Raw genomic sequence first — 118,052 nt, forward strand, 5'->3', positions numbered from 1 at the left:
AATGCAGCAAGACTTGCCATTACTGCAAATTACATCGACATAGATTCTACCATTCCAACTGAATGCACACCCCAAAATACTGAAGTAATATTTTTGTCACTTTCTGAGATTCAAGAAGTGACAATGATGACTAACGGATGTCTCGTGATACCCTTGAGATAAGGCAGTGAATAGAAAATTCATTTAGAATTAAACATTGAAATTTAACAGCAATCAAAAGTTACCCTAATCTACATGAAATATATTTTCGCTTTTAACCGACATTCTTCGGTCCCACCGAGTGTCTATTATAGAGAGACTTCAATTTTATTTACATCGATTTCCAAATAGCGAAATTATCTGACTTATTTTAAATATTAACTATTTAATTTTATGTTTATATTTCTAAGAATGATTTTAGGATGCATGCCTTTTACTCAGAATTTAATATATATATAAGCGTTGTAATTATGGATCATTGCTTTTTATATGTAGAAAATGTTTAAAAACTTGCATCCATGTTTGAAATTTTAGAATCTCCAGAGCGCAATTTTAGAAAGGAAAGAATTCGAGAAAAAACTTTATATCATTATATATTTAATTTTTGCAGTTTGAAATGTAAATTTGATACCACTTATTGATTATATAACTAATTATTCAGTACATTAATGAACTCTTACAACTTTTTTTTTAAATTTTCTGCCCGAGGAGCACTAAGAGAGCCTCATTTAACAAGCCAATTATGGGTTCGACCGGGCCCACAATGGGCGGCCGAGTGGATAGGGACGGGGCCCGACTTATCCGATCGGACCACTCCCGAAAAGTTTCTGGGGATTTTTAGACCCATTTAAATTCGATTCACGGTCCCTAAAGCGGCAGGCTGACACCTTGACTGCTCGGCCATCCGGCCAAACTCTTACAACTTATACTGCAAATTTTATATACTGTATATTTAAAATTCTATTTTATAAAACATATATTTTTTTATTTTTATTTAATCATTAAATAAACAGTAATTATAATATTAAATATAACTGAATAATTTTTAATAATTATCTTTTAAAATTTAACAAAAAGAAAAAAACATTAAATATATTTCCTTTCTAATGATACCGTTAGAGGACGCTATGGAAAATTAGATCGTTTGGAGAAATCTTTAAACGTCGTCATTTTGAAAGGTTAAATGTCTTATTCTTCTTTTTTTAAACGTAATTCTTAAATAAATAATAATTTATTTAGCTTTAATTTAGAAGTAACATCGATAAGTACCGTAAAACGTAGAAATATTAAAATAATTTGTAAATTTTTTTGTTAAAACTTGTCATGAAATGGCTGACTCATAACATTTAATATCAAGGAAGAATGTGAATAAATTTGGCCGTTTTTTAAAATATATTACTTATTTTATGCTTATTTGTTCGTTTTATGATGTAGTCATTTCATTCACGTTCCTAATTTCTAATTACTATTAATATCATAGGCCAAAGGTTAAACAACTTGTTCCCCTGTTGAGGCAACTTCCTATTCATCACTGACTACAATGAAATAACAGTTGATTTCATAATGATTAATTTATTTTCGTACGAATATAATTTGTCTTTATTTTATCAAATTTCTTCGTTGGTAAGATTTTTAAGTAATAAAAGGTTACAAAACTTGGCACAATGCTGATAAACAAATATAAGTAAATAAACAAAGCGATTGCTTCTGATAGACAAGATTTTTCTTCTAATATAAGAAATTCTACTGTCGACTTTTATATTTTCAAACTTTATATTGTAATATTACTGGATAATTTGGAGTTTAGCTTTGTACAAACAATCTGCCAGATTATAATTTTACCTGGAGGTAGGCATTTGGTGTCGTCTCTTGATAAGGGTGTGACTATGCGGATGCGAATTTAGTAGTGAGTGAGAGATTGCGAGCAATATAGTTCTTGCAAAGAAACGTGCATGAGCAAGAAATCTCGCTGGCGAGAGCGAATTTCTGGTTCTCGCACGTATCTGACTGGGCTTGACATTTATTGCCTCTCGCCACATATTCTCATTCGCTTGCATCTGCGTAGCTTGCTCTAAGTTTATGGTGTGATATAATCTGGCCTTAATCAAAAATTGGGTTGATGGTTGTTTATGTTCACACAAATGTAGAAAAATGATTGTTTATATTCTTAATTTCAAATATTTTCTGAATTATTATCTATTGAGTGAGTTTTATAAGTTGAAAAGATCTTTTTTTTTTTCTTAATAAAAATATTAGCATCCTGAATTTTGCATTTGTTTTTAAGTAAATTAAATTTATTAAAATATCTTGAATTATATGAATTGAAATTTAGAGCATGAAAAATTTATTTAATAAAAATAAAGGAATAAAGCTATTTGTACCCGGCATGCAACTTCACGTTGCATGATGATATTTTTCAGCAAGGTCAAGAAATCTTGCTATTTGAAAATTCCGAAGCAAAATTTGTTTGAATATAACTTATAGAATATTGGTTAAAATGTTGAAATTATTATTATTATTATTTATTTTATTTTTTTCTGAAAACTACAGGAAATGAAATATGTCTTTGATATGAGTTTCCATGAATTTGTCCACACATCATCATCATACACACAGATTACTTTTTTGTAACTCCATTAGTGCTCTCAAAATAACTGTGTTATTACCTTTTTTGAAAAATAATGAGAAAGTAAAAAATTTATGTTAAAGCAGAATACTAGTGACATTTACAGTTGAAATCAAATTGAAAATAGCTAACAAATATGTCATTCTCATCAACAGTATGTATAACATGAAAAGCTGACCTGATGGACTCATTTGCATACAGATAGGGGAGAACAAGTCATTTGCAATGTGAATATTTTGTTAATAACTAAATTCTAAAAACAAAAAGGTTAAATAAAAGAAAAGAAGGAAACGAATTAGATCCTTGGCTATGACTTAGTTTTTCTCTATGGTCATGAGCCTTCTCTTGAGAACTTCAGGTTAAGCTTCTTCCCAAATCTTGGCTGTTTATATTGTACAAATTTGCATAGGCCAGACTGACATTTCACATTGTGTTTTAACACTTTTAGATGTATGTGCTTACAACTGAATTATCTGTGTTTTTATTTACTATTATTTTATTCTTAATTTTTACCATTTTTGGTTATGTTGCCTCATCTACCTTTTATTTTAGTTTTATTTGTTTTTTGTTTCTTAGTTTATGCATCGACATTATTATTTCACTTTAATTTTAATATTTGTATTTATTTCAAATATTGTTAATTTTAAAATATCTATCAATTTTTATTAAAGAAATGTTTGAATCTGTAATGTTGGTCAGTTAGATTCAAAAAGTTATGTAAGAACAGTTGTTCTGTTTGAATTGTCAGAACATTAAACATTGTTGATCTGAAGATGGAGTTGAAAATCCCAAAAAGCATTTAATCCAAATATCCCAACTCCTTTAATGCTTTTGAGTTTCTTTTTAACATTTATACCGTCTTTAAATTTTTAAACCAAATAATTCAACTTTTGTTCTTACTTTTTACACAATTCACTTTTGTACATTTCTCATTTGAAATCATAATCCATTTTGACTGTGTCATTCTGTAAGCCATACAACTAGTTATGACACAATGTAACACTATGAGATCTGGGAATATATCAAGCAAAGCAGCATGTGGGAGTGGAATAGAAGAGTACCCATAAAGCTAAAAAATTTTGGGTCTTATCCGGGACTGTGGAATTAGTAGACCAAGCCCCCAGTACCGACTCAGAATTTAGAAGATCCAACTCGACTCATCTCTTAGTAAAAACTTAGAATATACTTTGGTTATATTAACTTAGAATGGCATTTCATCACTACAAACTGAATTTTATCCACTTTTTAAAAATTTTTAAAGTGAATCTTAGGAATCATACATTTCTATTGAAATTGAAAGTACAGTAGAGCATCAATTATCCGACTTAATTGGGGACTGAGGTTGGTCAGATAACCGAAAAGTATGAAAAAATACATTATTAGTATAGTGTATTAGGCCTGGTTTAAATACTAGCCTCCCTTTCATGGTCAAGCCAGTGCTGCCAGCTAAAACATGCAAAAATTTAACAAAAATAATATTAAAGTAGCCAAGACATAACCAAATATTGTAGCGCCACATTACTAGAGGACATTTGAATTTGCCGACTAGAACGCGGTCGGTTAACCGATAAGTCGGTTAATCAGGGATCGGATAATCGATGCTCTACTGTACTTATTTTTCTTTCACAATATTTTTCATTATCTCCCTTATCATCATCATCTTCAACCACACATTATCAAACAAAATTATTCCATCTGTGGTTACAAGAAAGTATTTAAAAACATTCAATTTAACCCAAGTTTTCTTATTTTGTATGGGTCTTTTGACAATAAAATTTTAAATTAGCGAATGGAGAATGTATTAAAATCAACAATAATTAGTGATACGTAAAGAAAGATCATGAAGTACAGGAATCATCATAAAGTAAGATCATGCATTACAAGTGCTTGTATAATGCAAGATAGGAAATTAGCACCTCTTGTCAGGAGCATAATATAAAGTACTGTATATAATAATAATAAAAAAAAAAGAGGAATCATTCTATTTTTACAACTCCAACTCCTCTAGCAATGAATTTTCTTCCACCTTTAACTCCATAGTCCTGATCTTATTTCAATATTTATCATAAAAATCTACTCTCAGTAAATTATTTATTTTATTTTAAATGTATTTTCCTGCTTAAAATTTGTACACAAATCATGTAAACAGTGGTTTGATGTAATTAAGATTTAAGTCTTTACAAAAATAATCAGTCACATTTAGCCATTTATTTTTTTTTTTTTTGTATATGAAAAATTTTTTAAAAATCCAACATTTTATATATAACAATGAAAAATGCTTTTGATATAAAATCTTAAAGAAAATATCATATGATAAGTAGTTTTATGTTTGTTAAAGTTTCATTAACTTTAAGTTCAAATGTTTTTAAAAATATGTTTAAAGAGCAGTTTTATTTTTATTTACTGTTTTACTTCAAATATTTATATAACAACCTAGAAAATTACACATCTTTCATTGATGTCATTATATAAATTAGTTTTTTTTCACAGTTTTACTTTTAAGTTTCTGTATAAATTTTTATCTATTCACTTGCACTATGACACTTGCACTTTCATGTCTGAATTAAAAAAAAAATTTCCATGTTAGATTTTGATGATTTTGCTGTCAAAATGCTCAGTGGAATCTGGCATGTACATAAATTAATTTCTAGAAAATATAATTAACTCTCAGTTAAGATATAATAATAAAATGAAAATGTTATGATGTATTTATTAGTGACAGTTAAGATAAATGTATCATTTCAGTTTCATCAGATGTGTAATAAGGACTGAAGACAGGCAAATAGCCTAAAATGCTTATCCTTTTTATAAAATAAAGTATACATAACCATTCAACTGTGTTCTTTTATCATAAGCCCTGGTCACACTATGCGATTTCCAGCCGTGCAGGCGACCGCAATTGCAACAAGCGCAAGTCGCACGCGTCTTCTCGTGGTCACACATTGTTCGTTGACATTGCAACTCGGAACACCTGACCCTATAATAAACCAATAAAATTACAGTAGCTTGTTTTTGTCTACTTTCATGAGTTTACCGACATTTTACGTTCTACTTCAGAGTATTTACGGAATTTTAGTTACTTTTCTTATTAAAATAGCAAGCAGTTCCTTTTCTGGAATGAATAAAAGAAAAAAGGCGCTAATTTTGTTAGAGCTGGCGAGAATATACGAAGAGAAAAATAAGAAAAAATGTTCATGCTGGGTTAAAACTTGACGAAATGAAAATCAACGGGCTAAACAATCGTGCTTTCACCAGCTGATGAATGAATTAAGGCTTTCGGATGCCGAAGGTTATAGGGGATATAGCCGTATGAATACAATGCTTATATATAATTTAGGCGAAACATTTCGTAGTTTGGCATATCAATTTAGAGTGGCCCATAATTTGATATCAGTCATTATTCCAGAAGTTTTGGATGCTATTTATAGGAAAGCTTGAATGATTTAATTCATTTATAATCGATATATTTTTTCTTTTATATAAGCATTTATTTTATTCAATTGTATATTATTAAAAGTAATCAAACTTTTTAAAATAAATTTAACAAATAACTTTTATAAATTCAGATTTGATTTATATCAAATATAGCATTTAAATGTACTGAAACTGAGTTAATACAAATGTTATAATCAAGATATGTTGACAAATATACAACACAAAGTATGATGTGGCACAAAGACGTTTTCTGATTGGATGCGCATTTGCAACCGTCGTGAGTAGAACAAACTTTTTGTTTCTAGTTGCAGTTGCAGTCGCGCCGGTTTTCGAGGGGGATTACCAGTTAATGGGAACAGCCGTCGTGGTTGCAGTCACCCGCGCGGCTGGAAATCGCATAGTGTGACCAGGGCTATAAGCACAGAATTGCTATGGAGAACTTATTTCCAAAGAGAAAAGTATCATTTATTTCTTTCTCATCAGATTCTTTGTTCATAATGTGTGCTGCTTTTGTATTTGTTGCTGAATATGGAAACAGTCTTCATTTTTCCATAAAGACTTTTTAGGATTTTTTAGGAACTTATCTACCATGTAAAAAAAAAAAAGAATTGTTATACAGTGGTGTGCCTCATATAACGTACTTAATCCGTTCCAGGTGCACGTCCGTTAAGTGAAACGTCCGTTATACGAAACGCATTTTCCCATAGAAATACATGTTAAAACATCTAATTCGTTCCGCAGCATAAAATAACCGTACTGTATCATAAAAAAAAATGAACATGGGGTGCGTTCTTTTATTCCTCCGCGTAACTCTGTGCGAGCGACATCCGTTTAAAAATTCCTGCAGAACGCATTCCTAAATTCCGGTGGGAGTGCGCGTCGTCGAACGGCAAAAACAGCCACTTGTAGCAGTAGTTTACGGTGGAAAGCAACATGGCATTTTCCATAGCTCAGATAGTTTCGTTTCCGGGTCCATTATGTGGTTTTATGAATGAAAATTTAGAAATTGTGAAAGCGCGAGTTAGCGCACACGGTGATGTGTCTTTACGAATTTTTTTCGAATGGTAGCCGGCATTCAAATTTTTTTCATGGCTATTTTGAATGTTCTTTCAACAAATAATCCATTTGATGGTTAAATTTTACAATTGGGACCCTTCTTTTGCCTTTAAAAGCTCGTATTTTAGAATTATAGATTCCTCCATCACGATACTATCGATAGTGCGGGCGCTGCTATCTTTTTTTCTTTCATAGTCGTTCCTAAATGCCTACAAACAGCAGCGCACTCTCGTAGTAGCGGAGATGCAAAGCGACCGCTATTAAAGAACGCACTCTTGGAGCAGTCACCAATTATGCCGGAAAGTCCGTTGTTCGCAGTCAGTCTGTTGCTCGAGTCACGTAACAGCCAAACAGAAAGTCCGTTGTTTGGAACGTTCGTTATTCGAGGCGTACGTTATATGAGGCACCACTGTATATAGTCTTAACTTTTGACAAATAAATTTCTATCTTTAAGAGTTTGCAAGAACATTACAGTAAAACATTTAGATATCAAAACTTTGAGATTTTTTTTTTCATTTTTTCTGCACTCAAAATGCAATTTAATAGTTTTATAAACAATTTATCCTTGAGTTGTAACTTAAAATATTGATTTTACATGTACAAATATAAATATATTTGCATGGTATAAAGAATAATTGCATAATTGTTACAGTACTGTATTTGAAATATTGAGTTAGTATGCAGAATATACTTTATACGGAATAAATATAGATTATATAGTATACTAAGAATAAAAAATAAGATTAACAATAAAATTTTAGTTGAACTATCAATAAATATTGATAGTTCAACTAAAATTTTATTGTTAATCTTATTTTTCTGCTTTAAACATTGAATTTTAAAGTAGGGATGTTTTTTATTTAATATTTCATCCAGTTTTTTTTAACATGAATAATTTTTAAATATCTGGGAATAAAATGATCTGAATAATTCTTGAACTCGGGTGAACGTCAGATTTGAAGGACAACATTTCGTTTTTTCATCCAAAATTCCACCTTTTAAGTGGTTGTAAAAATGTTTGTTTTGTTATTTATATAAATTTGATTTGATGCTGACTATTAATTTCAGTTAAATAAATTTTCTATTAATTACTGTAGATAAAATTCAAAATTTTATTACTTTATGCATTTAACATGTTTGGATGTTTTATTTGGATAAAATGCCTCTTATAATTTTCACAAATGTAATGCTTACCTTCAAATTGTTAGTATTTTTATAACTATCATGCAACTGAAAAATTTCACCTTAATACAATAATAATGAAATTAAATATCTCGATACATCTCAGTTTAAAAATTGGTCAGGGTTATCTGGTTTCATTATCAGTAATTCTGAAGTTAACTCTTTGGATTTCTAGTGGCCTTCTAAATTATTAATATTTCTTTTTGTTAATTATATTAATATTATCTCTCCTTACTTTATTTTCAGTCTGTTCATTTGTTTTTTAGGATTAACTTAATAAATTTGTTAAATTTTAAATAAATTTTTTTAAAAAAGTTGATGTAAAATTTTTGGAATTGTTAATATGTTAATTACTGTTCAAATTTTGATTTGACATAAAACAATTAGTCAAAAATAAATATAATTTACTCATTGTTATGTATATTTGCTCAATGCAAAAATAAAATTATTTAATCTTTATTTTTTCACAATAATAGATTTAATATATATATATACAGGGTTCCTACGCACCTGGAAAGTCAGAGAAAATCAGGGAAAGTCGGGGATTTTCATTAGTTTTGGAAAAAGTCATGGAAAGTCAGGGAATTTGTCTCCTTAACAGCCTTGTTGATTTCGTTTGCTGAATATGGCTGACTAAGCGTAGCCATCTGCAGGTGGCAAGAATAATGCTGCAATCTTTAATAAGAAAATATACCAGAATCCGTTTTGAATCCGAAATGGCTCTTTTCACCGTTCTAAAGCCATATAATTTTACAGTTGTGCATTAATAACAGGATAAACTACTATTATGTAATAGTGTTTAATTTTTTATTTTAATAATTCAGCAATTATAAAAAGATGAATTTGTTAATTAGAATAAAAAATAACTTATTAAAAATTAGTTTACAAACTTTTAAAACTTGAAATTGTAATTTATTAGATTGTTCACTTCAAAATAGCTAAATAGATCAGTAAAAATCCGTGATATAGTTGTTTTTCACGTTTAAAACATTACTATACAACATAAAAAATTATAAATAGCTACCCGACATTTACAGTAAAATGCTGGTGCCGACTAGTAGTTTTTTACATGTGTTGTTACAACTTTCCTCGAAAAGAACTGTACTGCAAGCGTATTTTTCCCCCTCTCCCGTTAATTTCCGCAACTTCGATACATAGTTTAATAATTAGTTTAACAGAAATAATGTTGGGTAACAAATATCCACTGATTTTGGCAAATTTAGGCATCATACTTGTAATAGATATACTGTAGTTATCGTTTTGAAAATCATCTAGGTAATCCGATAGTTTAACCAATGTTAACTTGCTTATAATTAATTATAAATTTAAAAAGCTGGTAAATTTTTAAAAAATTAATTAAATTACTAAAAAATTAAATTTGATTATCTTTTGTGCGAAACAACAACAAAACAATTTTTATAGTTATGTTGCAAAAGAAAAAGATTTGTAGTTACGATTCTATGTGCTGAACTTCTATATTTTATTAACATATAATTGTAATTTCGTTTGATGTTTATTTCTGTACACTCAAACCTGTTTTTGTGCGGTATATGAAAATTTCAATCAAATTGGAACATAATTGACTTCTGTAAAATTTTTTAAAACTCTATTGGATGTTTTCTATGACATCAAGTTTTTTCATTTTTTATTAAGTAAAATTTTTTTCTCTTACCTTTTTTTCGGTCCCCTCGTATTTTAATAGCATAAAAATCAGAAATATTGTGTTAAATGTAGACTGCAGGTGTGAAATTGCACGCCTTGTTAAATGAAAGAATAACACTTCCTGCAGCTATATTTATCAAATAAAAGTATTTTTTAACAATTACTTTTAACTTTTTATATAGTTTTTCTGTAAAACCACTTTTTGGAAGGGTGTTTATTTCGTGGGGAAATTTTTGCCGGGAAATAATTCCCGGCAAATTTTTTTAATGTTAGATTCGTATTTAAGTGGAAATAATTAATATAAAAAATAAACTTCTTAGAGGATTTTTTCCCCCATTAGGGATTGCAGAAAAAGGCCCAAGGAGTTAAAGAAGCAATTCCTAGTTATTTCGTACGATTTTGAGTTATTTTTCACGTGAGACTTTTTTATGCGGTCCCTATTCACCGCATAAAAAAATACTTTTTGTGTTGCGAAAACTATTTTTTATAGCTACTCGTGCGTTTTTTTTATGCGTTTTCTTTTATTTGGTCCTTATCCACCACACAAAAACAGGTTTGAGTGCATTTATTTTATTTTATTTAAATTCTATACATTTTAAGAATCCTAATTTTCATAATACTATGACGTCATAGAAATACAAGTCTCACTAAAATAGAAAAACGTAAAAAAATTAAATTATTAGATGAAAAAAAAGGAATGAGTAAAAATTTTTTTATAGAAACTTGAGAAATAGTCAAGACATTGCAGCTCTCAAGATCGATCATTTGGATTGGAGTTGGATTTTCCATTGTTTGAAAAGACAATGAATACTTCTGTGAACTCGGATTCTTCGATTGACGTAAGTAAATCGGAGAATCCATTAGATCCCCATCATAAAGCGTGGGTGATGGTCCGAAACCAGTCCAGGAAACGATTGAGGGCTACCTTTTCCTTCCACAAATTAACAGTTGCCTTTCAAAAGGAGGACTTTTCTAACTCAGGAAAAACACGAGTGATATATGTTAGTGCTAGATATCAAACAGAAATCAAACAAACTTTCCTTTCCGGATTGTTCACTGAACATTGCTCTGGATTCCACTACCACCACTATGAACTTAAGACAAGAAACGAAGACAACTTTAGCTATATTGTAAGCATATTTTTACAATAGACGGGTTAAATGGTAAAGAGGTGTCTTCGTCCGTCTGTACCATGTTTCCCACAACTTATTAGTCCCTTCGACTTTCCTGACGTTGGGAGAATTAACTTTATCCCTTTTATTTTCCCAAAGGGAAAGAGTCATCGTATCTCACAAGTGAAACGTGAAGTTTCAAATCTTATGTTCTAATTGATGTTTGAAATTATGTTAAACCTGAGGAAGGCTATTTAAGATTGCTGAAAACATTAGTTCATTTATTAAAATTTGCTATAAAAGTGAGAAAGATGGTTTGTGATATGATTTGCAATAATTATAAGATTTGTAATTAAGGGTTAAAATAGATAAATTTTGTCTGCATTCTTAAGAAAATTTTATGCAAAGACAAAATTTAATGCGAAATTAAATAATAAATAAAAATTATTAAAAATAATTATTAAAACTCTGGCCTTTACACCAAAACCAAAATCAAAATGGCGGCAACAAAACATTTTTTTTCTTTTAATGAGTTGCCAATTCAGCTAATTTTTTGCTAGATTTAGTGGATTTGTTAGAGAAGCTATAGTAAAAACTTACACCTATCCCTCTTTATATACAATCTATTTTTACGCCATTTTGAAATAATGTGGTTGACAAAAGAAAACTATTTCTTTTTTTACATAATCGATTTTTTTTATGAGGGAACAAATGCTTTATTTGAAAATTTTTAAATTTAACTTTTTGTTAAAATTATGTTGCTGTTTAAAAAAAGTTACTCTTTTTGTTGAAAGATTTTAAAATTATGTGTTTCTAAGTCAAGAGTTCATTTTAAGTACAGTACAGTACTATTTGTATATCAAAGAATACTGTTTGTTGATTTTATGCTATCTTGTATTTACTAGATTTACATACAAATAATAATGATAAGTAATGATAAAATAAAAAGCTCATGTTTCATTTGTAAATTGCTTATTTTTTCATTACATTGAAGTTGTGGATTCTATCATACATTTTTCTACAGGATGTATGCATACTGTATTTTTTTAATGTGGCAGTCTTTGAAACATACAACTAGGCAAAAAGAGGGATAGATATACTCGATGTTCGCAGTAAATAAAATGCTGTTTTATTATGTCGATATTCCATACCGTAAGAAATGTGAGGGTCAGGGAATTTGGACAAAGTTGGTCAGGGAAAGTCAGGGAATTCAAAACAAAAATTTGAGTAGGAACCCTGTATATACTGTAATTGATAAATACTTAAAAAGAAAAGATAACTGATGAAATTAATAAGTGATGATGATGCGTTCATGATGATGATAAATATTATTCTTTTAGCTTGTTAAATTATAAGTATTGGCAAAAAAATGGATACCTTCTGTTTTCTATATACAGTCGGTTATAATTTATTTATCAAAAGGCGAATTTATTTATAGCAGTAAGTAAATAAGCAAATAAAATCAACCAAAATGTGAAATATGTTAGCTCATCGATATTTCCTTGCATCAACAGCCAATATTTCCTTAGTCTTTTGCATCAAAGCCACCATCACATTCCATCTCTGCTTGCTTATTTACTCTATCCATCTTTTCTAACTGACATTGTCATTTCACTTTCATTTGTCCATACCTGATGATGGCCCGTTAACTCAGTCAAAAATGTTGGCATTTCTTCATCTTATTATTAAAAATATCTTTGTTCTTGCCTTTTATGATAAAAGTATGAGAAATCACTTTTTTATGTGCATACTGTTAATACACTTATTTAGCTTTGTTTCACTCACTACATCCAGGCACAGACAACTTAACATCATCATTAAACTTATCTGTTAACTTGCCATATGATCCATATGTGGGAAATGAAAATTCTAGGATCTCATTGTAATACCTGACATTTCTTAGAATATCTCCCGAGTACACATGAAAGTCTGTGTGGGGGTTAATTGTGATGACAGCTAATATTGAACCACTTCCAGAACTGTCTTTACAAAATGTTTGTGAAATGGTACTGCATTTCAAGCTTTTTAAAACCAATATATATTGAGAATCAATTTTAAGACTTAAGTTAGAACTTTTTTTTGAAGATCATTGTGACATATTGATTTTGAATCCATTTACAATGTTCTTGACAATTTATTTGGGCATTTCATTGAAAGAACATCAAAGAAACAAATAACTGGTCAACTTATATAAAGATAATCTTTAAGAAGTATTCTAAATCACTACTGGGGAACAGTACATGGATGTGGTGAAGTATGAAGCAAGATGTCATGATACTTAAGTTCAATGATTTCTTGTATTTAAGAGCAAGTAATGAAAACTTTTGTCAATTTAGTTCTCAGATATTCAGGAACAGATCAAGCTATTTCATCTTTAATTTAAGTGTACAGGGTATCCATAAAGTTTGTGTGCAATTTAAAAAATTTATAACTTTCTTAGTACAGTACAACCCCGCTCAATGTGGGAGATGCATTCCTAGACGACAAAGCGTTAAACAAGGTCATTTTAACAGAGTAAATAGGGATAGGAGAACATGCGACCAAAAATAAACAAATTTTACTTTAATTTTAAGTTATATTTATATTTGTTGGCAGACAGTAGCCTCAAATAAAAGGTTAGTTCTGCCATAGACTTGTTAATGCCTCTACAAAAGTATGTGAAGGGACTGAAGGATATGGACTCATGTATATGTATAGTCTTGTAAGAAATATATTTTTTCTCTAAATATATTTATATTAATTTGTGTAATAATATATGTTAAATAACACATAAACATATGCACACAGAAATGTAAAGTTCATTTTTTGTGATGAAAGTCCTGGCTCTTCTGAAATTTTTGATTTTTTTGTGATGAACTCGACTAGTGTCATTTGTTGTTGTTTTTTCTTTCGTTAAGCAAATGTCGGTAGCAGAAGATCTCATCCAAAATGCCTCGTCTTGCTTTTGCACTCCTTTCAAAATCTGGATCATTCACTACAATTTGATCAATGATTTTGGTTATCATTACTAAATTTTTACTGAGGAAATCAGTAGAGACATTTTTTGGTTTCTTTGTTTTCAGAATCTCTATTTTAGTTATGAGTTGTACACGAATTCCTTGTTCTGCCAGTTCTTGAAGGTCGTTGTTGGTAAGACTCACCAGAAACCTGTGGTAACTCCTCAATATCCTGCTTGTCTACATCTCCTAGTCCTGCTATATTGATTGGGTTGACCAAAGTCAACCTAACGATACATCGATAGGCTCTTCTCGTTGAGAATTCTTGGATACCTTCAACCATAACTTCTTCCACACTTCATTCATGCATTTATCAGTTAATTATTGCCAAGCCAAGCCAATATTGCCTCTGTCACCCATGATGATATATTTTTTCCAAAATTGCATCATACAAACATAGATTTAAAGAAAGTACACCTTTTTGCCACCTGAATGTTTTAGGCCATTTGAATGACCTTCCTCGGGGGGAAAAAAATTGAATGATTTCGATTTTTATAAAATGAAGTTTGTTATGGAACGATTTTGAACGTTTGAATTTTCATAGCTGTATAGTGCGCAAGCCCATAAAAATACAATATGTACGGGTACTTTAAAGGTTTTTTGTCTGTTTGATTATTATTTAACTGCAGTTTGAAAAGTCTGTAAAATTGACCCTAACTCAAATTTTAATATTTATTTTATTCAAAGTGATTCTAATTATCAGATTATCATGAAATTTTCAGACAGTTAGTTATATCTACTATATAACACCTATTTGCTGACAACAGTCCAGTCCAAATTGAGAGGATGTCTTTATATCAAAAAGATGCAAAACTGTTCTATTCCATTAGTTACATTGAACATTTTGCTGAAAGGTGTTGCACATGCTGTTTAAAACAAAAGCTATCAAAGAGGCTTTACATAATGCAAGAGATAAAAATACAAATCTATTCAGAATTGGCATTTTTCACTTCTCTAACTTGAATCATCTGCACCTCAAAGTTTTTTCCTGCCCCTTTGAGTTAAGAAAATTTCACAGTATTTTGAGTTTTATCTATTCTCACATAATTTATTAATTATGCCTTATCCTCAGTTTACATGATAGTCAAATTGCACAATTTCATTTTATATAAAAATTTACTGTATATAAAATATTCTTCAGTACAGTCATACTCTGTTATAACAAGCATTGAGGGACCAGCAAGATTTCCTTGTTATATCTGTGATTAGCAGTGATGTAACTAGGTGAAGCAGTTGCACATTCTTCACCAGGCATGTATACACGTCATTATGTGGTATCGAAACAAATGAGCGAGATCGTTCTATACATATTTGTGCCCTTTGTGTTAAAAAACATCAGCTTTGACATTGTCCTATCAAGGCCGGATTTACAAGTAAAAAGCTATGTAACTTTTTGCTTAGGGCCTAGACTTTCAAGGGGCCTCAAACATTTGTACAAAAAAGAAAATTGAAGTCAAATTTTGTAATAAACATTTTTTTTACAAACCAACAAAATATACTTTATTTTTTATTTTGTGTAGTAGTTCATTAATTTTTTTTCCTAAGAATTAACATAAGATCTTTTTAAAAAAAATTGATAAAACCAATTTAAAAAAAGATTTTTAATGGAGTGGATATAAAAATTTAATTAAATTCAGTTATAAAACAGAAGACTACATCTTTTTCTTCTAATATCCGTATTAAACCAGAGACATAATCTGATTTAATTCTTTTCTTTTTATGATTGACTTCTAAAATTGTGAAGGGTTGGTAAGGGGCCTAACAGAGGTCAGCTTAGGGCTTTGAAATGCTTAAATTCAACCCTGTGTCACACACAAAATTACTGGCATTTTAAACTTTAAGAAAATATCTTTTAAAATTGACAGCATAACTTGTTCATGTAAAGCTGGACAATCAGGAAACTGCCAATTCTTAACAGTCTAATCCACTCTCAGAATTTAGAGAAGCTCAAATATAACCAGCCAATTTCTGAATAATCATCTGTTTTTCATGTGGGAATAGACGAAAACTTATATTAGGTTCCCGTAAGGCTTTGAAATTGCAATTTGGAATGCAACAGAAAGCTTTGCTTTTTCTATTGCTATTCATTTTTACTGCTGATAATACACAAGAATGAATCAAATGACCCAGATAGAATAGTTTTGTTTTTAAGCACCAGAAGGCGAGCATCCTGTGAAAAATGTGAATAGCGACGATTAGATAAATAGGCAGAGTAGTGACTGGAAGTTAGTCAAGAAAGAGGGGGGGATGGTCTCCAAAAAGAAAGTTAAAGTGATAAATAGGCATGTAATTGATGCAGAGCATAAAACTGATTATCCAGTGGTTATAAAACTAAGTAATTACCCCTTTCAGTTTTATCTCTTCCAAGAATTTGGTATTGCATTTCTTACTTGAACAATTAAGGATGTTTGTGTTTGCATAGCTACTGAAAATTTTCTCAGTATATCTATGAAGTACCCTCATTATAACTGTGAGAAAATGTATGGAAATGTGTGTAAATTAAAATTGTTATGGCATTTTTCTCATTATATCCATGTTCATTATAACCAAGTTTGACTGTACAGTGGGTGATTGGTTAATGAACAGTTCGGACTATGAACAAATCGGATAATGAACACTTTCGCGAAAGATTTTTATGTTCAGACAATGAACACCTTACAGAACAAACACAAGAAGTGACATAAAATAATGAATACTGATTGGTCTTCCCTTGTCTTCAGGCAACAATTCAGAGTGTGGGAGACGTTGACATCGACGCTCAACCTGGTATATACTGATCGGATAGTATTCCTCTGAACTTTGAAACTCTCTTGTAATTCCAGCCTTTTATTTTTCTGGCAGAAACAGTTCTTTTATAGTATTTGCGAGACTGTCAGGCGAGCACTCATTAAGTTTTGCGTCTGTTTTTATTTTCAAAAGATGAAAGTATAATAGTCAAGGTAGAGAGTGGGCAGATGATGTCTGATGTTGCTGGGCAGTATGGCTTGAACAGGTCTACAGTAGGCTGCAGTTCAATCTTATCTAAGATACTTTATAATCAAGAAGACTCAAACAGCTAAAGGAGTAACAAAAACCATATCTGAGAAATAAAGAACATTGAAGAGGTCATAATGGAACCTGAAACAGATCTGACAACAGAAGAACTCTTGAATGAAGAACATCAAGAAACTTGGCGAGATATGTTTTCTTCTGAAAAAGAGGATTAATGCCGATATCTGCTCTTAAATAACTTTTGAAGAAGTGGGAGGATGTCAGAACGACGATCTTAGAATGGCATCCAAACTAGGTTGAGGTTAATAGGCTGAGGGATCTCTACAATTACAATGCTATTAATTACTTCTGAAAAATCCCGAAGAAGAGAGAAAAGCAATCGACATTAGACAATCTTAACCCCCACAAATGGAAAAAACACAACTAATAAAAATGCAAGACTATACACAGTCTTGCATTTCATCATTAACCTATTATTGATTTATCATAGATTTTTATGGGAATTTGATTAATTCATAAAAATACATATGTGTATATATGTAGTTTTATTATTACATATAAATAAATATAGTAAGAAAGTATATATTATTTACTTTTTGGAATTTCCAGAACAAATTAATCAAATTCCCATAAAAACCTATGGTAAATCGATAATCGGTTAACAAACAATTCGGATAGCGAACAAAGTCTTGGAACAGATTATGTTCATTAACCGATCACCCACTGTGTTTTATTTTAAAATTAACTACTTTTATTGATGAAATCAATGCTAGGCTAGTGCTAAGTACATCTATAATGACATTTTACTATTGCTTTCAACTTGCATTTTTCAGATATGAGATTATTTTGTATTATGTCACAACTTCAAACTGTATGCATTAAACTAAGCTTTAGAGCAGAAAATTTATAAAAAATTAAATAAAAACAAAAAACATGATTTCTTAACAGATTTTATTGTAACCAGATTTTTAATGTCTTTGGTAAACTAAATTAGAAAAAATCTCTTTATCCATTTCCCATATAAATGTTAGTTTCAATTTTGAGTTATGTGGAACTAATCTACCATGTAAATCAAGGATTAGGTATATTCATATTTATATAGTCAGTACTCTGTACAGAAAAATAAACATTGATCATCATCTAAATTTATAAAACAAATAAAAGAATTTTTTTAATTACTTTCATTAATACAATATATTATTAGTAATGAAGTTTAAGTACTTTTAAGAATATATTACTGGGGATAATGATAACCAGTTAATTGAATATTTGTTTATTAACCCTAGAATATAAAGCATCATCATTTTTATGATGCAAGGTTGACAATATTGATTTTTCTCCTTGCTGTTTTGCACTATCTTTGTCATGTTTAGTGTCTTCCTACATTGTTGCCTGGACTGTTATAGAAAGTGCAGATTCTTAGTATTGTTTTTGTTTGTGTAATAATTGAAACTATTGTTGTCAATTATACAAAGCTTTGTGGCTGTGTGTGGTGTTTTGAATAAGGAAACTCGTGATTTTATTTTATTTGTGAATTTTGTTTTTATATGGCATAATTCTTGTAGATTATTTTTCTTTATTCTTTAATTTTAACGCGTTATTGTAGATTAGCATTGCTAGTGCCAATGAGCGTGATTTTAAGAAGAAAACCTTGTGCTTTCTTGATACAGAAGAAGCGATTGAATCTGATAATGGTACAAGTACAGATGAGGAAGTAAATTATGTGAAAGTTGTGGTCATTGTGATGATTGACACAGATTACGATGAACTTGCTAAACCTGCCCTAATTGACAGCACTAATGATAGCAGGTCCACAGTGCATCAGTAGCATAAGATATAAATGCAGGAGACTGGAGATATCATATTCTGAAGAGAGCTCAAAAGATGCAAGTGGCATAATTAAAAACACTCTGTTTGCTCCAGAAAATCCAATTATACTTATTCCTCCAAAAATAATTATTAGAGGGGAAAATAATCATTGCTGGTCTGTTCAACCTGCTAGTCAATCATCTTGTCACGTGCCAAAATATTTATTTTTATTCAGTTTCCTGTTGGGCATGTGAAGAAAATGAGGAGAAATGATTTGCTTATCCATGTGAGTTAAGAGCTAACCAAATCATGACTGAAGAAGAGGCTAGAATCACAGATCTTACTGACATAATTGAATCTCCTCATAGAAAATCCAATTTCTGGAAACAAAAGAACAATTTGTCACATACCCTTTGAGAAAAAAATGACTACAACATATTGCAGCCACTGCAAACACACATACTGCAATGAACATTATGCAAATCAATGTGTTAATTGCTGCAAATAAATTTTATAATAATTAAGAGTCTGAACTTCTACCAAAACTAGTATGTTTCATCATATATACATTACATTATTGTCAGTCAGTATTCTGACATGAAAATAATTAATAAAATAAACATTCGTGAAATTTATGAAACTTTTTGTTCCTATGCTAATTTATATTTTGTGATCTAGGGTTAAATTAATGCTTTATATAATTATTTATGTAAGGATAAAGATTGTAGGGATAAGGATGTAAGGATAAGGATAAGGAGAAAGATCACAAAAACAGACTACAAAAGACACAAAGAAAACATTTTGGACATTCATTTATTGTCAAAAGTTTATACATATATTTACCTACTTTCCAGCATAATCACCTCCAAGATTGAGAAACTTTATCCCCTTGTTGAAGAAGCCTGTTATCAGATTCTTAACTATCCTGCACAGCTAGTCATTCTTCATCACTGTTGAACAATTATCCCATAAAAAATGTCAAGTGGAGAAGCAGTTGAAAGTTTTGGGACACAAGGTTGAATCTATAGGGTATGTAATGGAATATTTCCCAACAGAATTGTTTAGCAGTAGGCTCATTCAAGCAGTAATGTGTATTAATGATAAAAACCTATTCTATAAGATAGAAGAGGTTTAATATTAATAAAATTTTAAATAGCTGTAGTTTTCTTGATTGGCTTGTTATTTAATGGAAGATGTATCAACTTAATTGAATAATTTTTTGATTATATATGTGAAAACTAGTATACATTTACCTAGATCAGATGATGATTGTTATGGATCGAGGAAAAGTCAAGAGGAATCAGTATTCAATTTTTTGTATATATTCTGGCTCTGGTTCCTATTACCTGCATTACAGAAATCACACTTTTTTTAATTTGCATATTTTATAATAATTGGTGTAGTTTTATAATGTATTAAGATAACTTTAAAATAAATAATGTTGATTAATGTTTATGTTGGCATGTTAAAAATGTTTGTACGTAAAGGAACCCTTTAAATATTAAACTATATTTATATTATTAACTTTAATTTTTCTGATTTCTGTACCATATATTCAGAGGTGTCTTTATACAAAGGTAAAAAAAAGCCATGTGTTTGCAGGAGCCTTGCAAATTTGATATGCTTTAGTACTTAAATCATTAAATTAGTAATTATTTAAAATTTAATTGTATTAGCATCTGTTGCATCTGCAGAACCATCATTCACAAAGTTAAAATTGATCAAGAATTATTTTCAATCAACAATGTATCAAGAAACTTTTTAAATTTTTGACCTTGAGTAAGAGATATTGTTCCAGAACTGGACTTTTTCAGAAGAACAGTTTTGTGGGTGAATTTCAATGTATTTACTAGCTGTTACCTGTGACTTTGCCTGCACGGATTTTGCAAGCAAACACCATTTACGTTCAGTATTTCAACAACTATGGTAATTGTTATATAACACCTACCATTGAGAATGATGAGAATTGCTGAGAATCGCTGAGAATCAAACTGTTTTCAATTTGATCAATTTTCTAGAACGTTTACAATCGTTCTATAATCGAACCAATATGCAATAACAAATTTGAATTTAAAACAGTTTGAGCATTTGGTTAAAAAATCGAAACATAAAAATATTTATAACAATGTCTGAAATGTTATCAATTTAATACACCTAAGTACTCAATGAAGACTAAACGTAGTTGAAAACAAAAAATCACATCTAAAATAGTACAGTAGAAGCCGTTCTTCAGGTTAAGCGTTAATGCTCTCCTTCTCCCCCACGGGAGAATTTCGAAAAATCCCTTCTTAGTGTGCGTTTTCATGACGTACCCTAACTGTGTACCAAATTTCACCACTTTAGGTTCAGCAGTTTGCTCTGGACGATGATGAATCAGTCAATCACTCATTCAGGACAAGTAATTTTATATATTTAGATTTATTTATTTATTACGCATACTGGATACATTATATATTAAATTCATTGTATTTTAAGTTGAATTATAAGTAGGAACATATTTACTGATATAATGAAAATTAAAAAAATCTTTGCATTCATCACAAAATTAGAAAATAATAATTTTTATTTCAGAATTTTAAGAATGTCAGTTATTGAGAAATATTCTGTTTCTGAATATTCTGAATGCTCTTTGCTTTACTTTATTAAGTTTATTGCTTATTAATCTATTCAATTACATTACAACTTATGAACATTTTTCATTACAACTTATGAACATTTTTCATAATATTTTTATACAATGGAGTTCCCCTACAATGCAGGGGATACATTCTGCATTATAGAAAACAGTGTTATTGAGACATGATTATCAAATGATTTTATTCAAGTTTAAACCTAAGCTTAGAAGTTGAAGAAGAAAATGTATACCTTGGGACAACAGAATTCAAATTTTGTATAAATACTAGTTGCTTGTTTGTTTTGTTAGCTACGGCAATGCAACACGGGCAATCTGTCTAGTTGCAATGTTTTCATTACATTATGTGAATTTGTATTATAGATGAGTGTGTTATATGGGAATTCATTGTATGTATATAAGTTCAGAACATTCAATTAAATTTAATTTCTTCCAACATAAATTGAATGAATTGCTTTATGGTAAATATTTTACTGATTAAAATTTTTAATAGATAATTTATTCATTGAATATATTCAATGAAAGTTTGAATACACAAAGTAATTTTTATATTAAAATCAGTCTTACATTATTAAAATTTAATATTTGAAGAAAGTAGTTACATTTTCTGCAATTATTTTTATAAAATTTCTATATTGTTAAAATATTTTAAAAATTTCTCAATGTACACATGCACATACATTTTGTCTATAAACCTTGAATATGATTTATTCTAGATGAAAAGATCCTTGATCCTATTGAATGTACAGTACAGTACATACATTAAAATGTTTACTTTTTATGCAAGTTTTTCATAATGATAACATCCAGAAAGATGTTAATGGTTTATTTACTCATAAACATTAAACATTAATAAATTCAATAATTTATTAATCAATTTAGTCTTATTTTATGTTTTAATTTTTTGTATAAATTTATTTTAAGTAGTCTTCTCTTTACTTCCTTATTTTGGAATGTATGTTAAAATTTGAAGTTTATAATGAGGTCAGAGAAAAAATTTCAATGAAAATGGAGGTCATAAGAAAGTATTATCTGTTAAAATCATAGAGTATACCATATGTGAAGTTTTTAAAACTTGATGTATATTTTAAGCATTTCAAGGATTTAACTAAAAAAGAATATGCAACTTCAGATGAATTTGATTGAAACATTATATTTTTAAAATAACATAGATTAACAACTAATTGACTTTTGAAACAGACGCTTTTGTAATGTAAACACACTACATTTCATACATGTTAGCATTCTTCAGATTATAGGAAATATATTTAAATAGATACATAGACAAACGATGATTGCCTTAAATACTTGGACTATAAATCTGCTAATAATTTATAGCTTTAGTATTTAAGATGATTGTTTGGCTATAATAATACACAATGGAAATGGAATAAATTTTTCCTGAGGATGACCTATAATAACTAGGTTGAAAACGTTTGAAAATAAAGAAATCAGCAAGCTCAGCAAGTAATTAGGTGTTTGTGTATTATTATTGGTAAATCTGCTGAGGAAGTAAGGATTGTTTGGCTATATATATATATCTCAGGCTTGGGTTTAATATACTTAAATATTTCAAATTTTTTCCAAGAAATAAGGGTAGAATCCAGTGTATATAAATATAGGATTAATAATAGTTTTTCAATATTGTAAATGTATTGAAATAAAATATAAATTAAGTTTTCAAATTTGACATTGGCATTTAGTTTGAAACAAATACAAAAGTTATTTGAAATTAGTGAAAATTTATATTTGTATTTTTTTTTTTTACAGAAATAGAGATTAAAAAACTAAAAATATAATTAGAAAAATAAGAATTAAGAGTGACATTTAATCAGCAGAGCCTCCTCACATTTATTATTGGCTTTATTCACTCACTTATTAACATAAAATTCTTAAGTAGAATTAGACTTCTTTACAGAAAAATGAGATGAAACATTGTATAAAATAAACAATGGCATGGAGTCTGACATTGACACTATTGAAGTGTCAATCACTCAGACTCCACGCCATTGTTTATTTTATAGCTATAGAATGCCATTGTTTATTTTAAGCTGTAGGATGATTGTGATAATTACATGGAAGAGATCTTACTTCTTCTTTAAAAGACAGTTGACTGTTTTGCTTTTCCAATAACAGCTAGTTTAATTTGTAAGCTCGCATGGCTTTGGAATAAGCCATAAAAAGTTAGTTATTCTTCAATGGCTTTGTGTCAGACTAGACCTTTCCAACTGAGCAGCTAAACAATTACTTTTTGGTCATCATGATTTCATGCACATAATGCACAGTTGTGTGTATTTAAAAGACATTCTGAAAGTGAATATAGGTTATGTGGTGAAGAGGTTAATATGCAGATTTTAAATTGCAAGTACAAACTCATCAAACAGCTTTTTTTTATCACCACCTTAATAAAATTATAAGCTTAGTTCATAAGCTTAAAATTATGGAGTGAATTACTGGTGAAAAGCAGAAAAAGGAATGAATGTTACATTGGCAGTAATGTTCTCTTTGATCAGTTTTTCTGTTTTGAGAATTATAATGTTTTAACATGTTGAACTTTTTCATTAACAAAATATTCAATAACAGTTTTAGTGATAAATTTCTGAAATGAAAGATGTAGTACTTACTAATTATATTCTTATAATTATTATAATTAATTCTAAAATTTTCTTTTCAATAAATAAATGGACAAAGTAAGCATAAAAAGCAATTTACTGTTATGAAGCTACCATCTTGTTTTAATGATTGCCTATGATTGTTCATTATACTATTTTGTTTTGTGAAACAGCAGTGGGAATCAAATTCGCTTCTGCAAGTTAATGGCAGCTTGAATTAAGCTTAAAATTCTCTACAGTAAATAAGATCCAAATTACTGTTCTTGAATCTGTCATTGGATATTATGGACATTAAAATTATATTAATAGTATGAAATATTATTATTGTGACAATGCACAAAGCGCACCCCCTATGCTTTGGCACCATGGGACCAAAGGGTCGAAACCGCGTTTGCAATGAAGTTTGTCAGGACTGACACAACTGTGTCTTTTAGGTAGAAACAGTAACCTAGATGGCTGCTTATTTTGTCTTTTTAGTGTGAGTGGTTGCATTGTAGGCACTTAGTTCTGACTAGAAAGATGGCACAGGTTGAGGGAGTGCACCCAACACAAATCTAACAATAACAAATTTCTTTTTATTTACTATAACTACCAAAATGTATATAAGCAAGGTTAATATCTTGTATTTAAAACTTTGTCCTCGATATTAACTAGTTTGCAAGTTTGAAGTTGGAGAGGGAGAGTTTACATATAAGGTTCATAAATACCTGGTAAGGGATCTGAGGTGAATTGAAGGCTTGAGTGAGTTCACTTTTATGGAGTTCATGAAGGATCGTTGAGGCAACTCTGACTAGGGTAAACTTTCAATAGCAGCAGATTCTCGGATGAATGAACTGTCCCCTTTGTCAGCGGACGAACTCCTAGTAAGACGGATTGTAAAGTACTATTTTAGTTTACAACGATTATCGACTCTACCGTGTCGGAAACAACCGTTAACCTACCGGGTACTTTACTCGGATTCGCGTTAGCGTGCCAGGCCTGGACTTTAAGCGTGCACCGAATTAAATAAAGACAATATTTGTCAATAGAAAAAAAACCAAAGATTTAATTAGTCGTTTAGCAATAACTATGTACAATATTTAGTAAAAATCAAACAATAATTTATTCTAAGAAATTCAACAAAGTCAACCCGACAATTCTCAATTCAAATCTATGTCTAACTTAACTCTATTCCCCTTGGGAATCCGACAAAACCAAAAGTTTAACTTATAACAATAATTCTTATAAACTAGAAATCCTAATCGTCACCTCAATATACTCGGAACCTATTTCCTCAAACTCTCAAGACTTTCTCAGACTGTCGATCCAAATTTCGAATCACTTCAAAATCACCTTGGAACTATTCGAGATCCTATCGGACACCTCTCTATTACTGCTGCGAAGCTCACCAAGCTCGTTGCTATCAGAATTCACCTCTCCGTCTTCACTTGAGACTCGGGATTTATAGTGTGAGGTGACGTCACAATTCTGAATGCGGTCACTCCCCTCATTTACATACTTAAATGCTAACAATAACGTGTTTCATCGTCTGGCAGCCCTTTTTCCGACAGTTTACTCACTAACCTTTTACATTATTTGTTTTTACAATTCTTTCCGGGACGTTTTTATTACTTAAGGTTTAGCGAGTTTTATTTCGTGCTTGTGGGTTCTCCCCCCCCTCTTCTTGGTGCGGACCTATTCTTTGCCGCTCGGGGAGCGAAAATGTGCGTGAGTCCTATGGCGCTTTTCTTTCGTCGGTGAGTTGGGTTTTATTTCTTCTCTTTTTAAATACTTAAGGTGAATGGTGAGGAAACCTTCGTCCTAACAAAACATAAGCCCCAAACAAAAATAGAATAATAAGCAAAATAAAAGTAAAATAAAAATAACGCTCGGACTTGGTTCCTTACACCCCTTCCCCTTTAGAGTAAAGAGAAAGTTATTTCTCTTTTTACTTAATGCCAAAATCCTCCAACTCTTTTTTTCTTTTAAGTAGTGCGCCTTATTTACAATTGCTGCCAGGTTACAAAGGAATACGTCCCTTACAATGATTTAACATAAGCGAGAGTGACTCGTTGCTTAATAACTTTATTCTAACGTAGTGATACAATAGAGGGGAAACTGTTGACATGTGATCATTTCGTGTTCCAAGGTTTGTTGCCATTTTCACGCTCTGATTTGGCGTGAGCAGGGTGAAACGTTAACCCAAAATTTTGTTCTAACGATTTATTATCATCTTTCTTCACGCTACGGACTGATTGTCGGGTTATAGTTTAGCATTGTTAATGGTTTTAGTGTGTGGTTACTCCAGTCCGTCATCGTGAGAAAAACAAAAAAAATTGTTTTTTTTTTTTTCTCCCCCCCGTAGCCAAAATCCTTTCCCTTCTAGGGACCCTTGGATTACAATTAATTTGGTCAAGGACCATCTGTAAAGAAAAATATATACCTCTGGTTTCCTTCTCTATCTTTGGGCTCTCGGCTTCCTGGTGAGACCGGCGAGTTGTCTGTAATCCACTCGTTGCATCGGTCGTAATCGTCGCTGGATGACTCCAGACGGTCTAGCTCTGGCGATGGACGGCGCTCGGGTTCCGTGATCCATCGACGATCCCGTAACGGAGTGTGATCCTCTAACGTTGCCCCTATTGGTTGCGAGTAGGGGTGTAGTAGTTTTCCTCTTTGGAAAAAGGGTGTATCGCTTCAGATTAGCGATATGTTGACTTCCGTGGCTGGCCCCAGTGTGGGGATCTTTTATCTCGTAGACTACTGGTGAGATAATCTTAGCGATCTCGTAAGGTCCTGACCACTTAGGTGCCAATTTAGCGCTGAAGTGTCGGCTAGAAGAAGAAATAGGGTGAGCTTTTAAAACAACTAATGAACCCACCTTGAATGTATCTGGCCGTCTTCGTGAATTGTAAGCCCTTCTCTGTTTCTGTTGTGCAGTTCGCACGTTGTCTCGGGCTTGTTTTCTTATCTGTTGTAATTCTGCCCATTTTTCTCTAATAGTCGTAGGGCGACTTGGATAAGCCGTTAGACGGTCCCACGGGAGTGCAATCTCTCTCCCGAGATGTAGTTTAGCTGGCGTATATTTCGTCGAATCCTGTTCTGAAGTTCGTAAGGCCAGCGCAAATTCCGATATGTGGGTGTCCCATTCTTTGTGGTTCCTTTCGATGTATGCCGCAATCATCCTACCCAAGGTGCGGTTCGTTCTTTCCGTAAAATTCGACTGAGGGTGATATGGCGTCGTCAGGATATGCTTAATTCCGGTGCGGTTACAAACTTCCGCTAGGAGGTGAGATATGAATTGGGGTCCGTTATCGGATACTAAGATTTTTGGCATGCCATACCTGCAAAAGTATTCTTTATACATACAATTTACCACATTTTCCGCGGTAATCTTCCGCAGGGGAAAAATCTCCACCCACTTACTGAAGTAATCCACCATAACAAGAAGATACTGATTACCTTTGTTGGACTTGGGATAGGGTCCCATAATGTCTACGCCTACCTTTTCCCCTGGTTCCGTTATCTCGGGGACTTGCATTAGTCCGGCCGTTTTCTTCTGGTCGAACTTCGTTATCTGGCATGTATGGCATCCTAGTACATATTCTTTTATGTCCTTTCTCATTCCAGGCCAATAGCAACGTTGTTGTATTTTTTTCGTAGTCTTTCGTACACCTAAGTGGCCAGCAGTGGGATGATTGTGTAGTTCTTGTAATACATCCTCCCGTAAGTTGTACGGAATTACTGGTCTGTAACCTCCAGTGTCATCTGTTTTCCGGCTATAATATAAAACATCATTTACTAGCCGGTAATGGGATGACTTACCTACTATTTCTGCTGACATGGCTGGGTCATTTGGTAAGTTCCCAGTCGCTAAGTAATCGTACAGTCCGCTCCACTGTGAATCAGTTCGTTGAGCGTCTATAAGGTCTTTCTCTCGTTCAAATGTTGTTACCGCTAACAATTTTGCGGTTATGTCTGAGTCGTTACTTAGTTGTGGATCTTCCAATGGACGTCTAGATAAAGCGTCTGGCAATTGATTGTCCTTTCCACTTCTATGTTGGATTTGGAAACTAAATTCCTGCAATCTTAATGCCCATCTCATTAACCTACCTGAGAGGGATGTAGAACTATTAAGCCATCGTAATGCAGAATGGTCCGTTACGACGGTGAATTTGGTTCCGTCTAGGTAGATTTTGAACTTCTCTGTAGCCCATACAATGGCTAGACATTCAAGCTCCGTGGCCGTATAGTTCCTTTCGGCTGCGTTTAAAGTACGGCTAGCGTATGCAATGACTTTCTCCTGGCAAAGCACTGCTCCCAGTCCTACCGTGCTAGCGTCTGTATATAACGTATAGGGCACACCTGGCCTAGGAAGCTGCAAAATAGGTGCAGTTATCAACTTACTTTTTAGCTTTTCAAAAGCTTGCCGGCATTCTTCCGTCCACTCCCATCGTTTCCTTTTCCGCCGTAATTGATACAATGGTTCGGCAATAGTTGCGTAGTTAGGTATGAATCTACAGTACCAGCTGCACATTCCTAAAAAGGTGCTAAGATCCTTCGTATTTCTGGGCGTCGGAAACTCTCGAACGGCCCTTACTTTTTCATCTTCCGTCGCAATGCCTTTATTGCTGACTTTAAATCCCAGGTACTGAACGTCTGGGCGGCAAAAGTTACTCTTAGCCAACTTAATGGTTAGTCCTGCAGCTGCCAATCGTTTGAGCACATTGGTCAAATGTTCGATGTGTTCTGTAAAAGTAGATGAGTATATAATAATGTCGTCTAAGTAAACTTGGCAATACTTCCCTTTTTCTTCCTTTAGGACTTTGTCCATTAGTCTTTGGAATGTTGCCGGGGCGTTTTTGAGCCCAAACGGCATGACCAGGAATTCATACAAGCCACTATTCGTAATAAAGCTTGTCTTCGGTCTGTCTTGTTCCTTTAATGGCACTTGCCAGTAACCAGACGATAAGTCCAAGGTAGTTATAAAGTTCGCTTCCTTAAGCGAAGTCAGTAATTCTGAAATAATCGGTAAAGGATATTTATCAGTCACTGTTACCTGATTTAGCTTTCTATAGTCGATACATAATCTCCAATCGCCCGTTTTTTTCTTGACCATGACGACCGGGGATGCCCACGGAGAATTTGATGGTTGGATGATACCATCTCTTAACATTTCCGCTATCTGGCGGTTCATTTCCTTTAACTTTACGTCAGAGTATTTATACGGACGTCCACATACTGGTGTCGCTTTGTCAGTGACGATTTCATGTTCTATCATATTAGTTAGTCCCGGCTTATCTGTAAACAGTTGCGAGTATTGCAATAATACATTTTTCAAAGTTACTAACCTTTCACCACTTAAAGTGGTTTGGAGTTCGTCCCACTTAGGTGAAATTCTCTCTTTGGGATGACTTACGTCCAAAGAAATTGTCAAATTTTTAAAGTCCATTGTTATTCTATGATTCTTGGCGAAATCACGCCCTAGTAAGCATGGCATTATAAGTCCTTTTACTACTACGCACGCCTGTCGAAGGGTAACACTTCCAATCTGGATTTTTGCCAGGAATTTTCCAATGGAGGTTCCTTTTCCTCCTTCAATGGCTAACTTAAAATTCGGCCCTGCTTGTAACCGAATATTTCGATTCTGAAAAGAAATTCTCCTCCACACTAACTCATTGATTAAAGTAAAGTCAGAACCCGTATCAATCCGGGCTGAGGTTAGTACTCCATTAATAAAAATATTTACCTCAGGCAACTTGGAGGCTTCACTCACGATTAGTCCTACGGTGGAGGTATTTGGATCCATATTGGAGACAGGATCCTCCCCTCGCTGTCTCCGGTTTAGTTTAAAGGTTTTCTTTTTCCATTACCCTTCCTTTTCCAGGTTACTTTTCGTTCGGGACTATTGGGCGTCTTGACATTTGTTTGATCATTTTGTCCTTTCCCTTTTGGACAATTCCTCGAAAAATGTCCCACCTCACCACATGAATAACAGGTCATGGGTGACTTTGCCGGTGCAAAATTTTTCGGCTCTAGCTGCTTACTTACTTTTCGACAGTCCTTAATCTGCTTTGCACTGTCAGGAGAACCTTGGTCGTTTCGTCTAAATTCGTACTCTTTCGCAGTACGTACTAACTCGTTTAATGAATAAGAACGGCGATTTTCCAGATACTCACGTAACGGAAGAGGCATCTGGGCAACTACACATTGTATAATTTCCTCATCCCGAGCTAAAGGTCTCCACGTGCGGTATAGCTGTACTGTGGTCCATATAAACTGCTCGACTCCATTGGTTCCTGTGTATTGTCGACTAAATAGTTCTTTAGCGACAGCTACTTCGTCAGCTAAAGGAGCGTAAAGATCCAGAAAAGATCGCTTAAACAACGGCCAACTGTTGCCGATTCGGTGGCGTCCTTCATTCTTCCACCACATTGCTGGGCTACCGCGAAGACAACTAGCGGCAGTATCAACCCATCTAGTGTTCGGTATTTGGTTTACCAGGAAATGCTGTTCGAGGTCCTGCAAGAAATCATTAGCAGTTAATGCTGACCTACCGTTAAATTGGATGGCTGGCGGCGGCGGTGCAGTCTGAAGCCAGACCATCGATGCATTAGATGTAGGCACTTCCTGTCTCGGAGTAGAAGTTTCGGGCCGTACAGCACTTGTAACGTTCGGTGTTGTTGGCTCTACAATTCCAGACGTGACACATGAAGTCAGATGAGTCACGGCGTTTGACAAGGATGACACTTGTTGCAACAGTACTGACAATTGTTGTTGCAACTGGTTATATTCGGCTCGGGTGACTGGTGCACTATCTTCCATTTTTTTTTTCTGAGATTACGAGGTGTTATTCCTCTAAGCTAAAGTCAAGATCAACAAAGAAAGCAACAAAGTCTAATATTAACCTTTAGAGTCCCTGTTCGGGCGCCAGTTGTAAAGTACTATTTTAGTTTACAACGATTATCGACTCTACCGTGTCGGAAACAACCGTTAACCTACCGGGTACTTTACTCGGATTCGCGTTAGCGTGCCAGGCCTGGACTTTAAGCGTGCACCGAATTAAATAAAGACAATATTTGTCAATAGAAAAAAACCAAAGATTTAATTAGTCGTTTAGCAATAACTATGTACAATATTTAGTAAAAATCAAACAATAATTTATTCAAAGAAATTCAACAAAGTCAACCCGACAATTCTCAATTCAAATCTATGTCTAACTTAACTCTATTCCCCTTGGGAATCCGACAAAACCAAAAGTTTAACTTATAACAATAATTCTTATAAACTAGAGATCCTAATCGTCACCTCAATATACTCGGAACCTATTTCCTCAAACTCTCAAGACTTTCTCAGACTGTCGATCCAAATTTCGAATCACTTCAAAATCACCTTGGAACTATTCGAGATCCTATCGGACACCTCTCTATTACTGCTGCGAAGCTCACCAAGCTCGTTGCTATCCAGAATTCACCTCTCCGTCTTCACTTGAGACTCGGGATTTATAGTGTGAGGTGACGTCACAATTCTGAATGCGGTCACTCCCCTCATTTACATACTTAAATGCTAACAATAACGTTTTTCATCGTCTGGCAGCCCTTTTTCCGACAGTTTACTCACTAACCTTTTACATTATTTGTTTTTACAATTCTTTCCGGGACGTTTTTATTACTTAAGGTTTAGCGAGTTTATTTCGTGCTTGTGGGTTCTCCCCCCCCTCTTCTCGGTGCGGACCTATTCTTTGCCGCTCGGGGAGCGCAAATGTGCGTGAGTCCTATGGCGCTTTTCTTTCGTCGGTGAGTTGGGTTTTATTTCTTCTCTTTTTAAATACTTAAGGTGAATGGTGAGGAAACCTTCGTCCTAACAAAACATAAGCCCCAAACAAAAATAGAATAATAAGCAAAATAAAAGTAAAATAAAAATAACGCTCGGACTTGGTTCCTTACAGGATGAACCTCTCTCCTGGACGAACCGTTGTCATTAGTCATTGTCTTTTATTGGGAGTCCTCCCTCTTTTTTCTCTTGCACTTTTTTGGCAATGTTGCAGTGCCTATTTCTAATAGCAATTTCTCATTGCCAAGTTTCTGGTGACACATTCGATGTATCATCTTGAAAGGGAAGTGACCCCACAGAGGAATAAAATCATATCCTTTACAATTTTAACAATCATGGGAAAATTTATAGCGAGTTTTAAAATTCATAAAGTTAAATTTTCACCCGAAAAATCTTTTTGTCAAGCCTGGACTCTCACATCATTTATTATGCATCTGTGTTCTATTTTATTTTTTATTTGTTTATTTATTCACTGTATTTTTATAATTATATCTATAATGCAGTGTAACAGAAAAGTAACATTTTAATATTTGAAGTGATATCCATACTCATACTGATAAATTTCATGCTTTCAATAGCTGTTTTAGAGACTTGGGTATAATGTGAGATAGATTATAGAAAGACTTTTTTCTAATGGTTTCTGTGGCAAGTAAAAATGAGATTAAACAACTTACTACAACACCTTGTGAACGTGCAGCCCAATTTTCTCAAATGAAAAATGAGATTTTCCGTAAGATGCTGCTAATGTTTTTCATAACCATGTAGACTCATTTAAATATAATTTCATTTTATTAATTTCTAAATGAAAGGGTGGAGTTTTTAAATTTTATGTAATTATTTGTAGAGTTAAACAAGCAATTTGTAACTTCATTATTTTGGGCAATGCTTTTACTAAAACATTCTAGAAATAATACTAGAGAATAGTCTGATTATTTGACTTTTTTTTAGCATTAAAAAGAAAGAAATATTTTAAAAATTAATGTATTAAATTTTTAACTGTAACTTATAATTATAATATAAGAATTTATAAATAAAATTAACTTTTTTTACAGGAGAATTGAAAAAAGATATTTCATTATGCATTGGTATGAAGGAAATATTCCTGAAGCAATATCAGAAGCTAAAGGAAAGAAAAAAATTTTTTTAGTTTATATAGAAGGTATGAATTAAAATTTAACTAAATTTTAGAGATCAAAAATATCATCAATATAAATTGAAGTGCTTATTTTCAAAATCTCTCTTGTCCAAAATTTTCAAAATGAAGATATTGATTCCTGCAGATTCATTGATGGTTTTGCCTTTTATTTCTGCTTTCATTTGGTTACAATACATTCTATAAACCATAAAGCATTCATTTTCAAATATGAGTTTGCAGGCAAAACAACAACTGTCCTACAGTGAAAAACATCCCTCGTCACTTGCTCTTACATATCTTTTTCCACTTTTTGTCCCAAACTATTTTCTCCAAAAGATTTGCTTTCAAATTTCCTTTGTCCAAACTTATTTCTTTAATTATTCTGTAATGTTGTATAACATAAGATAATGAAAATGATTATAAAAATAAACTCTTTTTGGTCTCAACAATTTGAATATGAAATATTTTTACATTTAATAGTTACAACACACCAAAACTTTTTTATTTGCCCAAAAAAAATTGCAAAGTGGACAAAAGATGTTTTTAAAAATAATGTCTTCAATATTTTAACATAAAGTATCTTATTTAATTGTTGCACTTGATTAAGACAAATTATTCTTAAACTTTTTGCTTATCTAATGTGATGAAAATATTAGATATTTTTTAAATATTAAAATATTTACATGGGTAATTAATTTAAATTGGTGATTGCTTTCTTTAGGAAAGAGAGAGCAATTGCTCATTTAAATATATATCTTTTTAAGTTAGTAACTACATCTAAACCAAGCCTGACATATACAGTAGTAGTAAACAAATGACATCACTGGATTTTAATTAGGCTATAATAAGGCTACTTAATTATAAAGATATTGCATAAGAGTAGGCGGTTAAGATTCCATCTTGTATTAAATTTAATAATTAGAAATTAATTAATTGATTAACTTAGAACTTTCTGGTTAATGTAACAGTATGTGTTATATAGGTCACTTGCTGCACTTGTTAGTGACTTGTTTGGTTATCTTTTAAATTAATTTCTCTGGAAGTGAAAATATGACAGGTCCAAGTAGCTTAATTGACAACACATGGCAAAGCAATTATGCATATGATAAGCAGGCATTCAGATTTGTGTCCTGTTCTGGATTGATTTTTTTTTTTCTTTTCAAAATACACTTATCCCTCTTTTTATGCAATTTTGAAATAATACAGTTGACAAAAGAACTGATACTCTTTTAACGTGATTGATTTTTTACATGGGAAAAAACAGTTTATTTTGAAAATTTTTTAATTTAACTTTTTGTTAAAATTGTATTATTGTTAAAAAGGTTAATTTTTTTGTTGAAATCAAGAGTGTATCTTTTTTAACCATAGTATAGTACTGTATGTACAGTACCTCAGATAATATTTAAGAATACTTACTGTATGTTGATTTTGTCCTTCCTATGCTGTTTTGTGTTTACTATATTTACTTACAACTAATGCTAATGATAAATGATGATTGAATAAAAAAGTTTGTGTTTCTTTTGTAAATTGCTTATTTTTTCATTTCATTGAAGTTCTATATCCTATCAACCATTTTTCTATGGGAAGCATATACCATGCTTTTACTTTCTTGGGTGTTATGTGTACATAACAAGGGAAAGTAATGGAATCATGTCGAATTTATCCTTAGAGTTTTTTGCAAATCTCCACGTTTTGAGACCCCTGAAGACAAAAAAGTCAAGAAAAATGGCAAAAAGATTTTGTGGATGTTTGTGGTGGGTGTCTATTTTGCTTAATATTTGAGGACAGGGTAAAAATAAAGAAACAAAATTTGGCACGGTAGCTTGTATATAAGGGACATTGATGCTATTACATTTTGGTTGTGAAAGGTCGAGGTGATGTAGAGATAGAGGGTGGTCATGGGATATATCTCGTAAGGGGTCAGATGTAATTAATGAAGATTTTACTTGTCAGCATTTATAGTGTTTTATAAAACTCATCTCTACTCTCAAAATTAAGTCTTTTGCTACTTTATAATAATTAAAAATATATAAAGTCTTTATATATTTGTCATAATGTGTCAAAATCTCATAATAGATGGTACCACATACAATTTAGTTATTTATTTTGATTAATAATACAAATGTTATGTTTAAAGTAAAATCTCATAAAAGCTGGGAAAGTTACACAATGAGTTTCTAGATTTTTTTATACAATTTTGTTTTACACAGTGCTCTCTGGAATGTAGTCACTGTGCAAAAAGAGGGTATTTTCTAAATTTATTTATTAATTCAGTAGAATCCCAATTAGCTAAGGTAATATGGATTGTTGCTATCTCAGATAATTGAAAACTTGAAAAAAAAAATGGATGGTCCCAACAGTTTTTAATTAAAAATTACAAATATAAAAGATTTGTATACAATAGTGTCCTTTTGAGTTCTTTTTATACTATATTGGAATTTAATCATATATAAGAATAACAATTTTTACATCATTTAATATACAGCTAATATATACAATAGTTTTAAGAATAAAAATGTGTATTATTGTTACGTTTTGATATGAACGATTTAGCTCACATTAAAATTAAATAATAAAAGGTAACAAAACAAATCATTTTGTAGTAATTGACTTAAGCTTTTTATGAATAACAGTGTAAGAAAAGTAATGTATTCACTTATGGGTTTGCCTTGGATAATGCTGAATCTTGGTTAATTAGGGCTTGGATAATTTGGGTTCTAAGTTAACATCCTACTGGCAACCAATTTTGGCCCAGTAATATGTACCAAATATAGATCCATATATGTAAATTGCTGGCTGGATGGTAAATACAATAATACCTCTGTTTTCGTTGACTTTGGTTATCATCAGTTTCGGTTTTCGTTGATTTTTTTCTCGAAAAATTTGTCTCAGTTTTCGTCGATTGCCTCGGATTTCGTTGGCATGCTCAAGTGACCTCGCTGCTAATTTTGCGAAAACAATGTGCGACCCACACGTTTCCGGCTCAGTGTGGCATTATTTTTCGTTGTGTGAGCGTTACCCCACGACAGCCCACTATTGGCTAATGGTTCCATTCCCCGAACACTGGAAGTTCGGTCGTGGGTTTGCGTTTTGCCAAGACGGCTGGCCATGTCTTGGTGAAGTTTTCCAGGTTTTCTCCACGTCTGTAACAACGCCTGAATAGGGACCAGTTACCCATAAACAGACCTCCCAGAAGGCATTATTTCTCATGATACAACTATCATGAATGCATACAACTACTATTACATGACAATTATGTCACACTTTACCATGGGGTGATATAGGCTAGAAGTTCATATCCAACTAGCTTCTACGAGACAAGACATTACCCAGCACATCTAGCCAAACAATTCCATTGCTTTTCTTTAGATTAGTCTTTTATATTAATTTCTTATTGCTTTTAGTGTTTAATGCTATATTAATTAGCTATAAAATGTGTTTTTGGTATGTATTTTGGAGTGTCTAGAATGAATTAATTGAATTTACTTTGATTCATATGGAAATAATTGCTTCAGATTTTGCCGATTGTTTTCAAACGGATTATCGACGAAAACTGAGGTATCACTGTATTGGTAATTTCATTTTTGTTAATTATAGTAATCATCACTTCTGTTTCTTTCAATATAATTTTTCTAGCTATTAGAAAATTGCACTAGAGTATTAAAAATTCTGGAGGGTTTTATTGCAGTTTTTGCAATTAAGCCTAGTGTCTATTTGAAAAAAAAAATCTCAAGTCATTCTTGAGAGTTAATGAGTAATGGACAAGATTCTGAGATCATTATTAGGGAGGTACTATCTTGTTCTTGTTCTTGTTTGTGGGTTTATGTTGGAAGGTATGGCCGTTGTCGGCTTTTCTTCCGATGCGCCGCCTGGTGGTTAGGCGAAGCGGCCGGTCTTATATATGTACCGCTCAAGGGCTGAGATGTGGTGGCTCGGGTCTAAACCCGCGTGTGGCCAGTAAAGTTGGCTGAGGTGGCGAGTCTGGTTCAGGTCCAAAGAAAGGGCTTGACCCAACTCCCGACGGGCCTCGTTGTACGCCGGACACACCAGCCAAAAATGATCGGGGGATTCCTCCTGCCCGCAGTGCTGGCAGTCCGGTGAGCGGCTAAGGTGACGAGAAAAAAGGAAAGATTGAAGAGGCGCCGTATTAGTACGTAACCTCGCCAAAAGCGATTCCGCACGGCGCGAGGAGGCCAGATGGTAAGGCCAAGGAGAGAACGGCCGGAGGTGCTCCCTCCCCTTGTGCCGGAGAGCAGCCGACCAATTGTCGGTGAGGGCGAGCACGATCTTGTCCCTGTTGAACCGACGTAGGTCTCTCGGGGTAAGGGAATGGCGCCAGGAACCAGTAAGATCGGTGTGACTGGCTGCCCTATCGGCCGCTTCGTTAATCTGAATGCCCGAATGTCCTGGGATCCAAACGAGGTCCAGGGGGGCGGGGAACCTGCTGACAATAGATGCAATGTCTGAGATAATGGCCGTCGATGAGAAAGAGACGTTCGTGATTGCCTGCAGGACAGAGCGGCTGTCTGAAAAAATTACGGTCGGACGATTATATTGAGAGGCGATCATCAGCGCTCGCTGAATCCCGATAGCCTCTGCCGTGAAAACGCTGCAGGCGTCGTGGAGACGCCAAGTCTCCCGGATACCCTCGCTAGGAATGACGATGCCGATCTGCGTCCTGAGAGTAGTTTTCGATGCATCAGTACCGATGCAGAACCTGTCGTACCAAAGTTTAGCGTGGAGCTCAGAGTAAAGGCTTTTCAAGCCCTCGGCGTGATCCGCACCCGCTACTGACCACTCGTTGAGGTGGACCTTGGGCCGGATCTGATCTGCACACGGAGGGAGGAAATTCTGGCGGTAAAGGCTGGCGACCGGGAGACTCTCCTTAGCGAAATGGGTAAAGACCCGGGCGACGTAAGGAGACTGAAAGCGGCGCCAATGGTGAGAGGCCAGACTGGGAGCCGCCTGGAAGAGGTGGAACAGAGGGCTTGATGGACCCCGAGATAAGTGTGTTACCGCATGCATTATCGCTCTGTGGCGAAGACGAAGCTGAAGCGGGATATACCCGGATTCCGTATAGAGAGAGATCAGGGGAGTCGATTTGGGGACCCCCAGCGCGGTACGAAGGGCCTCGTGTAAAGGGTGCTCCATACGGCTAATGCTGGAGGGCGGAGCCCCCTCCAGGAGCGGGGCGCCAAATTCCGCCATTGGGCGAAGCACCGAGTAGACAAGGTGCAAGAGGTCGGCGGTCCGAGCCCCATTTCGGCGGGAGGCAAAGTATTTTAAGTAGGAGCAGGACTGCGTTAGTTTGGTCCGGAGAAATTGGGCATGGTTGTCCCAAGTGAAAGTATGTGAGAGTTGGAGGCCCAAGACTCGGACTACCCTTTGCTGGGGGATGGTCCCCGAACTGAGGGTGAAAGATAAAGGTGAGCGATTGGTTTTGGCCGAAAAATCGATGGATGCGCTCTTGGTTGCAGAAAAAGACATGCTCCACCCCGACGCCCAATGTTCCAAGTGGTCTAGAGCTTGTTGGGCGCGGGCGTGGGCCTTGGTAGGGCTGAGGTACTATCTTCCTGTAAGGAGAGTAGCTGATACTCAAGGAGGACAGATCTGAACCTTCCTCTCAGACAGCAATTCTCAGTTTGAATGTGGTTTGTATATCTATAAATGCTTGCAGACATTTTAGATCAAAAAGTACACAATGTTAAAAAGATAAAGGCTTCAATTTGATTGGATCAATGGAATAAGACAATGCAGCACTTAGATGATCTACCAAGGAGGAATTCCAAGAAGATTTTCAATGGGAAACTGGCTTCTATTAATGTGTTAGACATGTGAAGAAAATCCAAAATACTCCAAGTGGTCATCCATTAGTGAGGCATGAACCCACAACCAACTTTCAGTGTTAATAGTTTTATACATTTGGCCACTGGTGAACTTATGCAAAATATTTACTGAAGACTACTATATTAATCTCTTGTAAAACAACAAGACTATAATAATAATTGTTTATGAAAATACATATCTGAAAACTCTCTCTTGCCTAATGGCAAAAAGCCTAGGCACCATTACCATCTTTCACAGGAATTGTCTCTAAATTTAATGTTTTGATTAACTATTTGAGGACCAGTTAAATGTGTGAAGAATTCAACTTGTGACATTCTGAAAAAGTTCCTAAATTGTTGAGCATCTGTGCAATGATTGATAAACAAGTTTAGTTTTATCATGATGTATCCATTACCTCATTTAACCTTTCAACAGTGAAACAGTCAGATGTGGCACTACCACTTAGTTGTGGAGAAGAAATGTGGGAAATTTTTAAAGTATTTTTTCACACGTTTTTTCTCATTACCATTTCGGAAAAAGATTTTGTAAACAGTTATGTCTAGTAAAGAAAAGTCTTTTTTTATTGTTACATAATTCCTTTTTTATATGAATTTTTTTTCACGGTAGTTTTTGGCGATACCCCCAAAAGAATTTAGCAAATATATACGTCCCTCACCACTGCCACACGATCGCCCTTGACGAATATATTTGTTGCTCACTGCTGAGTGGTTAAAACTGTTTTGGCAAGGATGGATTTACAGGTACTCCTCACTTTACGACCTATCTGCTTAACGATCACTCGCACTTACGACCAATTGCGTTTCGACCTGCAATTCGGGGAATTCCCTTTCTCAGCGTGAGTGTCGGTAAGCGGCAAATGGTGACATGCGCACTATAATAGGCTAATAGTGTACTATAATAGTCTTTTTATGAATAAATTTGAAGTTTGTTGCATAATTTGGATAATTTTACAATGATCCTATATTCCCGGCGCAAGCTCCTCGCTTATCGACCAATTTGCTTAACAACGTAGACGTCGGAACGGAACTCGGTCGTAAAGTGAGGAGTACCTGTATTTTAAAATTGTTTTCTGTATATAACAATAATAGCTGCTTTATGTTGTTCCATTTTGTCATCAGATGAGTTAATAGACATTTGCATAACAAGTGGACATGACAGAGTTAATGTTTGAATCTCACTTAGCAGAACTAGCAAGAATAAAACTGCGTTAGAAATTCGTTGGCCCTGGTGAGAAAGTCACTTTCTCTGCACAGGACAAACCTCTTGTCCTTGTCGGAGATGAGAAGTCTCAGGCTGGCTCTGCCGAGAAAACGCTCCACCGCTCGATAATCCACGACGCCGTTGAATTTACCAGAGCTTTGCTTTGCTGTAGCAAGAGTTGAGAGTACAGACAGCTCCATTTGTGGACATGCAGCATCCGTTTGGCAGGACTTAAGCGCTGCTAATGAGGCCGGGATCAACCGGGAAAGATTGTTGCTGGAGGGAGGAATGTACTTAGGTCCCCGCTGTAGAACTCTGTGCACATCGTTGGGCACGTTTACATCTGTATAGTTGTAATATGGGGTACTCGTCTCCACCTTGTTCTGCTTGCGTGCCGAATGTTCTAACCATAGGAGCTTGCTGCTTAATTTCTTTTCTAACATCTGGACGGAGTAAGAAGCTATACTGTGGAGTTTACCCAGCTGCTCATAGAGTAAAGTTGGGTGACACACTTTGGTGAACTGAAGGTGCGCTGTGTAGAGGTTGAGCTCTGTTTCTGCGAGACACTTCCGTTTACTCCTGATCAACTTTACGAGTAGAGATCTTTCCACACTCGGAAGGTACCGCCGTAGGCACGGTGGAAACGTCTTGTACTTTAGGGAGATAGACTTAGGTACCACCCTTTGCGTTCTGCAGCTTAGCAAGAAGTGAAGTTGTGCAAGTTGCTTGTGCCACTGCTTCTTTAGTTTCAGCAAGTTGTAAAAGAAGTTTTTTGCAGTTTCCATCTCTTAAATGTCGGTACAACAATATTCACACCAAACACCGTATAAACGTTGCGAAAAGTTCACTGAGTTCAGCGTTATATCCACGTTTGCTTGTTGCAAGTACTTTCGACGAACCTTACTGTCGTCGTCTTCAGGCGAGTTCATAAATTTGCCGAAAAACTTTAAAAAGAAACAAGACCGATGCAGAATGGAACGCATAAAGCTTTACCAAAGCCGTTACGAACGTAAATCAAAAATTCAAAAAACATTCAAAAGCCGATTGAGCATCTAGCTCCACGACTAGCAAGGCCGCGCATGCGCAGACCCGCGCTTACGCTAATCATATATTAGATAACGCTAAAGCGCGTTTAAACGCTTGAATAACGTGACCCAAATATTGGGCAGCTCAAGAGTGGGAGTGTTGCATGCTTCTAACGTGGTGGTAAGGAGGGATTCCCAGATGAAAACTGTTTTTCTATCTGCAGCACTTGAGCATATGCGCTTGCGACCATAGTGGATTGAAACCCTGTTCGAGAGTCTTTTTTGCTAGCTCTGTGGTGTGCCTACCCCTCACCACATCGTCCTGGTGCTCGGCGAGGCGGCTGACAAGCATTCTGGTGGTGGCCCCAATATATCGTGTGCTTATTCCCGTTGCTAGATTTTCCAGTGGAACAGCATAGACCCCTGATTTCTCGAGCGTGGAGAGCTTGTCTCTGTCGTTACACAGAAGCTTGCGCAAGTTTGGAAGTGGAGCTAATGGCAGTACCAGGTTGCGCTTCCTAAATATTCTGCAGATACGTATAGAGAGGGGTCCGAGGTATGGCAACGGTGCTTGCATCACCGAAACCTCCCTCTTGCTGTTTAGCGTGGTGCTTGGAAACAACGATTTCTTTACCCTACTGAGCACATGTGTAAATTTTGCACGCGAGAAGCCAGCCGTGCGTACTGCCAAACTGATGTTATCTAACTCGATATTGGCCAGCTCCTGCGTAGAGGAAAGCAAAAATGCCCTTCTCATGAGGGAGGCGATGGTTGCGTTGACATATCGAGAAGGCTGAAAGGCCTCTGCTGGGATGATATACGGAGCTATGTTGGCCTTGTGGTGTACCGAAAACTGTAGACCTTCCGGGGACTTACGTATACGCAGGTCTAAGAACGTAATTGCATCGTCGTTCTCTTTCTCCCAGGTAAAATTAATAGAAGGGTATACGCTTGAGAGATGTTGCTTAAAGGTAAGAAAAGCCTCCTCTGTGTCATCCCACGCTACTAAGATGTCGTCTACATAGCGCAGATACAAGCACGGGTAGCGGATAGCAAGTGGGGAATCGAACGTTCTACGCTCTATCTCTCTCATGATGAGTTCCGCTAAGATGGCAGATAAAGGGAAACCCATGGGGACCCCTTGCTTTTGTAAATAAATTCTCTGGTTGAAACGGAAGTAGTTATGCTCAGTGACAAAAACGAGCGCATCTCGTAAGTCAAGTACCTGCTGGATGCTGAAGCAGTTTTTTAATAGGAGAGAGTTAGCCAGCATTACGGCCTTAAAGGTGGGTACAGAAGGGTATAAAGAAACTACATCTAACTTGTAGAAGGTGTAGGCGTCGTGTGGTAGAGCTCCGATGCTTGACGCGATGGTGGACTTGGCGATAACAGAGGAGGGAGTGACGTGTGGGGAATCCGGAACTATGGCGCGGAGAAATTTAGCGAGCACTTTCTCTAAATAGTAGGTGGGATAAGACTGCTTATTTACTAGCAGGCGTAGCGGCCAATTTGCTTTATGGGTTTTTGGTTGGAAGAACAACCTAGGACATGCAACGTTGGGGGAGGGTCGAGAGGCCCAGTTAGGGTTGCGGAAACTCCTGGTAGTGCGACGATTCTTCTTGCTTTCCGTAGTGTCGCTGGAGTGGGAATAAAACTAGAGGATAACATCACCTGAGAGATTTCTCAAGAGTTGGTATTGCTCTCAGGTAAACATGCAGCTTTGGTGCTATGTAGATAATTAATATATCAAATTGAAACTAACAAATGTTTACAATATCAACATTGTAAACATTTATTAGTTACAATATCAATATTGTAAAAAAAATATTGGTTTAAGTTTGATTTATCAGTTATTGCAAAGTACTATTTATTTAAATAAATATAGTTTGTTAAAGTAAGGTTGATTTGTTAACATGAGATATCACATTAAGACTATTTGGCTACATTTTTCCTATTATGAATGAGTTTCATTTACAATGGAAGTAGTCTAATCTAATATTACTCAAATTTTGAGTGCAAATTAATGCAGACCCAGATCTCTCATGGCCAAAGGCTGATATACTATGTTCCATTTAGTGATTTTTAAAGCTGAAGTTAAATATAACTCTCAGATGAAATTGTTTCCATTTTATGATTTTGTTGAGAGCTACATCATATTATTTGATAGGTTAGTTATCATTTAACTTAGAAAAATTTTTGTTAAATTCATTCATTATTCTTGTTGACTTTCAATATTTTTCTAACAAAAAATGAATTGAAATATATTTAATTTAATATAAAATATCAGTGTTTGTTTTGATATTAAATTTAAATTTTTAAGTTTATATTAAAACATAGAAATGAATATTGTTGTTTAGTAGTTAATTATTTAACATTTTAATGTTAAATATTAATATTTATAATTTTAAATTACAGATTAAAAACATTAAAATTTATTATACATACTTTTTCAGCATAAGTCAGAAATATTTAATCATAGAAATTCAGAATGCTGTTTATTTTCAAAGTGGGAAAACTCTAAATATTTGTGAGGTTTTTGTGCCATTTGTCAGTCATATTGGCATCAAGTGATCTGGGTCTACAGTTCCTCACATAACTTGTAATGATGTGCCTTTATGAAAGGTATCATGTCAATGTAGATTTGGATTGAACAGATGATGGTTAGCAGGAAATGGAATTCATTTATTATGCATTCTAGGTGCCTACGGCAACCATTGAGTACTGGTTTGTGAGGAGATAGTTACAGTGGACATAGGTACCTTTAAAATTACCTTCCACTGCTAATGATATCTGTGATTTCAGCAGTCTGCTGCCTTCTGAGGGTGATTGGTTGGTCTTTGTTTCCTAGGACAATGTATAACTCCCAGGCTACTAGATCAGTTGAAGATGAATGATCTTCAGCTGATCTAGCAGTTAGTAGCATTCTTCAGTGTGGAGGAATTAGATTAAACAAAGGCTTTGAACTTTCTCTTTAGGACCCTGACCTTTCCATTTTTACTCAGATATATCCCATTACTTGGACAGCCAATCCAGCTTTACCCAATCTGGACTTAAAGTTGAGCTTTGAATGGAAATATATCCCATGTGTGGATGTCTAAATGGTCGTTGTTGGTAAAGTGACACTTTCTAGATGAAATGTGACCTTTTTCTCCCAGAAGCAACAGACATTACTGCCAGGATTTCTCTGAAGGTCTAGAATAGTGTGTTTTATTTAAAATAAATGTGTGAAATCCTGGCAGTAATGTATTTAAACAGCATTACATCAACCGTGGCAGTTTATTAATAAAAAACATATACATGACACTATATGTCATGTATATGTTTTTATTAAGGTTGAATGTTTCTGGACATTTGTGTAGTGTATAACAACAGGTACTGTACAATAAACACCTTATCCATTCTCCACTATTACTATTATTATTATTATGTTGGATTAAGTGAGATATACTCAGTTAACACTGGTGGCTGTGTACTATGCCGGACCAAAGTCAAGGCATAGTAACCAAAACAGAAATTAAAGAAGTGTATCAGTATGTGTGTCTGCATTCAGGAATTTTCTCACAATATGACATGTATTCAATATAGTGGCCTTCTGTAGTGTTATTATTATTACAATAATAATAATCATTCAAAATATGCTAAGCAAACATTTTAAAAATAAGGATAACAGTTCATGTAATTATCTTTTTATTGCCTGAATTTTTTTAGGAGATGATGATTTGTCAAAGCAGATGAATACCTCTTATGATGATCAATCTGTGTCACAAAGATTAAATGATAATGAATGTATTGCTGTTAAAATTCAAGCAAATAGGTATAATTATTTTTAAGATATATTTTTTAAATAAATGATGATACAATTATAAAAATTATTTTTAAAAAAACTTTTTTCAGTGAAGCATGCAAACAGTTTTCCCAAATTTGTATCCTTGAAAAATAATTATAGTATTTAATTTATTTTTCAATATTTTATGTCAATAGAATTATTAATTTAAATTTTTTTTATTTTGTTGATTGCAAATTAAGAAATAAACTTGACTAATTTGAAGATCCTGTTGTTATTATACCATCTTCATTTTTTATTGGAAATAATGGAATTCCTCTGGAAGTTATAGCAGGAAATCTTAGTCCTGAACAATTTCTATCAAAAATTGATAATGTGATAGAGGTACGAATTCAGTTTCTGAATATACTAAATTTAAGATTATTTAGAAAAAAGATCTTTTCAACTTTGTTCTGTTTGAAGACGAAAAATATGAAGAAAACTACAAGTATTCGACAAAGTAGCATTATAGTAGTATATATTTAGTTATAATTAAAAGAAGATAATTATTTCAAGAATGAAATCAATTTTTTAAAAACTTACAAATATATATTTTTTTTAATATATTGTCATCATCTTACAATTCATTTATATTGTTTAGTGTGTATATATATTTAAAATTTATTAACATTTACTCAATGGAATTATATTATATATTATTAATATATTAATTTCAATGCTAACTGGTTTATTTTTGTAAATAAAACTGCAATTCACAATCATTTTTTCAAACTAGTTTTCCTTGAAAATTTTTTGTCATTACTTTCACTTGCTTTAAATTTAAAAGCACTAATATTGATAACTTCAGAGCTTGTTATAAGATGTTTTGAGTAAGTGAGACCTTTCTAGCACTTGTGTTTTAATTTTACACATAAAATATTTATGCATTGGAGATTATTTAACAAGTTTTATATGCAATAATGTAGACTAAAAATAGGATTTTAATGTGTTTTGATACTTTCTAGATGCACAAGAAACAAATAGGCCAAGTTCAGGAAACTTCACCAGCTTCTAATTCAGTTTCATCAAATTCTAACAATGTTGTTGCAAGTTTGAATACAGAGACAACTAGCACTTATTCTCTTAATACTTATCAAGTTAGCAGTATGGAACAAGAAAATAAGCCAAATGATGTGGAAATGGTATGAATATTTATAATTGTATAGAATTTATTTAAGTCAATCTCAGATTATTAAAATTACCTATAAATTTAGGCAGATGCAACTAATTCAACAGAAGAAAATGATTTGACCCAAAATGATGAATCAAATTCTCAAGAAGGTGCAGGAGATGATCCTGAATTTACAAGAAAGATGAAAAGGTATTTTTTTATTTTATTTTATAAGTTATAGAAATTTGTTCTTAATCAAAGTATTTAAATAATAATTTATTTAGAGCTAGAAAATTAATTGAGGAAAAAAAGACAGAAAGAGAGGAAGAAGAGAAAAAAGTGTGTATCTGTGTTTTGAATTGTAAAATAATAATAATTTTATTTCCTGAAGATATAATAAATTAATTTCATACCTAAACTTTTCAGAAAGAAAATGAGCAAGAATTAGAACGTAGAAAAGTTGGTCGAGAGGTGCAAAAAGCACAGAAAGAAAGAGAGAGTAATGAGTTGAAACAGTGGGCTGAAGAAAGAGCAAAAGAAAAAAAAGAAGAGCATCTTGCACGAGAAAGAGTTCTTGCCCAAATTGCTCAAGACAGGTTTGTTAATTTTTTTGTGAAAAACATCTTTCATAAAATGTTCTGTAATTTACATTTTAAAATAGCAGTAATTAAACAGGAACTGATGAATTGAAAATTAAAAAGTTAAAATACAGTAGAGAGTCGTAAATCGGCACCCCTGTAATCAGAATTGCCAGTATTCAGTACGATTATCAGTCGGACTGTGTCGTGCTGAATCGAACGTTTTTGGTACTAGATTTACTTCTAAAGTATAATTTTCATGTTTTTATATTCTTCAATATATTTATTTTGTTTGTACAAAATGCAGAAATAATTTTTAACGATACGATAGCCTCGATTATTATTATAAAAATTTTCGTTAGGCTTAAAATCGGCGAAAATTCAACACGAAGCGACACGGAATGGAGAAGAATTTGAACATCGGACAGGTTAATATATTTTTTTGTACATAGACCGTAATCGGAACAAATCCCTAATCTGAACAACCCCAGTCCCCAATTGATTCCGATTTTCGGTTCTCTACTGTATTAAAAACTGGAATATCAACTTTTTTTATCTTTGCAAATTTTATATTTAAAAAAGTATAAAGATATTTTGATTGTTGGAAGTTGAAGTTCTTATTTAAGAAATTTTTAAATACTGCAAGTAGTTCAACTTTTTCAACTTTTTGCATAACAGAAATGTGATACTTGAAAATCAGTACATTTGAAGCTGCATAAAAACATACTAAAACCAGTCATGTTTTTGCAAGTCATGCCAAAACAAGAGATTTAAATTGAGAGCTTAAAAGAATATATGACAGGTAATGTTGTATATTCTTTTTAAGTATGTTTGCAGATATAACAAATTAAAAGTAAATTTTAAAAAAAAATAAAACAAAATCTATAAATTAAATCAGGATTTTACTTTTGCTGCAAAATAGGAATGATTCATGCTAATTAACATAAAAATTATTTGTTAAATTTAAAAAAAAAAAAACAAAGTTAGTGCTTTCTACCTTTAGTTACTATCATCTATGAATTTAGGCTGTAGTTTAAATTAAATAATAATTTGAAAACTGTAGCCCATAAATTCAGGTTGGCATTTAATTTCTACAATCAGGCTATACAGTAGTTTATTATATCTTTTCATATAAAAACAACAATGGAAAAATGAAACCAGAAAACATAAAATATTTGCTTACAGAACATGGACTCTCAAATCTTATTGTATACTCAAAAAATCTATCTGACTACAGTATAAGAGCAACTTAGATTTGAGAATTATTTGAAAATTAATATTGTGGGTTCTTTGATGGATTAGAACTTTGCATAAAGATTATATTGATCTGTGAAGTATATGGTTTCATGCCTGAAACACAAAGCTGACAGATCATTTTATGCAATGTAATCTAGATGTTAGGATTGATTGTAGCTGATGAAGAATCTAACTCTAAGATTGAATTTCAGTTAAATGTTTTAGAATAATTTATCAAATGAAATGTTTTTAACCAATAGTTGCACCATAATTGTAATTATGAATTTTCTTATTTACATAAAAATGTAAAAAACATCACAAATGCGCATCATTTATCCAAGAGTTGACATCACAATCATAAAAAATCAACTACTTAACTAAAATGATTGTATGAATAGGGCATCTTACTCTGTTTCATGATAAATAATTCACCGCTCTATAGTCCTTTCCAAAATTGTCAGGTACAAAGTCAACTGTTTGTTTGTGAAAAACTATCAAGTAGTTTAGAGATCATTAATGAGTTTTCTGAAAATATTCTATTAAACTTTATTTTTAATGAAATTTTATCAGTGACAACTTAAATCAATTTAGCTCCTAAAAGCAGTTTAAAATAAAGAAAAAATACATTTTTAAATAATTTGAATATTGTAGAATTAAACATAAAAATAACAGAATCCAATATGTGAGTTTGGATATTGTCATTTGTCCAATGTTAACCAGGATTTAAGATGTAACATATAAGTTAAAATACATTTACTGTAATCATAGTTTTAATTAAATATAATTATCAGTCTTGACACCAGCAAAATTAAGATAATCAGTGTTCCACCAATAGTCTGTTTTGATCTTGACAGTCAGAATTATCTCAGTTGGTAATTAAATGACCTTATTGTTGGGCTGCAATTTGAAAAAATTGTAGACCTATAAATTCCCACTGTCGTCAATAATTTTTCTTGTTTAATAGTCTGTCATATTTTCATAATATTCTATATAAATAATGAACTAGATTATTTGACTATTTACTTATACAAAATAAATACATAAATTTTTAAGCAGTCTACTTATAAATTTCTTTTGAATAACTAATGAACAATTAAATTCTTGTAGTAGCCATGCATGCACATTAAAACATTTAATATGCATGGCTACAAGAAGCCCACAATTAAAGAAATTTCGAATAATTTCAGAGCCGAAAGAGCTGCCAAGTTCCATCAGATGAACGAACAGAAATTGCAAGAGCAGAAATTAAAACAGCAAGAAATTGAAGCAAGTAAGAAAGCTGAACAAGAAAGGTTAGCAGCAGAAACTTCAAGAAGAAGGTAACGATCAAATGTAGCCTAGTCGCTTCATTTTTAATAGGATTAATTTTTTCTACATTATTAATTTAAATTTATAAATCTCACATAAAAAAAATCAGTATTTGTTGATTTTATAAACAAATAATGTAGTAAAAACATTATGAGACAGGCTTTTCGTATTTGCACATTTACAAGGGATTTGTTTTGCGATTTAATTGTAAATTTACCATTGTAACAAATGTTGTTATACTATATTTAATTTCTCTTCAAAGAATTTGGCAAACTGAATGTTTTAAACCCTACCCGATTTCTCTCAAATTACCATAATGAAAGTAAAATTCTTTAAACTGATCAAAGTTATTTCAAATTTGTAGTCATAAAAAAATTAAAATTGTATAATCAAAAACTTAGTTTTTAATTAAAAAATTTTTTAATATTAATGATACTTTCAACAGCCAATTTGCAAATATCCAGTTCAGAATATCGGATGGACCATCAGTCATCCATCGGTTTTCTGCCGACGCCACGTTAAGAGACGTGCAACAGTTTCTCACAGAGGTATTGTTTTATAAAACAAAGCAAAAAAATTTTGCACAGTCTAAAACATGTATTTGAATTTCAGAACCTATCCAATGAACTTCAAGAACATCTCGGCAGTAGAGATTTCACTTTGTCGACTAACTTTCCCAGAAGAGAATTTAACAGAAACGATTATTCTCAGACACTAAGAGATTTGCAGCTCTCGCCATCGGCAACTCTATTAGTTCTGCCCGTAAGGATCATTTTGCCATTTAATTTTGTCATGTATTCTTTTGTAATTTTTGGACTTTCAATAGGTAAAAATGGTGAGAGTTTCCGGTCCTAGTAATAATTACTTTTCTTTCATCTGGGATATTTTTGCCCCCGTGACGATGGTTTGGAGTTACATCGTCAATTTTTTCTATCCATCTACTCCTAACTCGACCGCCAGTTCAGAAGAGGGCGCAAGGCAACGTAACGTCGATTTGCAAGATAAAAAAGGGTAGGGACGTTTTGCAATTCTCTAAATTCTTTATTTGAGTTGCATATTATATCGATTTATTTACAACAGAGCAGAAAGTGAAAGGAAACAAACGAATCCCAGAAATAATTTCTACCAAGAGGGAAACATCTATCGCCTCACCAACCGACAGGCAGACGACGACGAAAACAACACATGGAACGGTAACTCCACACAACAAATGTAAAGTTTTTCTTAATGTAAATTGAGGAATTTATTAATTTTACTGCATTATGGGAAGTATGCAGTATATATGTTTGTATACAATAAGTTTATTTGGTGTACATTATTATTTGAATCTTGAATTTTTAACCAGTCAATTGGAATTTAAATCGATTTTTCTAGACGCACGGAATGAAATGCATCTCTAGACAGTTCATAACATTGCATGACGAGGAAGAGATCGCGTAGCGACCATAGAACATTCACGTGTACAGTAAATCGTAGCCGAGTTTCGAACGGTTAATCTTCGGTAATTGCGTTACTTTTCGACACATCTGAATGTGAACGTTAAATTATTTTATTGTAAAATAAGTCACAAAGTAAAATGCGTAAAAAACAAATTTTGATTTCTGAAATTACGCTTACAGCAACAACAACAAATTTCATTTTATGTGCTGGAATTAATTTAGAAATTATAAGGAAAGTTGAATGGACAATTCAGTTGGGGGTATGTTCTGTAAAATACAAATGAAAGAAAATATTACTTTTACTTTTTTCCTCTGTATTATTCCAATAAATTTTTACTTATTTTATACTTGTTTATTGTCACTGAAGACTTATTACATCGGACTTTAGGAAGCGTTTCAAAATAAATATTCCGACAAAAGTTTTTTTTCAAAAAGATAAAGCCTTTTCTTTCAATATATACAAAGTTCTCAAAAGTAAACGGATTTACTACGCGCTACGGAATTTGACGGCGTAAATCTCGACGGTTCGTACTCGGTCCGCTGCGTTTACGGTACGAATAGATAAATATTCAAAATAGATTATCGACAAATTTCACATTTACTATGAATGGAATAAACTCATTCTTCACATCAATATGGTACAATTTTTAGACTATGGATTTCTGAAGAATTTTGGATCGATCTACTGTTTCCTTCTCTTCTTCATGGGTGGCGGTTTACAGTATTTCTTTTCCAAATCGGCCAGCATGTGGTCGAACCTCCCCTCTCTCTGTATCCTATTGTTACCAATCATCTCTTCTAGAGATTTATTGTCTCCTGTGCGCAACTTTCTCTTCATCTTTTCTGCTTCCTTGGCCTCCTTTTTATACTGGGGAGGGAAAAAAAAATGAAGGTTTAACATTTCTGTGTAGTATTGTTTTTAGTTAGTTATTATAATCGTTGATAATTGTATTGTATGATGAAGGGTGTATAACAAATGTCATAATAAAAAAGTTCAATATCACATTCAGTACTCTTTTTCTCCTCGTTTTAAGACAAATATGCAAAAAGAAAAAGTAAAAAGTCACCGAAGAGGACAAAGAATCCAATAAAGAAATATTGTATGTGCTCCAAATTCTAGAACAAAACTAGAGAGTAAATGTTAAAAGGAGTTATAAGCATTATTTCATGTTGAATAAGATAATTAAGCAAGTAAAGTATTGTAATCTTCAGAAATGATATCTTTTTCTGAAGTGTTAAATGCCAGAGAAGCCATTGCCAGTCTGGCCCTGACCAAGAATAATAAAACCGAATTTGGAATACTTGCCAACATTCGTGCATAATATATTCTTTCGTTTATTTTTTTAGATGAAAATGGAATAAATTTCCCATACCCGTAAACATAAATATTAGATAGAGAAAGAAATATATTTGATGGGAAAATTTCAGTCATATTTATAACTGTCCTAGCTGTTTAACAATCCCTGTGGAACCAACTGCTTTGAAAGGTTTATACAATTCAGAATTCTCTCTGATTTATGCATCAAAACTGCTGATCTGAAGAACAGATTTCAAGTCTTCTGATTAATAGTAAACAATGTTAAAATTCCATCCTTCTCAATTAATTGCATTATTTCTGTTTGAACAAGTCATCATTTATAAATACTCCCATAGCTTTGTTTTCAAAAGGACTAATATAAATTACAAATGTCAAATATATTTTAGTCTGAAATCTTTCAGTTTTTTGTTATTTAACACTAGTACTTTTGATGACACGTTTATGTTTCGAGCACCTGTGAACGTTGACATCTTTGTCTAAATCACTCGTACCACTACTAGGATGATTGTCATTTGAAATGGCTCCCAGACTAGTGTAATGTGCCAGCAGTGGGGATAGTTTGCTGCTCCAACAGTAAGTGGAATTGAAATGTTTACCAGTGATCTTCACACTAAAATGATGGGTGTTCATTCCCAAACACAGCCAAGCTATATCACTAAAAACAATACAACTGTTGGTCTACAGCAATTCATGCTAGTTACCTATCAATAGTATGGAAAGAAAGAAAGAGTTTCATAGTGTGGCTTTCACCTGTCTCTATAACGATGCCTTAACTCCCCAACCAGCCATTTATGCTATGTTCCAAGCACCCAATGATGATAACATATCGTCAAAAGTATTAGCATTAAATATATTTTGATCTAAAATCTTCCAGTTTCTTCCCAATTGTTGTTTGTTTTAGTGTTATAAATACCAGTTTCTGTTTAAATAGTATTATATCTTTGGTGTGCCATTATTATTCATAGATGGTTACACCTAGATCTACAAAAGTTGAATAGATCTGGAAAGTTAAGCAACACGTAATGTGTATTTTATAATAGATGGATTGCATAGTGCCTCATATTTATGAAAAAGTTGTGATTTTATTATGAAATCTTTTTTCATTCATTATTGCATTCGTTGATGCATTTCTTCACAACTGGCAGATTGAGAAGTGAAATTGATCAAATTAATTCACAAGATACTAATTATAGAAGTGCTTTGTAATTAACAGTTTCATTTGTAGAATCTTTCTGCTAAATTCTGCGATGTAATAACAAAAACGGCACAAAGAATTGTTTTTTGCGAGCTACGGTGGAGATATTTTCGGCAGTACGTGATTTCTTCGATAATAAAACTTTTATGTGAAAGCCGTGATCTGGCTAATAAGTGGCTGGTTTAATTGGAAAAGAAATGATTAGAGTTCTTACAATAAGTAAATTTTACATGTTGTATTCTTTATCACTCATATAGGTCTTGCAGTGAAAAAAGGTTACTCATAAATAAACAAAGTTCTATAGGATGCCATTACTGCATTTAACACCTTAATCTCTCTCTTTAATGTAATGACGACATAAAATGCTTTTTTCAAATTATTGTTAATATTTTCATGTATTCTGGAGTGAGATCTTGAAAAAAGGCATAAACATTTAAATGATATTAGGTAGGAGACAACTCTGCAAGCCAAATTCGGCAGATTTCTTTACATAACCAGTGGTTAAAAATATAAATTTTATCATTTACTTTATGTTAAGGCTTTAGAGATAGTTTTTCTCTACAATAAGCACAAAAATCCATTAAAATGTATGCCACCAAAGTTTAATTGAAAATTCTATTGGTCAAAATCAGAAAAATTGCCATTATTATAGTGAATAATTAAAAGTATTCCTATAATTTTATTTTATAAGATATTTTTGACAAAATAATCTTAGAAAAATATTATTTTGCATTTCTTTGTACAGTAAATACTTTTTCTGGTAATGTAATGAACTTTAAGCATGTTCACTTACAAACATTTGCATCTAATTATAGTAAAATTTTTACCGTAACTTTATGAAAAGGTTTGGAAGTAAAAATACAATAGCCCATCAGATATGAGCTCCATTTTTATTATGTAATTTAATAACTATTATTGGTTTAAGATAAAAATAAACAGCAAGATCATAATTACCATCAGAAGAAAAATCTTGAGTATCTAGAATAGAATTATGTTCTCTTAACTAGAAACATTGGATGATTATATTATGAGGGGAATCAAAAAGTAATGCCTCTTTATTACTAATAATTTGTAAGTCTTATTTCACGCCTTTCACTTTTTGTAATAATAAAACAATAATATTCTGGCTTTTCAAGCATCGTCTCTGGGGACAAGTCATAGAGGATGATGTCGAGGCAGCTGTTTAAAACTCTTTTTGCAAGAAACAGCATGCTACAGGTCCAGAATGTTTAACCTCATCACATGCAGGGACAAGTGCTTGAACCAGTACAGTTCCTATTGGAAAAGTAAACTAATAAGCATCCTTCATTTTGTAAATAAACAACAACTAACCCGTTATATATAAGACCAACAACTGCCGAATTATCGGGCTAGCAAATGGCTATAGTAATATTAATAATTTAAGTTAATTTGGTACTAGAGTTAGGCGTTAGGCGCCATCTCTTGCTAAATTTAATAATTAGAATTTTAATTAAATAATTTAAATAAATTTAGGCTTAACTGGAAGAAAAGAATCGGCCTGGATAGCAGAAGTTGCGGGTTCGAATCCCGCTTCGGGCCGATTCTTTTCTTCCAGTTAAGCCTAAATTTATTTAAATTACTTATTTAAATTATTTAATTAAAATTCTATTTATTAAATTTAGCAAGAGATGGCGCCTAACGCCTAACTCTAGTACCAAATTAACTTAAATTATTAATATTACTATAGCCATTTGCTAGCCCGATAATTCGGCAGTTGTTGGTCTTTATCCTTCATTTTGTCCATTTATTTAAAATAAAGTCAACCCTGTATATAAAAAAAACTTAGGTGTTAGTTTGGATGTGTACTGTTTTTTATGTTAATATATTCCAGGTTTACAGTATTGGAGTAAATTTTTCTGTATAAAAGTTCCAATTTAAGAAAATTTCCCGCTTAAGTAGATGGAAATCCTTGTCTACGACCAGAAAATAAATTCAGTTAAGAAGTTTCCAACTTCATTCTTCAATAATTTTTATACAATAATTACATTAAGAAATACATAAAATTTCGTGTGTCATTGCACGTACAACTTTGGCCTTCTTTGAATCTGGATTTTACTTGGTTAGATATTTATTTCAGTCTCATGTGAAGTAACTGAACAGATCATTAGAAATGTGTAACTTTTTCCATGAATAATACTTTAAAATTAGCAGATTGTAAGGACTTGGACCTAAAAAATTTTGAATTGCTAGATATTAAATCAGCAATTTTTCAATTTAAAAGTTTATATTGTTTGGTAGTTGTTGAAGATTGTGTTTATATACTGCAGGTTGGGAAATGCTGCTTTTACAGTAATAAATTTATATTCAATATGTTGGGAATACTATAATTATCCAATTTTACTAGAAAAGAAAATATTCAATAATACAAAGCTAAATGTAGCAGTGACATGTTCCCAACTATGTTCAACTTTCAATTTCTTTCACATTATTAATGAAAATCCAGCAACGAGTTGCTTAACTTTCCTGGAAACATTTGGTGGCACCATCTGTTATGATATTTCATTAAAAAACTTTGTCATTTTATAATAATTAAAAACATGAAAAGTTTAATTTTGAGAGTAAGGATGAGTTTTATAATAAATTTTAAATGCTAATAACGAGTAAAATCATCATTAAGTCTGACCCTACTGGAGATACAAATGATCCTCCTTTATCTCCCTACCCCATCAACCTTTAATCATCAAAATTTAATAGCATCAATTCCCCTAATAAACAAACCTTCCTGCAAAATTTCAGAAATTTTCAACAAAAAAAGCACAGGAATTATTAAGCTTCAAAGGTGAACAAAATTGTGCCCCCCACACACGCATCCATACAAATAGAAAAAAATAACTCAGATTTTTTTGCATTTCTCAACATTTCAAGGTCCAGAGTCCAAAAATCTAGGGGGGGATCATCTTTTGACCAATTGCCATACTTTCCCGGCTGTTATATATAACAGCCGGGAAAGTAAAAATGAATGATGCAAGAGATACTGAAAGTGAAGATATGAAATTTTATCATAGTTCAATTGGACATGGATTCACTGATAAAACAATAGCAACATAATTATAAACAGTACAAAGATTCATCCAATCAATCATTCTCAATAAACAGTGATATAATTTGTAAAAAACATATAAAATATTCTTTAGAATTCCTTTCTATCACCACCTAAAAGAAGGTATAGAAGTGACTAGCGACTAGACTAATTTATCAAGATAGTGTCAACATTCCTGGTTACATTGATGTTTCATTAAGTTGACAAGTTCTTAATCAGAAGCAATAAATTTCATATATCCTTTTGTATGTGTGTGCACTGTGGTATCCCAAAAAAATGGTATATCATATAACAATATGAATACAAGTGCTACCAATTAAGTCATGGTAAATTTCTAAATTCTTGATAACAATAATTATTGCAAAAGCTAATTGACATCATTATCATTCCTTTCAAATGACATAACTGCAAGTGGCATCATTCTCCTGTTTCCATAGCATTAACAAAAACTTGTACTTTGTCTCCCAAAAAAATAAATAAATGCTTAAAAGATTAGGGAAAGAAATTCAGGTTTTCCATGGTAATCACGCAGAAAAGAAAATTATATGATTCACTTTTTACAAGGTAAATGCTTGTTATTAGAATCATTAGAAATCATTCTATTAACACTTAAACAAGCTTCTAACACGAAGTGCAGGAGCATGTGGAAACTAAACTAGCCACTACCTTATAGAATAGTTAGTTACATGATTAGAACAGTTCCAAAATGGTCATAACATATCTGAACAATGGAGAACACAATCTTAAATTGGTCCTCTCAAATCACTTTTACAAACAGATAGCCACAATGTATCTTGCAAGAACTTTCTTTGAAGCTAAGAAAAAACATCACAAAAAAGCAGTTATTGAAAAATGAATCAACAATTTAAAAGACTGCAAATATCCTATACAATAATACTTGCTGTTGTGTCCATTAAAGTTATGCATATGCTTTCCAGGTGAGGCAGGGAAATACTGACACATCCCTCTACTCACCTGACATAAGCCCCTGCAATTTTGATTTATCTGCAAAGATCAAAGAACCCTTATGTGGAAAATGACTCCATGGTAGAGATAAGCTCATTTATTCCAATAAGCAGCCAACGCAATACGTCCGGAAAAATAATTCTGTAGCTAGAATAAGACAACTTTCAAGGATTTGGTGAAAGTTTTAAAAATGGGAAGACTCAAAAGTTATAATTTCAAATTATCAATGCTACAAAGAAATCCTTTAATTAAAAGTACTTTTGCTTTTTGGAAAGAAAAGCTTCTTCAGTTAATGTTCAAAAATATCCAACAAATTTAAACAATTTGCATTTGAATAATACAGTCAAACCTGTTTTTATGCGCTCTTTTTATGTGCGATTTTTATTTGTGCGATTTTTTTAATGCGAATTTTTAATTTGTGCGGTATAGTTGGCGACTAGTCTCGTGCGATTCGTCATGTCTTACGTTGACTTATTATAGCTAAATAAACTTATTATAGCATAAATGCACTTATTATAGTAATATTATTGCATGAATATGCGAAAAATGAAATAATTTACTTTTTAAGTCAACAAAACACCACCTGGACAAAAATATGTAAAACAGACGATAGACCAGACGATGCAGTCAAGTGCTGACATCTGTTGTCAATAAATTCTATTTCGTACGGTTTTGAGTTATTTTCTATGTGAGACTTCTTTTATGCGGTCCCTGTTGACCGCATAAAAAAAAATATTTTTTAATTGTGTTGCGAAAACTATTATTTACAGCCATTCGTGAAGTTTCGTGAGATTTTTTTTTATGCGTTTTTTTTAATGCGGTCCCTATCCCCCGCATAAAAACAGGTTTGACTGTAATTTAAATTTTAAAAACCAAAATAAACAAATTTTGTAATATTAACACTTGTTTTCCTTTTACCAAATACTGGAGAGAATTATACTTGCAGCAGACAAGGAATGACATAATTCCGTACAGCTGCAAGTTTTAATGTGGAAATGATGCATGCATTGTTAGCCTTAATAACTTCTGCCCAGAATAAAATTTGGTCCCACTATGGTTCATAATTTCAGCCCAAGAAATCAGATCATTTCTATGACTTAATTGACAGTCCTCATAGTTTTTTCTGTAATACCTTTTAAATTTTTTTCCTGTGTTCTCATATACATGATTTTCATCAGCATGATATATTATTATTAATTGAACTTTGTTATCATTTTTTCATTGTCAACAAATACTTGAAATAAAAATGGTAAACTAAAATAACTAGAAAAAGTTACCTTGTTTTTCTGCTGTTTCTTACACTGTTGTGTAAATTTTTTAAATTCTGGAACTTCTTCTTTGCTTATCATATCTCTGATAATTTCTATATATCTATCTCTCTCTGTTTCATAACCAATAACACATTGACTGATCTTATTCAAATCCCCTTCATATTTTAGATAGTATTCTTTTATATCATTTATCTCTTCTTCAGATCCTAAAATATACATATATTTTCCATACAAAATTTTATTTGATTATTAAATAAAAATCGTTTTTCTCATTTAATTTCATGCACCTTTATACTTTGTAAGGTAAGACTTTATATCTTCATCTGTTATCCGAGGAAATAAAGAACGCCAGTAAGCATACCAGTCCCTATCTTCCAAATAGCAATCCTCATCATCAGCACTTCCTAAGTAAACAGAAAATTAATTTTAAAAAATAATAATCAAACAATGATCCAATACAAATAAAATTTAAAAACAAAATCTTAGAATTAACCTTGTTTCATCATATATTTTTCTTCTGTCTTCGTCGGATAAGATTAAATATATTTTAGCCAACGTTTGAAATCTTCGTGTTGACTCTTCTTTTTTTTCTTCTTCGGCATGATCTGGGTGCACTTTCAAAGACAGTAATCTGTAGGCCTTTTTTACTATAAAATAAAGTTTAACTTGTTTTACAAAATGAATTCTCTCTTTAAAATAATGAGACAGATCTAAATCATAACTACAGTATTTTTAACTACTTTCATACCAATTAGTGATCACTGCTGTTATTACGTATTTTCATAAATATACATATTACAGATGTTATTTACTATTTAATTACCTAAGAGATTATATTATTTACTAAAAAGTAATCGAGAAACATTTTATTTTGAGATTTCAGCATCAAATAGGTAGGAAAAAGTATTATTTTATTACATTTTCATTATTTTAAAATAATATCCTAAAATAATATAATATGAACAGTTTTTAACAACTCCTATGTGCCAAAAAACATGATTAATCACACTGTATAAAACAGGCTCAACTTGCTTTAATATTTTGCTGTTACCTAATTAATTTAAAACTTGGCAGCAGTCTTATGGGATTTAAAATATCCCAGATAAAATCCATTTGTTCTTTGTGCTGATAACATTTTATCTATTAGAATAAATTTTTAGATAATTGAAACCCATACGTTTGTCGTCTATGTAGTGGTGTGTTTTGTATTAAAATTAAGCTAGTGCTTTCTTAGATATAAAAAGACTATTTGGAGTGGAGAGCAATTCACTGCATCATCTTTATTTCAACTAATCTAATCAAAAATATGATCAAATTTATTTACTTCTGCAAAATCTGTTAAATAATTAATTTATACATTTAAATAGACTCAATTAATATACAATTTTTATTCAAAATGGAAGTTATTCAACAGATTCAGTCAGTTTCACATTTAAAAACAGGTCAAGCAGTTCAAATTTGTCAAATATAATAAATCAATCAATAATAATACATAGCACAATAAAATCTGCTTATTACAATCATAAATATTGTTATAAGAATTGTTGCATCCCAAAATATGAGTTAAAATACAATCATAAATCTTCACTTATTGTCAAATATCATCATCATCGAACAAGCCGTCTTTTTGCACAGTTAGTCTCAACATATGACTGATAATTTGAAATCTTTACAAATGTTAATCAGGATAAGTGTTAAATTGTTTTATGCTTGTAGTATAGTGATTTAAATTGCTGGCATTTCATACTTTAATTATACACTGAATTAATAGTAATAACCTTTTATATAATTATAATAATAATAAATCTTTGAGTTATACATTTTTAGTTGTTTTAAACATATCGTTTTAACATCAATCAATAAAACTGGAATTTCCTATTTATTTTTTTTAATTTTGAACTCTTCCTACTCTAAGCACTAAGAGAGCTTTTCAGTCATATAAACCATGGGTTCAGTCAAGTCCTTAATAAGAGCAGCCAGATGATGAAGGATAAGGTCAGACATATCCAGAACAACTGTCTGTGAAAATTTTGAGGCTTGATCTACAGTCAAACCTAGTTCCCAGAGCGAAGGCCAATACCTTTACTGCATTGCTTGTCTGCCATCCACAATTTCCACTAATTGTTGTCTTATTTATTTTTCCCACTTAATGTTAGCAGTTTAAATGAGTCTGAAGTGATTACAATAAGAAGATTCTAATATACAGAATTAAAGAAAAAATTTTGATATAGATATTCCACTATTCTTGATTAAAAGTTATGGAACAATTTCATTCTGAACATGTAATCATGAATCAGTTTGTTAATTTATTTAAAGCATACATAAGCTAAATAACCATAAAATTTGCTGGCATATAATGTGACTTTTCAAGCTTGAAAAAACTCTGTAAAACTAGGGATTGATTAGTAAACAGAATTCAGTTTTTTGGATGTATAATGATCAGATAAATAAACACAAACTATTCAAAGAATTATTTAATTATTTAAAGATTTAATTAATTTAATTATTCAAAGAAAACTTATATAATTCTGACGTTTTTGTGATTACAAATATTTTCTTCAGGACTTCTATTTATAAATCCATTTTGTAATGTCAAAAACATTAGAATTATATAAATTTCTTTGAATAGTTTCTATTTATTTATCTGATCGTTATACATCCAAAAAACTGAATTTTCTTTACAAACAACTGTAATGTGGTGTAAGCTATTTTATAAATTGAATGGTTACAGTTGATTTATGTAGTGGATATAAAATGCAAACCTTTTCCATACAATGGCTAATAATATTTGTGCGCTATCACAAATATTTCCAACTAAAACTTTTTGGTAAGCTTATCTAACAGCAATTAATATAATTACCAAAATTTAGTATATATAAACAATATGTTACACATTCCAACAATTGATGCACCAATCACACATCACTGATGTAAACATATTATTTGGCAGTATAATTCTGAGAAACTTAATATTTTATTGGAAGTGTTGATTTTGACTCAAATGTGTTTACTGATAGACCTAATATACAATAAATTCTTACAGAGATAGTAAAGATTTTTAGCATGATATTCTATGTAGATCCATTTTTTACATTTTTTTGTAAGAGCTTTAAAATATATATATATATATATATATATTAGGGTGTCCCTTATTTTTTGAATATATTTTTTTTTTATAACGCATAGGGCCTAGTTTTGTTTATTTTACCCTTAAATACTCCCACAATAAATTTCAGCTCATTTTGCATTTTGATCACCAGAACCCGTGCCGACTTGCATCGAATCATTTCCATACATATGGTGCTAGAGAAGTGGCACGTATTCGCTTTGTTTGTCATTCTAACACAATTTGTCAGGCTACTAACACGTATAGTTTTTTTTCGAAGATGTCAGTGGAATTACAAAGCACTAAAAAACATATTTTCTTAGTTGGAGAGATAAACCACCAAATCACGGGTGCAAAATTACCGTCAAATCGGCAAGTACTCGCAGTTTTGTTTTTTAACATTTGCGAAGTTAAACTAACTGTGAGTGAAAGCATAAATCTTGTAATATGCGAGTGTATCATATTTTGGGAAAAAGCTAGAATACCTAAAAAATCTATACCTAACTGTGTAAGAAATTGGTGGATATTTATCAGGTATGGAGACTCTCCATATGTGATAAAGATCCACCAATTTCTTGACATCGGTAGTCTAGCTTTTTCCCAAAATATGATACACTCACATAATATAAGATTTATGCTTTCACTCACAGTTAGTTTAACTTCGCAAATGTTAAAAAACAAAACTGCGAGTACTTGCCGATTTGACGGTAATTTTGCACCCATGATTTGGTGGTTTATCTCTCCGACTAAGAAAATATGTTTTTTAGTGCTTCGTAATTCCACTGATATCTTCGAAAAAAAACTATACGTGATAGTAGCCTGACAAATTGTGTTAGAATGGCAAACAAAGCGAATACGTGCCACTTCTCTAGCACCATATGTATGGAAATGATTCGATGCAAGTCGGCACGGGTTCTAGTGATCAAAATGAGCTGAAATTTATTGTGGGAGTATTTAAGGGTAAAATAAACAAAACTAGGCCCTATGCGTTAGAAAAAAAAAATATATTCAAAAAATAAGGGACACCCTAATATATATGTATATATACATATACACACACACACACACACACACACAGTATATTGAAAGATATTATACAGTAGCTGGTGTATGGATGAAAGTGGTATGGCCTTATTGTTTGTTTTTGCCAGAGACCAGCATATAATAGAGTCCTGCAAACTCAACTTAGCATATACTGAAAAGTGACAAGTTACTTGAAATAATAAATTTTACAGCATAACGATGATGCTAGTCTGAATAGTGGAATTTTCATAAAGGTATTATGTGTAAATTCCTATACATATTAACTATGTACTAATAGTGATTATTTCTATTTGTAGTTAAATTTTAATTGAAAAACAATAATGGCTATTCAATAGCTACTCTCAAGTTAGTGACATTCACATGGTGCCACTGCAACATGCCACAATGCAAAAAAGTTTATATTCTTTGCAAACACATAGAATTGATGCTATCTATTATCAACTGTCGCCAGAGGAGAACAATAGATTCTAGTTTTAAATTATAAAGGTAAAAAATTAGATGTATTTATTTTATCTTTTTTGAACATGTCACGTTTTAATATTACGAATTTAGTCTCTGTAATCCAAAAAACTTTTGGTAGACTAATCTCACAGCAATATGTTGGCAAATTGATTTTATTTAGAACTACATCATATGCATTTCAGGTTGGTCTAATTTGTTCCAACCCATCTTTAGTGAATATACGTTGGTGTAAATTACAACATTATATTTAGATGGGTGGGAGGACAAACCTTCCTCACTTTGATTGGTATCAAAGTAAAAAATATTTTCTCCACAGATGTATAATAAACACTCTAAAAACAGCAAATGGTTAAAGCTGACAAACAAATGTATAGGTATAATGCATTCACGATGCATAAAATATTTTAACAAACTTCACAAAATTGTTAAAAAATAACGACACTATTAGTTCACTTATACCAGGTTGAATTTTATTACCAAATAATAGTGGTAATAAAATTCAACCTGGTATAAGTGAACTAATAGTGTCGTTATTTTTTAACAATTTTGTGAAGTTTGTTAAAATATTTTATGCATCGTGAATGCATTATACCTATACATTTGTTTGTCAGCTTTAACCATTTGCTGTTTTTAGAGTGTTTATTATACATCTGTGGAGAAAATATTTTTTACTTTGATACCAATCAAAGTGAGGAAGGTTTGCCCTCCCACCCATCTAAATATAATGTTGTAATTTACACCAACGTATATTCACTAAAGATGGGTTGGAACAAATTAGACCAACCTGAAATGCATATGATGTAGTTCTAAATAAAATCAATTTGCCAACATATTGCTGTGAGATTAGTCTACCAAAAGATTTTTGGATTATAGAGACTAAATTTGTAATATTATCTACTGTACAGCAACATTCATATTAAAGGAAGTCAAGTTTTACAGAATGTCAAGTTTCCAGAACTCCACTTTGTATCTGCATTTCAGTTATACTTATATGCTAGAATTGAACATATGCAGGGAAGTCAATTTTCATGGCAGGCCTAAGTCTAAATCAGAATTTTAAGCTGAAAAATCATGAGGTCAACTTACATGTTGCCTGTATTATAACTGAAACTTCTCACAACATGACAATATGTTTTCCAAAATAATTAATTTGAATATTGTAAGAATTAAACATTGTCGCAAAAGGAGAAATTATATTGTTTGTTTTAAGAGATTTTATGAGCTGCAGAACTTTTTAAAGGTAAAATAACTTATACTACTGGGCTCCTACTTGAATGTATTTTTTAAGAAATTGAATATTTTTAAGGAAAGAAAAAACTCTATAACATCAATGTAATACACCCCTAGAAAATGTAAAAAATTGTCTTGTTAAAAAACATTGTAAATGGAACTCTGAAGTACCGTATAAGTGTGAAGGTATTGGTAGAGATCCAGGGAGTATTGTGAGATATGTTTTTTATGCACTGAGGAAGGGCCAGAAAATTAAACTGTCCCGAAATGCATATGTAAAAAAACAATAAAGGCATTTTATAACCTGACGGGCTGTGAGATAGTCTACTGGAAAGATTTTTTCTTTTTCCGGATTGAAAAGACATTAACCAATTCAAAATAATTAAATAAATCACTGCTAATTTCAGGAAACCAATGTTTTATTAAATATAAGAAATATTTTCAGAGAAAAACAAAATCAAATTATTTTCATTTGTTTGAAATTTAAAAATTGTAACTGTTCAGAATATTACATTTTTCTAGTTTAGAATATTGTAACATAGAATATATAAACTGTTAAATCTAAGATTTTAAGCTGAGGATGAACTGAATACAAACTGAAAATGTTTCTTTCATTTAATAAAAAATTGGTTACTTGAAATTAGCAACGATTTAATTATTTACAAAGATGGTGCCAAGTTTCCTAATCTTTTGTAATATTTTTCTTTTTTAGAAAAAGAAAGTTTTTGCAAATATAATCTGAAACTTATTTTTAGATTATTGTATCGATAATAGGAAATTTATATTACAACATTCCATGAAATGAATTATGAAATACTATGATTAAAATGGTTTTATAAATACTGTATCACAAGATACTGGTATACTACACTTCACTGTAATAGAAAATAATATCAACCACACTTCTTTCTTTACACACACTATTGGTCTTGTCCTATTTTATTATGATTGTTATTTTTAATGTCTCCTGTATCATATCTGAATCAATTACAAAAATTAAAATGAGTGATCATAATTTCAAATAATTTTCTTTTTGTCATTAATTCAACAAACTTTAATGCTTATTTAACTCCATTATTTATAATGTAGAAATTATGTAATTTATAACATGCTAAATAAGAACAGAATAGTGTCTTTTAGTGTTAAAATTTATCTTTACAATTATGTTATCATCAGAAGACCATTTTTGGTTTGGACCAGATGGTTATTTCATGTTATTTGAATTCAAAAATTTTCCCCTGAAATGAGTTAGATAGATGCCTGACATGACTCTGTTGCTAGCAGAAAAGAATAATGTACAGGAGCAAGGCATTACTAATTTGATATGGAGAGCATATATTTTAAATATGATTAAAAATTGCAGCCTGGCATTGTGACGATGTTGCAATAAATAATTCCTTGTTTTATTTAAATTATTAGTGATGCTGTCACTATATTACAACGTATTAATCAAGCCATACTTATATTTAAAAATATTTATAGAAGTGAGTATTTCACAATATCCATGAGGAAGAATAATTTAAAAAATTATGCAATGAAATTAGATCAATATCTGACTTTGTATCTGCTAATACTTGTCATTCTTTTTTCAAATTTAATTTTCCTTATATGATTGAAAAATGCTTACTTAAAAATGAAAAACGTTATGTCAATTCAGTTAAGTAGGTTCTATATTTCAGTGTCTGATTCATTTCTAGTTCATGCCAGTGGCAAATACAAAGGGGTGTCTGTGGGGGTTTAAGCCCTCTGTCAACACAAATATTTTTTAAATTTGTTTGTTTGAACATCAAAACGTCATTTTTAAAAACATTTATGATGGCAAATATGGCTTATCAGAGCATCTAGGATATAATCATCATACACATGTTAATGAAAGATACTTATTAATTATTCAACTATTTTAAATTTTTGAGATATCCCATCCCTTTAAGTACTCCTGGATTCATTACTGTCTCAAGCTATCCTGAAAAAATGTTTCCATTTCTATTTTGCTTTTTGATTAAGGAACTGATTAGCTGGAATATTTGTCTGCTATAATTCTCAAATATATATTTAAAATGGAAAGTGATGATAATTTTGTTGATAAAACTGGATTAGGAAAAACATATGTTAAAATGTTCCAAAATTTGTTTTTAAATCTGACTTTCTATAATAATTTATTATTTTATAGACAATGCATTTTTTACATAAATAAATTAATTTCTCTGGAATCAGTTATTCTAAAATTAAATAAAACAAATTGTCCCAAAGATGTTTAAAATCCAGCAAAAACATTTCGTATAACAAATGTTTTCAGGAAACAACTGATCAAACACTGCTTATATTCCTTTGTTCAAACACAATGTAATGCAATCACTCAACCACTTGGTAATTTTTCATCAGTTAATGATGAAAAATGCCAAGTGGTCGAATAATTGCACTACATCATGTTTGAACAAAGGAAAAAATACCAACACAGTTTCAAGAATGTTAAAGAAACCATATGTGATGGCATATTTACAGATGTCAGTATCACAGTCTTTATTTTCTAAAGCATGTCTCATGCAATTCTTTCTGTTTTCACATTCTTTTAAACTAACCAGATAATCTGTAAATTTAAGATTTTTTCTAACTTCAGTATGATACTGTGATCCTGAATAAGACATTGAAAAATAAAGTTCTCCTAAATCTTCAGCTGGACTTTTCCAAGCAAAGGTTATCTTTTCTTTTGTTTCATCATCTTTATTAATTATAGCAATATTAATGTCAGATTTACATTGTACAGGAAAATCAGAATCTAACCATTTGATAAACTCTCTAACTCCAATAGAATTATTTTGTTTTTGCTTGTCCTTTATTAATACAGTACACAAAAAGCATTCTACTCCTTCCTCTTCTGAATCAGGCAATTTATGATAAAACTTACAGTTTATGATTCGGCCTCTTCTGCAATTCTCTTTATCACAGGTGAAAGTGGCATAGACTTGTCTAAGTTCCATTAACTGAAGATCCGGCGATCTGTCTTTACACATATTCTTTTCGTAAAATGAATTTATAGTATGAGCTACCGATGTAACTATTAATAAATTTAACAAAATAAGAAAACACTTCATCTTTGAATGACGACAATTTCGACTGCGACAGATGCCATTCGACAAACATTCCACCTCTGCAACAATGTTGGAATTAACCGTTTATATGTTGGAATGTCTCCTTCCTTTTTGTTTTCAGCTTTTTTAAAGCCATATTCAGGTCAAACTTCTACAAAGAAATTCAATGTATTTATATATAAAATTTTTGCTAGATTTCAAAGATTTAAGAAGCATTCTTTTTTTAACCATTAGAAGAACCTTTTGCCCTATCCCCTATTCCAAATACCTGCTTTTTTGCTAATTATGAATTAATGAAAAGCTTTTGCATTATTTTTTTACGTTAATAAATTAACGTAAAAAAATACATTTTTTACATTAATAGTAAAGTAAATGCACAAGCTCATTGATTGTATTTTAATTGAATAAAACCTTCAATTTCAATGAGTTACTACTAGTAATAATTTTTAATTAGGTTTGTTTATTAGATTTATCAAAGATGTCTTGCACTTCATCAATATGTGAAAAATGTGAAATGACACAGTTGAAACTGAGAGACTAAGAAGCTGCAAGTCAAATAACTTAAGGAACAAACAAAATACATCATTCATAAATGATTTTCTACAGATGAGAAAGGCAGATAGACATGCGTATTTTCAGATAACTTTTGAATGCAATGCTGATAATGCTCCTTTCTCAAATTGGTAATGCCAATACCTAGGTTAAACTATATGAAAAAATTCTCTCTTTAGATAAGAAAAAAAAATGTAACAATTTTTTTGTAGGAATATGAGAGTGCATTTTATAAGTTCAACAGGTTCGAGCAGTAGAAAAGATTAAAAGTCACTGTTCTAGAACCAAGATGACTTCAGTGCACAAAATCTTAATATGAAATATTCTGTAAATTAAAATCAATATAATTGGCTTTTTGCTAGGAAAAACAAATTATGCTGAAATTTTCTTCAAATAATAACCTACTCTTCCCGTATTTATAGACAATATATTTCAATTTTGGTAGAAGTATTTGGTTTACCTATTTCAAACTTTAAATAATCACAATTTAAAGCTCCATAGAAATAATACGAGGGTCATTCTAAAAGTAAAGAACATTTGTTTCTCTAGATATTTTTATTTAAGATAATGAAACAAAAAACTTATTATACAACACATATGATACCTTAGTTATTTTTCTATGTAGTTGCCATACAAATTTAAACATTTGTCATAGCATATCACCAGCTTTTCTATGCCTTCTGCACACTCAGTTACCACTAAGTTTTGAACCAGTCATTAATGGCCTCTTTCAGTTTGTTGTCACTTCCAAAGTGGTTCCCAGACAAAAAATCCTTCAATTTGGGGAAAAGATGGTAATCACTTGGAGCCAAGTCCAAACTATAAGAAAGATGTTCAAAAACTTCCCACTTAAATGCTGAAGCAAGTTCTTTGTCAACGCAGCAGCATGCGGACGAATTCATTGTCCAGAGGCATTGTGCTTCTTCATTATCCTGAAGAAGCACAATGCCTCTGGCAACAATCCCTGTCGTTTGTTTCGAATGGCATGATGTAGTCAGTGAAGGGTCTGACAATAGCTGCTGCATTTATGGTCTCCCCTCTAGGCATGTAGTCTATGACTAGGATGCCCTTTTGATCCCAAAACACAGTAGCCATAATCTTTTTGGTGCACAGAATTTGTTTGGCTTTTATTGGTCTTGTTGGGATCCAGAATGATGCTATTCCATTGACTGGCACTTTGTTCCTGGAGTTTTATGCAAAATCCAGGTCTCATCACCAGTAACAATATGGTTCAAAAACTGCTCACCATCCTTGGTGTACTGACTGAGAAAAGTCAGTGCAGCCTCCCATACAGTTTTGTGTGTGTTCATCTGTCAAAAGTTGAGAAACCCATCTGGCACACACTTTTCTGTAGCCCAAATCACCACTAACAATGCCATAAAGAACTGTTCTTGAAATTTTAAGAAAGAACAAACTGAGTCCATCTATAGTGAAACATCTATCCTGTTAAATTTTTTCCTCAATCCTTGATTTGAGTTCATCAGTCACAACTGAAGGTCGGCCCGAGCGTTCTTCATCATGAATATTCATTTGCCCACCATAAAACATGATGCACCATTTTTGAACTGAAGCTTCATTCATCATATTACCATAAACCTCGGTTATCTGTCTAAATTTCAATAGGCCGGACTTTTTTCACATTCAAAAAGCGTATTACACTACGAACCTCACACTTGGCGGGATCTTTAATTTTGTCACACATTTCAAAGCCACACTATAAACAGTAAACGACTGTTGTGGCTTGCTGTTAGTGTCAGACTGGTGCAAAGGAATGGAAAGGTCCGTGATGTGGCGGTGGGAGTGGTGAGAGAACTGTGCAGCTCGCCAGATCAAAACATTCTTTTCTTTTAGAATGATCATCGTATTGAAAAAATTGTATTATCAAATCCTTAAAAAAAATCAAGCTCTAGCCACAGAAGTTACAAGTTGGGATATTTAAACTTTGTAATAATTTTTTTTTAATACTGTTTATTCATTGAATATAAATGCTATGATAAATAATGGAAATATGTGAAGAACAAATCTGTGATTATCAAAACTATTTTAATGACAAATTCAAATGTGTTTGGCAATCTGCTATCATAAATTAATATGCATTCTGTCAACACTGATATGTATTTATTGCCTGAAGAAATGTAAAATTGAATACCTGATGCAAAGCAATTCAATTCAAAAATAATTTTATAAAACTTTTTTCAAATAAATTTATATGAAATTCTTTAAGAAATCAGAAATTTATCATTACATACAAATAATAATTCCATTTTTATATCAAAATAAATAATAATTTTAGACATTATAGTTATGTTTTGGCATGTTTGTTTTTGTAACTATCACATCCATTTATAAACAAACCACAGGTTCAAAACATATAATGAAAGAATTTACAATGAAATTTCTAAAAAACAAAATGAAAATATTCTGACCAATAACTTCCCATATAAAACTGGTAATCATCTAATGTAGTGGTGTTCAAATCATAGCTCCAAGTTAAATCCAAGACCATGAACATATTTCACATATCGCTTAGAGAGTATTATTACATCAATAGTTTATGGGGAGGCAGTGGCATTGCTAGGGTTCTCCAGGCCCGGTGCAGAACCAGATTTGTGGGCCCCCGAAAAATTTTTTTGGCAGGAATGTCCTTTTTCCGTAATGGTAATCGGGAACGTCCAAACGAAAACAAGTAATTTTTTCTATAAATTTCGGCTTTTGAATTTATTTATTCCATTAAAAACATTGCATTTAGACGTTCAATTTCTTTCGTTTGATGAATGATTCGTTAGGTATTTTTTTGTTTTGTTTACGTAAACAGACTAAAATATTTTTGGTTTATATAGCGTATAACTAAATTACAGTTGAGTTGCTGGTTTTCCTGTGTAATAGGGGTTCCAGCTTGAGCATGCCCAAATGCCAAATTTTGCTTTGTTCTGATTGCCGTGAAAATTTTTTTGGGTCTTTTTTCTTGTGATTTTGGGGTCCCCGTGGGCCAGGGGCCCAGTGCGGACCGCATCCACCGCACCCCCTAGCTACACCACTGTCGGGAGGGAGATTGATTGTATCTGACAATAGCTGACAATTGGGAGAGGTGACTCTGATAATGTAAGATTGCATCCATGGTTTATTTTTCTTCCACCATGAAGAAATTGTCTGAAAATAATTCTGTGTATTTGGAAATTGCTTAAATGTCTGGCCTGATGATATAATTAAGGAAAGATAAATCTAATATGTAAAATCTATCATCATCATGAAGCCATGTGTAATCTAAATATTTGAAATTGAAACCTGTCAAAACTAATTCAACATTTTATCATTACGTTAATCTATAAATAAAAATAAAGATTTTATTCCAATTTATAAATCATGAAACAAAAATTTTAGTCAATGAAACTTGAATCTAGCATTATTTTTGCTAACACGCTTTTCATTACATAACTAGTAGCAATGGTAAACAAAAGATGTTTCAAACTTTAATTAATCTTCTTGTTTAAATTAAGTTAAAGAAATGGTACTTTCGTTTTAAAATCCTTATAAATAATCTGAATTTCAAAAAATAAATTCACATTTAAAAATTTTTTGGATTACGTGATGAGAATAACTTTACGCAATTTCAAATTTTACTGTGAGGAAACAATTCTTTTAAGCACCAACAAAATAAGCTACTTGTGTGACCAAATACTTTGTTAGATATACATAATATCAATGTTAAACATTTTTCTAAGAACTTTCATGTATCATGGTTTATCCTTTAACATTCTAAAAATCTTCATAAAATACGAATATAAATGAATACAGAGAGAACAAATATTTTAAAGCTTTCTAAACTTTTTCCAGAAGATTTCCATTTCATTAATGTAAATATTTACATTAATGAAATTCAAAACAAAAAATATTAAACAAGATTTGAATTGATACTTGCAAAATGTCAAAAATATAAGAATGTTTACTCTCTCTAAAGATGCTCATTTCAGAGGAAGGCCTTTGAAAACATTTAATTCTGTACAATCACACAAAAGTTCAAATAATTTTTCATGGTTACACAAATGAAGATAATGTTCCCCAAAAATATTTGAGCATAAAATAAAATAAAATATACAGTAAAACCTTACTAAAGTTGAACTATGTTAACTCAAAGTTGTCTACAAGTCCCGAGCATAGTATATAGGGTTTTCCATATAATACAGTCTTATTAAATCAAAATTTTGACAGACCAACAATCCCTCTACCCGTTCACAGATCTGTGATTTTCATTTTTCTCTTATATTCTGTATGAACACAGATGATTAAGATAAACAAACACTATTCCATGCCAAACACAACACAACAACATTACAACCTCACATCAATATCCTTTTACTGATACAGTATGTCTCTGGCATTCTGACTGGGACACAAGGGACTGCTTGACAATGAACTCAAAAGCACCATAAATTGTATTCAATTTCATAATCATACTGTGAACAGATTCTTCAGAAACAACTTCATAATGGAAAATTTTTGGAAAAATTTGAAAAATTGAGTATTAAACTTGTTATCTCAAAACTCTTTTACTCAAAATCAGGATTTTTTACTTGAACTCAATGAGATTTTACTGTGTGTAACGAAAGTAGTGTTTACATGCAAATCATCCCAACAGTACGAAAAATTACTCTCAACGAGCAATTATTTTTTGTGACATTGTCACAATGCCAGGCTGCAGTTTTTTGTCACACTGCTCTCAATTTTAGTAGTGTTGTGTCCCTGTACATCATACTTTTCCTGTTAAGAATATAGTCACACCAGTCATCTAACTTTGTTCTGGAAAAAATTTTTGAATTGAAATAAAGTAATTTCCAGTCCAAACTGGAAGTTCATATATAGTTCATTGGGTCCTACCAGTCCCGAACTTTCTACATCCAATCTCAAATTTCATCTATTTAACTACATTCTCGTGATTCTTCAATTCATCACATTCTTATAGTGCAATCGGGGTGACGTTACAAGCATACGCCCACTCGACCCTATTTACTTACTCGTTAACACTTTATTCGGTCTTGTAATCCGAAGGTCGCCGGTTCGAACCTCACCCCGAGCACCAAGACGACACAAATTAACTAGACCAATTACTAGAAAGAATCAATTCATAGCTTAACTCGTAAGTCTGCAACTGTCGGAAAAGTTTCGTATATATTTGTTTTGGTTTTTCGATAAATTATCGTTATTTGCTAACGTTATTTCTCAACTGTACATATTTGGACTTTTACTAATACATAGATTTTTTCGCATAACATACAGTAATTATTTCGGGTTTTGACATTAATAACAATTTACATTTATTTTACCGTCCGTGCAAAGTCCACCCTTTCAAACCCTTCATTTACGTAACGCACCACTAGAATATCCGGGCTTTCGATTCAACGGATAAGACGGGACAACACACAGAGGTACCATTCCTTTGACGTTTTTGCTCTCTCGGGTCTCCGGTAAGGTCTCATTCGGTGGTGTAATTGTATCCGTAACAAATAACTTTAAAACTTCTTTTCTTTCTTTTAGTCGTGGGCTACATCAACTAGTATAAGTAAATCTATTCGTGTAATTCAGCAGACATAAATTGCATCTGGAAGGCTCCTAAATAGGCTAACAGGTAACCAAATTAAAGAAAAAATGGTATAAGATGTCACATTTTATAGAATCTTATACCCAGATTACGAAATGTATCAAAGACCAAAAAAAAATAATTTGGAAGAAAATTGCGCATTAATATAGCGATACGCTTATATCGAAATATGTCCGACTTATAACCCTTTAACGTACGTCCAGTAAGATTGAAAATATGTAAAAACATAATTAAAAATAAAAATGACAGATTGAAATAACATACAACGCAACGTTATTTAACATTATCGCCACTTACTTTGATCGTTACTGGCATCTTTTTCGACGTTTAAAATCTCATATAGATTCTTCGTCTGAAAATAAGTTTGACAATCCGACATCAGGCCCATATTTCTGCGGTGGAACGAAACGAAAAGAAAAACTTTCAAAACACACCAAACTTCTCCTTTCAAGTGCGCGCTAATATGGCGCTGATGTGAAACAGTGCTGCCAGATTTTCAAAAGTTATTTGTTTTTTTACATCCATTTTAAAAAATGCGTATACGCGTTTGAACGATAGTTTTTACTTTAATACTTTAATTTTCGAAAGAAATGACGACAAATTTAATTTTAAAATAGTTTGAGGTGTTCATTTTTGTCTGCGGGAAGTAAAATCAATAGTTGAGTGGTAAAAGTTATATTTTTTGTGCTTGACTACCTATACCTACAACGTTACACTTCTGGAAATCAAAATCATGTATAAACACTTTGTTTATACATAATTTTATATAGGCGTAGGCGTTATGGGTGTTATATAGGCGTTATAGGTGTAGTCTGACCCCAAAACACCGTATGACAATTCGTTCGTACTTAGCGATTATGGCATGAATGGAAGTTTGGCACACGAGCGGAGCGAATAGAGTCTAATTTCCATTCATGCCATAATTGCCTATATTATAAAATAATTGCATAATATTTGTTTAATTCGGACTGTAAGCGGAATCGATTCTTGAAAAATATTATCCGAGCGAAGAAATATAATATTCTATTGTCGGTCGAATTTAATATTTTCCATTTGGTGCTGAAAACTATTATAAAAGTTTCCAGATCGGTTCGTTCGTATTTTCGCATCAATACGAATCTTTTATAATTTTTGCATTTATGAAGTAAAATATTCTTATAGTAACTGTTAAGAAGATAGAAATTTTGTTCTATGTGGATTCTACACTAATTAAAAGAATCTTTTAGAACAAAAATTAAACTGTATATGTTAAGAGATTTGGAGTACAGTAAATTATTGAATGCTCTCGATAAAACATTCCTCAAAATTTAAATAATTAATACGTGTTTTAATAAATGTAAAAACATCAGAAAAGATACTAATTTGTCACATTAAGAATAATGTTTTATTAACATAATTAAATACCATTTTGCTATAAAATTAACTAAATTAATTAATTATATCGGAGAGTGAGATAACGCTAATATATTACATTATGAAGTGTAATATTGTTCATATAGCAACAATACAAGATATTTTCACTTTTTACAGTATTAAGACATCAACAATTGTGCTAGGTATTTAACATAAAAATTATTAAGTCTGAGGTGTGTTCACGAGATTATTACTACGTGCATACACGTATAAGTTATATATACTCCTACAATCGAATATATATTTGTGTTTTTAAATAAATAAATTATTTTGTTATATTTGTAAAAATAATTATAATATAAATCTTCTTACCTATGTCAGAGGATGCTTATTTGAACACTGAGCCTGATCGTAACAATAACTAAACAATTACTTTTTAAAAATAATTTTTTTTAATTATCCAGTTATAAGTATTTTTTTTAAATAAATTTTTCAAATTATAATGACATTTTAAAATTAGATTCTTTTTGAATTTAAGCTTCGGCCTGGTTCATAAAATCGTTAAATAGACTAAAATTTTGCAATTGTCTGAGCGTGTAATTCTTGATTATTCCGTCTATATCTATTAAGTTCTGACTTTTAAATTCACTAAAATAATTTTTAATTTATTTAAATATAAGAGAAAATTGAAAATTTACTTCAAATTCTACATTTATTATCTACAATTAGATTTATCAACTATTATATACGTTAACAGTTTCAAGAAATTAGCATATATATTTTCTTTTTGAATCATACATTTTTTTTTCTAAATTTTCTACAATAATACTCAAGAATTGCTTCACGAAATCTAAGTAATTAAGAGTAAATTTCGCCCCAGCTGCTGAATTTTGATAGTAAATTTCTTTTAGAAAATCAAAATCGCATGCTAAGGACAAACTGTTTAGAAAATTCGATTCAGATTTGTCCAATATACCTTCTTACAGAGAGCTTTTAACATTTACTTTTTTGAATTGTGCTCATCCTGTATTAAGAAGCAATAATTTCTAATTAAATGGTATCTATTTAATTAGAAAATAGAGAATACTTAAGATAATGAAATAAAGCATTTAGTGTATTAAGTTATTTGAATAAATAGAAAAACTCAATTCAAAAGTTTCTAATTGATTTATTCCATTGAGATATGCCCCAACCCCCTTAATATCTCCCGAACCAATGGTTCGATTTTTATGAAAATTTCCTCCAATACAAAAATCTCCCTGTAAAATTTCAGAAATTTTCAAAAAAGACACGGGAGTTACTAAGCTTCAAAGTGGGTAAAAAAAAATCCTTTTCCCAAACACGCACACATTAACATCCATACACAGGGGCGGATCTACATTGGGACTAACGGGGCTTAATCCCTGGGCCCCAAGTGTCAAGGACCCACAAAAATTAAATTATCATAATACTTTTTCATTAACAATGAGCACTTATCGTATAGTAAAAAATAGTTAATATTAATAATATAATAATAATGATAATTTATAGTATTATTTGTATTAACGAAAAATAGGGCCCTCATTGGACTTCAATAAGTCCTAGGCCGAGAAAACCTAGATTCACCCCTGTCCATACATATAGAAAAACTCAACTTGTTTTACATTTCTCGTTTCGTGTTCCCTGAGTACAAAAATGTAGTCTTAGAGGGTCATTCTTTGACCGATCGCCATACTTTTCCTCTGTTATATATAACAGCCAGAAAAGTAACAATACTGTTATCACTGTTAATCATTTAGTTTTAATTAAATTTATAAGTGTATATTGGCTTTTCTTTGTTGCTAGGCTTATTATACCATCGTTCAGCACAAGACCGGCTTTAAAAATCACATTTTATTTCCAAGAGAATGCATTTCAGACAGTCAACTCTTTATGATGTAAATATTTATGAAACGTACAGTAAGAACGACAATCGGTACAAAACCCATGTACAAATTATTGATTTCCAGGTATTTGATTAAACATGTCGGTGATACATAAAGTAATATAAATAAGATAAACAGTGGAAGGCAAACAGTATACACAACGAAGGACACTGTTAAAACCGTAACTGTTAAAACTACAACATAGCTAACAGTTTTACCGTTAAAACAATGAAATAAAAAAACCTTTTTCACCGTTAAGACACCAAGACCATAAACTTGTTTACGGTGTAACTATGATACGATGAAGTGATTCGTAGAAAAAAAAAACAGTTGATGAGGGACTAACTCTCCGAAATGCATTCTCTTGGGAATAAAATGTGATTTTCTAAAGCTGGTCTTGTACTGAATGATGGTGTAATAAGCCTAGCAACAAAAAAAAACCGATGTAGCACTTATAAATTTAATCCAACACTAGGCAAGAAGCGCATTATTAAATTCATTTAGTTTTAGTGCTATATTAATATTTTATAACGCGGAAGTGACAATTTTGAAGAATGTTTATTTTTTTTAAATTAATGATAAAAGAAGCTTCATTTATAGCCTATGCTATTCAATCAATTAATTTCATTTAGTACATGTTTATAAATGAAATATGTGAATATAAGACGCTTGCACCTGTTATTACTAAGTACAGAACGTCCTCAATATAATGTCATAGGTAAGTTCCTGAAAACCGTTGCGTACATTACGGTACATTCCAGATTAACGAAAAACTACTAGAGAAACACTTCTAAGACAATACAACACGGTTTCAAAACAAATCAACAATAACTATTGTTATAGAAACAACGAAAAACTAATTTATACGGAAATGTTTAGTGTACTGCATAATAGTAAACTGTTTATATGAAAATACCAATACTTGTTATACTTTCAAGGCCTAAACATAACAAGGTGACAGTTGGATGTTTGAAGCAGTTAAGGCGAATGTCTGAAATTCTAAGTTATGCAAATTGTGATTACCAGAGGCCACCAATTTATAGAATTGTAATCTTTAAAATTGGCGTTTCCATTTCCCGGGACGAGAACCCAGGGGTTGGATGATTTGTGGGATCGAGTTAATCGGGTTGTTTCATTTTGTCGAATTGCATGAGGCGCTTGACATATAAGTGCGTGAGTGCGAGGATTCGAGTAACGGTTAAACAGTGTATATCTTCGTGTAAAGTATTATGTCTCAGTGTGGGAGTTCCTGCAATGACTTTGTTCCCGAATAGTGTTATGAGGAACGAAAGACCTGACCTGATATAACCTAACCTAATTTGGACGGCCGGATGGCCGAGCGGTAAAGGTGGCAGCCTACCGCTCTGGGGGACCCGGGATCGAATCCGAACGGGTCGAATAATCCCCAGGAATTTTTCGGGAGGTGGTCCGTTCGGATATGTCGGTCCCCGTCCCTCACCACCCGGTCGCCCCATTGTGGGCCTGGCCAAACCCATAATGCTCATTACAGCTGTTTGGGAAGAAAGGTCGGCCGAATGTCGCGCCCAATGAGGAAACGTGTCACGTCCGGATGATCACAATCGGGAGTGTAATCCGTTGACGTCGACCGAGTGTCACGTTCGGGAGACAAGTCCGTGGTTACATCCGGGTAAGAGACAGTCCAGATCGGGTAAAGGTGTCACATCCAGGTGCAGAGACGAGTTGGGGAAAACCGAAGAATATCACCGCCTAGGCCAAGGAAACCGCAGTCGCCTGCAGCAAAGAAACCGCAACACCGACACGACCATGGTCTCCCGACTTCGGCGGCTTTCTCCTCCGATTCCTCTCCGTTCCGATTTCAGGAAGGTAGTCCGGACAAGAGGGAAGGATATCGTACTCCAAGAAGAAGACTCGGACGAGACGTCACTCTCTACATCCTGTACAACAAGGCCTGTGGCAGGCTGATCCCTGACGACCTTGGCCAAGTGAAATGGAATCACAACTCTCCCTCCTCCAGGAGAGTGGCACGTCACACGCACTGGGGGGAAGGTCGTAACCATCCGCTGCCTCTGCTCGACGGTCTCAAACGACACCGAACTAATCGATTAACATGAGACACGGTCGAGCCTCGGGTCCTCGAACGTCTCGCTGGAGCCGTCCGAGGAACCTCCTTCCCCGGCGTCACCGCATTCTTCCGTCGGAACCTCCCCTGAAACCACTCCAACATCTTCATTCTGAAAAAAAAAAAAAAAAAAAAATTGCAATTAGTCGTGTGAAGATAAAAGCTTACGACAAAAACGATCTTTTTAAATTCTACGTCATGAGGCTTGACCATCTACGAAAATTGCAGGAAATTCGTTTGAATAAGTCGCTAAATATCTTTTTTGTTTGTTTTCGGCCATCGGATGAAATAAATCAAATTCTTACGATGTCGATTTATTTCGCCCAATGTTATTTTGTTTTTCGGAGATTCATCGGTTGCCGTCGAGGTTGCGGGTTTCGCGTATTAATGCAACATCAATAAATGAACTTAATATTAAAACCCCAAAAATCTTTTTACCTGTCATTATATTTTGGATAAATAAACTTTCTCGACCAGCTTAAGCTATCGTCGGGTTCGAAGACGGGATTACAGAAATATAGAACATCGGTTGAGAATTATTTCAATCTATTTTATTCAATTAAAATACAATCAAAGCCGGAATTACTCTACTACTTACTAATGATTCTGTACGATTAATCATTTAAAGAATAATTTGATCTGAGTAGCTGGTGATTTATTTCGTAATTTACACAAATCAGAAAACTTTTTAATATATCAAATTATTGGTAAACGATACGATTAAGTGTACCATACACGCAATTTTACCAGCCGTTAATGCATCCGGTCCTTATAATACAGTTCAAATAAATCAATTTCGAACCATTGTTACTAACAGACATGAACCACGGGAAATTTAATATTGATCGATTTGAAACTACAATAATAATTTATTAATTATCGTGGTAAATGTAGTATGATACGGTCATCGTTTATAACGTTCTTACCAAGATTTTACGCGAATTTATAATACAAGAAATAATAATGAATCTCACTGCACAGAAAAATTAAAAGTGGAGTATATGTTTATGCAAAAAATGTAAAGTAATCGCTTATAAATCTCAAAATGGCGGGTGATCATTGTGGTTATGGTGGATGTTTATAGATTATCTGCATTTTCTGTTGCCTACAGTAAGAGTAAGAATATGGAATAATTCTAAGTATTAGATAAATAAATGCAAAAATAGTGGAAAAACTTCTAGATTTATTTTATTATGTAAAATTATACGTCCTGATTCTTCCGTCATTGATTTTGTGTTGTTTTATTTATATCATTTAATGATAAAATATCGTTTTAAAATTTATTTAAAACAAAATTTAAATAATAAAGTAAAGTTAAATTTTATCTACGTATATATAAAAATATTAAAAATAATTGATTTGCTTCTTTTCTAATCAATTCAGTGATGCAGAGAATACACATTTACAGGGTCTTAATAAATCACGATAGCTAGAACATTACCAAAATTATATTTTGGATAAATAAACTTTCTCGACTAGCTAAATAAATAAAATAGATTTTATTTGGATTGGATAAATAAATAAAATAGATTTTTGGGTTTTTAATATTAAGTTCATCCAGTTTGATGTTGCATTAATACGCAAATGTGCAACTCTGATGGCGACCGAGGAATCTTTCGGAAAAGCGAAATAATATTGAGTGAAATAAATCGAAATCCTAAGAATTTGATTTATTTCATCCGATGGCCGAAAATGGACGGAAAAGATATTTATCAACTTATTCAAACGAATTTCGGCAATTTTCGGAGATGGTCAAGCCTCGAGACGTAGAATTTAAGAAGATCGTCTTTACCTCTCCACGGTGGACATTCTGCACGATATAATGCAGAAGACAATTTTTATTTATCGAATTCCAAACACAGGGAAATGATTAAAACAAAATTTTTAAAAAATTATAAATAAATTAATTAAAAAATAAGTAAAATTGATTTTTTTCATTCTAATTTTTACATAATTCGAACATTGTTGACGCGTCTTTTAACGTTTGTTCGAAAAACGTCACACATGACGATTCGCAGTTCGATTGTGTTTCTGCTCGGAGTCGGACGTGTTTTACTCGCGCTCGTAAATTGTGTGCTATTTTTGCTGTTTGCGGACTTTTCGAAAGATTAAAGATTTCTGAGGTACGTCTTAGTCCATATTGACCCTAGACGTAAGAATTTATTTAATATTAGCGAGGTTGAGGCCGAAGTTTTAAACGCATAAACGTGTACGTCGGACGTTCAGCGCCGCTTTCCTGTAAGCCTAGAAGTTTGACAATGGCGTTCGGAATGTCGAGCACGATTCTACTGACTTTCCAAACGCCATTGTCAAACTTCCAGGCTTACAGGAAAACGGCGCTGAACGTCCCACGGACACGTTTTCGCGTTTAAAACTTCGGCCTCAACCTCGCTATTACTTAGAGAATCGGTCCCAGAAGACATCTGGGCACATAGTTCGAAGGTCGACCATTTGCGCTTCAGATGTTTTAGATTTAATTACAGAACTGCGATGAGCATTTTGCTTTTCTTGGAGGAATTTAAGCTTTAATTTACACTTTTGTTTTCACTCGACTAATTGCAAATTTTCTTTTCTCAGAATGAAGATGTTGGCGTGGTTTTTTCGGAGGCTCCGACGGAAAAATGCGGTGAAGCCGGAAGGAGGGGGTTCCTCGGACGGATCCGATGGGACGTTCGAAAACCGTGGGCTCGACTGGGTCTCTCCCAATCGATTAGTTCGGTGTCGTTTGAGACCGTCGAGCGAGACGCAGCGGGTGGTTACGACCTTCCTCCAGTAGGTGTGGCCTGGCACTCTCCCGGAGGCGGGAGAGTTCTGAGTCCATTCCACTTGGCCAAGGTCGTCAGGGATCAGCCGGTCGCAGGCCTTGTTATGAAAGACATAGAGAGTGACAGCACCTCCGAGTCTTCTTCTTGGAGTTCGATGTCATTTCCTATTTTTGCGAGGTCTGCCTCTTCGTCCGCGCGTGTGACGGGGTCGCACCTTCGGAAATTAGAACGGGTAAGAATCGGAGGAGAACGACGCCGAAGTCGAGGGACCGTGGTGTCTGCGGTTTTGTTGCTGCGGGCGACTGCGGTTTCCTTAACCTAGGCGGTGATCTTCGGTTTTCTCCAACTCGTCTCTGCACCTGGACACCTTTACTATTATGATAAGCTATTGTGAACAGAAATATATGTGAATTCTATAGGCACCTGGACGTGACCTTCTCTTACCCGGATGTAACCACGGACTTGTCTCCCGAACGTAATACTCGGTCGACGACAACGGATTTGACTTCTGATTGTGACCACCGGACGCGACACTCGGTCAACCTTCTTCCCAAACAGCTGTTATGAGGATTGAGCTTCCGGTTAGGTTAGGTTAGGTTAGCCTAGGTCAGGTTAGGTTAGCCTAGGTCAGGTCCTTCGCTCTTCTCATGACACTGTTCGGGAAGACTGTCTGATAAAGGTAATAACGTTGGCCTTAGATAATAAATGAAATTCTCTCTTTCTCACTGTCTTTGTGTTTTGTAGGAACATTTGGGGAGTAGAAGAATCTCCCTCCCCAACTTTACCAGGAAGAGGACGACGTGGCCATTTATAATACAAGTGAATATTTTCCGAAATCGCCGATGGTAAGAACGTAATTTACTGTTTTTCTCGTTTTAGACATGCCGAAAGATGTTCTTGGAACACACACGGACACAATATCACTGTATACGAAGATATACACCGTTTAACCGTTACTCGAATTCTCGCACTCACGCACTTACACGTCAAGAGCCTCGTTCTGTGTAATTCTACACAATGAAACAACCCGAACACTCGCTTCTCACAAATCCAACCCCCGGGTCCTCGTCCCGGGAAGTATAAACGCCAATTTTAAGGGGCTCTGGTAATTAAATCTTTATGCAGCACAAGTAGGGACGTCCCGATACTGCCGATACTGATATCGTATCGATACTTTCCTTCGATGCTGAATACTTTTTGTAATCGATACTTTTGGTCCGACGTCGATACTTTGGGTATCGGATCTAGTACCGTTACATTATTTTACAGACAGGTAAGGTCTGCCCGAAACCAGGAAATCGGGAACCAAAATGGAATTTTACATTATTTTCGATATTTTTAATATAAATTAAACTTATATTAAAAATATTAATAACCAAAAATCAATAAATGTATTATGTGAAATCTCATTTCCGCAACCTACCTATGCTTAGAGTTCTGATTACTATTTATAGGCCTAAATAAATATTTAGTTAAAACATTATGCAGTACTTTTGTTTGCTAATCAATCTGTATCCGCAGTTATATTAAAAACTAGTTAAGTAACGTTGCATCAGCGTGTAGTCGGAACGAAGCAGCTCGCACCTTTATTTTCTAGATTATGAAGGAAAAAAAAACAAAGAATCATTCGTTCTCAACAATATATTTGATTTCTATTGGATCATTTAAAGGTACAAATATAAGGTCGGAATAAGCCATTAATTAATTGCTATGCCAACGTTTCACGAAATTCTGTCTGTCACTACGGGCCTTGGACTTACAGATTGACTGGTAGCGATCTTTATTGTAACTCTCTAAAAATACCGAGTCAGTTATTTTTTCACTCGACTCAATGTAACATAGGTAAGACCGATAGCTGTCTCTTTTTTCCTTATATCTATTTTGATTTTTGGAAGAGTTAATCCCTGTGATTTATGTATAGTCATCGAGTATGCTAAGGTAAGGGGAAACTGTTTACGAGATCGCAATATACTGCCATCGTTCAAAGAGCGTGTTATGGGGATTATTGAAAACAGATTACCATAGATGAATTCCACTAAAATAAACAGAGGAAGAGCTGGAGGGCGAGCATTAGGAGCATATATAATGTAGCGTATAGTTCCTAGTGAACCATTGACGAGACCTCCTTGCACCCATAAGTTGACTCTCGGCATGATTCTGGCATTAACTGAGAGATTCAAATACTTGGAGAGACCAAGAGCTGAGTCATCTTTGGACGAAGGCGGGGCAATATCTGGAGTGTTTTCGGATGCTATATAAGCAACAGGGCACCCAGTTGACTGCAAGTAGTCTTCGTTGCTTTGTTTAACTTGCTCGTTTGTTGGATATAGCCGTTTGGAACTGATCAAGTTCATCTCTGGATAAATAGGCTCCATTTCTTGTCGTCAGAGTGTTCAGATCTGTATCAGAGAAATCACCCGAAGCTAGATGTTGTAAGACATCTGTGAAGGAACTATCTGCGCTATTTTGTCTATGAGAATTACTAAGTTCAATGAACTTCTCAAAAGAATCAAATGTGAATGTAATGTAATGTCCCAACAAGGTCCCTACCTTGTTGGGACATTACATTGTAAAAAACACTCGAGGAGAGAGGAGTATCTTTAACAGGAGGAAGCTGACGAAAATCACCAAACAAATAGACAAAGAATCCACCAAACGGCTCATCTTTCTCGGGGTTTATCTCCCTCAATCTTCTCTCGATCATGTAAAGCATTCTTGCACCAATCATTGACATTTCATCGATGATGATGAATTTGAGCGACTTCATCTCAATCTGGAATTTCTGTGCAGCTTCTTCATTTAGAGATCGAAATTTCGTACTAACGATAGGAAGACAAAGGAGAGAATGGATCGTAAAGCCATCAATATTGATCACTGCTGCTCCATGTTATAGAATAATAAGTTAAAAAAAAAAAACTTTTTTTAACTTATTATTCTATAAAGATTCTTTATATCTGTTGTGTATTCAGTTAGCGGTAACATTTACCTTTCAAAATTACTGTTTTAATGCTTGTCATATTTTCCGACCACTAGATGACACTTCTACACGTGCGTGCAGGAAGCGACTAAACACTTGACTTACAATCCATACTGAAGAAAAACCCCTATTTCCAGTTCTACAAAAACGGATCATTTTTGAAAGTTGAAATTTTAATCAGTTCATCCTTGAGTGATGATGAGTCGTCCAAGAACATTTTATCAAGATCGGACAACTCATTCCAGAGTTATTTTGTTGACAAGGAATGCACGAAGTCAAGTATTAGTCGTCACTACGTTCCGACAATGAGCTACAATTTGTATATACTGTATTTGTTTGCACTGAGATTTGTAAAATTTAAACACAATATAAAACTTTCAATGTAAAAACACTTTTTCCTTTTGCCAACGATTTAAAATGATATTATCCACCCCTATCCCAAATATAGTAAGTAGCACCCACGAACCGATTAACATGACTGTAGATCTGGAGCTTCTTTTGTGTACATAAGACATCATACTAGTACTGACTGACGCACTGACTTCTGAATCATATAGCAGGGATTCAATTCCTGGAGTAAGCAACGAAATATTAATACAGAGGTTGCGGCCGAAGTTCAAACATTAAACTTGTAAGGCAAGCAGAAGTACACTTTTGATGTTTGAACTCCAAGTAAAACAGGTTGCGCCACATGTTCACGTCGAGCACTGGCTCGTGGGATATTGATGAAAAATGGCGGAACGTTTAACAACGACGAATGTTACTAGGAAGGTAAATAAACAAATTAAACTATTTTAAATAATTTATAGGATGTTTAATAATACTAAATAATTATTTTTAATTAGCGTCGTGTCTCCTACCGTACGATAGGACTACCTCATACTTTTGTTGAGACAAGTAGTGGCTTATGTAAATCCGAAAGCAGCTCGGGAAATTATTTTTAGAAAATTTACAAACATATTACGCTGTTGATGGTAGAAGATGCGGTGAAAGAACAAACCTACTTCTACAGAATTATGATAAGCTATTGTGAACAGAAATATATGTGAGTTCTATAGGCACTTTACATCGCTTGCAAAAAATTTGAATAATTAAATAATTTCTGGAATAAAATCGTCTGTTTCTTTACAATATTATTCATAAATGCTTAAATAATCATTATTTTAAAAAAATATGTCATAATTTTAACCCCAAACATAAAACAAAAAAAAAATGAAGAAGTTTAGGCCGAACTTTTACTTGCCATGCTGGACCTAGACGTAGCGAACGCTATTATCAACCTTCTAGAATTGCCAGAGGGCGGCGCTCGACGTCCGATGTTCACGTTTGGACTGAAAACGTCAGCCGCAACCTCTCTATTAGCTGCTCTGGGGCCCACGAAGCCTTTATTGTAATCTATCCATCTTTTTACGCGATTTTGAAGTAACGCGGTCGCGAAAAAAAACTAATCCTCGTTTTACGTGATTAATGTTTTACACGGGAAAAATAGTTTATTTGAAAATTTCAAATTTAACTTTTCGTTAAAATTGTTGAAATCAATAGTTAATTTTTCTTTTTTAAGCATAGTACAGTACAATATGTACAGTATATCAGAGAATTCTGTATGTTGATTTTATGCTTCCTATGCTACCTTATGTTTACTATATTTACGTACAGTAGCAAATAATTCAAATAATAAATGATATTAAAACAAAAAGCCTGACGTTTCTTTTGTAAATTGCGTTTTTTTTTTTTTTTTTGTTTTATTGAAGTTGTGAATGCGATCAAGCATTTTTATACGGATGCATGTACTGTACGTTTTTACGCAATTATTTTTTACACGGTGTTCCTTTGGAACTTATCCACGAAGCAAAAAGGATAGGTGTACCTCCTCAGAAGTAACAACAATTGGAAGCAAAGCGATAGACTGAACAGAGACTGCCGACAAGATTTCCAGTTTCGATACGCGATGCCGATACTGGCTAGTATCGATACTTTAATCGATATTAATACCGATACTGGTATCCATACTTTAAAAAATTTATGATATCGGTGTCGTTACTTTTGTAGTAGTGAGATATCTCTAAGCAGAAGCGTGTTTATCTTGGAATTACTTGTATAAGAGGAGTGATCTTACTGTAAATCAATTTTCAGAATTCTCCTCTGACTTACTATTAATCTTTATCAGTAAATATTCGCCGGTAGTAGAAATAATTAATCTTACCTATATTTCCTTTTTATTTAAGCATGAGCAATTATTTGGTATGAGCATTTATTGTGACATCATCACAATGCCGGACTGCAACTTTTAATCATATTTTTAATTTATTTAATTTAAAACATATGCTCTCCACCTCAAATTAATAGGCCCCTGTACATCATATTTTTCCTTTAACAATAGAGTCATCTAACTAACACCTTTCAGAGGTAAATTTTTGAACTGAAATAACGTGACTTCCAGTTTGCATCGAACGTTCGTATATAGTTAATTGGGGCCTTCTGTCCCTAAGCTTTCCATGTTTGGTCTCGGATTTCATCTAACTGCGTTCTCGAGATTCAGGAAAGTCAGACGGACGGACGGACGGACGGACGACAGTGGAAAACTATAAATCTACAATTTGAAAACTGCAGTCCAATTATTTGCTGATAATTATTCCGAGAAATCGCAAACTATACCGATAATAGGGCAAACGGGCAACAAAAAGTAAACTCAGTTTGTGCAATTCCTTTATCCTAGAAGAAACCACCCTACAGGAGGAAATAATCAATATTAAAGATGTCAAAACTAGTATTCTGGATATTGATTATTTAACTATGAAGTTAATTAACAACCAGCAGATATTATTGCTAAACTTTTATTAATAATAGACCATTTAGTAAAGTTATATTTCCAGAAAAACTCTCTCACAATATACAGTAGTAATTTGGATGTACCGTACAAATCGAAAGAAGAAAAAACTTACATGGATAATTAACGTCCTGTAGTAATTATTCCAATAATAACTAAAATCTTTAAAAACGCCTTCTATAGAAGATTAAGAAAACTGATTTGTAAATATAAGCTTACGAAATTTCTACGATGGACGCATTAACGTGTTATAAACAAAAGATCATAGATTATTCGGATAAGTTGAATATCGCAATTCTGTATAGACTTGTGACAGTACAGATCTCCGTACAGAAGGTAAATTATTTTTGAAGGGAATTAGTGGACCTCCTGTTTTATGGTTTACGTTTTATTTGAGAAACAGAGACTACTATAAATAGCATACGGATAGGCCTATATTTGCACGTTTTAAAGTTTCAAAAGGAGTTCCTCAGAGTTCATCAATAAACATATTAAATTCTGTTTATCGATGATTTTATTTCAAATAATGTAGAATAAAGTATTTTGATCTAAGCAGATGATATTGTTATCAGGAGTTATGACCGCAATTTAAACTTAGAAGCGTATGTAAATAATAATCCGGTATCATTAACGTCTGACACCATGAATAATAAACTAAATATTTATGCTGTTAAACTGAATTATGTAGGCTGCTTTTTAAGAATAGATGTAATACGGTTGAAGGCTAAAGCTTACAATTTAGAATCAATAATAAAGTCATCAAGCAAATGACTAACAATAAATATCTTGATATAACAATAGACAAAAAATTACGCTGGAGTATTCACATTAAGCACTTAAAGTTATGTTCTGATATGGCAAGATTTATTGAAATATCTAAGAAATTGTCTCTAATCATTTCAAAAAACAGTTATATTGGATATGTATATAACCGATGATTTCGTATGGAATAATTATTTGAGACTGCGTCCCTAACATAAAATATTACAAATAACATTAAATTATTGTTCGACTACCGAGTAATTTATGTTACTATAATTCTGTGTCTGCTTACTATCAACAAGAAGGATTAAATATCATCAGATTATGTTACATTAAACAATTCCTATTCCTTTGTTACAGATTTATAGTGGAAGCTACGAAAAAATATTAGTTTTCTTTATTATTTTTTCTTAGCTTCCACTTCGAACGTTAAATTATTAAACCAAACGTGCAAATGACTATCTTTTACCAAAATATTGCCTTATTGTGTGAGTGTTCTTCATTTTGGAAGTCAATTAATCATTGAAATCGAATAGATCATAAATATGAAGAAATCAAAAATTCCTGTTCAAAAAGTTCGAACAGACAATCAGCAAAATATTTTTATTTGAGGGCTTTAAAAGATACCTTTTCTCTTGAGCTTGTAGTTAACGACGATTTTGGACTCTTTTTTTTTTTGTTCTTTGTTTTATTTTCTTTCTTTTCGGGGCATTTCTTAAAATGTTCTTCTCATTAAGTGGTCCCTTTTGGTCTATAATTGTATAATGTATAACTTAAGTTAATATATCTGGATTTACATTCGTAAATATATAAACCAATAGATATTAATGTATAAACATACAAACATTACGTATTTAAAAAAACTATTAATTAAATAATTCCTTTATTCATTTCAAAACTGTTTAAACTGGAGAATCAGAACAGCAAAGCCGTTTCTATTATTCCATACATATTTTCTTGTTTCATTAATATCTTATATACCTAATTTGCATTCAAGAATATTTAAAAACTTACATTTACATTTCTTTCACTGTTGTTTGTTTCTATAACATATCAATTCATATATTGATATTATCGGCTGCATAGTTATATGATGTAACAATTATGCGTTTCACTGTCTATTTCTAAAACGATTAACAAAACAATATATATTTGATTTAATAAATTAAATTAAATATTTTAAAAATGTCTTCAGAACAATAAAAATATTTATGGAAATAAGTTATTATATTAATTTATAATTTTTTTCAATATTTTTAAAATAGCTAATTCAGCATTTATAGCAATTTATAATTTATATTTATATAATCTTAACAATGATTAAATTTATGTATTTTGAAATCTCTTAACGTTTTTCAGTTGAACATCACTCCAACATAAAATTATAACATCTATTTCTAATTTATGTTCATCAATAATCGAGAATATAAATTGCTAATCATAAAAAAGCAGCTAATTAAATTATTTAGTGGATTAAACCCTAACGTTTGGATGAAAGATTTATAGCTAAATCAAAAGTTAAGCAAATACCAATTTCATGTAAGAAATTTCTAATTAAAAATAAAGTAATCATAAACATTAAACAAAAATTTTTATAAAATTTATTTTATGGAAATCGAAAACATATCAAATATCAAACTATCGAGCCAAATAAGAAAATATAAAAATAGTTTTAGGCCAGTGTACTAATTTTAAATTACACTTTACTGTCAATATCATGAAATTTTGACAGGAAACTAGTTACAGATATTTAGACCCTAAGGAAAACTGAATTTTAAATTTAAAAGCGTTCCTGAATTTTGATAAAATCTAAATGAATTCGCAACAAGAGACAATATTTGTGTCAAACCTATTCATCATGTTTTGACATAAGAATAAAGTTGAAAAAGTTTCTTAAATATTCAATAATTTTACATAAGTATGAAAAATATTTAGGTAAAAGATAGTGCATCTATAGCCGATTGAAACTTCTACTTTCGAAAGAAACGGCTACATATTATGTCGTTTAATAGCTAACTAAGTTTCGTATAGAGATTACAATAAAAAATTAATCTTTATTAGGCTGTATTTTTAATTCCTATGAGTAGAAATATGAATACATTACAACTTATGATACTATTAAGACAAATTTAAATAATATAATTGTCTATTAAATTATATGCTTTGTATAATTAACAAGGTTTGATTGAATAACAATTATTAAAAGTAATTATTTAAAATAATAAACGTAAATATTCCAACTATAAAATACATTATAAACAATAGAATCATTTGAACGTAAGTTATCATCTTCCCAACTTACAGATTTTTAATGTAGATAATGGAATTACATTTATTTAAAAATGTTTTATGTTATGTTGATATTATTTCAATTAAATTGTAGTCAGAATTATGAAATTAATAATTACAATTTAACTAAATAATAACAATTTTGTCGAAACAAAAAATAATTATTATTATAATATAATCTTTAGTTTTCGATTGTTAATTAAATTACTTAAGATTTTGCCATTGCAATTAGTGTTTCAGTATAACAAAGAAAATATTATTTTATTCGATAGAAAGTTTTAACTCTAAATTTTTCATTACTGTTTCTATATGAAAGTTTCTTCTATCAAAAAGTAAGATTAATTCAGATTTATAATATTCAAATTATAACAGAGGCTTTAAAACTTTTCATGCGTCATATTTTCATTTAACGTAATGAAATATTAATTTTAACAAGAATATACTCGGTTAAGTAATCGAATTCGTTTTGTGACTTCCATTAAGATTAGTCTGTCCGCTGAAAGCAAAATAATAAATAATATGGAGTTTAAATTCTAATTAAACATATTTAGATATTAAAAAACCGGAAAGCAACTCTCTTCGCACAAAATTTAAATTTGTTTCTGTCATCAATTATCCTAACTTTGGTCTCACATTCAACAATCTAGCACCTGCCAGCATTTTCATCACTGCTAATGTCATCATTTGCCATATTCAAATTACTATAATCTATTCTGATTTAGTTTTTTTTCTCATTGTGTGACTGCTATCTTTATTTATATACTTATCATTTGTCATCACTTTTCCTTGTTCAGAATTTTAATTTTATTTTTATTATTTTTTAAAATCTATTCAATATTTTACTTTTTTGTTTTTATATTGTCTATTTGCACTGTACCTTGTCTATTAACAGGACATATTATACTGCTATAGTTTCTAATTAGCAAAGAGAGGATGTATTTATCTTTATTTATCTATTCAATATAAGAAAAATTATAAAGTAATTTTGCAAAGACAAACTTATGAAAGAAAAATGATCGTTTCTGCGATAAAGACAGGAAAAGAAAAAAAAATGAAAAATATTGAAAATCATCCTCTCTTTGCTAATTAGAAAACCAAAACCATATAAATATATATATATATATATGATTTTGTGTAAGCAAATGCTGTTAAAATATCTATTAATAGAGTTATTTTAGTTTTATACTGCCTCTTTGTCCTTATTTAAATTAAATAAGTATTTCATTCATTTTAAAAATTCTAAATAATATTTTTTAAATAAAATTCTTATATCGTCCAATATATCTTAAGAGTTTATAATATCAAAAACTATTATTAAATTTTTAAAGTCAATTTATTTTAAAAAAGATAAAAGATTATTTCATCAACCTCTCAAGTATTATGTTCATTTAAAATTTAATTTAAAAACGTTTCCCACATTAATCCAATGCTATATTTCGAAAATTTTATTTCAACCTTTTGCTTCTAATTTTTCAAATTATTATTATTATTATTATTATTATTTAAATTTGCTTTATATTTCATACTTTACAATTACATCAGATATTAAATATTTCGTAATGAAATAAAAGAATTCTTTCAAATATTTAATTTATTTATGAATTTATGAAGGAAAATTTACTTCATAAATTCTTACTGAGGGGGAAAAAATGATTAAAAGAATTTTAAGTAAGAATAAATCGAAAGCTATTATAATATTACAGTCAATTACCTTTCTAAAGATAACCTCCTACGTAGAGATTTGGACAGAAGGTTAATAAATAATTATATGAATTTTAGAAGTGATCTTCTAGATAATTTTGAGAGACCAAATCAAATACAGACAACAAAACATTTTCAGATGTTTATCAGTTAATAATGAGAGTTGTGATGTAATCTAACGGAACTAAATGCTTGGTTGAATTCAAATTGTCTTTAATTAATAAGTGAATCATATAAAAACAACAATAGTAACGACCAAGAAATTATCATTTATAGTGCTCAGAATTCAAAATAAAAATTATAATGAAAACAAATTTTTCCCGACAGATGGCGCTGCATGCGTGATTTAATGTATTTTCAAAATGTTACTAGTAATTTATATCATTTTAATGATATAATTTTCACGGTGTTACTCTACATTAATAAACATAAAGCAATTTTTTTCTAAAATCTTCGTTAATGTTATTCTAATGAAGTTATAGAAGAGTTACTATACATATTTTGGCCTAAAGACATAAAAAAATTAATAACATCTTATTAAAATGTATGCAGCCATTCATTATTGTAATAGAAAAATTAAAGGATTAGTATTATCCCTTTATAACAAATCGTATTAGTTCCTAAGTGTCTCTCTTAATAAGTATATACTTAAAAACTCTCTAGGCATTTCTTAGATATTCTATTAATATTAAGCTACTGAGTTTCCATAAATTCTGATTGATCTCTACCTAACACCGTAATTTCAGCGCTTTAATAGATAAGTTCTTTAATAAATAAAGTAAAATATCTACATTGATTCATCAAAATAGATGATTGATATCAACCCATAAATCTTCAATTTATCAATAATTATAATAGTAAATAATCTTACAACAAATTAAGAATGTAATGAGCAAAGCGTAACTCAAGAATACAATAAAGATATTCAAGGTGTCAACAAACTTCATTTAAGAAATTTATCTCGATTCCTGCATACTTGGTTCCTTTTAAAATTTTATATTCATTTTTCATTAATAACAAAGTATAAATTCATTTCTCATTTAATAATCTTACTTAGAAAGAAACATTGTTACTTATATATAATGTACCGTACAATGTAATGTTACTTACTATATAATGTACTTGTATTATAAGATTATTGTGTTATGAGATGACAGAATAGTATATTAGATTTTTAAGTATTATTAAAACATATAACAGAATAAAACTTGGTAACATTTTCATAGAACTTATTCAGTTTAACAGTAAAGTGAAGTTAATTGTGAAAGTAAATGTATACGAAACAGAAAAATATTAACTAATCATGTTACATTTAACAGGGAAAAATCTCAAAATAGATAGCTTTACACTTTCCTGTCTCGTAGTGTTTTTATCTAAAGCTCGCTGTAATATTTTATCGACTTCTTACGAACCAAAGAAATTAGATAAGGGAGTCAGACTGATAGACGATATTTAAGAAGAAATTCAAATGCGTCCATAAATAAAGCTAGAATAGTTGGCAAGATGGCGAGCTTTCATCATTCTTTGATAAACGAGCAAAAGGCAGTTGGTATTTATCAGATGGCAGCAAGAAGAACGTCAAGATCAAACGGCCACCGTCTGCTACGTGTTGGTTTATGGAGGGCCGATTGTTAAAAAGTCGTCTTGTTAGAACGTTGCCAAGTCACAAGAGATGGAAAAGTGGGCGTGATATACCCGCCATAACGATTATATTGTGGCACCATTGGTGGATGATTAATTGGATGTAATGATATGCGTCGATTAAGTTTGCCGAATGGAAATAAACACGTTTAATGCTAGGCTTGGCAAAATAGTTGCGCAATTATACCACCAGGCGGCGTGGTGTACACGGATGGGAAATTATAGGGTGGCGGTGTGACGAATCGGGTGTGCTTTAACACCGAGGGGACGCGGTTGTTGGCGCTCACTGACTGTAATTAGCTGGCGATTACCTTCAGTTTAAACATAATTAACCTAACCCGGGTGTCGGTGGTTCACACTTTTGGTTTGGATTCTGGACCGGTCTGCATTCCGGTTAACTGTTTCTGCAGAGGATATGGCCTGAAGTCAGAGATCGGCCTTTGGTGCCATCCATTCCACTCTCTCTTATTTTCAAATTATTTATTTCTTCGAGCCACTTATCTTTTTATATAACTAAAAAAAATTCATTAACAAATGCATTGGTGTAATTTGCATTTCAGTTTATCTTAGTGAATAATGTTTCTAATTATTTATGGTATAAAAATGTATTGTTTGTTCCAGCTGAACAAAAATAAGTAAAATGATACCAAACAATAATTGTTTAAATGTATATTAAGGTGCTAAAGAAACTTTCGAAAGCAGAAAGTTATAATGCAAATAATTAGAATTTAATTGGATCTTTATTAGTCTTTAAGACTAAAATGATTAAAATACACGATAAAACAGTTTAAAAAAGTTAAGTTAGATTTATATTACGGCAAAACAAAAACTGAAAATAAATTTTTTAGGCATAACATAACTTGTCCCTTTACATATTTTTGTGTGTACAGCATTAATTTATTATTATTTAATTCTTAGTTCTTAAGTCGGAGGATCTCTATATTAAAAGCCAATATAATATTTAATTAATACAATAAAATGATACTTTTATTGACTTTTCATAAAACGTAAAAATAATTTTGCCAAAAACTTATTTATAAATCTAATCTTAATCAAGTAATCTTACTTCAGGCTATTCATTCAAACTAAACTATTGTCTAAAAAAGTTTACATGAAATCTAATTATCGGCAATTCCTCGTGTTTTGTATATTTTAGGCATGATAACAAGATGACAAAAATGCTGATATCTTGACAAGTATCGTGTTACATATCATACAGCATATCAAAATTTAGCTCATTTATTTGTCAATTGAGACAGTCGGCAGTAGTGTTTAACATAGAGACTTTGCAATTTCATAAAAATTAGTAGGTCTTAATAAGGTCCTAGTTAGGAAAAAAAAATTACAAGAAAAAAAATGCTGTTTTCTCTGAGGCTCCAATCTGGCCTATCTGGTATTGGAAGAGTCGTTAAGGAGACCAATCCAAGTCATCATTAGATTCTCATTTTGTCTGATGGCGTTGACAGAAATCTCGAGTGCGCAACAAACACAAAACAAGCGATTGATCTGGCGTTTTCACGCCTCAAGTCGCTGTCATCAGCTAGAGGCATCTGAAAATAAGCGCCGCAGGTGTAATGCTGCTAACCGCTAATTATCGCATCTGTCTTAGTCAGAAAGATTGCCGGATTTTTTTTCTCTCCTCTGTTTCTTCATTGGTAACATTTTTTTTTTTTTTTCCTTCAGTTGTGCATTTTGACAGCAGTTTCAATTTCGAATTATTAGCGTTATAAAGATGGTTTAAGATGTCCCATCCTCGTTAGGGAATGATTTAGCTATGTGTCATCGGAGAGATGGCGTTTGCATTTTTGAATGAGAACGAGTTTGGAATAATTGAAGCAGGCCTACTAAGCACCACAGAAAAACTGATATAATCTGGTCACTAAACATGGAGACAAGGCTAGAACGCTTATTAATATCTCTCGCTTAGAGCAGCGGTGCCCAGCCTTAATTTATGGCGTGCAACATCAAGTTTCACAACACTTGTACGGACCATATGATTTTTAGCGTCCGGATTATATGAATGGAGGAGTGTAAATATATTGAATTCTTAAGGAAAAAAATTTAAAAAGAATAAAAAACATGTAGTAATTAGATGTTATCTACCAACGTTACTTTTTATTCATATATTACATGCTATTAATAGTAATATAAGGCAGTGATAGCAAATTTTTAACATCAGTTTCAACAAAAGAGTTCAATAAAAATATTTTAAGAGTTATTATGACTCAATTGATATATAAATTATTATAAAATTTAATATACTATTTGTACAATGTTATTTATTAATTATATTTAAGTTTTCATAATTCATTATTAAAGTAGAATTAAATTTAATAATGAATGTAATAGTTAAAATTTTTGTGATTTTTAAAGAAAAATCTTTTAATTTTATATCTGATTTATCTAAACAGTTTTTTACTTCTCACCTTGTTATCTTTATTTTTTTTTAATACAGTATAAGCCAGCTGCTATCATTTTAGCTCATTATCACTGTATCTTCTCTCAATAGGTTACTTCTATTTTAAAAAAAATGTTCAATGATATTTGTAGGAATAATGTAAAATGAAGTAATAATATTAATGAATTTAATACATTCAGTAAAACTTTATATTCTATCAACAAATTAATCAACATAGAAAGTTTTATATTAATTAATAATTCGACAAATTAAATGTATTTTCCTTTACATAATTTTAAATTTAATACAGTTAAAGAGGAAATAATAATTTTACTTTAATCTTTTTTCGGAAAGAGACAATGAACAATATTTTAGGTAATCGCTGTTTAATAAAGAAGAACACGCTCGAATCTGTCATAAGTTTATACATAGACAATCACCTTTGTCTATTGTACAGATTTATTATTCGTCTTTACACTCGAGCACGGGTCGGCAACACCTGTTAAAATTGTCAGATAGTGTATGGTTGTTCCATTGTTTGATTCCCGTGACAACACTTCTGTCACGCTACTTAGTTCTAATTGATACCCAGACACCAGCCTTAGGGTTGGACAGGATACAAGAATTGATAGATGCATTCTCCTCCTCAGTCCTCCCAGCCATCGCATAAAAAATGGACAGAATCGGCACCTTCCAGCCGCACATATAACTTCCATTTAGTCACACGTCATTGTCAGTTTAACACCCATTACTCGGAGTCACTATCCCAGAATATTTTATCGGAAAAAAATGCCTTTATGTTTAAAAAAGTATATTTGAATATACTATTATGTAAATTATAGCTTCAACAAGAACCGCTTTTTCGCCGTGAATAACTCAGAAACTATTTAGGGATTTTGATCAAATTTACTAGATAAAAAAACTGCGGTTTTCTTACAAAATATGTAACTTTACCGCTAGATATTTAACTAAAGAACCGTGATTGACTTATATAAAGGTTATTAGAAGCCTATTAAATAGGAAGATAGTAAAACCTCGCTAAGAAATAATTATTTATAGAGCCTATTATATTCTTCTTTGTAATTCGTTCCATTCCGAGCAATAGCTGACGTGAGAACGAGCTGGACGTCTATAATGACAGAGTCCATCTCTAGCAACATCACTGCTGACTACCAGATACCTCTGGCAGATAAGAGTTATTATGCGGTCTCAACCGCTTGTAATTTTCACACCTGCACGCATGCGCGGGTCTGATTTGGTGCAGATGGTTGGACGTGAGATGGATTAGAAGATCAAATGGTCAAAGGTCATGGGTGGTTCTCCGACACGCCAGGTGGCGGCAAAAGACCCTCTCCGAACTGGAATTTGAAACATCACCAGTTACATTGTTATAAGCGTTTAACCGTTTACCGCAAGCAATTATCTTATAGTCTTATAGGCCTACATCAGATTTATAACACCTGCTCCTAGTACAGAAAATCCTACAAGATCTATTAAGAAAACATTCAGAAAAAACAAGAAACTACAACTTTACACTACAAATTTTTTATGGTTTCGATAGACTATTAAAATAAAATCAATTGTCTTCCTAACAACCTGTCTTAAGAGCCAATGCATAAAAAATTAGTTAATACAAAATTTAAATTCATCTTTTGATTTATTAATTTAAATTATTTGAATCTATTAAATTATAAAAATAATAACCACTGTTAAATTTCGGCATGCAAACAATTTCTCCAAATTAAGATTATAAATGATAATTCGACTGTTCCCATACGACGTCCGGAAGTTCTGACAATATCTCGTTTAGGTATGATAAAGTGTTTAGGCCTATTAATTAAACAAATTTAACTTTATCTTCGATCGATAATGAAAAAGAACAGCTCTATTAATTAATCAAATAACAAATAAATTAAAAAAATAATTATACAGAATATTTGTAACACATTAACAGACTATAATGTGGCCCTCCAGTTATATCCGTCTTAAAATAAACTTTTATAGCTTTTTATTAAAAAATAAGCTATAAAAATTAATATATAAAAAAACATATTAAAATTTTTATCATTATTTTTCTGTTTTTAAACAGAGAATAAATATTAAAATGTTCTTCTCCAACATTAAACTTTAAAAAGTTGATTTATAGACTCGTTTCGTCGTTCGACTTAGTCCTAAGCAATTTTAGCCGGAGGTACGGACGTTTTCCAACCAATTCCGGGCGAGGTATCAGACCAACCACGTGGATTAGGTGGGCCCTCTCGTGCTTCGGACGCAGTTGTTTACTTTCCATTCTCAGAATGCACGTGACGCGACTCGGCCAATAGCTAGAAAATAACCCGTTATCTTCAAATGTAAGCGACCAATAAGAAGAGAGTTGATGTTGGAATCGGCAACTAGGTCACGCCACTTCTCCTAGTGAGAAAGAATGACACGTTGTTAGGCCTAAACACCGTTAACTGATACAGTTAAGTGACTGCCCATGCAGCAGGCGAAAACCACCAGGACATCTTTCTCCGTAGACTCACTCGTGTCGCCAACAAGACCCGCAACGGCTGCTCTTCCGGTGCCGCTCTTCTATAATGGATTGGTATATTTTCCTCATCCGGCCGGACTAGTGCCCGTCCTCCCACTGACATCGGGCCCTGTTGTTTGTCGAACACCTCCCCGGCCTTGCCTCGGACCTTCGGCATCGGCTTTCCCCGGTTCGGTTTTAGGTCTTCCTGGACCGAAAGAAGGAGTGTCGCCCTTCGATCTAGAATCTGAACATTCCTGCTCTGGACTTCCACATCCCGATCGGAGTTCTCCTTCGGAATCTGTATCCGAATCCGTCGACTATAATCTCGGTAAGTGAATATTTCGATTATTATTCAATCGACAGTCTTAAATATTTGAGTATTTCAGTGCATTTAGCACTATATTCAATATACTTTTCACTGTGTTAAAGTTCCTAATAATTCCTTTCGAATATCTTTCCTAAATATGCAAAATATACGATTATTATATCATTAATTTCAAAAGTTAAAGTTCTGTTTTTAATAGTTCAATTTAAATATGAAGTATTAACTTTGCTCACACAGACAAAATGCTATTTTAAATTCATTAAACACAGCAGTCTTTTAGTAATAAACTAAATCGGGATATAAAAAGAATTTTCACAAATATAAGATTTATTTATTATAATATGGAATAAATTAAAGGCTTTAACAGAATTATTCGTTACATAAAAGATCTTTTCTTTTCGTTACAAATAATTGTTAATTTTTTAATTAATTTAAATAAATTAACGTAGAAATAAATTCCTAAAAAATAACAGTTTGAAATAACAGATTCAACATTTTTAAACTTTAAATATTCAAAAGATTAGAATTAAAAAACTAATTCATATCCCTCGCTAATTCCTAATTAATAAAAGAAACAAGTTCTTTACTGTGATCATTTTTCTTCTAAAGGATGCAATTAAGCAACTGCTTACATCAAAAAATAAACAAATAAAAATAAAATCCTGCTTCACTATTGATTTAAGTTCCAAAATAATCCTATTCGTGAACAGAGCTTCTTATCTAATGTTGCACACCACTTTCTGAAACATTGAATCTCGGTTCCTAAAAGAATATAACAAAAGTTTCTTGTATAAACAAAGCATGCTATTCTAAAACAAACCATGGTGCAGAAATGGTTTTTAAAGTGAATTAAAAATCTTATAATTAAATAACTGAACATTAATATTATATAATTTTTATAGACACAAAACAAAAATGGCATTGGATTATTTATTCAATAGAAATTTTCAAACATTCTCACGAAATCTCGAAAATAATAAATATCAATTTAAGAGAGTTATATTAAGTAATTTTGTGCAGTAAATCCAATTATAACCCTCAAAAGCAAGACCTATAATCAATGGGTGATGAGTTTTAAGCGGGATATACGTGTATAGAATATTTGTCACATAATTACGTGCGGTCAACTGAAGAACTTCTACAATTAATTCTTTCATTCAGCAATGTTTCTAGTCCCCCTAATCGTTCTTAAGTTCTTCTTATGCCTAATTTTTAATGAAATATTTAAGAATTTACTGTAGTAATATTCCCTAAACGAATTCATTCATTTTTTTAGAAAATATAAAACATAATTTTATATTATTCTTAATTAATAAAGACCTAATTATAATTTTCGTTGGTTATTATCAATATCATTGTGCATAAGTTACTAGTCTTGTACTTTTTGAATGTAAAACAAAGCTTTGATACAACGGGATGTAAAACTTTATATACTAAAACTAAAGTTCTTATATTCATAAATTATTTTAGAATATGCATAGTTCGAAAATATATATTTTAAAATATATTCTGTCCAACTTTACGACTGTAAATATGAAATGAAATTTTGGTGTTCCGTCTGTCTGCAACAAACTACATTAGTTTATTTCGTATACAAACAATAATTCATAACACGTTTCAAAGTGTACATTGAACTTGTTGGCTTACTAAATATTATAAAACGATTATTTTAGGCCTACTATATGTATATATTCGTTAAGTATTTATCGTTCTCTCTTTCGACATCGATGTTCCAAAGACGGAGGTACCAACAAAACAAGATTGGTTTATCAAGTTAGACACTTGAAGTTATATCGGTGACAGTTTCCGTGGTAAGACGCGTGCAAGTAGTCAGATTACAGTTTAAGACATAGCGGGAAGTAGGGGGTGAAAATGGGGGTGATCATGGTCATTGTTGTCAGTAGTTCTCATGTCGGAACAAGTTTAATTCTCTTTACGTTTCTGATTAAAAAAAAACCAAGAAAAAATAACGAATTTCTGTTTTATATATTTGTCTGTTGATTATTTCGATTAATAATTTAAAATATAATTGTTTAAACTGTAAATAGCGGAATTATAAAAATAAAAAAGTAAGACTCACCATCAATTCTTCCATAATTTGCAAGGAAGTAACGCAGTACTAAAATTTTAAAAATGATGATCTAATTACTTATTTAATAGTTTATTAAATATAAATATGTACATAAATAATTTATTAAATAATAAATATCAATAAATTAACTTTAAAACACTTTTAAGTTTTCTCGCGAAACTATTACTTTCAATGAGAAAGAGATTTCTTCTACAAAATCATGTTGGAATAATTCGGAGAGAAATATTTTTATGAAATCGTCGTTATAAATAGCATGATTAGGAAATAAACATATTTGTCTTTGTAAGAACTGCAATATAAGGAGCAGTCAGGTACTTTAAAGTAGAATTGCATAGGTTCAAGCATGGCAAGCAGATGTTCCTCAAACCAAACATACCATTAAGGAGGAGAAAAAAGGAAAAGCGTTAAAGTATTTTGAAACATTTTCGTGCATGAAGAATATTTATCAGAGAAAACGATTGGGTTAAATAGGGTGATTTTTTAGCGATGTAAAAATCATTAAGATGCTTTTAAAAAGACAAACCAATGCGATGGAAACACCTTTCTTGTATATCTCACTCGATCTGAAGAAATCGCGTGCTACTTTACCCTCATTCGCTGTCATACTAAGAATTAATAGCTTTCTAGCGAATAAATGTTACGGTTATGTATAAGGCTGATATTATCAAAATATCTGTCAAAATTTCTTATTAGCTCGAGGTGTTGCGTTGCGCTTAACGCGACCAATCGACTACGAACAAGAATTCCAAACAACTATCTCTACTTTAACATCAGTGACTGAAGAGAAATTTGATATCGCAACCCAAAACTCTGGGCCTCTTTGAACATATACTAATACAAAATTTATTTTCCGTTCTGCATATTGCTATTCTATAAACATGCCAAAAGCAACTTTTGTACTGTGCCGTGCGTTATTGATAGCTTTTTAAATGGGTTTGTGTGGGGACATGCAAAAATGTGCATTGCAATGGCATGGGCTGTAACTTTCGGTTGGTCACGACTCGCTTAAGTTTCCACACTAACCCTAGCTGCAGCTATGTAAACAGCAGCAGGGACCACAAATCAACCGACAATGGACTAAGCCTGGCGGGGACGGCGGACATCTAAGCTTCTTGGACCAGTCGTCATTAGAATCCATCTGAAAACCTGTCTACTATGGGTTGCTCTTTTTAAACATTTGTTGCGGTCTTTCTTTTCTGAATTTTTTATGAACTTCGATTGATTTATTAAAAGTACTTGTTACAGAATTCGCACTAAAAGTTACTAGTAATTGCATATTTTCTTTCCTTTCTTTTAGCCGAGTAACATTCCGATTCATTATTAATCTCCATAAAAAAAAATCTGTTACACCGCAGTTGTTGTATCCGATTACATCTCAAAATAAATAAAAATTCTACATATTTTTATATAGTTCCTTAAATTATTAGAAACGAACAGGTCCAAACTTTTTAGATTAAAAAGAGGATAGTTATGTAGGAAAGAATTTCGTGTAGACACATATATGAAAAGCCCACATACGATCTGATTAATATTAACAGCCAAACCATTAACCTTTTAACATATAGTCCAAGTCCATTGGTTGATTCAGAACTTAGAACCATATAAATTGTAACGGCCTCTTATAAGCTACGAAAACGAGTACTTTGCACTGATAGACTGTTATTATTGGCGATAAAAATAAACGATTTTTACACTTTAAAGATTCAAAATTACGTTCAATAAACATCCAAAATCGTATTGTAAAATTTACATATTTGTTAAAATATTAACTATTTAATATGCCAGTAAAATCGCCATTAAAGCTAACTAACATAATTAAAATAATGCAAAGAGTAAAGTAAATTTTGCTGTAGTAAAAAGCATAGGTCCCGCCCTAACCTGAAAAACATCTAGTCTATTTTATTTTTATAACAATGTCTAAATGCCATTAAGGTAATAAAACACGATATGTATGTTTCATAGGAGTGTCGTTCACGCCAGCAAACAACTCATCTAGTCGTCAGAATGCAGCATCCCCGCCATCTTCTGAGTCGGAATCTCCCCGTTCCAATTGTCAACCTAATAAATCAAGAAGAAGAAGAACAGCATTTACAAGTGAACAGTTATTAGAATTGGAGAAAGAATTTCATTCCAAAAAATACTTATCACTAACAGAAAGGTCCCAAATAGCTCATTCCCTAAAACTCAGCGAAGTTCAAGTGAAGATTTGGTTTCAAAACAGAAGGGCGAAGTGGAAAAGAGTAAAAGCTGGACTATCTTCTGGAAGATCATCTAGTAATCCAAATGCACCCAAAATTGTCGTACCAATTCCCGTACACGTGAATAGAATGGCGATTAGAAGTCAACATCAACAATTAGAAAAAACAGCCAGGTGAGAACATTTTTTTAATTCATTGGTTATACATGTCATTAACACCTTCATATAAAAGTCTACTTTTTAATGTTATGAAATATTAATAATTCCGATATTTAAAATGATAAATTATTCATCAAAACGCGCCAAGCGTGTAATTATTGGCAAGAAAGTACGTTTACAATTGTAATTTAAAAATTAGTAATTTTATAGGAAAAAAATATAGCTTAATTTAGACTATGTTTTATCCCAATAGTCATATATAATTAGAATGACTATCATCCGTAATTAAGATAATAATCCAAACATCTGTACATTCAAACATATCTAAATACGATCTTGTAGGCCATGTTAAAAGTCGATCTAATTGATTCGGAATATTAAGAAATAATCTGATCACTAAAAATATTTCGACTGGGAATGATCGCATTTTAATAGTTATCATAGACTTGTTAAGACTCCACAAACCAGGCCCAACTATTTATCGCCCCTACAAAAGACCATTCTAACTCTCAAACGGAGGGGAATTCGTATAATTTGTTGGTCGATAAATATTGAGAGAAAGGAGGTCCGGAGAGTAAGAAGAGGCCAGAGAGAATATCGGTAATTTGTAACAGAGTAAATATTCGAACGAGTCTCAGTTATGTCAACCTCCAACCCCGAGGACTTCACACTTCTCCCCAACATTTCCGCGGGGACGGGACGTGAAAGGTGAGTATAAATCACTAGTGTGGAGTCTTTACGATGTTTCTTTGCCATAATCTAGCCGACTGTTCTCTTCGGGGTGAGAATATAAAACTCTTCAACCTTCAATCGGCTCTTTGACCAGCCGAATAAGGGCGTCATGGAGTAAGGTGGTGGCTGTGTAATTGTAGAGTATTGGCGCAGTAAAACTAGCTTCTCAAGACACTTAGAGTGGAATGTCTTGGCTAATGTCCTTAAAAACGTGATGGACAATTCAATGGACTCGTCGAACTTGACGAAAAACACAGATGCTCTATGAATTCACCATCTGCATCTGTTTTGATCTGTAGATAGAATAAATGATTCCATCCATAGCCGCCGGAAGCACTAAATTCGGAAAATATTATCCTTGAAAAGTTATTTTTCTAACTTTACATGAACAGAAACGAAGTGAAACCAAGGAAATTACAGAATTATTATTAATAATAAACTTTTCCTGAAAACGGAACAAACATAGTTGAAATAAAAGAACATGAAAATTAAATTAAATTCGAAAATTTTAGATGAAAATTAATCACAGCTTTACCGTCTTCACCATTTATTTTAAGCATTCAAAATTTTAGATGATTTATTAAACAATATCTTCAGAAATGGTTTGAAATCTTGAAAAATCCTACAAACGGATCATGGTTTAAGCAGGTTATTTTCTTCTTTCACCTTCGTTGTAAATGTATTTTTATACTTCGAAAACAAAATTGATAATTTCGTCGGCCTTTCATATAAAGTTTTACGAAGTAAATTATCTAAATACTAGAACAATAATTTTGCGAACATATATTTCATAAACAATACATTACGCTAACACAAATCCACTATAAAAAACTCAAGCAAAAAATTTTTATGAATTAATTTTCCACATTCAAAGGTACAGTAAAAGCTATTTTATTTTACATTCTTAAATAAATATAAATAATATTTAATAAAGATTATAATTAAAACTATTTGGAATGACAAGAAGCCTTATAAACGTTATCAATAAATCATCAAAAAATAAATAATTAATTGATTAAAAAAAGCAATTTACCTTACCTCATTTATTGTTAAAACGATATAATTCGAAATACTATATACTTATATACTTATTTTTAATAATTAGAATTAAATCATTATTAAATTAATAAACTTTTCAGGACCACTAACCAGGATTTAAAAGAATGCCATGTTTGTTATATTAGTAAAATTTTTAGATGAGAAACAATAGATTAGACGGACAATAGTTTCAATTAAAACAATAGATTTATTCTAATAGTAAACCTTTACATACAGATTTGTCAAGGTTATACTAATATGTAAGCCTATATGAATTATTAATGAATAAATATTATAACTAGCTTATGCTTCACCACCTAAATAAGAATGTTCATTAGACTATGCTACAGAAAAGTGAAGATAATTATAGTGAAGAGAATAGTAATTTAGAAGAATAGAATGATTTATATGGGATCTAATATGCATATAACCTTTTTTCTTTCTAATACCATATTTTATATTAGAGTAATATTGATATTAGTAAATCTGGGTTATCTAGATTGCAGAAAGCTTCATTTATGGCCGACAAAAGAATAAAATACGATAAGGAAATATAAAAAAACATTTGCATTATTTATAAAGAATTATAACAATATTTTATGCAATATACTTCTGTAATCGTTATGTTTGTTTTGAGCTGTTAGCTAGACACAAGTCTCTGAATGTAATGTTAGTTTTTGCGTAAAGTAATTTGACAAATTACTAACAAATTAGTTAAATTACGCAAAATTTTATTTTTATATCAAAAATCGTTATATATATCAAATCTATAATTTGCATTAAAAATTTGTCAACTCAAAGTAATAACAAAAAAGATATTTAAGTGAGTAATTTAATTACATATATCTACTATGGAAAGTTGAAATTTGAAAATCATTTAAAAGATAATTACTTTCTCTTAAATTCGATAATTTAATTTATTAATTAGTTTAACTATTTTATTTAAGATTCTATATACTGTATTGACACAGCTGCTTAACATGTTTATTTTGATTATCAGCTAGTTTTGATAAAATAATCAAATAAATTTTAATTAAAGTAATGAGAAACTGCTTTAAACAGAAGAGTAATTAGAAATACGTTTATAATTTCTGTTTCTTATAATGTTTTATAATGTTAAGTGTAATTCAAGTGATACATAATATAAAGTTCTTATGTACAGTATTTTCTAGTTTGTTAAACTATTTAAGCAAATTAATGTTAAATTTGCTTACATATACATTAATACCCCTTATTTTTATATTGTTTTAACAATACTTCTCCTTTAACGATTTAAAATATTCAAAAATTATCTGTTGAAAACAAAATTTTTCAATTTTAATTAATTATTTACATCTTTATAAAATAAATTTACAAAAGATTATGAAAAAGAAGAAAATTTAACGGGTTTCAGCGTTAAAACCAACAGATAAATTATTTCTCATAGGAAATCAGTTAAGATAAATTCCCTTAAAACCTGATTGAAAACATACAGCTTATATAAAGCTACTTAAGTATAATGTGTACAGTATGACCTCATCACTGTAATGCAAAATTTAATGGTAGGGTTATTTTGTGAAGAGTGTTTTCTATAAATAATATAATTCGTGGGTGGAACATTTTATTACTATAAAACATTTAATTTTAATTTTTTGATAAATATTTGTAGGTTGTATTTTATATCTTTCCTTTTCAGATATGATAGGCAGGTGTACTTTTGGGAAGTCGATAAATGCTAGCTTAGGTGGAGTTTATCCTCTCTATAATTTCTATCAATATGGCCTCTACTGGTTTGATCGAAAATATAAAAAAAATAAATAAAAATAAAGTGAAAAACTATTTACATGATAATTGTTAAATTAAAAAATTTATATAGAAAAAATATTGAAAATCATTATAAACAGCAAAATATTTCCGACAGAATAATATAGTTAATAATATTTAGTATAATTCTCTGACTTCTTTAATTAATACTGTACAATATAATAATTTTGTCAATAGAATGTACTGTACGTATTCAATAATTTATCTTAAGTTAACAGATGGAGAATAGCTTGAAGTAAGCTTGAATATACATTTCAGCACTTGATCAGAAGTCGGAGTTTTCTAGAAAAGGGAGCGGTTAGGCCAAATAGTTGTCACCCTGTCTCGTTTTCTCTTATTATCTATGAAGGTGACCATATAAGATGCCATTAAGTGTCATTTGGGGAGAGTGCACGAAATGTTTAAGTGACTGTAGTAACGACTACAAGATTTAAATGTAGGCTTATAAGCTAATTTCTCCAAAAGTTATTATCTTATTATTTTTAAAAAATCTAGTAAAAAATGAAAATTGTAAAAACCTAGTTAATTAATTTTCAGCAATTTTTTTTTTACCTTATTAAGGAAATGCTAATGTAAATCATATCTTAACCCATTTCTAAATTGCCATTAATCATCCCAATGTTTACAGGTGATTAATGATAAATTCCATTTCATAAAGTGTCATGCGAGGCATCGACCCGAAAGTCATACAAGTGAGAATTTGGTAAAATAGTATTTGTACAGTACATTTTCGAATCATGTTATCAAAAATTTGACAGGTAATAATAATATAAAAGAAATAGAGAACTAATTTATTTACAAGAAAATATATTATATATATATAACGAGATAAATGTTTATTCATTCATATGCATTTCTTTAAACCAAGAAAATACCATCTTGGTAGAAATGGCAAATAAACTATTAAATATTCACGAAGCGTGGACACAGAAATCATTTTGTAGATATTCTTTCTATGTTAGGAAATGAAAATTTTATCGCTTCCTATCTTTCTCCTTATAGGTAGGGTGGAGTGAAGGGGAAAAAAAAGGGAAAAAAGGTGCGACTTTCCAAACGACGATTATTCTAATCTAATTATAGTTTTCTCTGATATGGTTAATAATGCATTGTCTCCATTTTGTCGACGCCTAATTGGAAAAGTGGTTAAAAATCGGCGCCACTGCTTTTCCTTAAAGATCTTTAATAGAGAATTAACTAAAAATTCAGTCTAGTTCTAGGTTAAATAATCGACCTGAATGCATTAATATAAATTTCATCTCTAACATCCCACATTTTCATCAAGAAATTTTTAGAATCAGGAAGATTCACATATAAATATGGAGCAAATTATTCTGAATATTCGAACAACTAACTTAATATTCATCAGAATGTAAGATGCAAAGTGAATGGAAAATTAGAAAAAAAAGAGATGCCAACACTGAGTAAGACAACACTTGACTGATGGATGAATGATTGATGGAGAAGAGGCGAAAGATGTATCAAGATGAGGAAATAAGTGAACAGAAACATTTTCTGTCAATATTGAGGGGAATGCCTTATCTTTGACACCAATCAGATAAGAAGAGGCGTTCGAATTATCCCAAAACTCTCATCGTGAATTTTGTCATCAGCATAAAGTAAGAATAAATTAATCACTTATTTAACGACGGAGAAAATTAAGGTGTTATCATCTTTAAAGCTTTCAAGTATACTTCTCCATGCAAAAAATTCCAGTTTAATTCAAATCAAACTTCCAAAAACATAATTTTCTGTGAGTTTTTAAACGATAGTTAACAATTCTATAGAATAATTTATAAAAACTGTAACTCAAATTACATTTTAATAATGTTTTCATCTTGTTTCACCATTATTTCTCTGAATTTTTCAATTGCCCTATTGTACGTGGTAAAATTATAATTCAATTGCTAATGCTAGATAATTGGAAATTTCATATTTAAAAAAATATAACTTACATAATAATAGCTATTATTATAATTATTGATAGATACTGAAATTGTTTTAATTAATTCCTTTAATATGTGAAAAATCATACTGTTTTTCTTAGACTCTATGAGCTAAAACTATTTTTCATTTAGTAATGTTATCAATTTTAAATAATGTTTTTCGATGATGTACTCTGTTCTTAATGGAAAATGCAAAAATTTCAACCTATTTTAATTATACACTTATGAATTACAGAATCATTTCGTGCAATTCCAAAAGTTTCTTAATATGAAATACTCCAGACCATTAAAGAGGAAAAGTCTTAAGACTTGGAATAGGCCTACAGATATTATCATTAACAATCATTAACCTCTCATGTATCTTTTAATTGTCATCTAATTGTAACCTAACTGTAGTCTCTATCTCTAGCTTAATCTTCACCTGGTGTATTATCTTCATCTATAACTTAATTTATATCTTGGGTTCCCTTGATTTAGTATCTGTAGGTCAATCTTTATTCGTGTTTTCTTAATTTATTCTCATTCATTCCCGCAATTTTTCCGTGTTGTATTTCTATCAACAGTTGTATTATATTCAAACAAGCATAAGCATTAACCTAAGACATTTAATAATTTATTTTAAGATATATTATTTTATTTTATAAATTATGCAGATTTAATGCGTAATACCTATGGATATGCAATTTCATTCTGTAAAGTTTTATTGTCTTAGATAATCACAGATGTCACGAAATAGTTCTTACAAGAATCTCCCTTTAATAGGTCTCCTTCGCGTGATGTCACGTTCCGCATCACGACAGACGTGGAAATCAGAGGGTGTGTCATCGTCACGTGTTGTAGCATGCGTTGCTTGTCTAATAACAGATCGGATGAATCCGACTCCAGCTTGGATGGGAGGAAATTGGGATATTATTACCGTTCTGGTTGCCAGATTGAAGTTCAAATAACAGGGCTCCACCTCGTGACTAAATCTATTAAGGATTCGTAAATTGTTGATTAGTGATGGTGATTCATAAAAGACACTTATAAGAATCAAAACTTTTCTAATCTTTCATTAAATACATTAATTTACATTATGCTCGACTTCACTTTTCTATTTATTCTAATTTACCTCCAACATCTTCATACATAGTATTTATGAAGTTGTCGGATTTTTATAAATAATCAGATCTGTATGTAATCCTTAAAATCCTTAAAATAGCTTATATAAACCCTTGGGCATTTAAAGCTACTCTAAGATTTTTATAAAATAAAATATTTTAAGGATTTCTATTCTTGAAAGTTATTTTAAATGGAAGTTAATATAAATATTAATAAAAATTGGAAATAATAAAATGTATTATTAAAATTCCTGTCATATTATCAAAACACCGAAAACAACATCAAGTTTAAAACAAATAGTGAGCTAAAGTAACCGTATACTTGTAAAAGTTATCAAATAATTCCAGATAAAATTATAGTCTAATTATATAAACTTCGTAATCTTGCATAAATTCCCAATTTAGTCTTTGAAAATTACTATAAAAAATAATATAGGTTATAAACTTTTCAATATTTAAATAACACTATGGACTAAAATACAAATAATTGAATTTTATAATAGGTTACGGCATCCAATAAAATTCTTGTAAAACAGGATGCAATATAACAACATTACCAATTTATTAATATTTATAAGCTCTATTTTACGTTGTTCTTTAATACATAATGACATCTTAAATCTCTATCTACGTTGTTTATCAAGAAAAAAAGAATGTATTGTTACATGAAAATCAAAATGCCTTTTAATCATTTGACCTTGTATTGTTATATATTTATATGGATATCGAGAACAGATCGTTTACCTTTTATGGTTCAGCTTGTCATGTCTTTTATGCCACCCACATAAAGTCTAATAAGGTGTATAGCAAACTCTTCGACAACATATGTAAAGAATAATGCCAAATAAGATATTATAATCTCGAAATACTGCAACAATAAATCATCAGAAAACATTTAATAGCTATTCTACCATTTGCAGTTAAAAAATAAAACATTACACAAGGATAAAATCTGCAGGTAGAGATAATTATCACAGAAGGTGTGACTCATCCCATCTGCTGTCTAATCCGGACCAGGTGAATGAATCTGTGAAAAGAGTCAGCTATAGAATTATCTTATTAACTATAATAGTGAATTAATTTACATGCTATTTTTCTGCTTATCAATTTATCATATTTTTTATTGTTACACCTATAATATGCCTGAAGTTAATTTTAATATAACGAGCTTTGTGTGTGGCCAAGAAAAACTAATAGCTAAGAATGGAGTGTAAAGAAGTCGCACCTCTAACATCCAGCTGAAGATGTAAAATTTATAAGTAAAAATATATATATAAATTTTAAAACAAAAATATTAACGCGTGTCTAGAATCATTACAAAATATAGTATGAAATTTTATTTGTGTTTTTTTTAAATTCATTAGACCAGTCAATTATTTTTAAGAGACGAAATGTTGAAAAGCTAGATTTAAAATCTTTTTAGTTTAAATGCATTTCAAAATTTTCTTTATCTGATTATGATGATAGGAACTGATAGAAGCATGCCAAATAAATCTAAAACTATAAATTACACAGAGGAAGTATATAAGTCATAAATATATTGCCTACAGCAAACAATTGTTCGTTTAAAATTGCTATACAGAAAGGAACTTCTAATAAACGCATTGATGCTGAGGTTCAGATATTTATCTAAACTACAATAGAACTGCATTATAGTCTTATTTTAAATAAAGTAAAATATAATGCTTATAAGATGACTTAAACGATAAAATCATTATAAGTTCTAATAATAATCTGTATTAAAGATTTGTAGATCAGTCAGTCACAAAATTTGTTGCAAACTGAGCTTATTTGTGTTGACTTTTCAAGGATTTTCTATACATAAAAGACAAAATCTCACTTCTACCAGAAAATTTCGAATTTCAAAAAAAAAAAAAAAAAAAAAAATCACGAAACATTTCACAATATAAACAAATTTCGATTAAAAACACTTGATTACTCAAGAAGCAAAGTTTATCTTTACAATACAACTGTGGAAACATCTTTCAAACAAATGTCAACAGCCTTTTAAACTTTCTATGAAGTTTCTATTGAAAATAACAAATGCCTAAAAAGGATGTTTTCACTAGTAAAAGCTTCACAAAAGTTTACGCGATAAAAATTCAGAATGTTTCTATCTATTTTAGGAAATGTTCTCAACGTTTGTCATTTTTATTCAATTAAAATATCAATTATCATGATTACTCAATTAAAAATATTCCTAATGTTAATTGCCCTATATTAACATTCTTATCGTCTAAATGGATTCAATACATGTGCTTCGAGAATGTTAAAAGATCTATTTTATAATCAAGAGAATATAATTATAGATAATTCGAACATACAGTTCTGACAATTGCCTATAATATAACACCCAAGATACATTAGAGAAGTGTAAATGGAATTCTGTAGATCATCTCCAGAGACTGAAATAGTCAAATGTTTATTCACATTGGACTTGCTCCACCCGATGGTCATCATGCGCAATCCAACTATATAGCAGCAAAGTGGAAAATTATGTTGCAGAATAAATATTCTCGCCCCAGAGAGAGATTAGAACTACACCAGAAACGTGATAAGCCTACTTTTAGATACTTCGATTAGAGTAATTCACTTAATGGTGTAACATCGTGACTTGTGAGGTTGTCTAACCATTGAAAGTTAGATTAAAATTGGAATTGATCAACTACTGGTCCCGTTCTTATAATAGCAAAATTTAAAAAAAAAAAAAAAAAGTATCTCGAGTCTTTTTCATTATTCAATACTCAAAACAAATTCGTATCTGTATCGAATTTTGATAAGTTTTTCCAACTATGACGATTCGGAATACAGATTAAAAAAATAAAATACCTTCAAATTATTCTGAAAAATCGTATTTAAAAGGAAAAAAACTATTTAATTTTTAGTATATAATTAACTGTTTTTTAATTTTTATTTTCAGTGCTAGGTTAAGAAGCTCTATGACAGGACATTTTCTCCCTCTTTTGTCGCCAACCCAAGCTGCAACATGACTCTTAAATGATTTAATTCGCGAGTGCAATGGAAGATTATTTGAGTTTCGCACATTTCGGATTCGTACATTCCATCTAGCTGGCCAAAATGTGAATGAAAAAATTAGGTAATAGCCATTTTGACGGAACTATGTAACATAGTAATGTACTTTATATATGTTTAAAAATAAAGTTTGTTTTTGAATCTTTTTTAGTATATTCCTTTCCTGATTATATTTGACTTATCTTTTGACTTATCATAACCTTATAATTTTTTAAAAATTTTACAGGTATATATTCTGCAATAATTATAATATCCGATAATAACTAAAAGATTGAAAAAAATTTTAATAGAAAGATTAATTGCGGCGACTTTTTATTTTATGCTTTTGTTTAATGTAAATTATACTTATAAGCGTTAATATATGCAAACTTTCGATCGTTTTACACAATCGCATTCTTAAGTATAAATAACTGAATTAAATTAATCCAGTATTACGAACTACTAGCCATACAACATTGCCTGCTTTATTTATCAAGCAACGTTATATAAAAATAATTAATAAAATTTATATCAAATATTGACACTTATTTTTAGTAAGTTTCTAGAAAACATAATAAAACAAACTTATATAATTAAACAGTAACGAAGTTTTCTTACTCTAGTTCTGATAATTACTCTGGGGAACTTCAATTCTACTAAATTATACAGAAAATGCAATTTATTAATTAGATTTGAACTTATCCTTATCTATCCATCTTGTAATATATCTATATCATAACTAATCCCATAAATCCTAGAATAAAAGATAAGAAGCTCTATTGATAAATTATTTGAATCAAAAAATTTTTAAGTTTCATAAACTTTCGGGTCCTTTACATTATAATTTCATGGTTTAAATTTTGTTATCAAGACCTGAAGCTCAGATAAGAATCTAATTCTAATAAAAATTTTCCTCATAACAAATCATGTTAAAAACAAGACTATTATTAGCCAAATTATGACAAGATAATTATCCATTAATTACTAAGAAGAAGTTTATATATTATATTCTTAATATATATGCATATTAAACCTGTTATTTATAAAGAATTTGTTTTATATTTTCTGTTTGTTAATTAAATTCATACATCCAACGCATGACACCCAATATATGTAATCCAGAAACGTACACCAATGTTGAATTTTTTTAAGACAAATTATGACACTTCTAATGAAAAAAATCTACAGTAGACTGCCTTACCTCATAAAAAAATCCCCAGTTAAAATGACGAACATTCAACTAGACTGGGTGGGACATTCCTGCTGACAGTAAATTAATTAATGAGTAAGAACGATTAAAGTTGACTACGGACCGCAACTATAATTATCCGGTCAGGTGTTAATTCTGCACCCTGATATGAAAAAAATAGAATTAGAAAAAAGAAGCAACCATTTAATCCATCTTAATTGGATACTGTATATAATCCATGTTGTGTATATTATATAATTTATTAATCTTACATAAAAACTGATATAATACATTTCCCGATAATGCTAAACTTTATGTTGGTGTGATCTGAATAGAGATATTTAGTTATTTAACTAATAATTATCTTACCTAAACTTCTCAAACATTCCTGAAAAGATTACAGACATTAAGTAAAAAATTATATTATTTTATGGAAATTTAATAATATATTATGGGTATTCTGAATTCTTTCTTTTATTACACAATAATGTGCCTTTTTTTAAAAAGAAAAAAAAAAGATCACATCATCAAATTATATATATAATTTGATACAGTGGTACCTCGTACTTCGAACGCTTCAGGGTTCGAACGCAAAATTCGAAAAAAAAATTGCCTTGGAGTTTCGGAGTTCGAACAATCTTCTGGAATGAATTAAATTCTAATAGTAGTGTTATATATATTTAATATATTTAATATTATTACTAAACTATATAAAATATATATATAATGTAATTTTATATTAATGTAATGTATTTTAACTATTCGAATTTAATTCATTCCAGAAGATTGATATATATGTATATAATATATTAAATAATTAATAATATTTTCTAAATAGTTCCTAAAAATCATTTCTTTCTATTAATTTCTGACTTTTCTTTTTAATTAGTTTAGGGATACATTCACTTGTTTTCTATTTAAAGATTCATATAACGTTAAGCTTTAAAATATCGATTTACTATTAAAAACTAATATTAACTATCACTAAACTACATAATATTGTTTAATTTTTAACCAATAAAGTTTAAAAATTACGTAAATATAATAAAGATCTATTTGGATTTAAAAAATATTTAAAATGTTTGTAACGGCCGCCATTTTGTCGAATGTCTTTTGGCTGAGTTAATTTTAATAAATTCAAAATCTTTAAAAACTCTTTAAAGTGTTATATTAATTTTAATTTCGAAATAAGAAATATAAATACATTATAAATAATTTAATTATCAACAAAAAATAAAAACGAAAATGTTTATTTAATGATAAATAAATATTAAAATACTGTTTTACAGATTTTAATTTAAGTATTAATACATTTTATTAATTTTGAAGTATTAAATTGTCAAATTGTGTAATAAAATAGTTTAAAACTCATTTATAAATTTTAAAATAACGTTGCCAGCTTTTCAAACTGATTTTAAAAATCATCAATGAAAATAAAAAAAGGTTAAAAAATAAACAAATTTAAAGATGTTTTAATAATAAAATATAAATGAAATGTAATAATAAACGACAAAATGAAACATTTTTTCTCTGCAACAATTTCAATGCATTAGACTTCCTCAATTCTTAATGAAAACGTTTTAAAATGAAACAATGTGTAGTAGATTCAATTAGAAGTAATTGCGAACAGTCTATACCAGGTTTGGATGTTTTAGGTCAAGCAATTAGCCATCAGCACAGCATCAGGGTGCAGTTTCTCTGGGAGGGACAAAGAAGGGGAGGAGAGAGAGGGTGACGGTTGGTGTTGGTCCCCTTGATGAATTGTTCCTGTCCCTCGTTAACTGGTGTGAGTTATCTTCTCGGGTCGGTGTAAGTCGTAACATCAATAAATTACTGTTACTGTACCTTACTTCCTCCAAGTCTATTATTACATCGCCTGTTATTTCAACACCCACAAACTGGACTTTTTCTTCACCCAAGTATTGGAGTACTTCTTTCCCAACTTCACCTTTTAAAGTGATATTTACATTATAGAAACGAGTGTGTCTCTTCTGGTCTAAAGAAACTTTCGCTTGATAGTATTTTATGGATAATTTTCAAAAATTTCAAACAAAACAATGAAATTCTTACTCGAGTAATCGTATGACGCCGTAGAAAATACATATTGTCGACATTGATGGAGTACTATTATGCCCCGTCATTTTCGCAATATGTAAACGATAAGAAATGATCGCTAGTAAATTTGCTATAATGATTTTGTTATAGTTTCGAACAGATATTTAGATAAACACGTCACTAAAATTAAAAGATGATAAATTACTTTTCCGCTGAATATTATCAATTCTTATTCATAAAAACACTGCATTTAACCATTTACGGAATGTGGAATGTCAAAACTTATCAAAATTTATCCTTGTTTACACACGGAGGGAACACCAATTGCGAGCTTTTGCTCCACATTCTCCCCTCTCTTTTTCTGTGTCCCCGCGGCACCTTAGAAAATCCGATGCTTTGCTTATTCTACAATTACACCCTAGATTGTTTCGTGTGATAAAATACTACAGGAACAAACGATCGTTGTTACAGTCAGCCCTATTGGTATATAAGTGGGGAAGTGCGTGCAAGCGACTACCTCACGGCACACACTTTCTAATGACGCGATTAGAGTCGTGCAAATTAAGGGGTTCACGCGGTAGAAAAAAAATATATAGAATAGGAACTTGTAGAAAGTCTAACACCTTAACCAAATACGACTTTCTTCCGCTTCAAATATTTTCTCTAAACTTTTAGTAGGGCTCAAAGCGAATGAAGATAGCGAGAGAGTAGAGAAGATATACAAGGGCCTCATAGTTGTGGGCTTTTTCATTGGTGGAGGATGTCAACCGGACATACGAGTTATCTACAGATACTTATCGCTCTTAATTGGAAGAGCGGGAAATGTCAACAGCGAGTGAAGTTTCTTTAACCTGTAATTGTCTCCGACAGGTTTTATTATTATCTCGACGCCATCTCTTGATCCGCCAGCTTTTTCAAAATTGTCGCATTAGGGGTCTCCAGGTGTAAAACGTTAATGTGGCCCGCGGATTTTTCAGATACTTAAAGATAAAAAATGGTCTTTTATTTTGGGACAAAATTGATTAAAATGAGTTATTATCTTTTGAGGTTTTTTCTCCCTAACCTAACCCTGCTACGCGAACGCTTTTTCATTCGTAAAGAGGTTGGACCGGCCCTCCAGGGCTCCGTATTAGGATGATAAAAAAAAAGTTAGGGCATACGAGGAAAAAGCTAATTATATTGGACTCCATAGGTGGGTCTTTAATTTCAGACTTGAATCCAAAATTTATAAGCTAAACCGAAAGGCATAGTTAGAACAGTTGCGACTTTTTAATAGCGAAGAGTACGGGCTTAATGTAATCTCTATGCTTACAATCATTTCAACCGCGGTTTTTAAACATATTTGATTAAGAAAATCTTCTCAATTTACATACAAATCAAATAATCTTATATAGATAAACTCTGACAATCTTGTTTTAACGTTAAATAGACCTATTATTTACATTTAGGCTACTTTTTATGGATTAAGCTTTCTACCATCCACATTAGCATAATCCACAAACACTCCATATTTGCATAATCCATAGATACTAGCCATTTATTAATCAACAAAACTCGAATTTTAATTGATTTTAACATTTTAAACATAGATTTGTGTTATTTTAAAAGTATACATAACTACAAGGAGAGATTACCGTATAGTATAACATTTTGTGTAGAACATTATAAGAATATACCGTAT

The 118,052-nt window shown here is 31.7% G+C and overlaps 4 protein-coding genes and 3 long non-coding RNA genes across 10 annotated transcripts; 3 read left to right on the forward strand and 4 right to left on the reverse strand.

Moving 5' to 3' along the window:
* Positions 1 to 1,086: 1,086 nt before the first annotated feature.
* LOC136983458 (UBX domain-containing protein 4-like) lies at positions 1,087 to 50,948 on the forward strand. 3 transcript variants are annotated; one of them, XM_067280212.1, is made up of 14 exons: positions 1,087 to 1,157; positions 32,954 to 33,060; positions 44,817 to 44,922; positions 45,003 to 45,031; positions 45,158 to 45,276; positions 45,897 to 46,073; positions 46,146 to 46,252; positions 46,327 to 46,381; positions 46,469 to 46,638; positions 49,044 to 49,175; positions 49,610 to 49,712; positions 49,777 to 49,926; positions 49,991 to 50,175; positions 50,245 to 50,948. In XM_067280212.1, the coding sequence occupies exons 2-14, from the start codon at positions 32,979 to 32,981 to the stop codon at positions 50,378 to 50,380; spliced, it is 1,551 nt and encodes a 516-aa protein (XP_067136313.1). In that variant the 5' UTR covers positions 1,087 to 1,157; positions 32,954 to 32,978; the 3' UTR covers positions 50,381 to 50,948. The 3 variants fall into 3 exon arrangements, with proteins under 3 accessions (XP_067136313.1, XP_067136327.1, XP_067136320.1); XM_067280226.1 differs by having other exon boundaries at positions 50,250 to 50,948; XM_067280219.1 differs by lacking the exon at positions 1,087 to 1,157 and adding an exon at positions 19,818 to 19,877.
* On the reverse strand, positions 29,913 to 30,893 carry LOC136983612 (uncharacterized). Its single transcript, XM_067280408.1, has one exon. It carries the CDS (start codon positions 30,891 to 30,893, stop codon positions 29,913 to 29,915), a length of 981 nt encoding a protein of 326 aa, XP_067136509.1.
* On the reverse strand, positions 50,934 to 73,999 carry LOC136983476 (dnaJ homolog subfamily C member 9). The gene is made up of 5 exons (XM_067280234.1): positions 73,791 to 73,999; positions 58,910 to 59,061; positions 58,702 to 58,819; positions 58,421 to 58,620; positions 50,934 to 51,471 (listed from the first exon to the last, which is right to left on the reverse strand). Exons 1-5 carry the CDS (start codon positions 73,879 to 73,881, stop codon positions 51,286 to 51,288), a joined length of 747 nt encoding a protein of 248 aa, XP_067136335.1. The 5' UTR covers positions 73,882 to 73,999; the 3' UTR covers positions 50,934 to 51,285.
* Positions 74,000 to 78,932: 4,933 nt separating this feature from the next.
* LOC136983499 (uncharacterized) lies at positions 78,933 to 89,241 on the reverse strand. The gene is made up of 3 exons (XR_010882054.1): positions 89,197 to 89,241; positions 88,810 to 88,933; positions 78,933 to 78,963 (listed from the first exon to the last, which is right to left on the reverse strand). It is a non-coding gene; the product is annotated as an uncharacterized lncRNA (long non-coding RNA).
* Positions 82,209 to 84,718, forward strand: LOC136983180 (uncharacterized). Its single transcript, XR_010881992.1, has 3 exons — positions 82,209 to 82,295; positions 82,361 to 82,461; positions 84,650 to 84,718. It is a non-coding gene; the product is annotated as an uncharacterized lncRNA (long non-coding RNA).
* A 9,282-nt stretch (positions 89,242 to 98,523) lies between the features above and the next one.
* LOC136983486 (homeobox protein GBX-2-like) lies at positions 98,524 to 113,291 on the forward strand. Its single transcript, XM_067280243.1, has 3 exons — positions 98,524 to 99,054; positions 103,106 to 103,514; positions 113,036 to 113,291. The coding sequence occupies exons 1-3, from the start codon at positions 98,691 to 98,693 to the stop codon at positions 113,103 to 113,105; spliced, it is 843 nt and encodes a 280-aa protein (XP_067136344.1). The 5' UTR covers positions 98,524 to 98,690; the 3' UTR covers positions 113,106 to 113,291.
* LOC136983493 (uncharacterized) lies at positions 101,131 to 111,560 on the reverse strand. Of its 2 annotated transcripts, none has more exons than XR_010882052.1 (3): positions 110,860 to 111,560; positions 109,437 to 109,986; positions 101,131 to 101,170 (listed from the first exon to the last, which is right to left on the reverse strand). It is a non-coding gene; the product is annotated as an uncharacterized lncRNA (long non-coding RNA). The 2 variants fall into 2 exon arrangements; XR_010882053.1 differs by lacking the exon at positions 101,131 to 101,170 and having other exon boundaries at positions 108,544 to 109,986; positions 110,860 to 110,928; positions 111,027 to 111,560.
* Positions 113,292 to 118,052: the final 4,761 nt, after the last annotated feature.

The sequence above is a fragment of the Centruroides vittatus genome, unplaced genomic scaffold (assembly GCF_030686945.1).
Source record: "Centruroides vittatus isolate TY-2023 unplaced genomic scaffold, ASM3068694v2 contig_12, whole genome shotgun sequence".
Taxonomy (NCBI): domain Eukaryota; kingdom Metazoa; phylum Arthropoda; class Arachnida; order Scorpiones; family Buthidae; genus Centruroides; species Centruroides vittatus.

Bases quoted from the DNA above. Each gene is read 5' to 3' on its own strand.
- LOC136983486 (XM_067280243.1), top strand. From the start codon at position 98,691: ATGCAGCAGGCGAAAACCACCAGGACATCTTTCTCCGTAGACTCACTC. The intron at 99,055-103,105 runs GTAAGTGAATAT...TATGTTTCATAG, and splicing joins ATCCGTCGACTATAATCTCG to GAGTGTCGTTCACGCCAGCA. The intron at 103,515-113,035 runs GTGAGAACATTT...TTTTATTTTCAG, and splicing joins CAATTAGAAAAAACAGCCAG to TGCTAGGTTAAGAAGCTCTA.
- LOC136983458 (XM_067280212.1), top strand. From the start codon at position 32,979: ATGCATTGGTATGAAGGAAATATTCCTGAAGCAATATCAGAAGCTAAA. The intron at 44,923-45,002 runs GTATAATTATTT...AACTTTTTTCAG, and splicing joins GTTAAAATTCAAGCAAATAG to TGAAGCATGCAAACAGTTTT. The intron at 46,253-46,326 runs GTATTTTTTTAT...TAATTTATTTAG, and splicing joins TTTACAAGAAAGATGAAAAG to AGCTAGAAAATTAATTGAGG.
- LOC136983612 (XM_067280408.1), bottom strand. From the start codon at position 30,893: ATGGAAGATAGTGCACCAGTCACCCGAGCCGAATATAACCAGTTGCAA.
- LOC136983476 (XM_067280234.1), bottom strand. From the start codon at position 73,881: ATGGGCCTGATGTCGGATTGTCAAACTTATTTTCAGACGAAGAATCTA. The intron at 58,820-58,909 runs AGGTTAATTCTA...TCTGTTTACTTA, and splicing joins GAAAAATATATGATGAAACA to GGAAGTGCTGATGATGAGGA. The intron at 51,472-58,420 runs GTAACTTTTTCT...TTCCCTCCCCAG, and splicing joins AGAAACAGCAGAAAAACAAG to TATAAAAAGGAGGCCAAGGA.